Source organism: Schistocerca gregaria, chromosome 2 (assembly GCF_023897955.1).
Source record: "Schistocerca gregaria isolate iqSchGreg1 chromosome 2, iqSchGreg1.2, whole genome shotgun sequence".
In the NCBI taxonomy this organism is placed as follows: Eukaryota; Metazoa; Arthropoda; class Insecta; order Orthoptera; family Acrididae; genus Schistocerca; species Schistocerca gregaria.
This window is the reverse complement of record NC_064921.1, coordinates 265,604,731-265,738,684: the sequence shown is the minus strand read 5'-3', so window position 1 is coordinate 265,738,684 and position 133,954 is coordinate 265,604,731. Positions and strand designations below refer to the sequence as shown.

The 133,954-nt window shown below is 40.5% G+C and overlaps 1 protein-coding gene across 1 annotated transcript; it reads right to left on the bottom strand.

Annotated features, from left to right (window-relative positions):
• Nucleotides 1-13,198: 13,198 nt before the first annotated feature.
• LOC126336844 (methylcrotonoyl-CoA carboxylase subunit alpha, mitochondrial) lies at nt 13,199-122,951 on the bottom strand. Its single transcript, XM_050000927.1, has 14 exons — nt 122,708-122,951; nt 105,215-105,401; nt 94,268-94,485; nt 94,041-94,188; nt 93,682-93,915; nt 89,474-89,686; nt 88,188-88,359; nt 70,589-70,710; nt 61,463-61,618; nt 31,852-31,996; nt 30,572-30,765; nt 30,275-30,466; nt 17,966-18,077; nt 13,199-14,511 (listed from the first exon to the last, which is right to left on the bottom strand). Exons 1-14 carry the CDS (start codon nt 122,764-122,766, stop codon nt 14,507-14,509), a joined length of 2,157 nt encoding a protein of 718 aa, XP_049856884.1. The 5' UTR covers nt 122,767-122,951; the 3' UTR covers nt 13,199-14,506.
• Between the last annotated feature and the right edge of the window lie 11,003 nt (nt 122,952-133,954).

Below are 133,954 nucleotides of genomic sequence, written 5' to 3'. Positions count from 1 at the left end.
TCTTTAGGTACTGCCCAGAACATCTTCCCTGAGTTTCTCTCTCTCTCTCTCTCTCTCTCTCTCTCTCTCTCTCTCTCTCTCCCTCATCCCTACCACTCCCCACACTCCTATCCTATCTTCTACATGCTTCCTAAGTCCATAAACCCAACCACCTCAGATGCCCCATTGTAGCTGGTTACTGTGCCCCCACTGAGAGAATCTTGTAGACCAACACCTTCAGCCTGTTATCCCCAACCTACCCTAATATACAAATGACACCAACTATTTCCTTCATCAGCTCTCTGCAGCTCCTGTTCCTCTACCACATGGTACCCTGCTTGTCACTATTAATGCCACCTCTGTTTGCACTAACATCCCTAATGCCCATGGCCTTGCTGCCACTGGACACCACCTACTCAATGTCGGATGGCTTCAAAACCTACAGTCCCCTTCCTGGTCACCATGACCAACTATAGCCTCAGTCACAATTGCTTCGCTTTTGATGGCATTACCTCAGTATGGCAATGGGGGCCTGCATGATGCCACACTATGCCAACCTATTAATGGGCCATCTAGGAGAATCCTTCCTAACAACCCAGAATCCCAAACCCCTCACCTGGTTCAAATTCACTGATGACATATTTGTGATGCAGATCAAAGGTGAGGACACCCCATCAACATTCCTCCAGAAGTTCGACACCTTCTCTTCCATGTTTCACCTGTTCCTACTCAACCCAACAAGCCACCTCAAAGATGGCTACATCAGTACCTCTGTCCATATCAAACCCTACAATCACCAGCAATATCTCCACTTTGGCCATCACATCTGTAGTGATGAGCATTCCCTCTCAAAATATACTGAGGGTCTCAATGAGGCCTTCACAAACCATAATTACCCTCCTAACCTTGTACAAAAACAGATCTCCTGTACCTTATCTTTCCAGTCACCCAAACGCTTCCAAAGTCCCACTGTCTGGTCATAGAGGAGCATTTCCCTTGTGTCTCAGTGCCACCTAGGATTGGAGCAACTGAATTACATTCTCCACACAGTTTCAACTACCTCTCGTCATGCCCTAAAATGAGAAATTTCCTATGCATTATATCTTCTATCCCTCCCACTGTGGTATTCTGCTGCCCATTAAACCTATACAATATCCTTGTCCATTCCTACACAATCCTTGCTCCCAACCCTTTGCCTCACGGCTCATATCCGTGTAATAGATCTAGATGCAACACCTGTCCCCAAAGGCTGTGAAAGCAGTCATGTTATCTACAAACTAAGATGCATCAATCTGTTGCACTCTGTGTGAGCATGACAACCAACAAACTGTCTGTCCGCATGAATGGCCACTGACAAACTGTGGGCAAGAAACAGACGGGCCACTCAGTTGCTGAGCAAGCTGCCCATCACAACATTCTTTACTTCACTGACTGATTCACAGCCTATGCCATCTGGATCCTTCCTTGCAACACCAGCTTTTCTGAATTGTGCAGGTGGGATCTCTCCCTGCACACACCCTACATCTGCAACTACACCTACACAGATACTTCTCAAGTCACCGTATGGTGCCCAGGGAAGGGTATCCTGTACCACTACTCGTCATTCCTGTCTATATGTCTCCATATGAGCCCTAATTTCTCATATTTTATCTTCGTGGTCCTTAAGTGTATTATATATTGGTAGCAGTAGAATCATTCAGCAGTCAGCTTCAAATGCGAGTTTCTAAATTTTCGCAATAGTGTTTCTCGAAAAGAACATCGCCTTCCCTCCAGAGATTCCCGTTTGAGTTCACGAAGCATCTGTGTAACACTTACATGTTGTTAGAACCTACCAGTAACAAATCTAGCAGCCCACCACTGAACTGCTTTGATAACCTCCTTCAATCCGGCCTGGTACAGATCCCAAACACTCGAGCAGTACTCAAGAATAGGTCGCACCAGTATCCTACATGCGGTCTCCTTTACAGCTGAACTACTCCTTCCTAAAATTATCCCAGTAAACCAAAGTCAACCATTCCCCTTCCCTGCTACAGTTCTCACATGCTTGATTGTTTCAAGCTTGCCACTGGTAATACTGCAACAGAACATTACAGGTTTGTTCTTCCAATCCATCCGTGTTAACTTACACTTTTCCACATATAGGGCTAGCTGACATTCATCACACCAACTGGAAATTTTATCTAAGTTGTCTTGTATCTTCCTTCAGTCACTCAGCTTCGACACTTTACCATACACCATGGCAGCATCAGTAAACAACCACAAATTGCTGCCCACCCTGTTCGCTAAGTCATTTATGTATATAGAAACAACAGCACTTCCCTGGGACACTCCTGACGATAGCCTTGTCTCTGATGAACACTCACTGTCGAGGACAACATACTAGCTTCTATTATTTAACAGGTCTTGAAGCCACTCACATATCTTTGAGCTTATTCCATATGATCATACCTTTGTTAACAGCCTGCAATGGGGCACTGTGCCTAATGCTTTCTGGAAATACAGAAATATGGAATCAGCCTGTTGTCCTTCATCCATAGTTCTCAGTATATCATGTGCGAAGAGGGCAAGCTGAGTTTCACACGAGAAATGCTTTCTAAAATTTGTGCACATAAGCTTCTCAGTCTCATAAGAGTTTCTTTCATGCAAACTGAGAATATGTTCAAAGAGTCTGCTGCAAACAGAATTTAAGGATATTGGTCTGTAATTTTGTGCATTCACTCTTTTCCCTTTCTTATATAGTGGAGTCACCTGCAATTTTTTCCAATCACTTGGGGCTTTGCGTTTGGCAGAAGATAAATGCAAGTTAGGTAATGGGCAGTGCCATAGACTACTCTTTGTAAAATCGAACTAGGATTCTATCTGGGAACGATGATTTATTTGCTTTTAAATCTATCAGTTGTTTCTCTAAACCAGGTGTGCTTATTACTATGTTGTCCATATGGAAGTCTGCCCAATTGTCAAATGACAGAACACATGTTTGTACGATTCTCCTGTGTGAATGATTTCTTGAACATGAAATTTAAAACTTCAGCTTTCGTTTTGATATCTTCAAATGTCACACCGGATAGGTCTACAAGGGACTGAATGGAAGCATTAAACCTGCTTTGCGATTTTACATGTGACCGGAATTTTCTTAGGTTCTCTGCCATATTTTTTGCTAAGGTGTAATGGTGGTAGTTGTTATATGCTTTGCATATAGATCTTTTCACAGATGCATGAACCTCTGCTAATCTTCACTTGCCATCATTTATGCATTCTCCTTTGAACCGAGAGTGTAACGGCCTCTGCTTCTTCAGAATCTGCCGAATTTCATTACTAAACCATGGTGGGTCTTTTCCATCCTTTATCCCCCCCATGAACCATGGACCTTACCGTTGGTGGGGAGGCTTGCGTGCCTCAGCGATACAGATGGCCGTACCGTAGGTGCAACCACAACGGAGGAGTATCTGTTGATAGGCCAGACAAACGTGTGGTTCCTCAAGAGGTGCAGCAGCCTTTTCAGTAGTTGCAAGGGCAACAGTCTGGATGATTGACTGATCTGGCCTTGTAACACAAACCAAAACGGCCTTGCTGTGCTGGTACTGTGAATGGCTGAAAGCAAGGGGAAACTACGGCCGTAATTTTTTCCAAGGGCATGCAGCTTAACTGAATGGTTAAATGATGACGACATCCTCTTGGGTAAAATATTCCGGAGGTAAAATAGTCCCCCATTCGGATCTCCAGGCGGGGACTACTCAAGAGGATGTCGTTATCAGGAGAAAGAAAACTGGCGTTCTACGGATCGGAGTGTGGAATGTCAGATCCTTTGATCAGGCAGGTAGGTTAGAAAATTTAAAAAGGGAAATGGAAAGGTTGAGGTTATATATAGTGGGAATTAGTGAAGTTCGATGGAAGGAGGAACAAGACTACTGGTCAGGTGACTACAGGGTTATAAACACAAAATCAAATAGGGGTAATGCAGGAGTAGGTTTAATAATGAATAGGAAAACAGGAATGTGGGTAAGCTGCTACAAACAGCATAGTGAATGCATTATTGTGTCCAAGATAGATATGAAGCCCACGTCTACTACAGTAGTACAAGTTTATATGCCAACTAGCTCCGCAAATGACGAAGAAATTGAAGAAATGTATGATGAAATAAAAGAAATTATTCAGATAGTGAAGGGAGACAAAAATTTAATAGTCTTGGGTGACTGGAATTCGAGTGTAGGAAAAGGGAGAGAAGGAAACGTAGTAGGTGAATATGGATTGGGGCTAAGAAATGAAAGAGGAAACCGCCTGGTAGAATTTTGCACAGAGCACAACTTAATCACAGCTAACACTTGGTTCAAGAATCATGAAAGAAGGTTGAATACATGGAAGAACCATGGACATACTAAAAGGTATCAGATAGATTATATAATGGTAAGACAGAGATTTAGGAACCAGGTTTTAAATTGTAAGACATTTCCAGGGGCAGATGTGGACTCTGACCACAATCTATTGGTTATGACCTGTAGATTAAAACTGAAGAAACTGCAAAAAGGTGGGAATTTAAGGAGATGGAACCTGGATAAATTGACTAAACCAGAGGTTGTAGAGTTTCAGGGAGACCATAAGGGAACAATTGACAGGAATGGGGGAAAGAAATACAGTAGAAGAAGAATGGGTAGCTTTGAGGAATGAAGTAGTGAAGGCAGCAGAGGATCAAATACGTAAAAAGACGAAGGCTAGAAGAAATCTTTGGGTGACAGAAGAAATACTGAATTTAATTGATGAAAGGAGAAAATATAAAAATGCAGTAAATGAAGCAGGCAAAAAGGAATACAAATGCCTCAAAAATGAGATTGACAGGAAGTGCAAAATGGCTAAGCAGGCATGGATAGAGGACAAATGTAAGGATGTAGAGGCTTATCTCACTAGGGGTAAGCCTACAGGAAAATTAAAAGAGATCTTCAGAGAAAAGAGAACCACTTGTATGAATACCAAAAGCTCACACGGAAACCAAGTTCTAAGCAAAGAAGGGAAAGCAGAAAGGTGGAAGGAGTATATAGAGAGTCTATACAAGGGCGATGTACTTGAGGACAATATTATGGAAATGGAAGAGGATGCTGTTGAAGATGAAATGGGAGATATAATACTGCGTGAAGAGTTTGACAGAGCACTGAAAGACCTGAGCCGAAACAAGGTCCCAGGGGTAGACAACATTCCATTAGAACTACTGACACCCTTGGGAGAGCCAGTCCTGACGAATCTCTACCATCTGGTGAGCAAGATGTATGAAACAGACAAAATACCCTCAGACTTCAAGAAGAATATAATAATTCCAATCCCAAAGAAAGCAGGTGTTGACAATTGTGAAAATTACCGAACTATCAGTTTAATAAGTCACGGCTGCAAAATACTAACGCGGATTCTTTACAGACAAATTGAAGGACTGGTAGAGGCCAGCCTCGGGGAGGATCAGTTTGGATTCCGTAGAAGTGTTGGAACGCTTGAGGCAGTACTGAACCTGCGACTTATCTTAGAAGCTAGATTAAGGAATGGCAAACCTACATTTCTAGCATTTGTAGACTTAGAGAAAGCTTTTGACAATGTTGACTGGAATACGCTCTTTCAAATTCTGAAGGTGGCAGGGGTAAAGTACAGGGAGCAAAAGGCTATTTACAATTTGTTCAGAAACCAGATGGCAGTTATAAGAGTCGAGGGACACGAAAGGGAAGCAGTGGTTGGGAAGGGAGTGAGACAGGGTTGTAGTCTCTCCCCGACGTTATTCAATCTGTATATTGAGCAAGCAGTGAAGGAAACAAAAGAAAAATTCGGAGTAGGTATTAAAATCCATGGAGAAAAAATAAAAACTTTGATGTTTACCAATGAAATTGTAATTCTGTCAGAGACAGCAAAGGACTTGGAAGAGCAGTTGAATGGAATGGATAGTGTCTTGAAATGAGGGTATAAGATGAACATCAACAAAAGCAAAACGAGGATAATGGAATGTAGACAAATTAAGTCAGGTGATGCTGAGGGAATTAGATTAGGAAATGAGACACTTATAGTAGAAAAGGATTTTGCTATTTGGGGAGCAAAATAACTGATGAAAGTCGAAGTAGAGAGGATATAAAATATAGACTGGCGATGGCGAGGAAAACGTTTCTGAAGAAGAGAAATTTGTTGACATTGAGTACAGATTTAAGTGTCAGGAAGTCATTTATGAAAGTATTTGTATGGAGTGTAGCCATGTATGGAAGTGAAACATGGACGATAAATAGTTTGGACAAGAAGGGAATAGAAGTTTTGGAAATGTGGTGCTACAGAAGAATGCTGAAGATTAGATGGATAGATCACATAACTAATGAGGAGGTATTGAATAGTATTGGGGAGAAGATAAGTTTGTGGCACAACTTGACTAGAAGAAGGAATCGGTTGGTAAGACGTGTGTTGAGGCATCAAGGGATCACCAATTTAGTATTGGAGGGCAGCGTGGAGGGTAAAAATTGTAGAGGGAGACCAAGAGATGAACACACTAAGCAGATTCAGAAGGATGTGAAGTTGCAGTAGGTACTGGGAGATGAGGAAGCTTGCACAGGATAGAGTAGCATGGAGAGCTGCATCAAACCAGTCTAAGGACTGAAGACCACAACAACAACAAGCACACAACTCTCCAGACCACAATTTAAAATCTGCTTCAACTTTGCCCATAATTCCCCTACATCCATCTTACTGGGACTAAGTGATGCCAATTCACTGTCTAAGTGAGATGTTAATAACTGCTTATCTGCTCTGTCTAGAAGAAACACTCTCTTAGGCTTCTTGACTGGTTTATGAACTTTCATAACCATAGTTGCTACTATGACATCATGATTGCTAATCTGCATTTCGATACTCGCACTGTCAATAAGGTCCAGCCTATTAGTAGCTACGACGTCTAAGGTATTTCCATTGTGTGTGGCCTGCCAAGCTAGTTGCTAAAACAATTTTTAGAACATGTGTTTAAAAGTATTTCACATGACTGCTTGTCTGTCTCCCACACAATGACTCCATAGACATCCCAGTCTATACTCTGCAGGTGAAAGTTGTCTCCAACCAGTATTGCATGATCTGGGTATTTACGTGCTATTGACCATGGACTTTCTTTGAGTGACTCTAGAATTGTCTCAGCAGAATCATGTGGCCGGTGAAAACATCCAACAATTAACTTGGTTTTGCCTACACCTGTTACACAAGACCAGATGACTTCACTGTCACACTCTAAGTTCAACCTCAATAGAGACAATATTTTTGTCAACTGCAATTAACACTCCCACTCCTATGGTTTCTAATCTGTCTTTCTCTTATACGTTCTACGACTCACAAAATATCCCAGAGCTTTCCACTTCGCGTTTAAGCCAGCTCTTAGTCCCAAGAATAATTTGAGCACAAGAACTTTCCTGGAGGGCAGTAAATTCGGGAACGTTATTACGAGTACCTTGACACTTTACTGATAAAACTATGACAGTTGGTGTCTTTATTCTGAATGCCATTTGACTTCCCTTGCTGCATATTGACTGGCGAGTGTTCATCAGAGCACCTCAAACTACTGCCTAGTCTAAAAAACCCTTATGTGCAATCCACAAGTACTCTCCTACATGTGCAGCTGTGTACTTTGTGTAGTACATCCTTGATCTATAAAGGCCAATAATCTCACAATTACCTACACTATAATGCAGGCCTAGAAATCTGCAGCCAAAACTGTCACAGTCAACGAAGCCTTTGGTCGAGTGGCTTCAAAGGACCATGATCAACTCTGGGAATGATGCTGAAAATTGTCAACTCTGCTTGCACCCCGCATGCGAGGCCTGCAGTTTTCACCACAGCTACTTGCTGCCTGTACGAACTGAGAATCACCTTAGAACCCATGCAACCTGCTTTAATGGTGCTAATGTGAGTCACAACATGCACATGATTGCACCCTGCGTGCTCGACAGCCACAAAGCAAGGCTGCCTCCACATCTTGAATGAGGCCCTCCAGCAGACATACTGAGTGCACATTGGTTTCTTTCCAGCCCTGAATGCTATCTGCTCCATAACGTGCCTAGCATTGGAGCTCCCATGAACTAGTAAACTCCTCCCTACAAATGCTTGCTCGGACCCTGCTGAAGGAACAGCCACCTGTCCACTCACATAATGAACAGGCAAGGTCAGATGACCAGTCTTCATATTGGCCCTCCGCCTTGAGCAATGCAAACACATTACCACCTGCCACTCACCCTTCTGTGAGAGCTGATCCACCGCTTCGGGTGCACTAGGCAACACAAGTGACACCTGAGGTATCCTGTGCGATACACCAGATTCTCCGTCACTGCTACTCTCCAAAGCAGCAGCCTGAGGGTAACCGACAGAAGCAAAAAGCACATTCAGCTGTTTGTGAACTGCGGCCAGCTCCACCTGCATCTGCATACAACAGGCACACATCCTAGCCATCCCAACAAGGTTAACTGAAGAAGTGAACTATGAAAGCAGGCAATCTTAGATATGCAACTTCCTACCCTCCCAGTGTGTCGCCAATGGACGCTGATACGTTAATGAGCTATGTAGCTGGCTGTTCAGTGAGCAACTATTGCACTACAGACTGAATGAATTTACACTTACAAAAAAGCAAGATTAAATCTCTTAAACAGAAAAACATGTACAAAATTTAATAACTATACTATGTGGAAAACACAGAAAAAGATAAACACTTAACTTGCCACTCTGTAAACGTGTATCTGCTGAGAACAGGAGCCTTACTGTCTGGCTTAAACAGCAGTCACAGTGGCTCCAATATCGGTGGATTCTGCCGACGACTGACATCAGCCGGACATGGTCTATCTTTTCAAATCAGCATGTCACTACGTGCACGGCCACACTATAGCCCATGTTATCTCCACATAGACTTCAGACGACAATCGGTAAAATTCAGATCACTTTGTTTTCTTCGGTCAAATCAACCAACGTTCTTGCACATGAAATATGGTGCATGAGAAACAGGTTAGTTTATTCCAGGAAAGAATAAATTTGTGGCATCCTGAGGATGAAAGTATCATAATCGGACTATAGTTCGGAATATATGGACTGAAATTGCAGGTTTATCCAAAACCTCAAATTGGCAAAATCTTTATTGGAAATTTTAGGCATAGATTAAAACCTCAAAAATTAATTTGTTCAAGTGAAAAGGGTGGTGTATCTTATATGCTTATAGCTACATGTTCTGGATCCAGTGTGTGGCAGGTTGTCATTAACTCTCTACAAATTATTAATATTGCTTACTGGCATTGGGCTGTGATTCAGTTAATATGAAGTGGTTTGTAAATGTGGTGTACGATATACGTTTCCAGTATTTAAGTTTTCAGAATATCTTATGCTACACTTTATATTTGCCTTTCACTTGTGTGTTAAATGACAGTCACTGAAGGATAACTGATGTACACCTGCACAGTTTAAAATAAATTCGTTGAAACAGAGTGTCTATAACTTGCTTTTCAAGGACACTTTGAATTATGTCAAGTATGTAATAGAACATTTCTCCCATCATCTTATATATTCGTAAAACTTGTCTGGTTATCCGATAACTAAGGACAGAGTGTATAGTATTCTACATAGGCCACTGCTCTTAGTAATTGATAATCAGTAATCAGTCTTGGCACTACAGCATTCATGTGTATGTGTGTGTGTGTGTGTGTGTGTGTGTGTGTGTGTGTGTGTGTGTGTGTGTGTGTGAGTGTGTGCGCACGTGCGTGCGTGCACCTCGCGCTAATGTGTGCACATGTACTTCTACTAGAAAAAGTGCAAGATCTAGCAAATGCAAATACTGTTTTCTGTTATATGAATCTATGCACCACCCATCAGTACACTGTAGGTGAGTCATTGCCTTTCCCACATTTTGCATGTCATATTGAAATAACAATCAGCAGAGCAGTTCACAGTTTCCAAGGTATAAATAAATGTTGAATTATCCAAACCTTAGATCAAATGGTGTGCCTGTATTTGTTTATAGTATGAGAGATCTATTATGTATCATGTGTGTGCACACCACACACCGTCAGGTGGCTTGCGGAGTATGGATGTAGATGTAGATATAGTATCTAATAAATAACAATTTAAATTCTATTGATTCTAAGCAGCAGTTGAGAGGTTGTAGATTAGGATGGCTCCCCAAAACTTTCTCTCTGATGAAGCCCATGCCAGGATGAATCACTGCCATCAAGTGAACATGTGGTGCTACATAGGAGTCTAATTGCTTATGACCATATGCTTGTGGTTTTTTGATCACACCCAATCAAGTAATCACGCAGTGCCTTCATCTGCATCTATTTCACAGCTTCTGCTGACTGTTAAGATTCACTCATAGTGTTAGATAGGCACTACAATAGTTTCAAACCTCTGACAATATATGTTACACTTTTCTTTAAGTTATGCTCCAAAACTTTAATAAAAGAAATTTTTGACACATGCCATTGAAAGTTGCTTAGATAGAAAAATTAGTTTCATGATGTAAAATCTGCAAGCTGTTAGCAAAAATTGAGAAGTAGTTTCAGTAAAATAAACTTATTTCATAGCAGCTTTTGCTGGTAAATATTAAAAAAAGTTGTGTGTTCCTATGTTTCCACAATCCATGACTAAAACAGGCTGCCATCTGAACCTCTCTTCACAGGAGCTGCAAAGTCATTACCCCGAATCAGTTATTGAAATTTCCAATTTAAAATCCTAAATGAAGACACATTCACATGACTGACTGAATAAGGGTGTACTCAATAATGTGACATGCATTCAGTTATGATGTCAGCAGCTTTGTGTGCAACACAGATTAGTTTAACAAGTACTTCTCCCAAAGACTGTGGCACTCTTAAATATGGTTCACACACAAAACATTACAAAACTGAAATATCAACATTTGCGTTAAACATCAAGTTGTGAGCACATTCACTACCCATTCACCTTTAGGACATGAACTGTGTAACTATGAGGGTGGTTTGAAAAGTTCTCGGAACAGAATAGAAAAAAAGTACTTACATCACAGAAACTTTATTTTATTTTTCAATGTAGTCTCCTTGTAGATTAATGCACTTGGTCCAGTGATGTTCCAGTGCCTTGATCTTATCTCGAAAAAGAGTTTCCTCCAGGACTGCAAAATAGTTGTCAACTCTGCCTATTAATTCTTCATTTGAAGTGAATCTTTATCCACCAAGAAAAAATTTCAGTTTTGAGAAGAGATGGAAGTCTGATGAGCCATATCAGGTGAATAAGGCGGGTGTGGCAACAATTCATACCTTAGTTCCTGTAATTGTTCCATGACGACAGCAAATGTGCGGGTGAGTGTCAATAGTCACGGTACCCATCTTGCAGATAATTTTTTCATTTCTAATTCTTCAGTTGAAATGTGATATACCCTTTTAGATGACATCTGACAAGCATGAGCAATTTCATGAACTTTCAATAAGTGATCCTCCATGACCACTTTGTGCATTTTTGCAACAATTTCTGGAGCAGTGACACATCTTGACTGACCACTCCACAGCTCATCCTTTAAGCTCTCCTGAACAAATTTAAATTCATTTGTCCACTTCGCAACAGTTGAATATGAAGTAGCAGAGTCCCCCAGTGTATAGTGCAAATCAGCATGAATGTCCCTTGCTTTCATACCTTTCTTTATTAAGTACTTAATCACAGCTAGAATCTCAATTTTTTTCCATCTTTGCAAATCACTATGTGGGAACAACAACCGAGGCACGTCACCGCCACAGCTCTCTTCCAAGAGCTCTGGTGTGACACGAGTTTACAGGCAAGAGTCCAGTGAATATCACTTGAACAGCTCTTGCATTAGTGCTGACCTCTCTTGGTGATTCTGAGAACTTTTCTAACTACCCTTGTATATCATGATGCAGCAAGCAATGTGGTTACCCATATAGTTCTCCACAAGAGGGGGTGGGGTGGGGGAAGGAAGTGAGATGGAAGGAGACACTTGCCTTCACCTGCAATGTGAGGAAGCTATAAAAATTTATTACAAAATTCACGTGCACTTCTAGCAAAGATTCTACGAGAGCCTACTAAATCAGAGATGTAGCATGCCAAGGGCAGTGGATAATACTGTAGTTTTAAAAGTTTATTTCTGTTTCTCCAGCCCGAGGAGTATTAATTTGGTATTTCTCCTAATTATATCTGTCCCTTCATTCTAATCATCTTTAGGTTTGCAGCACAGCCAACAGATGGCACTGTTTTTTTCATGTGAGACTGTCATATTAGTTCATTTTGTGTTCCTGCAAAATAAACATGTCTGCACCACACACTACTTGCACCAATGATCAACACCCTTCCGTAACCCAGTTTGTGTAGTCTGAAGGAGAACCAGGAGACTTTCAGGCACATTAATCATGATTCTCCATATGGGATTATCCATGAAAAACTCAATTTGTGTATAGGTGGTGCACCACAGGTCTGAAAACAATTTAATGGGAAGCAGATACACAACTGTTATAGAATCTGTCAACAGCTGCTGGATCATCGTGCCAATGAAGGTGAAATGTTTTACAAACAAGTCATCACTGTAAATGAAACGTGGGTTTATCGTCTTGAACTAGAAAGCAGATGCCATAGCATGGAATGATTTCCAGCAAAAAGTAATTCAGAAGTCATCCTTCTTCAGGGAGAGACATGTTCAAAGTTTCTGGGATGCACAAGGGCCAGTTCTGGAACATTACATGGGAAAGCGGTCAAAAGTAAACAGTCAATGTTATAGTGATATGCTTTACTTTGAGTGGAAATTAGCAAGTTGCAACACCAGTCCACTGTAGTTGAGTTGCCTCTCAATTATTTTACATATTGTTCCCTCCAGGCATTGTTATGCCATTTTTTGTGGAATATATACACAGATATAGATATTTTGACAAGTTTTTCTACCTTTTACGCAGAATGTTACAAACAGGGTCAGTTAAATGTGTTGGAAGAATGTATCAGATAGTATTTGCTGCTAACTATTGATGAGGTCAGTGTTATGACAAATGAACAGAAAATTTGTGAGGTGATCAATAAAACACCCTCACTGAGAGAAAATGCTAAAAATAGCTTCTGAGTGTGATGATTCTGAGGAATGGTACAAGCTAAGCAATGTGCTGGTTGAGGAACTTCTGAACTGTTTGCATCTTCATGGTAATGTGTGATAAGATTATTATTTCATCTTTACCAGCTTTCAGTGGGTCGCTTGTAGAATATAAAATAAATGACGAAATCATACAAGATATCACTGTTTATTTGACCAGTTCACATTTTTAACAGTATAAAAAAAAATATGAAAATAGTTACAATTTCTACCAAAACATGTTAGCGAAATAGAACATCCCATCTCTTACTTGGTAGCCATCTATATGATTTAACATATGCAGCTGTGAAATATACATTTTCATTGTAACTGCTAAACAGTTTGGCATATGCTCTTTAGTCACAATATGGAAGACTGGCTAGCAACAAAGTTACCTTTTTATGTCACATTATTATCACACGAATTTTCAATTGATTATTTTTTCAGGTACCAACTATTTCAAATTTTAGCAAAACCAAACAAATATAGATGCTGCATCCTGGGTTTTACAATCAAGCACCCCTCTTCCAAAAGCTTTCAAAGAAGAAAAACAGAGACAGTCACAATGAATGTGAAACATAAAATAACTGGAAACTCTGAGTCAGAAAAAATTTCTTAGGAACTTATTTGGGCTGTTTGTTTCAACCATTATTTCTGTTTGAAGCATCTGACACTTTTTTTGTTTGTTACTATTAACTTTGAAACTTAATACTTTCTTAATCCTGTGTGTTATTTCTTCTGACACTGTTAAAAAATTTTCACTTTAACTGATAGCTCAAGACATTGAATAATTATTTTAATTTTTAACCTAACAACTACTCATCTACAGGAAAGCAAGATAATCTTTTCCTTTTTTTTTACATTTATACCATCTTTTTGTACTAAGAATTTTCAGTGAGAAGGAAAATAATTACAAAGAAAAACATGAATATATATATTTAACTGGAAAAAACGAACACCACCTACTGAACGTAGAGGCAGGAATGTGAGCTTACAGTTTAAATAAATGCATTGAACCTTACACAGATCATTTGATTGATTAACCTGAGATGATACTTGTCATGAATTTGTATTTGGCACATTAATCAGTATGCTCATTCACAGTGCCTAAATTATCTCTCTCTCTCTCTCTCTCTCTCTCTCTCTCTCTCTCTCTCTCTCTCTCTCTCTCTCAATCACTCACTCACTTGTATATACATAAAAGAATTATGTCCTAGGATAAAACTATATTTCTCATTTCCAGATGGCAAGGAGCACACATAACGTGTCACACCACAGCTGCATTAGTGTGATCCCAGTATGGGGGAGCAGTAGGGTGCTTCTTGATAACACAGTTTCAGACTGCTAGATGAAGCTTTCCAATGCAGCTGCTACAGTTTCAGATCACATCATCCACACAGCTTGTAAAGCACTGCTGTGGCAGGCACAGCACTTCGGAGATAATACGATGTACAGCAATCAAGCTGCAATGAAAAATGATACATTTATGAGACATAAAAACTGCTTCAAAAAATTCAAAAACTAGGCTGGTGACTGCAGTAAAGTAAGAGAAATATCTCTCCATATGTAATATGTTGCAATATAACAACATCCGCAAATGATGCATTGTTAGAATCACACCAAATTAAAAACCTTCAGACTACATATACAAAGAACATACATAAAATAATGAATGCTGTGTTTAACATTTTATTGCCAGGAACTGTGTCAAGAGTATATATTGTTATGCATACTGCAGTGTATTATTTTTAATTTACAGAACTGCAGCTGAAAGTATATTTTCACTGTGGGGAAAAAAAAGATGTTGGCTGTTCATTTAAAATAAAATGTGAAATTTATAAGTTTGTTATTTGTTATTAGATACACTGACCCACACTTGTCAGTAAGGCTAGTGTATGATATAATACATATCTTTGATATAAAGTAATGTTTCATACATATTACTGGAGACAAAACATTGACTCTTCCTTTTGAAATTCACAACTTTGCAATGACAGCAGTAAATGCATTTGCACATTTGATAAAACAGCAAATACCAAAGTAAAACATTACTAAAATGTATGGTCATTGTATAAAGCTGTCAGATTTTTAAAAATAATCATATTTAAAGTTATAATTGCAATTTTCTACAGAATTTAAGCAAAGAGTACACATGATAGTAAACATGTGTAATCACTGGACGACATGAAGTATCAGCAGGAGAACAGAAACCTTCAACCCCCACCTCTATCTCTTTCAAAACTTTGTGCTTCAGTCTGGTACTCATTTGAAAATTTATTGACACTGGATGTATCCAAATCTGGATAGCCCTTCCATAGTTCCCTGTTTAATGTCAGAGAGGAAGATAATAGTTCATTAACTACCATAACAATTTGCAGTTTGTCAACAAATTTCCTCAAAGTACAGCAAGTCTCGATTTAAGTGCAGCATACAGAAATATTAACACCCAGGTTTCATTTCAAATCAGAAATAATTGTATTGATGTAAAAATATAATTTTTATTGAGAAACATAATAAATGCAGGGAAGTTTCCTATTATTCATCATGGAATGCAAAATGAGATAAGAATTTTAAGAGTGCCTATCATTTGTTTTACAACATAATAGCAAAATTATAATACTTAGCATCTATCTCTGCTAATCACTGTGTGATTAATGGTTTCACTGCCAGCATCTACAAACACCCAATTAAATATGGTACCCAGTATAGTAAGCAAAGTTGAATAAACAGATAACAATGAACAATACAGGCTGTATGAACTGCTTATGGTGGTGTGTTAAGGGCTGTAGTGGATAGAGGAGGATGGAAGGGGGGGGGGGGGGGCAGGTGAGCACATTATAAAGTTTGCAAATTTCTCCAACATCCTATACTAAAGAGTTTATTATCCACCATATGATCTGATGACTGAAAGACCTAGGATGTGCATCGAGAAATACATCACTCAACAGATTATGCAAAATAAGTCCTGATTATATAGGTCATCAAAATATTACAGTTAATTGAGAATGATAAACTGTTACATAAACAAGGATGCCACTGTAGCATGGATAATAGCACAACTGTGTAGGAAGAGATGATTTTCTGCACAATCTGTAAGCTCAGGAAGGACATTTTGACTGGGAGAAAAATTATTTGAAGGACAGCATTAAAAATACAATAAAATGCAGTAAATAATAAAAGAGGAAACAAATAATCTAGGAATTAAATATTCTGAGTTTGCTAGATGGGACAAAATTTCAGACCCCGCTTGGAAAGAAAAAAGGGGGGGAGGGAGATAAGATATTGTTTAGCACTCCATGTTTAAACGAACTGATATTGTGCACCATGAAATGCAAGCAGAGGTGTTCAATTAATGAAATTCTATAATACTAAATGGTACATACTGCATCACAATGAGTGGATAAGGTGCAATACAAGCAAAAGAATTTATCTTACTTTGTAGGAAAAGGGCAGAGGTGAGTTCTATGAATTGGTCAACATTTTGTTAAAAATAACTTCTTTTTGGTTTTGACATCGAGTGAGCACCACACACACACCACACACACACACACACACACACACACACACACACACACACACAAATAAAATGGTGGTGGCTGGGCCTTTACGTATGTTTTACATGTTTGTAGTCTTGGCTTTGATCGAAATTTGTTTTGTTAAACACAGCCTGCTGAAATAGCAGTTGCTCAGAGGGAATAAAGGAAAGATTAGGGGTTAACATGCTGTTGACCAGGTCATTAGAGATGAAGACCAAGTTAAAAATAGAGAAGGAAATTGGCTCTGTCCTTTTCATCTTGGAATTTTTTGTTAGCAAGTCAGGGAAATCACAGAAAAACCAAATTCTGGATGGATGGACAAGTATTTGGACCACTTTGTACAAATATAAATTCTATATCTTCTCACTTCACCACCTCATTCTCTTACACTCATTCTGCAACTGATAACTGGTAGGTTTATATACACAGCTTGAGAGCTGGTGCATCGCAAGTATATGTCCGTTGATGCCCAATGAGTTCACTTACCAATGTGCACACAATCCCACTGGAATACCGCAACGTAGGAAGTACCCACATACAAGACCTTTAGCATGGTCAAATTTCATGTTTTCGTTTTATTATGATTCCAGTCTTGGATCACAAAGTTCATTTGTAAGTATGTAATTAATATGTAAGTCAGTAATGACCACTTTCAGATCTGAGAAGAAATGTGTTGCATTGTACATGTCATAGCATTACATATGATGGTGCTGTCAAAACCATTAGCCATTTCACATTCGTTAAACAAATAAAATTGTGGAATGTTGGTATCATGTAGCACATTCCTATTCAGGTCTGATGATAAGTCATTACCAACCAAAATTAATTACCTGATTACAAATAAATATTGTAATCCAAGACTGGAATTATAATAAAGAAAATATTTTCCTGGATTACTAAAAACTTTTGCATGACTATGTGAAAACTTGGGTCATGTTTTTATTTAGTCTTTCCTTACACTCTCTTTCTTATCGTGTTTTTCCTCTCAGTATTTATCAATGTCTTTCTTGTCTATTCTTTTAGCCCCATTATATCCCAAAAAAATATGCAAAGGTTTTACAAGTTAAAAAAGTTTGCTAAAGTTGCTGTTTATCATTCATGCTTTTGTATGTAAGACACATTATTTCTTTTCTTTTTTATCAGTCCAACTGCCATAAATGAGTTTTCCACTGTCAGCTGTCAATCATAAGGAGCACTGTAGCAAATTAAGAAAAAAATCATGTATCCAAGAATCCCATATTTAAGAGAAATATATGAATCTCATTTTATTTTATTATCACCTTCCAATTTGTGCTGCATACCAGAGTAACATACTCCCACTAAAACTGAGGAACATGTTTGGCAAAGTCAACTTCATAAGTTGCTGTTGAAAATATCTTACCATTAGAATCAGTTTCTTCAAATTTGACAAGTACTGCATTCTTAGAAACAGAATCTCCTTGCTTGAAGAGAACTTTTTCAATTTTTCCTGCTAGTGGTGCACGTACTGAATACTGTAAATTGCAAGATGATTCAATTATTTACAATCTGTTTATAAAAAAAATTAAATTCAAAGTTTATATTCTCCATTTTCAAGCATGTAAATAGTAAATATTTGGTTGGACTTCAAGTACATATTTCAAATGAAGCAAAACTCCCAAAAATGTCATTATTTAAGAAAAAGTAGTTGTGACTTTATTGTGTATTACAGAAGAGTTGACTACACAAAGGACAAAATAATTACACATCACTTCCTCAATACAGAAGTTTTCTGTCTAACCTAGTTTAACACTTGCCTACAAACATATTTTTGGTATAGTTGCATTTAGAAACCAATAACCAAAAACATACAATCTAGTATCATTCAAGCACAACATTTTCACAATATATTATTAATGTGAAATACATAAGTACATCCTAAAACATCATGAACTTTAGATATAGAACAAGAGAAATCAATAGTTAATATAAGAACAATGACTGGACCCCATCATCATTTATCATTTATGTTCTTACAATATGAAAACATGAACTCAATTTGGTACTAACATAGCAGCACTGATGTATAATAGGTAATGAAGCATAACATAACACTTTATGCAACAATTAAACAACCAATAGGGCTGTGAGTCAGTTTCAGATTCTTTATTTGCTATTGACCCCATACAGTAGAATAGGCTTTCTTAAAAGGGAAACTCCCCACCCTACCCCCTGAGATTTAGTGGTACGAGGGCTCAGTGAACAACTTGTTTAAAACTGAACACAGATTAAGAATGAAAATAGGACTGAACTCTGTGTGACTGTGTGTGTGTGTGTGTGTGTGTGTGTGTGTGTGTGTGTGTGTGTGTGTGTGTGTGTGTGTGCGTGTAAAAGTGAACAGTCCACAGACAAGAAGTATAATACAGAGCAGGCTGTAAGAGCAAAAAGCAACAACATCATGGTTAATTGGGCACAGTGTTGGACTGTCAAGCGGGCAAGCCGAGTTCAAACCTCCATTTTGCCTTACACCCCCCCCCCCCCTCCCTGCTGTATTCAAATTTGTCTCTGTGCCTTGATGTAACATCTGTTTGCAACAGCAAGGTGTAAGGTAGGGACCTATAAAGACATTGATTCAGCACAACTATTCTATTTGCAGCTGGAAGGAAGTGGCTTTCAAATGGGAACTGCAAATGTTTGATAAGAAGGTGACAAATCAACTGAATCCTCCACCAAAAAATCCATGTGGCATGCCACACATAGCATCAGAGAAAGAATATGAGCCATGTGAAAGGAACCTCCTATTGACGCACCTAATTTGTACGACTGATGAGTGAGTGAGATATGCCTCCTTGCCTGATTTTGGTGTTTCTACGAATGTGAATGTGATCACTCACAAGGAAATGATGAAAAAAATATTAGTTTGTCACATAAGCTACAAAAAATGAATGCAACAATTTCACAATCTCGCAGTTTCCTGTGCCCTGTCAAGACATATGTTTTTAACGTTTTTGAAGTTGTGTTCAGTTTTGGAAGTTCTAACTCTTGAATTCCGTTGTTGTAACATTCACACCTGTTAATTTTCTTGTTTTCATTTCTGTGAGAGATCTATGTGGTATCTTGCCTGCTCTCACTGTTCATCACTTTTACTTGTGACGGCAACGTATTCTTACCGCATGACTCATGTTCTATAACCATAGTTTAGTGTGACGACTGCCAACACTACAGAAAGAGAACAAACATTTCAATGACTGGATGGACAGTTCATAATGTTGTGAAAAATAAAATAAATAAAAATAAAAGGTACGAGGGAGTTTTGAACACGGCTTGCCGGCTTCGCAGTCCAACAGTGTGACCACTTAACCACCACTGTTCAGTTTATCTCGATATTGCACTTGTTAAGTTTGGACCATTCACTGTTTTAATTTTGCTTTTTTTTCACAATTCATTACACCTCCTTCCTGTTTTCATGCTTGATCTGCATTCAGTTTTGAATGGGCTATCCATTGGGCCATCTTACCATCTAAATCTCAGGGGAGGTGCAATGGGGAGTGATAGCAAGTTACAGCTGCAATCACATTAAAATTAATTTTCACATCACATATAGAAATTAAGTATCATATATAAGGTATAATCTCAAATATTAATATCAACATTGTCCATATCATAGAACTCTTTTATATTCTAACTCTGATTTTTTTGTTAGCTAGCCACATAATTTTAATTTTTTAAATGGCAAGGATTGAGTAGCAAGAGGAAACTTGTTAAAAATTTTTAGGGTGTTTGCTTTATGAGAATTTTTAGCCTGTACCTTGGATGTCACTGTTTGCCTTATTTTGTGAATTGTTTACTGAATAATACATCCTTTACTGTTGTTCTTTACAAAGAGTGCAGCGTCACAGATATACAGATTCACCACTGTAAGTTTCCTACACCTGGTGAAAGAGGTTAACAGTGCTCTGTAGTACTAGCCTTGCTTATTATATGGACAATTTTTTTAAATGTTACAGGTATGAGGAGACTGTCCCCATATGAGTAATCCATTTGATAAATGTGACTGATAAGAGTGTGAAATACATCATACACAGATAATTACTGCTGGCCATATCTCTCACTTTCCACATGAGGTAGGGCATTCTCAAGGCCTTTTTTAGACTTGGTTGATATACAGTTCCCAATTGAGTTTGGCATCAACATGTTTTCCTAAGAGTTTGACACAGCTTTATATGTACATTCTTAGATAGTCCTAGCATAAGTTTTCAAGTTTTGTCTGCATTGCAAACAAGTTTACCAGCTGCAAACCAGTTTAATACAGAGTCAAGAGCTCCTTATGTAATCTTATCAAGAGTTGTGATGTCATGATGTGAAGTAAATATAGTTTTTCCATCAGCAAAACAAGGAAACAAACTGTGATACACAAAGGAACAGGTCATTGACAGCCACAATGAACAAGAAGGGGCCAAGGATGGAGCCCTGAGGAACTCCTCTACCAATTTCTACTAACGGTGCCTGCTTCTAACTGCGACAAACTATTTTCTGTTGTTCGGGTAGGAAGAAATTACTGCTAATGTAGATTTTTGCACAACGTAATACCCCAATTTTGTTAGCAATATGTTAAAAGGAATGCAGTCTAATGCTTTACTTAGAATATATAATGAAAGTGACACTATCTCCTTGTTTCCAAAAGCTGTTAAACATGATCAACAATTTCCCGAATGGCTGCTTTGGGTTTTTTACCCGGCCAAAATCTGTGCTGATTGTTGCAAAGGAGGTCATACTTAGCAAAATAATTGCTTAACTGAATGTACAAGAGTGATTCAAATATTACTGAGAATATTGGCATAATAGAAACTGGTTGGAGGCTAACTTATCAAGTGAACAGTTCATTTAACAACAAAATTAAACATCCAGTAGCAGCCCACACTTTTGCAAACAGATATCTTGAAAACAGTTTTACTGACTTCATCAAGTGTGATTTTATCCCAGTGAAAGAAAGGCTCTTCAGACTTTTGGTGGACCAAGCAGAGGCCTTGCAGATGTGTCTGTGGCCCTAATTTGCCTCCAAGTTCTCTGACTGACATGATAAAGTAGTCGGATCAATCAGAGTTTGACATATTGGCTGGACGAATTATCTTGTCCAATAACTTCCCTGCTGTGTCTCTCAATACATTATGAGTAAAATATTTAATTAAAAAATAATTACACTTTGTATCAAGTCTGAACAATTTAAACTCTGAATACACTTCTTGCCATAAATAAACTACACTACTTATATATAGGGTTTCTCTTCTAATAGTCATCAGACAATTTTTCTCGGGTCTTAAAATGTAATTTCTCTTTTGCCGTGTGTAGTTGGAGATAGCCGAAACAAATACTGCTCACCACATGTTTCATGTGATCCACAGTGTGAATGGAAAGCGGCGTTTGCTTCCCCACTTCAAACAAAATTACTTTTAAAACAGAATCTTAGGTGCCCAATTGATAGAGTGGTGCCATATTAGTCTAGTGTGATATTGTTTTATCGATACATATCAACAGGGACAGTAAAACATGATGAATAACAAGTAATCAAGCAGTGACAGCACTTCTCAAGCCTGTGCTGACTGCTACGGTCAAGTTCAGTCACTGCTGGAGTGCTGATATTCTTCCTGTTTACTGCCGCTTCTGATTTGTATCGACAAAACAAATATCATACTAGACTAATTTGGGGTCACTCTATCAGATGGACATGTAAAATTACATTTTAAAAATAATTTTGTTCATAACAGGAAACAGATGCTTTCTGTTGACACTGGGCATCACATGGAAGACCAGCTAATCAGTGCAAAAAATAAACTACAAATATCTCCACCAGAGAACATACACCTGATGACTCTTGGGAAAGACACTGTGTGTACATTCAGTTTTTCAAAATAGCCCTGTTACAGAAGTATAAGTCCAGCTCAGCACATAAAATGTAATACATTTTGAATTGCTTTTTACCAGCTAAAAAGGTTTGCATGCGTGATCTGGAGGGGAGGAGCAGATAATTATTATGCAGGGCCTGTGAACGAGTATCTTGCAAACGGCGAAGCTAGTCAAATGTTTATACGCTACTGTCGTGAGCGTGTACGGAAAGAGGTAGGAGGACAGTGAAACTACCATCGGACATAAAGTAGTTGGACATCCACAACTTTTCATAGAACTTGGGATTTGGAGGCTTGTCTGCTCTGTAAAGTAGGATACATGGTGGTATGTGGCATGCACAAGTGTTTCAGAGCACGCTATTCATTGTACATTGTTGAACATGGAACTCCGCAGTAGACCACCCCGATATGTTCACATGCTGACCCAACAAAAACGTCAATTATGACTGCATTGGGCACAAGACCATCAGGATTCGACCATCGCACAATGGAAATGTGTTGGCTCTTCGGACACCATCATCAAGCAGACAGCAGCTCAAAACGTGCAGTGTGAACCAGACACAGGATGGTGGGAACAATATTACACTATGGGGGATGTTCTCCTGCACTTATGTGGGACCTGTGGTAGTAATCAAAAAAACACACAGAGCTGTGAACCACCTTCATCCCTTCATGTTTGATGTCTTATCTGGCAGTGATGGCATCTTTCAGCAGTATAATTGTCCAACTCTCAGAGCATGAACTATGCTACACAGACGTGAGGAGCATTATTGTGAAGCCAAGTTTATGTCTCTGCGACCAAATTCACCTCATGTAAATCTTATGGAACCTATCTAGGTTGCTACTGGGTGCCATCACTGCATACGCAAATCAGTGGCCCATTATTTATATGAATTACATGACCCATGCATATACAGCTAATGCCACATGCCTTCATAAATCTACCAACAAACTGTTGGATCCCTGATACACAAAATCAGGGATTTATTTTGTTCCAAGGATGGATAAACAGGCTATTAAACAGGTGGTCATGCTCATCAGTGTATCTTAGATACTAAGTGAGTATGAACTCAGCATTACTATGACACTTCTAGCTAAATGTAAAGACTAAGCATATTGTCGATTCTCATGATTTTCTTTTATGTCTTCATTAGCAAATGGAAGTGACTGAACTGGAATGTATAAACAAAAAGGAGGAATACAGACTCATATTTAGGCTAGACAATATTCTAATGCGGAACAAGGAAGTTAACTCTGTGTTGACAAAGCTAATAGACATGTAACTTTCTGACAGAACCACTTGTCTGAAGGATCAGATAAAAAGTCCTGTCACAGATTGAAAGTGAGTAGCCATCAGACATAACTTCAAGTTTTGACTTTGTTTTCTATCTGTAGCTTCCTATTGATCCCTTGTTCATTTATGTCAAAGTGGTGTCATTTTAAATGAATTTTGTACATTGCAAATCACCAATTCCCTTGCTACTGAAAATATTCAAGTAACCATCTCTACCTCACACTGCAAAAATTACACTGTAAAAACTAATTCATGCAGAGTACTGAGAATACATGTTTTATGATGTACATATAAGATCAATAATTTTTAGAACCAAATACCTCTTGAATATTTTCAATATTTTTGAATAATTACTAGATTTCTTCAAATCTTTTTAGTCTTTCCATTGTCTGGTTTGCCATGGCACTGATTTAACGAATTTTAAGTTTCTTTTATTCCTCTATTTTTAATTAATGTACATGTTGCAACAGGCAAAAGTGATGGCATTTCAGTAAAATTCTCATAATCTACATCGCATCTGCAGTTCATTTTAGGCTTTGATGAGTGAAACGGTATCCATAATAAGATATCCATTTAGGAATAAATTCGTCCACAGAAGTATCTAACACTACAACTGTCTCACTCACAATAATGTTACAAGAGATGGTGTGCTGTTGTGATTAGCTGCTGTCACAATAAAGAAATCATTCAAACATTTTCCCTGAGCCAATTTAAGAAAATGGCTTGACTGGATTTAAAGCTCATCCCTGAGCAATGTAGCAGACTCATCAGGAGACAAGATGTACATAGATGGATAAGTAATAATCAAACAAACAAACTGTGAATCAATGCCATCTAATTTCTCTGCCAATCAACTGAAGAGAGAGACTAAATTTGCTCAAACATGTCTGTATCTACTTTGTGACACACTAATGCATGTGACAAACAGAAATACGGCAATTATAATGTCATCCAACTCCTACAAAACTTAGTGTGCGCTGGTTATATAACATACATCAAGCTTTTTTTCAGTAATGATAGTTTCAAAAGAGAAGAGGGCACTTTTTTTACCATAAAGGGAGAGGCAGAGACAATAGATATTAGACTGACTGACAGAAAATACAAGCAATGCAAAACAAAACCTTCTGCCACAATATTTTCAAACTCTTTACAGACTGTGGAGAGTTCTGTATGCAAACCGCTTACACACATATAAAAATTTCAAAAATTAATTGTTGTGGTACTAAAATACTACAAACCACAGAACATGATTCACAATACATCTACCACTGCTACTGCTTTACCAGCTTAAAATTGATAATTATTAACAGCTGCACAAAATTAACATTTTTGTGGCAATCTAAATTGTGTCCTTATTGAGACTCAAATCATAACATACATTTTTAATTTGTAATCCCAGCATAGACCCCTTTGAGATAAAAAAAGTTACCTCAACCTGTAAAAAATATTTGTCATCTTTATTCTTCAACAGTTAATATTTTGTTTACTATCCCATTGTTAAATGAAATATGTTTTATTTTACACAAGTTTCATTTACTCAATCTGAATATGGTCTTCACTGCCCATTCAATGAATTTAATTTCAAGCCCTGCGCATACAGCAGTTTCATTCTATTAATGTGCTTGGATTTATTTCAAGACCAAGAATCCATAAAACAATGATCTATAGCAACCTCCTATGCCAACCTGTTTCTGGGTCATCAGAAGTAGACCTTCCTAGCCTCTGAAAATGTCCAACCCCTAGCCTTAATCAAGTTCACTGGCAATATCTTCATGATCTGGACTCATGGCACAGACACCCTATCTTTATTACTTCACAGCCTCAACACCTACTCTCTCCTCTGCTTCTTCTCAACCCAGTGTGTCACCTTCCTAGACATTGACCACCCCCTCTCTCATGGCTCCATCTGCACCTCTGCCCACATTAAACCCACCTGCATTTTGACAACTGTCATCCCTTTCTCTCTCTCTCTCTCTCTCCTCTCTCTCTCTCTCTCTCTCTCTCCCCCCCCCCCCCCCCCCCCCCACACACACACACACACACACAATCCCTCCCGTACAGCCTGACCTCCCAGGAACGGCATATCTGCAATGACAAGATCCCTTGAGTAGTATGCTGATGGTCTCACCAAGGCCTTCATAAACAGGCACTACCCCCAGACATAATCTATAAAGATCACCTATGCCATTTCCCCTCCCTCCACCAATCCTCCCACCAACCCCAAGAACCAGCCACAAAGGAGTGCCCCTTGGTCACCTAATACAACCACAGGCTGGAACAACTGAACCACATCCTTCACAAGGGCATTGATTATGTATCATCATACCCTGAAATGAGGGACATCCAACTTGAGATCCTTCCCACTCCTCCTGAAGTGGTGTTCCATTACCCACCCAACCTACAAAAGATCCTAGTCTATCCCTATGCCACTTCCAGCCCCAGCCTCTTACAATGAGGATCATATCCCTGTGGAACATCCAAGTGCAAGACCTATCCAATCCAACCACCTAACACTTTGTATTCCAGTCCTGTCACAGGTGTATTCTACCCCATCAGGGGCAGGACACCTGTGAAAGCAGCCATGTCATTTACAAGCTCTGTTGCAACCATTGTACAGCTTTTATATTAGTATGAGTAGCAACCAGCTGTCCACCAGGATGAACAGCCACTGCCAAACTGCGGCCAAGAAAAAACAGGCCTTCCTGTGCCACAACATGTAGCTGAACATGACATGCTTGATTTCAACAACTACTTGACTACCTGAGCCATATAGATCCTACCCTCCACCACCAGCTTTTCTGAAGTGCAAAGATGGAATTATCCTTGTGACACATTTCTCTACTCCCTTAATTATCCCGGTCTCAATCTACAGTAACATACAGTCCCGCACACCCCCCTCCCAACAGTTCCACCCCCTCCGTCCTATCACATTCTCTCCATTCCCATCTCCTAACTCTGTTTGCCAGCCTCTGCCAATGCACCTGTCCACCTTTCCCCTCTCCTCTCCTGTCTTGCTCTATTTTTCCCCACCTCCCTGCCCCAAAACCTCCCGACAATACACCTGTTGGCATTCTAGTCCCCACACACTCCACCAGACAATGGTCCCTTCTTCCCCCATAAGGTGATATCCCTTCCCATTTCCCTTCCCCTTCCCTTCCTTGCCCCCACCAGATTGCTACTTCCATCCCATATGATAGTTGCATTCTGGTCCACGCTGCCAGAGTTGGTGGCCATGTGCATGAGGTATGCTTGTTTGTGTGAATGAATGGTGTGTGTTTCTCTTTTTCCAAAAGAGGCTGTGACCATAAGCTAATGTGTAAGTGTCTTTTTAAATGTGCCTGTCTGCAACTTAGCATGTTGTCTTTGTGGTAAGAAGCAACCTATAGTTTCCTACATTGTTGATAAAGCTGGGCATTCTTGCGTCCCCAAAAAGTTTTTGGGCTAACGGGAAATTTTGGCAAAAAAATGGGACTGTCCTGGGAAAAACGGGACAAATGGACACCCTACAATGCATTTCCCAGTACTGTAAAGAATTCCTGTGACTAATTGTTCACATGATAGAGGGCACTGCTACAATAGTGTAGGTTAGTTCAAGAATTTTGTAATAAAACACTTTATCTCCAGGGGATTGGTCAAAAACACCTCAGAATCTTGATCTCTGTGCTTAGCTTCTGACATCTCCATACCTAACTTCTTGTGCTATCTTCCTGCGGGAAGGACCATGGCAATATTTTTTGATTCACCACTGCCCACAAACTAAATTAACTTAAAATATCAAATAACATCATAAATCAACTCATTTCAAAGAAGTCCTCAGATCACACCAATGTATGTCATGCTGCAGTTGGTGTTCAAGCTGAACACTTACATGACAGAAGTATACTTGTCTGTAGGACTTTATTGAAATTCTAAAATGTTCTTTCCCAATAAAATATAGCTTAACGAGATCAGTTTATTTGTTTTGAATAACACTGCATGAGCAAATATAATTTTTGACTTTCCTAATTACATTTTGTATTATCAAAATTAGCTGGGGGTAAGAAATAAAATGAAATAATGTCTAAGAGCTACTAAAATTACGAAATGAAAACACAAAAATGGCTGTGCAGATTCTGCAACAGATTAACACTAACTTGAAATTATCATTACACACAATATTAAGTTTCTGCTTTGATTTGTGAAACACAATGAACTGAAAATGTTTAACAACTACACTTATGTATAATTAGTAACAACTCTGCAAAGTAATAGCATATTTCCTTACGAGACAGTGTGTACCCACACACAGCCTAGTCACAACAGAAGCAGAAAATGCAGAATTTCTTGCTACTCCCTTCTCATTGATATATTTCTAGGATACATGAAATTTTTATTTGCAAACTTATTCTTTAAAACAGGGGCACTATATATCCAACAAATTTAATACCAATTAGTGTCCTGTAATTTATGTGTTATAAAACAACTACTATAAGTTCTCTCAAAGTAATTCATGACGAAACAGTTCATGTGTAACTGGCCAGATATCCATTTCCAATGGACACAATATTTCATCAAACGACCATGTTGCTGCCACCATCAAGTGCACTGACATACTGAATGGCTCAGAGCTGATGCAGGGATTATATCTGCACTCCCCCTCCCTCCTACCTGGTCTTCAGTCCCAGGTGTGGGCGTGCATCTGGCACTCCCCCTACCCCTTCCTGCCTCCAAGTCGTTCCATCCAAGCTCCACACACAGGGATAAGTGCTGTCAGTATTTCTGCTGTCGCTCTGCCTCCCTCCGAAGTCAGTTTATTGTGGGACGTCTCCTCCCTCTCTTAACCAGACTCAATGTGTGTTCCCAGGCCTTACTAAAGACACTGCCACTACCAGGATTTATCTGTGGCTCCCTTACTTGAATCTCAACATATAATTTTTGGGACTTTGTAATTAAAGTAAGATATCTGTGTCGGAATGCTAGCATGGTTGTAATGCATTGCATGCAATTCTGATAGACAATGTTCTAACAAATTCTGACTTGTTAGGCTGCTGCAGTCTGGTACGCCAGAGCTGTTCTCGGCAATAATCTTGAACAGTACACACAGTTTGGCCTATGCAGTCATGCTAAACTGGTAGGGGATCGCATAGCTCCTGGATTTCCGTAGTCCGAGGTCATTCTTGACACTGCCAAGCAGTGTATGTGTTTTACCCATTGGGCAGACGACAGTTTTCACTTGAAGTTTCCAAAGAATTCATCCAATATTCCCAGATAATTCACCACAAAATGGAATAAATACAATGGCCACATCCTTCTGAGTTCTTCTTCTGTTTTTGCCGCCAGTTGTACAGTTGGTATGGAATGTACAGCTGTCCTAATATGACGCTTTGTGTAGTCATTTTTCCAGAACACCATCCTCAGATGTTTATGTTCTTGGTTGATGTTCTCATTAGCAAAGAGGGTGTGAGCCTATGTACCAATGTTTCGAGCACACCATTCCCCTGCACCAAGTGGTGGCAGCTGTCCACATAAAGGTACAGGTCGGTGTACGTCTTCTTTGGTGCGTGTACATACTGTGGCCCACTGTGTCGTCTGCTCCTCTTTTTACCATGACATTCAGGAAGTGGAGCACTCCACCCACCTTGATTTCAATTGTAAAACTGATGTTCTAGTTTATGAAATTGAGATGTCTGAGGAAATCATTCGGCTTGACCCTTCCATGTAGCCCTAACGTGAATGTGTCATCGACATACTGGAAGAAGCATGTATGCTTCTACTGAGCTGTTTCCAGGGCTTCCTCCTTGAAATGTTCTATATACAAATTGGCAACAACTGGTGAAAATGGACTCCCAATGGCTACGCCTTCCATCTGCTCACAGTAACCATCAGCAATAAAGTATGTCAACATTGAGACATGACTAAAAAGGGTGGTCGTCTCTATGTCAAATTTCCAGCTAATAAGTTCGAAAGATTCTTCTACAGACCTCTGGTGAAAAGAGAGAATCTCTAAACTCACAAGGATGTCACAATCACTAATCCTAAAATTCTTAAGATGCCCAACAAAATCCATAAAGTTGTGAATATAATGTGGGCATTTTCCAACATAAAGAACACACATATCCTTCCAGTATTTAGCAAGTCAGCTTTGAATAAACAAACAGAAATATTTGGACAAAGAGCTAGGTAGTGAATCAATAATTATAGGTTTAGAAACTAAGCTGCCTCAGAAAGTTGGAGAATTGGGGCACCAATGTTGCTAACAATGGGGTATAAAGGTTCCCCGTAACTGTGAACTACTGACAGAAGGGTGGGAGAGGGGGACAGGGGGAGGGAAGAGATATAAGCCCCACATCAGCTCCAAGACATTCAGTTTGGCAGTGCACCTGATAATGGCAACGTGGCTGCTTGCTGAAATACTGTGTGTGTCGAACACTGACATCTGGCCGATCACCCAAGGACTATTTCGTCAAAACTCCTATTATTTTAACATCTGACTTTCCTACTGCAAAGCATAAAATTAGGATGCTGTGATACATATCTGACAACTAAGTTAACATACCTCCATCTTCATGGCAATTATAATCATTAAGGGCTGTCCTACTTCCACTGTCTGTCCTTCCGAGACCCACACTTTATCTATAACTCCAGGCATTGGAGCTGTTGCAGCATTGCTTCCACTCACTCCAGAACTCATTTCCTCTAATTCTTTCATGTATTTTGGCAATGGTATATTGAACTTCTGACTGCCATCCTGTGAAGTCATTGAAGTGGTGTAAGGTAAAATTTTCCAACTAACGTACAAAAACATAGTGTGTTCAAAATAATCACAAACTGAAAATGTAAACTTATATCTTACTTTTGTAAATATGTATATGTCACTCTCACAGAAGAAAATATGGGACTTTATAACATGCCCATCAATTGAGCAAGAAAGATCAAATGAATCTCCTGACTTTGTAAGTTCCCCATTTATTGTATATTCCTTTTCATTTCCCTTTATTTTAATCAAATATGATTTGTCTCTGTTATATGTAATATCTGCTGCTATACCTGGAATGAGATGTCAAAAGTTATGCATACATATAATATCATAAGATAGGCATCATGTTATTCCTCATAAATATTATGCCAGTAAATGGCCTGTAATATGTGTAAAACATACACGTAAATAAATAACATATTTCACACACACACACACACACACACACACACACACACACACACACAGAGAGAGAGAGAGAGAGAGAGAGAGAGAGAGAGAGAGAGAGAGAGAGAGAGAGAGAGTCATGGACAAACACCACATACAAACTAAGCTATAGATATATAAACATCACTAAGCATTATTGAAACATTTACCCGGCACAAAACAGTTAAAGTTGCCCAACAAATCTTTCACACACATGCACATCTACTCCAAAAATATTTTATACTTACTGTAAAATTTGTTATGTAACCTGATAGCCACAGTCAATTATTGATGGTTCAAAGCCCATCCAAATCTGCTTACAACAAAACTATTGTTTTTCAGGTGCATGCACTAAGAAGTGTTTGAAGTAGTATGTTTCCAGGGAAAAAAAAAGAAATTTAATATTCTCTCTCAAGATATTCTGCTTCAAAACTGATAATAAACTATTATTTATTAAAACCCACAACAAAGATTAGAAATAATTTACACAAAACTAAGCATGTTTGGTGACGTTTAGTCCCAAAGCAAATGCTGTCTTTTACTGGAGATCTGGAAAGACAATTAGGAGCCCTTTATATAGTTATTAAACTCTTAAACTCTTGTGTTAAATGCCACAGAAGGAAACAATTAAGTCCTTGCAGCAAATACTATACAGTTGCCAATTTCTTTTACAAAAACGCCACGAACAAAGAAATCTAACACTAAACAGCAGAAATGTGATCCCAGGTTCACAAATCAAAAAAGAAAATTTATACCAGATTAGTAAGGAAACATTACCAAACTCTAATGTGGTTGGGTTTCATAAGACAAGCAGTAATAAACTGATGCAAAAAGGGGCATTTCCAACCAACAACAACAACATAGACAATACTGTGAGTTACCTCATACGCACAAATATTGATACTATCCCCCACAAATATGTAATATGTTAGAGAGATGGTGTTTATTACTCTCAATGCCTGGACAACTGAGGATTTCAGTGCGCTTCAAAAGATGATTTAATCGAAAACCCACTTCAGTTGCAAATGGGTTGTTGCTATTGCGCACTGATTTAACTGCCAACTCCTTTTCCTTGAGTAACTGAGCCAGGAAAGCCTGCAACACAAGGAAAACTAACATGTGATATTGTATATATGCATAGAATATTTATCATGAGAAAATCATATTAATACCTAAAAGACAATTTGTTAGTGTTACAGAATTTTTTTTAAAAAAAGGAAATATTTATTTTGAGAATGAAAATATGTCACAGAAAGAAGAGGAAAGACAATGTGGGTCTGATTACCACTGGCAGAAATCCCTAACACATTTTCCTTTGTTTTCCGTTTCAGCTTCAGCAGGGACTCTATCCTGGTGACACATCTGCGGCTGACTTCCTGTCAGTACACGATGTCCTCCTATGAACTGTCAGGTGTATTTTATCTGGTGTTGTGGCAGATATTTGCAATGTGCAGCTGCAGTCACTCCAACAAATATTGCTCATCATGTCTTTCACATGATGCTGTGTACCAACAAAAAGCATCAGTTTCCTTTTATGTGCAAAATCTTTTTGTCAGGGGAATTTTACATGTCCATTTGATAGAGGAATCCAAAATTAATCTAGTGTGATATTCGTTTTATTGTTATGTACTACAGGAACAGTAGATCATCGGGAATAACAAGTACTCCAGCAGTCGCTCAGCAGCACACTGCACCACGCTGACAGCTACCACCATGCAGAAATGCTGCTCAGTCACTGCAAGCATCTGCTCAAAGACCAGAGAAAATGCACCCGACAACACTTGGGGGGGAGGGCTATATATTTTCCTAGCCCTTTCCTTGGGACTATAGATCAATACTGTCAAAATTCCTTAATATCAATAGTAGAAAAAACAATTTCTCAGGAATAGTTCCTTCAGAATTCTTCCTCCATGCTGATATGAAATGAATGCATATAATTAAACACTGACAGGAGGAATGCATCACTGATTGCACTTTTGTGGCTGCCAACCAATCACAATACTGTAATTTCTATATTGGATCACTGATAATGAGTGTCAACCTGTATCACATTTCTTCATGTTGCTGACATAATGGACTGTCTACATATGTTTAAAAGCTGACAGATAAATGTAATCATATTTGCTTATTTTCAGAAGGAAATCAGAAGTTATAAGTAAGTTAGGAAAGTGTGAATCTGCAGCAAAACTTTCTCAGGATTAGGGGACAGTATACAGACAGTAAGACATCTAAAGAAAAACAAAGAAAGCAGGGGAGTTGTATGAAACTGGAGTGTTTTTTTTTTTTTTTTTTTTTTTTTTTTTTTTTTTTTTTTTTTTTTTTTCATTCGACACTTCATCAGTATGGCTGACTAGATTTAAGCATTGCTATGGGATTTGAGAAATCGCTGTTCAGCACAAAACAGTTCACATTAAGAAAGACACAGCTGGCTTTTTTGTGATAAATTCTCTGATCAGTACAATTTTCCCTGGAACTGATTTACAACACCAACAGGAATAGACTGTACTGGAAGAGCACACCCATATGCACTTTAACCTCTTGGGTAACTTTCGTTTTCTGCAAAGATTCAATGGGCGAGAACAAAATGAAGCCACTTCGTCCTGGAAAACTGAAACAATTATCCTCATTCAAAGGAATAACAACCTTACCATCATAGTATATGCATTTGACAGGATCCCAGAAAGACAATACTATATAGAGACACTGACTCTGTTCCGTATTTGTTCCTATTGTGCGTACATGGAAAAGCGCGCCGAGTGGGGCGGGGGGAGCACATGCATGTGTGTGTGTGTGTGTGTGTGTGTGTGTGTGTGTGTGTGTGTGTGTGTGTGTGAGCGCACGCGCGTGCATTCACATGCGAGTGTACATGTGTGGGTGCATGTGGATGTGAGTTTGCGGTTTATTGTAGGCACTAAAGAGTGAAGCTATTAGTGCCATATGAAAAGTAGTAGGAACAAATGTGGTTAAAACAGTTAAAAAGGTCATAAAACCAGGAGGAGTAAGTCCCGCATAATTCCATTCACTCACTCCCAACCTCACTGGCACAATCACACTATCTCACATCTCTTAAGATAACATAAAATTGGTGAAATATATAGAAAACTGGTAATTAAAACACAAATAATACAAGGGAAAGTCCAGGATGGAATGTAACAATATTATGAAAAGGTTAGTTGCTACTTACCATACGGTGGAGACTCTGAGTCGCAGATAGGCACAACAAAAAGACTGTCATAACGTGTGTGTGTGTGTGTGTGTGTGTGTGTGTGTGTGTGTGTGTGTGTTGTCTATTTTTGACAAAGTCCTTGCTGGCCGAAAACTTATTTTGAGACAGTCTTTGGATTGTGCTTATCTCTGACTCCGCATCTCCACTATATGGTAGGTCACAACTATCCTTTTCATAATTCTGTTACCAATAATACAATAGAAGAGCTAAAGTAACTACACAGAGAAATATGATTACCTCACAACCCCCCCCCCCCCCCAAAAAAAAACCCACTGCAACAATGGAGGTGACACATAATCAAGAATATGCATCTTGGAAATTCTGTTTTTGTCTCAGCAAACTTCAGCTGGTGCCTATCAAATCTTACAGCAGGCCTATGGAGAGTCTGTTCTTCCCTACAGCACAGCTTGAAGATGGTTTAAATTGTTTAAAGAGGGGCACAATCAATTTCAAAGGAAGGCAGGGCCGATACTCCAATTACATCTACAACAACATGACTACTCTGAATTTCACAATTAAGTGCCTGCAGAGGGTTCATTGTAGCACATTTTACAGCAAAATTCATCAACGCTGTTATTTTCAGTGTGAGGGGAGGATCAATGAATAAACAAATGAGCCCCTTCAGAAGTACTGAAAATTTCATTGGGTGCCATAGACAAGTAGCTGACAGAAAATATATAAACGAGTCATTTCTGCGCACAGTGGGTTCCAAGACTGCTGATTCCTGAACAAGAGCACATTTGCATACAAGTTTGCATGTAGCTGAATTTGGTGTTACAGGAAGATCTAAAGTCTCTTTCAAAGGTAATCACTGCTAATGAAACTTCGCTACATCATTTTGATGCTGAGAGCAAACAGCAAAGCTCAGTATGGAAATCTCCACTGCCAACCTCCAAAAAAGCAGAAGTGTTTGCTTTTGCTGGGAAAGTTGTGATCATATAATTTTTTGGTATTCATGGACTGGTTTATCAGCATGTTGTTGCTGCACACATATCAACATCCGGACAACTTTGCAAGTCTATATCCAGGCACAAAAGACCAAAATATTCTTGAAACAGATTGGATGCTCTGCCACAATAATGTATGGCCTCGTATTGTGTCATTACTGAAAATCTGGCAAAAACCAATGTGAGATGCATCCCTCAGCTTCCAATAGTCCAGATTTAGCTCTGTGTGACTTTTTTCTATTCTCTAACACGAAGAAACACCTTCCTGAGAGGCATTTACCATCATCTGACGCAGTAGTGAAGGCTGTGGAAGCAATTCTTAAAGACCTTTCAAAAAAATTGTTTCCAGCATGTCTTTGCAGACTGGCAGAAATGCTGGGACAAGCAAATCACATCCAAAGAAGACTATTTTGAGAAGGACCACCAAAATTATGATGAGTAATGGTATACTGCCAAAAAATTATGATTATTCTTTATTGGACAGCCTCCTAACAGAGCAGCCAACGGAGACCCTTGCTTAGACCCATCTGTGAATACAGCTGTATAGTTGTGGTACTCATTTAAAATGTCACAAAATAACACATTAAAAACAGATGCAGGAGTGCAGCATCTCCTGGACTGCACCAAATCTAAGATTACTCTAAATCTCTGAAGTAACCACAAGGGTAGTCAGTTAAAATCCTGAGTCTGGTTTGTCCTTGCCCCACACCAATTGACTCCATCACATGCTTCACATGAATTTGTAGTTGGATGAGCAACAGTACGGCATGCTGGTGGACTGGATGCAGTGACGATCTTATATGTATGACCCATTACAAAATTGTCAAGGCTTTCGTGGCCACTTGTTGACAAACTGCCTATTGGCTTCTGTCTCGGGTTCTTCGGCCGATGTTCATCTGACGTTTCGACAGCCCGAGTGGATGGCATTGTCAAAGCTTCACCCTCCATTGCCAGTGGTGAACTGGAGCCGAGCTCGCGGGCGCAGACTATATGTACCTGGCGTGCCAACGTCCAGGGCTACTCCGCGGTCATTTCCGGTGCGGTTCTCCTCTTGCTACCTGCGACGGTCGTTCGCTGCAATACGGGAAGCCAGGATCGTTTACCTTAAGGCTTTCCTCTTTCTTGTTCAAACTGTTCGCGTGTTTTTGTGTTTCTACAGCTTCTCTGTACAAGCGCGTGTGATAGTGCTTCTCTACAGCCAGAACTTCCGTGTCGGCGAATTTTATTACGTGGTCGGTCTCATTCAGTGCATGCTCTGCCACGGCCGATTTCTCCACCTGCCCCAACCTGCAGTGTCGCTTATGCTCCTTGATCTTGGTGTTAATGGATCATCCAGTCATTCCGACATAAACTTTTCTGCATGTGCATGGTATACGGTATAATCCCGACATTGCAAGTGGGTCTCTGTCCTCCTTTGCCGATCTAAGACACTCTTTGATCTTCCTTGTCGGTTTGAAAATCGTCTTTACACCATGTTTGCGCAATATACGGCCGATTCTGTCAGTCACTCTGGCAATGTATGGCACAAAGGCCGTACCCGACATTTCTTTTTCTGGTTCCTTACTTCGCCGAATGTTTGGCTCTGTTACACTTCTAATATAATTTGTGGAGTACCCATTGCTCCTCAGAACAGTTCCCAGGTGTTGCATTTCTTGTTTGAGGTGTTGCGGTTCACATATTCGTCCTGCTCTCGTTACGAGCGTAGTAATCATGCCTCTTTTCTGGCTCAGGTGGTGGTTTGACAGTTTGTGCAGGTATCAGTCCGTGTGTGTCTGTTTTCGATACACGCTGTGTCCCAGGTTTTCGCCGTCCCTTGTGACCAGCACATCTAGAAATGCAGTTTCTTGTCCTTTTCTACTTCCATGGTAATGTTATGTTGGCATGGAGGCTGTTCAACTGTCTTGGAAAGTCACCGAGCTGTTCTTCACCATGGCTCCACACAACGAAAGTATCATCAACGTACCTGTACTACATGTTAGGTTTGCAAGTCGCCGAATCCAGTGCCTGTGCTTCGAATTGCTCCATGAAGAAGTTGGCCACCACTGGACTGAGAGGACTACCAATGGCGACGCCTTCCAGCTATTCGTAGAAATCGCCATTCCACGTGAAATAGCTCCTGGTGAAACATGCATGGAAGAACTTTGTGATATCTTGCAGGAAAATGGAACCGATGTGCTCCAGAGCGTCACTGAGTGGCACTCTTGTAAATAACGAAACAACATCAAAGCTGACCAGGATGTCGTTTGGTGCAAGTTTCAGTTTCTTCAGCTTCTCAATGAAATGTCCTGAGTCCTTAATGTATGTGTCGGTCCTCCCCCCGTGTGGCTGGAGCAGAGAGTGCAAGTGTTTTGCCAGTTTATATGTCAGTGATCCAGGAGCACTAACAATCGGTCTCAATGGAACGTTGTTCTTATGGATTTTGGGTAATCCATACAGTCGAGGTGGTAGGGCTTTTGTGTTGCGCAGGTTTATCTGTATGTCCACCAGCAGAGAAGACGCTTTGATTAATCGATTCGTATTCCGTGTGATACACTGCGTCGGATCTGCGCTTAGTTTTCGGTACGTCGTCGAATCTAATAGGTCTCGGATCTTTTGCTCATAACCTTCGGTCTTCATTACAATGGTCGCATTCCCCTTATCGGCAGGCAGTACCAGTATACTATTGTCAGCGTTGAGATTCTTAATGGCTTGTACCTCTTCTTTCTTCAGGTTCCAAGCTAGTGGTTTTGCTCGGCGCAGTATCCTGGCTGTTTCCGTGCGTATCTCCTCTGCCCTTTCACAAGGAAGGGTCCGAATGGCTGCTTCGGTGTTGGCAATGATTTCCTCCATAGGTATAGTTCTCGGGATGATAGCAAAATTCCCTCCTTTTTGAAGAACAGACACTTCCTCTTCGGTCAATTGTCACTCAGTGAGGTTGACCACTGTGTGTGACATGTCGGGAATCGCCTTGTCAGTCTGCTTCCGACATCTTTCAAACTTTTTCTTCTGTCGCTCGGTGCAGCGCTCGAGTTCGTTCTGCATGCTCCTGTGAGTGATGCTGTCAATCTTGTCCCAGTCGTCTCAATGCATTCTGCTACTTAGTTGATAGAAAATGTCCAGAAGTTCCTGATCCGTTCTTGCCAAGTCTCTCCGTGTTGTATGTAATCGCTCACAAAGAAAAGCTCGTTCCATTCTGTCGTAGATACGATGTGCTTGGGTGGTGGTGAATAGGCGCTTACATCTCAAGAACTTCGGTGTAGCACATTCATCTCGGCACCGTGACAGAAAGGCGAGAGAGGACATCAGTTGAGCTTTCTTCTTCCGTCGTTGGTCAAGGCATCAGTACAATCTGCAAATCTCCTCAATGTAGAGGCATAATACAAAATTGTTAAGGCTTTCGTGGCCACTTGTTGACAAACTGCCTATTGGCTTATGTCTCGGGTTCTTCGGCCGATGTTCATCTAATGATTTTTCTGACGTTTCGTCAGCACGAGTGGCTGGCATTGTCAAAGCTTCACCCTCCATTGCCGGTGGTGAACTGGAGCCGAGCTCAGGGCGCAGACTATAGGTACCTGGCACGCCAACGTCCGAAGGCTTCTCCGCAGTCATTTCTGGTGCGGTTCTCCTCTTGCTACCTGCAACGGTCGTTCGCTGCAGTACGGGAAACCAGGATCCGTTTACCTGCAGTGAACGACCATCGTAGGTAGCAACAGGAGAACCGCACCGGAAATGACCGTGGAGAAGCCTTCGGACATTGGCGTGCCAGGTACTTATAGTCTGCGCCCGCGAGCTCGGATCCAGTTCACCACCAGCAATGGAGGGTGAAGCTTTAACAATGCCAGCCACTCGTGCTAGCGAAACGTCAGAAAAATCATTAGATGAACGTTGGCCGAAGAACCCGAGACATAAGCCAATAGGCACTTTGTTCGACCCATTGTAAGGATCTGCTGCTGGATGGTGTGTGCCGGTTCCCCAGCCTCACCATACACACTGGGTACAGGGCTGGTCGTACAAGATCCCGTGACCAGCCTGATCTCCATATGGTGGATAGTGACAATGATCTTCAGCTACAAAGGTATCATCAATTTGTATACCGTGCATCTATAGTCGTCAAATTATGAAGGCCCTACAACCTAGCAGACATGCCCTACCATTCACCAAGACCTGTGGCTAAGACACTTTATGATTTCAGTGCTTTCTGCATCCTTGCCTTTGGATCCTTTAGCTGTGGTAACGATGACAGTCTGGAACAAAAAATTAGATCCAGAATCCTCACCAAGTCTTTAAAATGCATAATGGTGTCCAAGTTGCAAATGATGAGTTGTAGTTGCGGCACTGGAGGACAAACAGAAACCTGCTAAATCGTACACAGCAATGAACCCTGGGCCAAGTAGAGTGGGAGCCCTATAATACATTAGGGCACTTAAGTCTCCCAGCACGAGAAATGATCAGGGGCGTTTCTCTACAAGATCTGCGAGTAAAGACAGAGTATATAGTGATCCTTTGATCCAAATGAACATCAATAGCAACTGCTTGGTGATCAGTAACCAAGGACAGAGCACAAGAGCAGTCTGTGTTGACGACAAACACGGCAACCCTTGTCTTGGCCCTTTCGCCTGCCAGGTCATACTTGAAGGCATTAGTAGATTTAAAATGGATCTCTTGTGAACAAACACACACAGAGGATGTTCCTCTGCTAAGTATTTCAGTTCCTTCTTATGCATCCTAAACCTGCTGATGTTTCGCTGCAGCGTGTGAGCCATTTTATCAGTAAGGTTTTCTTTTCATCCTGTCTCTTGACTGGAGCAGGGATATCTGCGTCAGTCGGAGGCTCAGACAAATGCTCTGCTCCAGGCAGGCGTCACAGTTTATGAAGCCAAATCCTTACAACCATCAGATAGAATGAGTTCTGTTTGAGCTGACCGTTTATGATCTGTCACCTTCTGCAAAAAAAACAATTCCTGTTTGGCTTGGTTGCCAGAGGAGGCTTCAGAGAGGCAACTGCAGTAGTGGTAGTGGCAGTGCTGGCTGTTTACCGAGTCTGCCATTTTCGATGCCGGAAGCTCTACAATACGGCCTATATTGCTCTTCCTTCAAGGTACACACTGTAGTTTCTACTGCAGATGGGTGAGCCCCACAGAAGTTAACACACTTTGGAGGAGATGAAAAACAAATCCTTGATGGATGGTCTTATCACATTTGCTACAAGTGGCACCCCCTTAAATCACAGAGTGGTGTGGCCAAGGTGCTGACATATAAACTAGCATACTGGGTTGGGTATATAAGGCCTCACAGTTATGTGAATGAAACCAGCCTCGACACGGTCTGGAAATGTTGTACCATGGAACATAAAACTAAAAGAATCAGATTTCACCACCTCGCCCTCTACCTCTTCATGATGTTTTGCACATCAATCACACCATCTTAAATACACACACCATTCAAAATTCTTCTTTAGGGGTATCAGTAACATTTCTGCATAGTTCAGGGTGTTGTGTGGCTCCACTTCAGTAGCATATTACCAGAGGCATTTAGCTGTCTGGAGGTTTGTTCCCCTTGTTAGGAACTAGACATTTCAACCAATAGTGTTCCATTCCTGAATCACTTAATAGATTTTAAGGTTCCAGCAATGCCTCCTAAACCCTTTTGAATATACAAAGGTGAAACTTTCTCATTGTTTACATCTTTGCTTTTAATTATTAAAAATAATTCTGCCTAACAGCATGTGTTCTGTTACTATAAACTGAAATATTGGAAAGAATTCCTGAAACAGGAGAACTGGTAATATGAGCCCCCTTGTTAGGACGGGTGTTGATACCCACCAGCCATACACCATTCCAGTGCCAAGTTATATGGAAAAGTTCAAGAGTTCCATCTCAGTCCCACAAGCAGCTAAGGAAATAAGGGTCAACCCAAACAGAGCCCCCCTGCCTGGGTCAGCCTTAATACAACTGATTTCAGATGGTTGCTCAGAGCTTGCCTGCTAAAAGCCAAGCATCTCATGAGCATGCAGCACGCCATGAGATTTATAATAATAATAATAATAATAATAATTATTATTATTATTATTATTATTATTATTATTATTATTGTAGGGGTATTTACCATCTTCACGATGTGGGTGGTTACGCCAATATTCCTGATATCCCAATACGAGAGAAGAAAAGTTGCTGCTCGCCATACATTGAAGATGCTGAGTCGCAATAGGCACAATAAAAAGATTCACACAATCATAGGTTTCGGCCATTAAGGCCTTTGTCAGCTGTAGACACACACACACACACACACACACACACACACACACACACACACGTGCAACTTGCACACACGTCTGGAATCTCAGAGAGCTGAAACTACACTGCGAGCAGCAGCACCAGTGCACGATGGGAGTGGTGACTGGGTGAGTGTGAGGAGGAGGCTAGGGTGGGAAGGGGGAGGGGGAGGGATAGTATAGTGGGAGTGTCAGACAATGAAGTGCTGCAGTTTGGATGGAGGGTAGGAGAGAAGGTGCGGAGAAGGGGATAGGTAAGTAGCGAAAAATAGAAATAAAAATAAAAGAAATTAAAAGACTGGGTGTGGCGGAGAAATGATGGCTGTGTAGCGTTGGAATGGGAACAGTGAGGGGGCTGGATGGAGGACAGTGACTAACGGAGGTTAAGGCCAGGAGTGTTACGGGAACGTAGGATGTATTGCAGGAAAAGTTCCCACCTGCACAATTCAGAAAAGCTGGTGTTGGTAGGAAGGATCCATATGGCACAGGCTGTGAAGCAGTCATTTAGATGAGGGGTATCATGTTTGGCAGCATGTTCAGCTACAGTGTGATCCACTTGCTTTTTGGCCACAGTTTGCGAAGACCGTTCATGCGGACAGACAGGTTGTTGGTTGTCATGCCTACATAGAATGCAGCACAGTGGTTACAGCTTAACTTGTAGATCACATGACTGGTTTCACAGGTAGCCCTGCCTTTGATATGATAGGTAATGTTAGTGGCCGGACTGGAGAAGGTGGTGGTAGGAGGATGTATGGGGCAGATCTTGCATCTAGGTCTATTACAGGGGTATGAGCCCAAAAGGTAAGGGATCCGGAGCAGGAGTTGTGTAAGGATTGACGAGTATACCGTGTAAGTTCGGTGGACGGCGGAATACCACGGTAGGAGGGGTGGGAAGGATAGTGCGTAGGACATTTCTCATTTCAGGGCACGGCGAGAGGTAAACGAAACGCTGGTGGAGAATGTAATTCAGATGCTCCTGTCTGGGATAGTACTGAGTTACGAGGCGAATGCTCCTCTGAGGCCAGACAGTGGGACTTTGGGGGGTGGTGGGAGCCTGGAAAGATAAGGCACAGGAGACTTGTTTTTGTACAAGGATGGGAGGATAATTTCGGTCAGTGAAGGTTTCAGTGAGACCCTTGTGTATTTAGAGACTGACTGCTCGTCACTGCAGATGTGACAACCATGGGTGGCTAGGCTGTACAGAAGGGACTTCTTGGAATGAAACAGGTGGCAGCTGTTGAAGTGGAGGTATTGCTGGTGGTTAGTAGGTTTGATATATACAGAGGTACTGATGTAGCCATCTCTGAGATGGAGGTCAACATCTAGGAAGGTGGCTTATTGGTTTGAGTAGGACCAGGCGAAACAAATGGGGGAGAAGTTGTTGAGGTTCTGGAGGAATGTGAATAAGGTGTCCTCACCTTCAGTCCAGGTAGCAAAAATGTCATCAATGAATCTGAATGAGGTGAGGGGTTTAGGACTCTGGGTTTTTAGGAAGGATTCCTCTAGATGGCCCATGAATAGGTTAGCATAGGATGGTGCCATGCAAGTGCCCATAGCCGCACCGTGGATTTGTTTGTAGATAAGGAGAAGTAACTGTGGGTGAGGATATAGTTGGTCATGGAGACTAGAAAGGAGGTTGTTGGTTTGGAATCCATAGGGTGTCCGAAAAGAGAGTGTTCGATAGCAGTTAGGCCATGGGCATTAGGAATGTTAGTGTACAGGGAGGTGACATCAATAGTGATGAGCAGGGCACTGTGTGGTAAAGGGAAAGGAACTGTGGAGTCGGTTGAGGAAATGGTTGGTATCTTTTATATAGGAGGCTAGGTTCTGGGTAATAGGTTGAAGGTGTTCGTCTATGAGAGCAGAGATTCTCTCAGTGGGGGCACAGTAACTGGCCACAATGGGGTGTCCTGGGTGTATTTCTGCATAATTTTTGGGACGTAATTCTACTTTCTTACGTATTTTTTCGCATTTTTGCACCACCATGGATCCTTGCTCCTTCCATCTGTGTCAATACAGAGAAGTTTCCTTATCCCCAGCCAGATCACAGTCCCACATACTGTTCTTGTGTAGTTGCTTGGCTCATTATCTCCGCCCCCCCCTCCCCCCAATGACCTTACCATCAAATTACCCATCTCTGGTTGCCACCCCTCCTCCTACAATGACCTCCAGCTGTTCAGATTCCGCCAATCCTTAGCCCTCACCAACATAGTCCTGCAAAACCATATCAACCAAGCCCAATCCTCCTTGCAGTACCTTCTCATCTACTGCAAAATTCTCCTGCTATGTAATCCCAAATTCTTGGAACCCATAACACACATGGAAACTCTTGCCCTGCACGAACTTGAGCAACATGCGCAACACCACCTCAAAAAGATCTCCATCCTGCCCACTTCCTACTCCCGCCTCGGAGAACCACAGTCCACCAATTCTACAACAACCTCTAAACCTCCCCCACACCCCCTCATAGCTGACGAACCTTGTCTCGCAGACCTACTACACTTACCCCACCCTCCAAAACTCTCTCCCATGACCACACAGAACTCAAAACCTAAACAGACCCGCAACACAGTCATGAACCTATCCCCCAGAAGCCTTAGCCCCACAGAAATATCAGTCCATTCCAAAGGCCTCACCTTTTGCCCCACTCCCAAATTCAACCATGCAGGACTAGTTAAAGACCTTCTCTCCTTCTCCCAGTCCCTACAGTGGAAACACATTTTCGCCACCGACCCGACCAATCAGACTCAAGCAAAGACCAACATTGAACCTTGACTAACTCAGTTCACTCCTCCATCCAACCGTGATCCACCCCCACAGTCTCCAAAGAGCCCCGTTACCTTTCCAGAATTTCTTATCCTCGAACCTTGCCTCACCATCATTCCCCAAATCCCTCAACATGCATACTAATCTAACATCCACGGAAAGAACCACAGTCCACTATCTAAAAGCTGATCCCAATCTTATAATCCTACCTGCAGACAAAGGCTCCACTACCGTAGTTTTGAACCGCAAGGATTACGTGGCAGAAGGACTCCGTCAGCTGTCAGATAATTCCACCTACAAACCATGCCACATTAATCCCATTCCAGCAATCCAGCAGGATCTCCCATCACTACTCAAATCCTTAGGAGCAAACCAAAACCTCTAGCCAGTGTCCATCTCTCTACTTACCCCTACCACTCCCTGCACTCCCATCGTCTACATGCTTCTAAAGTCCATAAACTCAACCACCCAGGACACCCCATTGTGGCTAGTTACTGTGCCCCCACAGAGAGAATCTCTGCTCTCATAGACGAACACCTTCAACCTATTACCCAGAACCTAGCCTCCTATATAAAAGATACCAACCATTTCCTCAACCGACTCTCCACAGTTCCTTTCCCTTTACCACACAGTGCCCTGCTCATCACTATTGATGTCACCTCCCTGTACACTAACATTCCTAATGCCCATGGCCTAACTGCTATCGAACACTCTCTTTTCGGACACCCTATGGATTCCAAACCAACAACCTCCTTCCTAGTCTCCATGACCAACTATACCCTCACCCACAATTACTTCTCCTTATCTACAAACAAATCCACGGTGCGGCTATGGGCACTTGCATGGCACCATCCTATGCTAACCTATTCATGGGCCATCTAGAGGAATCCTTCCTAAAAACCCAGAGTCCTAAACCCCTCACCTCATTCAGATTCATTGATGACATTTTTGCTACCTGGACTGAAGGTGAGGACACCTTATTCACATTCCTCCAGAACCTCAACAACTTCTCCCCCATTTGTTTCGCCTGGTCCTACTCAAACCAATAAGCCACCTTCCTAGATGTTGACCTCCATCTCAGAGATGGCTACATCAGTACCTCTGTATATATCAATCCTACTAACCACCAGCAATACCTCCACTTCAACAGCTGCCACCTGTTTCATTCCAAGAAGTCCCTTCTGTACAGCCTAGCCACCCATGGTTGTCACATCTGCAGTGACGAGCAGTCAGTCTCTAAATACACAAGGGTCTCACTGAAACCTTCACTGACCGAAATTATCCTGGAGCAACTGAATTACATTCTCCACCAGCGTTTCGATTACCTCTCGCCGTGCCCTGAAATGAGAAATGTCCTACCCACTATCCTTCCCACCCCTCCTACCGTGGTATTCCGCCGTCCACCGAACTTACACAGTATACTCGTCCATCCTTACACAACTCCTGCTCCCGATCCCTTACCTTTTGGGCTCATACCCCTGTAATAGACCTAGATGCAAGATCTGCCCCATACATCCTCCTACCACCACCTTCTCCAGTCCGGCCACTAACATTACCTATCATATCAAAGGCAGGGCTACCTGTGAAACCAGTCATGTGGTCTACAAGTTAAGCTGTAACCACTGTGCTGCATTCTATGTAGGCATGACAACCAACAACTTGCCTGTCCGCATGAACGGTCATCGCAAACTGTGGCCAAAAAGCAAGTGGATCACACTGTAGCTGAATATGCTGCCAAACATGATACCCCTCATCTAAATGACTGCTCCACAGCCTGTGCCATATGGATCCTTACTACCAACACCAGCTTTTCTGAATTGTGCAGGCGGGAACTTTTCCTGCAATACATCCTACATTCCCGTAACACTCCTGGCCTCCTGTCCTCCATCCAGTCCCTCCCTGTTCCCATTCCAACACTACACAGCCATCATTTCACCGCCACACCCAGTCTTTTAATTTCTTTTATTTTTATTTCTGTTTCTCGCTACTTACCTATCCCCTTCTCCGCACCTTCTCTCCTACCCTCCGTCCAAACTGCAGCACTTCACTGTCCGCCACTCCCACCATACTATCCCTCCCCCTCCCCCCTAGCCTCCTCTTAACCCCCACCCAGTCACCACTCCCATCGTGTACTGGTGCTGCTGCTCGCAGTGTAGTTTCAGCTCTCTGAAACTCCAGACGTGTGTGCAAGTTGCACGTGTGTGTGTGTGTGTGTGTGTGTGTGTGTGTGTGTGTGTGTGTGTGTGTGTGTGTGCATGCGTGCACACACATGTGTGTGTATGTGTATCTACCACTGACAAAGGCCGTAATGGCCGAAAGCTATGATTGTGTGAATCTTTTTACTGTGCCAATCGTGACTCAGCATCTTCGCTATATGGTGAGTAGCAACTTTCCTTCTCTCGTATTGTTACATTCCATTCTGGTTTTTCCATTGTTTGATTCATGATATCCTGTCATAATGGGTGCTTACCACTCCCCAGCTCAGGAAACCCTGGTTTGCAAAGCCTGTACCAAGCACATGAATGATGAGTGCTCTGAGGTATGCCCTGGAAGACATGTGACTTATCACATGCCACGGACACGGTGGGCAAGAAAACAAAGGCAAAATGCATTCAGACACAATAAAAAATTAAAATACCCACTTAGAGTAATACAATGCACTTACAAATAGAACTGTATCATCAGGTTACCTTCCACTCAGAAGGCTGTTGCACACAGTGATTGTTTTATTGACTTGTAAATAATAGATTTCAGCTATCAGTCATCATTTTAAATTTTATAGGCAGATCTAGATTTCAGCTAGAAACTAGCCATTCTCAACGCACTATCATTTTTTATCAATGCATGTAATGCCTGTTCGTCGGGCTTCAACCACAGTTCATTGAATACTGAGTATCAATACAAGTCAATTTCTGATTTCTATCAATACAGCTGCTTCCATCAGCAGCCATGCCCAGAATCTTTCTAGAACCCATGAACACAGTTAATTTTTGCTCTACTTCTAATTTAAGCATTTTGTCAATTCTATTTGAACTGTTGTCAAATATGGTCACGTTGTTATGAATGCAAAATGGTAAATAGGGTTTATATTCTACAAATCTGAAATCAATGTTCTGCAGGTCTTGTGATAGTGGAAGAGTTGGAAAAGAAAGTTACTGCTGAGATATAATTTAAATCAGAGAAACACAGTTCACTGGCAACAAAATGCTGCTGCCTCTCAATGGAAACAATCATCACAAGTCAAAAGCTTAAACAGAACCGAAAGAAGGATACGAACAAAGACCATAGTGGAGTGTTTGAATGTTGGTAGTACACAGTGTTTGTTGTGTATTTTCAAGAAGATGATAAAATGCCGTGTTGTTTAATATGTCAAAGATGATGGTCAGTATAAAGCCAGGTGCTGATTAAGGAATCCGTGCAGGAAAGGACAAGCAGAAGATGTGCTGAAGAACTGTAAGAATACCTTTGAGAGGTTTGTGGTAGAAAAATTTCGATATTTACCACGGAACAGAGGATGGAATATTTCCACATGAAAAACAGAGTGCAAAGGAAGTACTGGAAAAATTCAATATGACTGACTGTAAGGCCATAAGGACTCCTTTAGTTCCAGAGGGGAAGCCTTATCTTGAAGCAATAAGAAGTCTTCTTTATTTGTCACGTAAAATCAGGCCAGATCTTAGATGCATAGTAAGATTCCACAAATAATGAGCTTTTCTGTAAGAAGACAGAAGATGACACAATTAATCTAAATAATTATTGTGATGCTAATTATGCACAACACTCAAGGAACAGGAAGAGTGCAAGTGCAAAAATATTTAAATACTGTATGATGATTTAGTTTTATTTACAACAAAATATCACATTATAAAGAGGGTGTTGGAATGGTAAAACACTATGTTTGCTGTATGTTTTCATGGGTTGGCAACTAGAGTAGAAGCAGAATGCAACTTGTCTGTGGTGAAATAAAACAGTTGTCTGTGATCTGTAAGTACAAAGAAGATAATAAGAAGTCATGTTATTTAATCAGTGTTTTTTATAATATTCAAATAAAGAGAACCAGGCAACTAAAAATGTTAAACGGAGAAAAAACTGTTGAAGTGTTTGCAAAAGCAAACATTCCAAATGCAAACCATTTATTCTTGGCCAGTGTTATTTTTACATCCTTTCTTACTGCTGACAATCAGTTTCAAAGCATGAAGCCTTCGTCTTTGGGTATATGGTTTGGTAATCAAAATCGTATACATCCCAAGGTACATGGGAAGTCATCATACAGCTACAATGTGACTATGAGCAATAACATGGCATCTTCTTTTAAATTGATATGTCTAAATTATTTAATTTTATTTAAATTTATATGTCTAATCATTTCCCAAAAAACTGATTCCAATGAGGCCAAAAACTGATGCTAATTTTCAGGTTGTTAGTGAACACAATCTGTCACAACATTGTTTACCTTCCATAAGCAGAGGCTTCCTTGTAGTTCACACATTCCCTGTGTTCTGATGACAATAGAAGTAGTTCCATGTTCCATACAAATATAATGAATAACGGAATTCCACACAACTACCTTTCATTTGAAGATTACGGTGACGGAGTAACTACTTGAACAGTCTTGGCACTCATAAGGTACTCTTCTATGTGAGATTATTTGTGATCCACCTTCCAGAACTCTTCCTATCAGCCCACAACCCTGAAATGTTCATTTGATTAATAGTTGTTGATGGCATTTTCATGATAGAAGTATATTCTATTTCTTCAGGATCTTAATGTCCTCTGCCAAAGCCACTTGTTGCTTCTGAGTTCAGTCAAGTTGACACAGAAATCTGTCCCTCTAACAGCTTCGTAAGAAGTGCTGGTTACAATAAGGCTTCATCACACAATAACCCCTCATCCGCCAATGTAGCTGCTGTTCATCAGTTACCACTTCTTCCACACCAAGATGTCTCTTCATTGACATACGAATACTAGGAGGTATCACACACGCAGTGTCAAGCAGTTCTTATCCAAATAAGCCTCTTGACTTGTATACAAACATATCTCATTTGCCTTTTTCTCGTATGCTTTTGAATCTCCATACCTCCACTAACAAAACACAAAAAATACCATTCTCCTGCAGTTTCTCACTTGGTTGAACACACTTTTTACATCTATTGTTACAAAAGAGCTTTCACAGATGTAGTTCCTCACATTCGCTACAAGGACCTTGACCACCTTTTCTTGTTCCATTAAACAAGCAATACCATATGGAGCACATTATGAGTAAGGCCTATCCTAACACCCCCATCCACAACCATCTACCTCAGTCCTGAAGTGAGCATCTTTCACCCAGAGTCACAGTAATCTCCGAGAACAGCTATATCACCCACTTTACAATCTGCCTTTTCCCACCCCACCACCCTCCCAACAGCATTCAATTCACTGTGTAAAACAAAATTGAAACAGATCCCATGGACAACCTTAAATGTCCAATTGTAGGGAACAATTTCACACCACAGGCAAACAGCTGCTTAATAATTCACATAAATAATTCATTTTCCAGCGTTAGCTCTTTGAACTGAAGGAACCATCTCTCTAATAATCAATCAGTTCTGCAGTCTCCCTTGCCAGACATCCACAAGCTATTACACACCTACAGCCCCTGGGTCAACAGTTATGACACATTATTCCTCCACATCAACACCTCCCATCCAGTTTCCCTTACTCTTTTCAACTTGTTGTTGTGGTTTTCAGTCCTGAGACTGGTTTTATGCAGCTCTCCATGCTACTCTAGCCTGTGCAAGCTTCTTCATCTCCCAGTACCTACTGCAACCTACATCCTTCTGAATCTGCTTACTGTATTCATCTCTTGGTCTCCCTCTACGATTTTTACCCTCTACGCTGCCCTTTAGTACTAAATTGGTGATCCCTTGATGCCTCAGAACATGTCCTACCAACCGATCCCTTCTTCTAGTCAAGTTGGGCCACAACCGCCTCTTCTCCCCAATCCTATTCAGTACCTCCTCATTAGTTATGTGATCTACCCATCTAATCTTCAGCATTCTTCTGTAGCACCACATTTCAAAAGCTTCTATTCTATTCTTGTCCAAACTATTTATCATCCATGTTTCACTTCCATACATGGCTACACTCCATACAAATACTTTCAGAAATGACTTCCTGACACTTAAACCTATACTCGATGTTAACAAATTTCTCTTCTTCAGAAACGCTTTCCTTGCCATTGCCAGTCTACATTTTATATCCTCTCTACTTCGACCATCATCTGTTTTCAGCCTAGTGAACAATATTCCTTGATACTGAATGCACCACTCTGATGATTTAATAAGAACATCTATCCTATTAGACCAACCCATCACAAATATACCTTCCATTTTGACAGCAGCGAACCCTCTTACAACATAACAATTTCACTTATACTCTTGCAGGAACACCAACATACTGCCCACCAAAATGAATTGATATTGCCAAACCATGTCCAAGGCTTAGTTTTAGTGATTTTTTCGAACACACTGCTTCACACAATGCCATGAACAAAAGTAGCTGCTTCCTCCTCATATCATCATCACCACCCATACTTCCCTGTTTCAATATCTCCATATTTCTCACTGCCCCTCATTTTACCTACAGTGATGAGCAAAACACCATGATTGAACACTGACCTCCATGAGACTGAATGCTGTCTGGTGAATAGTAGACACATATTGCAGTAAGGAAAGTATATAAGTGGAGCAGAGACAAATGGGAATCATTCTGACAAAGATGCAGGCTGCAAATGGGGAAATCCAAGGACATAATCGCCCCGGACCTTAGCCCACAAGTACGCTCTATCAGCCTTGGCACTCCATATCAGAGCTTGTTACGATGTGTAATTCAGCCAGCCAGCTGCTACTAAGTGCCAAGTTTATAGTGTTAAAACAAACAGCATCTTTCAATTCAGTAGTCTGGAGATGAAAAACTTCGGTTTTTCATAAGTTTCTATAGCAGAGAAAGCTATCTGCTTCAGCACAATTGGTAAGAAATATTTACACACAATCGCACTAAGAAGTATTGGGTGGTTTTCCCCACTGTTACAACAAAAACAGACTGCTTTTTCTAGTTCTCAGACTATATATATTTCCAACTGTTTTCTAATGCCATGGGTTTGCAAGTAAGGGAGAGCATGTGTCACAAAATCCAACACTGCATTTGCAACTTCACAACTGGCACAGATGGATAAAACATGCTGTTCCCTGTGATGACATGGCAATGTATCGAATCCATTGTATGGAGATTTAAGCGAAAAGGTTGAACTCAGATGTTTGTCTGTATAACAGGCTACTTCCTTTATTGCTTTCATTATGACATATCCACCAAAATAGCCCAATGATGAAAGTTTAACAGAATTAAGCTGTATAACTAAAAACTATAATGCAGGAGTAGCTTTAACAATGAATAGGAAAATAGGACTGTGGGTAAGCTACTACAAACAACAAAGTGAATGCATTATTGTGGCCAAGATAGACACGAAGCCCATGCCTACTACAGTAATACAAGTTTATATGCCAACTAGCTCCGCAGATGACGAAGGGATTGATGGAATGTATGATGAGATAAAAGAAATTATTCAGGTAGTGAAGGAAGATGAAAATTTAATAGTCATGGGTGACTGGAATTCGACAGTAGGAAAAGGAAGAGAACGAAACATAGTAGGTGAATATGGATTGGGGCTAAGAAATGAAAGAGGAAGCCCTCTGGTGAATTTTGCACAGAGCAAAATTTAATCACAGCTGAAAACTTGGTTCAAGTATCATGAAAGAAGGTTGTATACATGGAAGAACCCTGGAGATACTAGAAGGTTTCAGATAGATTATATAATGGTAAGACAGTGATTTAGGAACCAGGTTTTAAATTGTAAGACATTTCCAGGGGCAGATGTGGACTCTGACCACAATCTATTGGTTATGAACTGTAGATTAAAACTGAAGAAACTGCAAAAAGGTGGGAATGTAAAGAGATGGGACCTGGATAAACTGAAAGAACCAGAGGTTGTAGAGAGTTTCAGGGAGAGCGTAAGGGAACAATTGACAGGAATGGGTGAAAGAAATACAGTAGAAGAAGAATGGGTAGCTTTGAGGGATGAAATAGTGAAGGCAGCAGAGGATCAAGTAGGTAAAAAGACAAGGGCTAGTAGAAATCCATAGGTAACAGAAGAGATACTGAAATTAATTGATGAAAGGAGAAAATACAAAAATGCAGTAAATGAAGGAGGCAAAAAGGAATACAAACGTCTCAAAAATGAAATCAACAGGAAGTGCAAAATGGCTAAGCAGGGATGGCTAGAGGACAAATGTACGGATGTAGAGGCTTATCTCATGAGGGGTAAGATAGATACTGGCTAAAGGAAAATTAAAGAGACCTTTGGAGAAAAGAGAACCACTTGCATGAATATCAAGAGCTCAGATGGAAACCCAGTTCTAAGCAAAGAAGGGAAAGCAAAATGGTGGAAGGAGTATATAGAGGTTCTATACAGGAGCGATGTTCTTGAGGACAATATTATGGAAATGGAAGAGAATGTAGATGAAGATGAAATGGGAGATACGATACTGCGTGAAGAGTTTGTAGGGGGCACTGAAAGACCTGAGTTGAAACAAAGCTCCAGGAGTAGACAACATTCCATTAGAACTACTGATAGCCTTGGGAGAGCCAGTCCTTACAAAACTCTACCATCTGGTGAGCAAGATGTATGAGACAGGCAAAATACCCTCAGGCTTCAAAAAGAATATAATAATTCCAATCCCAAAGAAAGCAGGTGTTGACAGATGTGAAAATTACCGAACTATCAGTTTGATAAGTCACAGCTGCAAAATACTAAAGCGAATTCTTTAAAGATGAATGGAAAAACTGGTAGAAGCTGACCTCAGGGAAGATCAGTTTGGATTGTGTAGAAATGTTGGAACACGTGAGGCAATACTGACCCTACGACTTATCTTAGAAGCATTTGTAGACTTAGAGAAAGCTTTTGACAATGTTGACTGGAATACTCTCTTTCAAATTCTGAAGGTGGCAGGGGTAAAATACAGGGAGCAAAAGGCTATTTACAATTTGTACAGATAGCACATGGCAGTTATAAGAGTCGAGGGATATGAAAAGGAAGCAGTGGTTGGGAAGGGAGTGAGACAGGGTTGTAGCCTCTCCCCGATTTTATTCAATCTGTATATTGAGCAAGCAATAAAGGAAACAAAAGAAAAGTTCAGATTGGGTATTAAAATCCATGGAGAAAAAAAAAAACTTTTTGAGATTCGCCGATGACATCGTAATTCTGTCAGAGACAGCAAAGGATTTGGAAGAGCAGTTGAACAGAATGGACAGTGTCTTGAAAGGAGGATATAACAAACATCAACAAAAGCAAACTGAGTATACTGGAACATAGTTGAGTTAACTCGGGTGATACTGAGGGAATTAGATTAGGAAATGAGACACTTAAAGTAGTAAAGGAGTTTTGCTATTTGGGGAGCAAAATAACTGATGATGGTCGAAATAGAGAGGATATAAAATGTAGACTGGCTATGGCAAGGAAAGCGTTTCTGAAGAAGAGAAATTTGTTAACATCGAGTATAGATTTAAGTGTCAGGAATTCTTTTCTGAAAGCATTTGTATGGAATGTGGCTACGTATGGAAGTGAAACATGGACGATAAATAGTTTAGACAAGAAGAGAATAGAAGCTTTTGAAATGTGGTGCTACAGAAGAATGCTGAAGATTAGATGGGTAGATCACATAACTAATGAGGAGGTACTTAATAGGATTGGGGAGAAGAGGCGGTTGTGGCCCAACTTGACTAGAAGAAGGGATCGGTTGGTAGGACATGTTCTGAGGCATCAAGGGATCACCAATTTAGTACTAAAGGGCAGCGTAGAGGGTAAAAATCGTAGAGGAAGACCAAGAGATGAACACAGTAAGCAGATTCAGAAGGATGTAGGCTGCAGTAAGTACTGGGAGATGAAGAGGCTTGCACAGGATAGAGTAGCATGGAGAGCAGCATCAAACCAGTCTCAGGACTGAAGACCACAATAACAACAACAACAAGGAACCCATATTAGACTCAGCAGTTGTGCCACCACAAACTGTCAGCTTGAGGATGGTGCACTGGTAGGCCAGTCCCACTCTGCTCCTTGCTGCCTACTTACTCACGTGTGCAACAGTTTCTACATTTGATAAGCCCAAAAATAAATTGCATTAGGTCAATAGGGTTGTCTAAGACGTTTACAAACCAACTGTTGAATCTCTTCCTGACGACTGACTGGCATGTTTGCAATGTACCTTGGAATTGTTGCGTAATGCAGCTACTTTGGTTCTGCCAGTGATCATGGGCGCAAAAAATTTCGGCTAGATAAATAAATAGTCTACTTACTGAAAACAAAATAAAGCTCTTTATGAGCGTGCTTAGTTTAAAATTTTCAAACTTATACTACATTGGTTTTTAATTATTATTAAAAGGGGGTTAGGAAAAATTTAAATTTTACTTTTCTGAGAAGGTAATATCAGATTATTTTAACAGTGGTAGGTGCATAAGGCAACACTATTATACACACAAAGACAAACGTCGTATCACAAGAGTGCAAGCTAGTATGCTGACAATATCTGCAGGCAATTGTACTTTCCCATTGTTTTTACCTCACTACAAGGTGGTGATGGTTTCGTAAGTGAATTTTTCCACATTGAAACTGCATTTTGTCCATGTCTGTGTTGGTACATGAAGGTTCCGACAATAAACCAGTTTTCAAAATTCTATTCATGCTAAAGATCAATGTTATGCATGTCGTTATTGCCAGCTGTTAATTGCAATCTGCTAAAGAACATTTCTACACAGTCACTGTTAAAACTGAGACTGAGGACAAAGTGAAATCCACTATTTAGCAAATGTTTTATGCATTTAGCTTTCAAGATGGTTTAAGTTAAATGGCTTTTTAAGTTTGTTAACTGAAAGGTACTGCATTCTGTCATCATTGCGAGTACTTGTAAGATGTGATGTACTGCTGACATCATGAAGTGTGTACCATTTTAACACATGCTCCATGTATTTTACTGTAGCTCCTGAAGAAGTAAAATCCAAACCTTTCTTATGAATGTGATTACTGTCTTCAAGAAGTTTTAGTGTCACAATTACTTCTGGTGAAAATAACTGCTTCATACACTTAACATTCATTTTCTTGAAGTCTGTGGGGTCAAGCAGTTTCCTAGAAAGAAAACTGACAGGTTTTATAATTTCTGAACTTTGTAGTTTACAGCTTTTTTACATACTTCCCAGAAATCATTCCCTCACCATCAGACATACTTCTGTCTAGAATGAAAGACCTCAAATTCTTTAAAATGTGACATTGGTTGAAAGCTAGAAAGAGCAGCTGCTCACAGTTTTCTGGATGTGGTACTTTAGGAGACATTGATTTACACTGACACAACCTTTTCATCATTATGACGTTTATTGACAGTATAAGTTTATGCTGCTGTGCACCAGAGAGCTGCTTAGTAAAGAAATACACTTCTTACAACCTGAACTTGGCTGAAAGTCTGCTTATCATGAAGAATTGGTAATTTTCTCTGCACACATTGTTGTGGCTCGCTACCATTCTCAACTTGCTGCATCTGCAATGTATCTCATTCTACGAAAAATGCATCCAATTTTCTATTATACTGTAGTTGTTGCTTAACTGATAATTCATCTATTACTAAGCTACAGATCAACTCTGCATTTTTTAGACAGCTAGCTTCTGCTTCCAATCTTTACTTTACAAATGGCATAACTCCTGTTTCTTGCAAAATATCACCAACACAATGAGAAAGAGTACAGCTACAGGGCAATTTCAGCATAAAATTTCTAGCATATTTGTAACCTTTGGGATGCTGTATTGCCAGTATTTATTTATTATCTCATTAAATCAGAGTATCGATTTTTTACTAACTTTTTTTTTTATTTTCTCCAGTAAGAATTCTATTTTAGACATCTTACTTTCTTCTAATATTAATGATTCCAGGTTTTTGTGATAGGAGGTACTTTCATACTGAGCAAGTTGTTCTGACAGCACGTCAATATTACATTCCTCGATCTTCAGTTTTTTGTCTAGTCTCCATGTTTCAGTATTTTGTGATCTTAGTTCTTTTTCCAAGGCTTTTAGTTTTAAAAGTGTTTTGTCTTCTGTTTGAACTGTAGCTTATGTGAATGCATTTAATGAAACAATAGTGCTGGTTTCTTGTGCAGGACTTGCACTTCTTTCACGTTTACAACATACCTGATCATTTGGAGACTGATTTTCAATTTGTCGGCTAGATAATGCTGCTATTGGAATTTTAAGGAGAGGATAATTTGGAAATCTGCTGGAAATGCTACCTATTTTGAGAATCTGTCTCTTGTAACCAGATTTATAGTCTGCCTTTGTAAACTGTTGACTGCAAACTACTAATGAGCTTGACAACTTATTTGGCATGAAGTTATTTCAAGACACCAGACTTAACCACGCATTTCTTAGGTCATTATCAGTCAAAAATTCGTGGTAACTTATGCCACTACTTTTTCCTTTTTTGTTATTACAGAACAACACACATCAGTAAGATATCTGTACGGAATAATTAATGTATTTGAGACTATTATATATTGTATAATGTAGTATCAACATACTTCATCGTAAATTTTCAACACTATCAGCAACACGCACAACGGTATTACAAATGCAAATAATACAACAACATTTTCAGCATTATATGCTTTCTGTATTGCTTACCTTTGTTAAAAGCTGACTACAGTTAATCATCAAACACATTAAATCTACTAAATCATATATTACGCATTCACTCTTCATAGTCTACACAAGCTAACAATTCCACAGTCCAGGAGTGCCTGGGCATAGCCAAGCTAGCATATTAGCATGCAGGCTACGGGTTTCAGAATAGTCGGTTCATGGAACCATGGACAGGAGAGGTAGCAAACTCCGTGGACACTCTCAGCCCCATTTGACCTCAGAATGTGCCAAAGATGTTAGAGCATACTAGTGAGCTTTACTTTAACAATGGGCAGATTGTTATGGCCCACTGCCAAGGAATGACTATCTTGGAAATTCTCAAAACTCATTGGCTGTTTGTGTGCTACTGTCATATCTATGGAAAGCTTCTGAAAGGTTCTGGAGGTCTCAGTACATTCCACACTGTAAGGCAGAGCAGGCAACAATCTGCAGGAGATCTGATGACAGAATCCTACACAGGTACAGGAACAACACAAGTGCAGGAACAAGTGTTTTGGAAGACACCGTCCAGTGCACATTGGAGAGTATGGGGCTCCACACCAACATGTTTTCGTGCTGAGACAATGAAATCGCCTATTATGACTGAAGTGAGACGAGATCAAAAAAATTGGACTGTGGATCAATGAAAATATGTTGCCTGGTCAGCTGAAACATTTTTCTTGTTACACCAGGTCGATGGTTGTTTCCACATTGCTCTCCTAGCAAACAGCTGCTCAAAAACATGCTTGTGGCACGGACACAGGACGATGGGGGCAGTACTATTCTATGGGGACATCACTTCAGATTTCAAGACACCTTGACAGCTGCGGACAACATAAACAGCTACCAAATTTGCCTGATCTGAAAAGCTGTTTGGCAACAACTCCTTGCCTACAAACAACCACCGTGCCATTTGCTGTATTTACATGATCTATGCATAGACATCTAGCACCAAATACCTCCAGAAGCCTACAAATGATTTGTTAAATCAATGGCATGCACAACTGCTGTGATAATGTGTTCCAAAGGTGGACCAAAATGCTATTAAGTGGGTTTTCATACTGTTTTGGCTCATCAATGTGTCTCTAGAGGCCTTTACACACACCTCACTATTTTTCTCTAATGCCTTATCACTAATTATTAATTGTCTAGCTGCCATCCAATCATTAATTACTAGTCATCTATCCTCCCCCACGTATAAACTACCAATCAAAAATATCCAGACATCTATCAGCAGGCATTAATATAGAGTGTCTCCAACCTTCACCTTTATGAAAACTTGAACTCTATGGGAGATACTTTCAATGAGGTGTCTGAATGTCTGGGAGGAATGGCAGCCCATTCTTTCTCAAGACCTGAATCTGCTAACAGTGGTGATGCTGGACACAAAGGTCTGGAGCTAATCTGACATTCTAGCTCCTCCCAAAAAATGTTCCATTGGGTTAGGTCAGCACTCTAAGCAGCCAAGTCGATTTCAGAAATGTTATTGTCTACAACCTGTTGCCTCACAGTCACTGTTTTATGACAGGGTGCATTTTCATGTTAAGCCAAACAATCTTCATCTCCAAATTGCTTCCTACTGCATGCAGTACACAATGCTGTAAAATGTCTTTATATTCTTCTGTGTTTAGTCTTTATATTCTTCTGTGTTTAGCATTTTCTTAAGCACAAAAAGGGGACCACACCCTAACTATGAAAAACTATGAATACCACAACATCATCCATCTCCGCTATACATCACTGCTGGCTGATAACATTCTCTGGGCATTCACCATGCCCTAATCATTCCATCAGATTGCCACAAGTTATAGCATGAGTCATCACTCATTTCCAGTCATCCACTGACCAGAGGCATTGCTCGCATTTCAAGCGTCATTTAGGATTGATTACAGAGGAGTTGCTCGACTATTGTATCCCATTCTTTTTAACTCCCTATGCACAGTCATTGTGCTAGCTGGAGTGCTGGTGGTATTTAGAACTCAAGTGATTCCTTCCACTGACTGCATGCAGTTTTTTGCAACTAGCTTTCACAGTGCCCTACAGTCTCTGTCCGTCAGTGAGATCTTTCTGGTCGTGGTTTAGCTGTGAAATGTTCCTTACGTTTCACCTTCACAGTCACACCACCAACAGTCAACATCAGCAGCTTTTGAGAGGTTGAAATGTCCCCGATGGATTTGTAACTCTGTGACACCTAGTGACTAGTCCTTGTTCCAAGTCACTGAGCTCTCCTGACTGACCCACGCTGCTGTTACTGCTTCTTTAGTGACAACACAACACCCCCCCCCAGCTTGTTTTATACTAGTAGGTCCACCCCTCATGATGTCTAGTGGTCAATTCCACACATCACACAGGGGAATCCAGGTACTTCTGCTGAGATAGCATACATTGATCCCTCGTTCCCTTGCATCCAGTACCCATCCACCGAAGGAGATTGGTATGTTCTCCAAAATACTTTACAATGTGTTATAAGTGCAGCTCCACTGCTGAAATCTTTGCACAGAACTTAAGTGAAGCATTACCAGATGAGGGTTGTATTTACATTTTAATAAAGTAATATATTTCAGTCTGGATCAGTTTCTTCTCAAAATTTTGGAAGTTTTTTTAAACAATGATGCTACCACCAATGACACTGTTTATGAAATAAAGTATGTCTGTTAGAGAAATTAAATTACATTCTACTTACACATTAGCATGAACTGCATGAACACTTACTGCTGTTGAAAATTTGAGTGCCTTTCATGCTCCCCAAATATAATGCAAATGTGGTATCCCAATAATAAAATAATTGATCAATGCGTAACCACTCATTATGGCAAGCCTTCACTTTAATGGTGTAATCTTACAAGAGCACATCATGAAAACTGGTTGGTTATAAATAACCATCAATGGTTGTGTGTTTTGGCCAAAGGCCTTGCCATAGTGGTAATGCCAGTTCTCGTCAGATCACCGAAGTTAAGCACTGTTGGGCTTGGGTAGTACTTGCATGGGTGAACGTCCAATCTGCTGAGTGCTGTTGGCAAGTGGGGTACACTCAGTCCTTGTGAGGCAAACTGACGAGCTAACTGATTGAAAAACAGCAACTCTGGTCACAAAAACTGACAACAGCCATGAAAGCGGTGTGCTGACCTAACGCCCCTCCACATCCGCATCCAGTGACACCTACAGGCCAAGGATGACAGCAGTCATTCAGTACCATTGGGTTTTCTGCGACCTGTTCAGACAGAGCTTAGTTTAATTAGCTTGTGTGTTTTATATTTGCAGCATCTGTCTCTTTTAAGATATCAGCACTTCATACAGCCAGTTATGGGACTACCACACACTGTGTCCATTTTGTCGGCTTCTCAATATGCGCTCATCCCAGTACCTCAAATCAGTACTTATTATATCATTAAAAAGTCAACTCAAGGTCTCACTTATCTAGTATCTTTGCTGTACCCATCCATAAAACAAAAACATTCACTAACTGCTAATCTGTAGCCACTGTCCGCCTCTGGAACACGTAAGACTGCATCCTGCGCACAATTCAGAGCCCTGCTGCATTCGAAAAAAAAAGCTTCCTTTTGTCAACATTATACCTCTTCCCTATGAAATTAACATATGTAGCCAGTTCTGTTTGTCAATCAACAAAGCAAATGCTTCCATCTTCTCCTAATTATGCTTATTCCTCTCTTTGTTTCACAATCAGTCATATCAGTTTCAGTCTCCCTCTCTTCATTACTTGTGTTCTACCACAATAACTCCCCTCCTACCGGGCACTGTTTGTACCTACAGTTTAAAGCTACCTGCCTGAAACTTTTCTTTGCTTCTCTATTTTTCATGAAAGAATATAAACAGTTTTTTTCTTTCTTTTTTTACCTGGTGTAGCTACTGTTGTTTTCAGTATATATTCTACAGTTATTTATTAAATGTTGGATTCCATATGGCTGGTAAGATCCCTTATAACATGTGTCATAATGAACGCAACATAATATGTCAGGTTAGATGTAAGAAGACCTGATGGCCTTAAATTTGCCAACATAAATGATCAATGAATGGCACAATATGACAGAAAATAACACAAAAATTGTAGGAGTTAAGCAACAGCCAACTTGGAGTCTTGGGATATGTTAAGAAAGCATAATATCCTTGGAATCCTAGCAATATGGAGAATAAGGTCCAATGAGAATAAAATGGCAAATCAGTCAAAGTTAAGCAGACTGAGCCCAGATGCTTTCACACACCACATGTTTAACTTGCATAAAAGATAAAGTATCTTAATACTATGTATACAGCAAAGAAAATTCAGTTAGATGAGCAGTGATTTTCATCAGTTTCTTTAACATGCCAATCATATTAACAGTCACCTTTCAACACTCGTCCATGCTCCACTTGACAATCCCTATGAAATATAGAAATCCTCCTCCATTATACACTGCGTTCAAGCTATGAAAGTTGTGGTCCAAACAACAGCACACACAACACAATGCGACTATTAGGTGACTAATTTCTTGTGGGGGATCTTGGCACTTATTGTTATAAGCATCAGAAAGAAACTACACAAATGGTGGAGTGCAACGAACACAGTTATGTATAAACAATACAGCTCAGAAAACAAAAAATGAACCCAAACTTTCTCTGTTACCTGCAAAATTAGTTCATCGGAAGGCATTGTATTCTGATCAGTCAACAACTGGTTTCGATGTTCTTCTATGAAATTAGTATGCACTTGACCATCTATAAATGCTTCATGTTTTGAAAGATCCAAAAGAAAGTTCACATTCGTGTCAAGACCTGCGATCTGTTTAAAAAACAAAATTACCAAAATCTGTTACAAATTGCACTACACAGTTACACAAATAACTTAACCATAAAATTAAGTTCACAAAAGAATACTCACAGGGATAACTGTATCGAAAAATTACTGTTTTCCTGTTAATGCCTTTCAAGAAACAAGCAAGCGGTTGCAGTTGACATCGATATCTGCATATGGCACAACTACATAATCAGACTCAGACGATTTTTGGGGGAGGCCGAGGGGGAGGCGGGCGGAGGCGGGGGGAGGGGGGGGGGGGCAAGCTAATGGAAATCATCACTGTAGAGCAGACTTTTCAAGTGTTTGTATTGCAGTAAAACGTTTCAACTGATCCTACATTTAACGGGGTCTGTATGAATAACAAATATCGTCAACGAAAATGCCCCATCCTTAGCAGGCAGGGCTGTTTGTCCAGCAAACATTTTGTGCCAGCTCTCACTGTGTAGCACTGACACTGTATCACAGAGCCAAATTCCAATCTCTCTTAAGTCCTCCAAACATCGAAAGTGACCTACATAAATTTGCAGATGGATGCATTTATCTTGAAAGCTGTGGTGAAGAGAGATTTGAAATACACATTGTAACAATTTGTTCTGAACTGTCCTTCCCCTCGCTTAGGATTATATATCTCTCATAAAAACACAGTCCAACCATTTTCTGCTGCTATGTCAACATTCAGAAGCTACAAAAATTATATAATTTATAAAATTTTGGTCTTGTGCATGGGCTGAGAGGAGATTACAGGATCCATGATGGTTATTAATGCAACATTGGAATTTGAGCACATTTCCCATACACATGACTGATTGTCTTGCCAACCCCTGAGATGAATAGTATACTCAAAATCCTACTCTCATTCCCAAACAGATATTCAGTTGCCCCACTAACTTAAGCAACACCACAGCCTTTTCACATGCCACTCCAACTCTCAATCCTGCAGGCCAAGTGCTACTCTCCTGTCGACAATCCAAACGCAATGTAAGGTCTGCTCCATACACCCATCTGCTCCTTCCTATTGCAGCACAGTCATAGCTATTTCCCAAAGACAAAACAAAGGTTTTTATGTAAAAGAAGTGAAATCATATGTCAGCTGTGGCACATTCTGTGTGCTCATAATAAATTACTAGCTGTCTACCCACATCAGTAGGCACTACCAAAATGTGCCCAATAATAAATTTAATCACCTGGTTGCTAAGTAAACTGCACTCCACAGAAATACACTCCTGGAAATTGAAATAAGAACACAGTGAATTCATTGTCCCAGGAAGGGGAAACTTTACTGACACATTCCTGGGGTCAGATACATCACATGATCACACTGACAGAATCACAGGCACATAGACACAGGCAACAGAGCATGCACAATGTCGGCACTAATACAGTGTATATCCACCTTTCGCAGCAATGCAGGCTGCTATTCTCCCATGGAGACGATCGTAGAGATGCTGGATGTAGTCCTGTGGAACGGCTTGCCATGCCATTTCCACCTGGCGCCTCAGTTGGACCAGCGTTCGTGCTGGACGTGCAGACCGCGTGAGACGACGCTTCATCCAGTCCCAAACATGCTCAATGGGGGACAGATCCGGAGATCTTGCTGGCCAGGGTAGTTGACTTACACCTTCTAGAGCACGTTGGGTGGCACGGGATACATGCGGACGTGCATTGTCCTGTTGGAACAGCAAGTTCCCTTGCCGGTCTAGGAAGGGTAGAACGATGGGTTCGATGACGGTTTAGATGTACCGTGCACTATTCAGTGTCCCCTCGACGATCACCAGAGGTGTACGGCCAGTGTAGGAGATCGCTCCCCACACCACGATGCCGGGTATTGGCCCTGTGTGCCTCAGCCATATGCAGTCCTGATTGTAGCGCTCACCTGCACGGCGCCAAACACGCATACGACCATCATTGGCACCAAGGCAGAAGCGACTCTCATTGCTGAAGACGACATGTCTCCATTCGTCCCTCCATTCACGTCTGTCGCGACACCACTGGAGGCGGGCTGCACGATGTTGGGGCGTGAGCAGAAGACGGCCTAACGGTGTGGGGGACCGTAGCCCAGCTTCATGGAGACGGTTGCGAATGGTCCTCGCCGATACCCCAGGAGCAACAGTGTCCCTAATTTGCTGGAAAGTGGCGGTGCTGTCCCCTACGACACTGTGTAGGATCCTACGGTCTTAGCGTGCATCCGTGCGTCGCTGCGGTACGATCCCGGGTCGATGGGCACGTGCACCTTCCGCCGACCACTGGCGACAACATCGATGTACTGTGGAGACCTCACGCCCCACGTGTTGAGCAATTCGGCGGTACGTCCACCCGGCTTCCCGCATGCCCACTATACGCCCTCACTCAAAGTCCGTCAACTGCACATACGGTTCACGTCCACGCTGTCGCGGCATGCTACCAGTGTTAAAGACTGCGATGGAGCTCCGTATGCCACGTCAAAATGGCTGACACTGACGGCGGCGGTGCACAAATGCTGCGCAGCTAGCGCCATTTGACGGCCAACACCGCGGTTCCTGGTGTGTCCGCTGTGCCGTGCGTGTGATCATTGCTTGTACAGCCCTCTCGCAGTGTCCGGAGCAAGTGTGGTGGGTCTGACACACCGGTGTCAATGCGTTCTTTTTTCCATTTCCAGGAGAGTAGATGCTTCCATAAATATGCCATCAGGATTCTTCCATACAGTCTAGTTACACTCAATGTTCCAGATGCAATTTGTTCCTCCACTCTTGCTGTCTCCCAGCCATGAACAAGCACTCAGCTTCATCCTTGCCAATCTCTGGGCCTCATTGATTCCTCTTACGACAATTTCCTCCAACAACAACATTCCAAGTCATACAGAAATGAGTTTCAAGTAGTTTTGGGCCAACAAAATGACAACACTTTAGCATCTGTCTTGTTTGATTTTCCCCAACTCCTTACAATTTTTTTATTTTTTATTTGCCCATAGAATGAGGTACAAAAGGAAAGCACTTTCAAAACTCATAAGAGACAAAATAAAAATTCCTGAAGGCTCTACACAGCATGGCTTAAGATGAGTTTAAAAACTATTTACATCTACAAGTTAAACACTGAGACAAGTGCATTATGTACTATACATTCGATCTTGAAATGTTGTGTGAAATACAAAATGTGTAATTTAATAACTGAATTTACTATCGGATCTCTTTTGCATGTCTATTTAACTTTTATATGGTGTCACAGAAGTGTTTCAAAGTTAAAATAATTTCATACTGATTTGTGTGCAATTACTGATTTCCTTACTGAAATACTTATCACGGTGTAAGTCATTGGCACAGAGAATACTCCATAATTAGAAAAATGTACTAATAGTCCACATGAACTTTCCAGTGCACTATTGCCAAAGGTACTGGAAAGTTAAACAGAAGAGAGAAAAGAGAAAGACAGTACACATTTCACAGATGATTAATTTGCAAAAGATTAATTCTTATTCTCACTGGCTTTTCATTTGCTTTGTATTTATTCCCCGTTTTTCCCAAATCATCACTGAAAAACATGTTCATATTACGGTATGTATCTGTACTTAACCCTTTCCATTTAGTCCCATTCTATTTACTACCTTGCGCCTGATAGGAAAAACAATTGTTTCTCAGTCTAAGGTATCTCTTTTGCAAAATCCAATATTCACAACAATGTTATTTCTCTGGAAACAGAAGCTCACATCCATCTGCAAGCCACACTGACTGATCCTTACCAATCTTATTCATGGTACCATATCACACTGAGCAGCTCTCTAGTTTTTTTAAGTGAAACATTTACCCATTCCTTCATCAAAATGTAGGTGATAATTTTCCACATTTGTTACTGTTTGCAAAGTGCACTTGTTTTTTCATTGTAACAGAGTTTAAATAACAGCATAGTTTATTATATTATGCACATCTATTCATAGGTGCTCTTTATTTGTAACTTAACAGCCAAGCACAAGAATGCAAAAATTCAGCCATTTCAAAGCAACTGCCAAGCAGAGCACATTTCATAATGCATTACAGAAGTAATTTTCACTGACATTCAACTGTGGAAAGTTAATGATGGAATAACATGAATACAGAAACAATAGATTGCTACTCGTCACACAGAGGAAGTGCTAAGTCACAGACGGGCACAATGAAAATGGCTGCTAAAATATTTAAGTTTTCAGCTACACTCCTTATCCCAAAATAGAAAACACACACAATCACAAAACACACGTACACACAAAAATTCACACAGTGTTATGAGGTTGCGAAAAGTATAGGCAAGGAAAAGACTGAAAGTTGTGTTTGTGGGACAGAAGGCACATGTAATGCTTGGATGGGAGCACAGAAGATAAGATACACGGAGAACACAGACTAGCGAAGGTTAGGCCAGCGAGTTACGGGAAGAAAGGATATGCTGTAGAGTAAGTTCCCAACTGCGCAGTTCAGAAAATGTGGCATGGTAGGAAGAATCCAGATGGTGCAGTCATTAAAGTGAAGCACATAATGTTGGACAGACTGCTCAGCAGCTGAGTGATCCAGCTGTCTCTTGTTCACAGTTTGTCATTGGTCATTCATGCAGACACACAGCTTTTAGTCTGCAATGCCCACATAGAAAGCAGCACAGTGATTGCAGCTTAGTTCATAGATCACATGGCTACTTTCACAGATGCCTCTGACAGAACTGGAGTATGTGGCAGAGGAAGGACATATGGGATAGCTCTTGCATCTAGATGTAGAACAGAGATATGAGACATGAGGCATGCAGCTGGGAGTAAGGATGGACAAGCATATTATGCAGGTGCAGTGGGCGGCAGAATACCACAGTGGGGTGATTGGGGAGGATAGTGGAGAGGATATTCCTCATTTCAGGGTATGACGAGAGGTAGTCTAAACCCTGGCGGGGAATGTGATTCAGTTGCTCTAGTCCTGGTACATACAGAGTGCTATTTTGTGGCCAGACAGTGAATATGTGGGAGATGGTAGATGAATGGAAAGACTAGACACAGAAGGTCAGTTTTGAAGAAGGTTGGGAGGGTAATTTTGATCTGTGAATACCTCAGTGGCATCCTTGGTATACTTTTAGAGGGACTGCTCAACACTTGAGATGTGAAGACCACGGGTGGCTAGACTATATGGAAGGAACTTCTGGATATGGGAAAGGTGACCGTTGTCGAAATGGAGATATTGTTGGCAGCTGGTAGGTCAGATGTGAGAGGAGGTACTAATGGGTAGCCACCCTCGACTTGAGGTCAACATCGAGGAAGATGGCTCACTGGTTGGAGGAGGACCAGGTGAAGCGTATGGGAGAAAAGGTGTTGAGGTCCTGGAGGAATGTGGGTAAGGTGTCCTCACCCTTGGCCTAGATAGGATGTTGCCATGCAGACACTCATTGTTGTTCCACAGATTTGTCTGTAGGTGATGCTTCCAAAAGAGGAGTAATTGTTGTTGAGAATATAGTAAGTCATGGTGATCAGGAAGGAGCTTGTAGGTTTAGAGTCATTCTGGTGTTGGAAACACAGTGTTCAATAGCAGTGGGGCCATGGTGATTACCAATGCTAGTGTAGAGGGAGCTGGTTGATAAAGGACCAGGAACTGTGGAAAACTGGCAGATGACATGGTTTTTTAGACAGGAGGGTAGGTTACAGGTTATAGGCTGAAGCTGCTGGTCCACAAGAGCAGAAATGCCCTGTTTTGCAGCACAATAATCAGCCACAAGTGGATGCCCTGGATGGTTGTGTGGTTGGATTTGTATGTAGAAGCACGTAGAAGTTGGGAGGGAGAGAGAGAGAGAGAGAGAGAGAGAGAGGGAGGGAGGGAGGGAGAGGGAGAGAGAGGGGGAGAGGGAGAGAGAGAGGGGGAGGCAGAGAGAGAGATGGGGGGAGGGGCAGAGAGAGAGAGAGAGAGAGAGAGAGAGAGAGAGAGAGAGAGAGAGAGAGAGAGAGAAGGGGGGTAGGGGGGGGGGGGAGAGACTCAGGGAGGGAGGGGAAGTTCTGGGATTAATTGAAGGGTTTGAGGAAGGACTGCAGATACTTCTAGTTTTCTGGAATGGGGTCGCTGAGGCATGGTTTGCAGGTGGACATATCTAACAGCTGACAGAGTCCCTCTACCAGGTGATACCTGCGGTATATAACTAAAATGGTGCAACCTTTGTTGCAGATAGGATTATAAGGTTGGGTCGGTTTCTAGATGGTGGATTTCTGTTCTTTCTGCAGGTATATGGCTGGTTTCAGAGTTGAGAGATTTGGGAAAAGTTAACAGGAGGTGATTTGGAGGCAGTGGGGACGCAGATCACAGTTGGATGGAGAAGTGAAATGAGTCAGGCAAGGTTCAACATTAGTTTTCGATTGAGTCTGATTGATAGGGTTGGTGGAGGAAAAGTGTTTCAACTGCAGAGGCTGTGAGAAGGAGAGGGCTTTAACAAGTCCAGCATGATTTAATTTGAGAATGGGACACATGGCAAGGCCTTTGGAAAGGACTGGTACTTCGGTGGTACTGATGCTTTTGGAGGACTGGTTCATCATTGTGTTTCAGGTCTGTTTAGGTTCTGGATTCTGTGTGGTGGTGAGAGGACATTTCTGAGGGTGTGATTAATGTAGTAGGTCTGTGGGGCAGGGTTTGGTGGTTATGATGGGATGCAGGGGAGGTTGGATGTAGGCTCTTGTAGAGGTGGTGGAAAGTGGTATTCCAAGGAAGGAATACAATGTGAAAAGATTGGAGAGCTTTTTGAGGTGGTGTTGAGCATGGTGCTCTGATTCAAATGGTTCTGAGCACTATGGGACTTAACGTCTGAGGTCATCAGTCCCCTAGAACTTAGAACTACTTAAACCTAACTAACCTAAGGACATCACACACATCCATGCCTGAGGCACGATTCGAACGTGCGACCGTAGTTGTTGTGCGGTTCCAGAGTGAAGCGCCTAGAACCGCTTTGCCACACTGGCTGGCTGCTTTGGTACAAGAGTATCTGTCTGGGAGGTGGGATGCACGAATTTGTGATTGCAGAACAGGTGAAATTAACGAATGCATTGGAGTACTGTAAGGAGGTTTGGACCTGATTTATATGGTTTTGCTGGACTAGGTTGGTGAAGGCTATGGTCTGACAGAATTTGAGTAGACAGAGGTCATGAAGGAAGAAGCATTGTACCTTCCACATGTCTGGCCACAAAAGAGCACTCTTCTCATGCTATCCAAGACTGGAGCACCTGAATCACTTTTCCCGCCCGAGTTCTGACTACATCTCATCATGCCCTGAAATGACGAATATCCTCCCCACACAGTCTACAGTGGTATTTCACTGCCCGCCAAATCTATACAATATCCTTGTCCATCCCCACTCCAACACTGCTGCCAACCCCTTGTCTCATGGCTCATATCTCTGCAATAGACCTTGATGCAAGCCCTGGCCCATACATCATCCCACTACCACCTACTCCAGTTCTGTTACAGGCATCCCCCCACCACCAAATAATGCAGAGCAGCCTGTGAAAGCAACAATGTTACCTACAAACTAAGTTGCAATTACAGTGGCACAGTTCCTCTTTGCACATGGGCATGACAATTAATGAACTGTCTGTCCACATGAATGGCCACCACCAAACTGTGGCTAAGAGGGAACTGGACCACTTAGTTGCTCAACAACCAGCTCAACGCGATGTGCTTCACTTTAATCACTGTTTCACAGCATGTGCCATCTGGATTCCTCCTATTAACACCAGCTTTTCTTAACTGTGCATTTGGGAAGTCTGATCACAACATACCCTTCATACCCATAACACCCCTAGCCTTGACCTCCACTAGTTCCTGTCCTCCATCTAGCTATCCCCTTTACTGTTCCCACTCAAGCACTACACATGCCTTCCATACCACCAATGCACCTATTAGTCTTTTCCCTGTTTCTACTTCTAACCTTTCCCATCTCCCTCTCCCTCTTCCTCCCCTCTGCCACCTCCCACCCTCTCCCTCACCCATACCCTGTATACTGCCTCCTGAAAGTGCACCTAGCAGCCATATCTTGTCCCACCATATCTTCAAATGCTCCAACAGGCAGCACAGCCCACCTGTACCCTGCTATCCCCCCCCCCCACCCCCCCCCTCCCTGCACCATGCCTCCTCCGTAGCCCAACCACCCACCCTAGGAAATCACTGTTCACATCAGACACAGTCGCAGTTGGGCTCCAGCTCAATGAGACAGTGGCCATGTGTGTGTGTGTGTGTGTGTGTGTGTGTGTGTGTGTGTGTGTGTGTGTGTGTTGTGTTATTCTAGTTTGAATGAAGGTCTTTGTCTGAAAGCTTGAATATTTCAGCAGTCTTTTTCATTATGTCTGTCTACAACGCAAAACCTCCTAATGTGGAAGTAGAAATCCATCCTTTCCATACTGCTGTTACAACTATATTAACAGTTCCCATGGGGCAATTAAGTAACATCATTATAGACTAAAAACTAACATTCATAAGCTAATTATTTACAAGGGTCAGTCAAATGAGAAAGACAAATATTCTACAAGGTATTTTACTTTATGAAAAATGTACAGATCCACGACATTCTACAATTTTGAGTCACACCTGAAACAGTACACATTTTCTCAAACCAAAAAAGTTTGACTACTGTAATAAGGCTACCTTTTTTGTTGATATGAATGTGGTTATGGTCAGGATACAGTCAAGTTCACTTCTGTTGTCCATTCATGTACATACTCTTGTCCGCAAACAACTTTCACATATGAAGAATACTAACAGATAGTGAAATGTTTCATCAGAGAACTGTGAATTCTGTCCCCCTACAATGTGCTATTGCTGTGCATGAAGATTGATCAACTACAGCTCTCAGCTAGTAGTATCAGGTCCTAGGCTTTCTTCTAAGGTACCCTATTTCTCATTTTCATTTAACTGACCTTTGTAAAAGGAATCAACTTAATCAAATCGATACTTTGTATAAAGTTTCAGAAAAGAGAGACAGACAGACAGACAGAGAGAAACTTACATAGTATGATGATAGCTGAGAACGCAGCTTCATGAGCGCCTCTCGTCGATTTTTTCCCCAAACGACTAATTTTGCTATCATTGGATCATAGTGTACAGAAACTTCATCTCCTTGACGTACACCTTAAAATTTTCAATTTTTCAATAGAGGAATGTTTTCAAGTAGTAAAGATAATGATAGGTTTTTAATAATGTTACTACATTTTATAACATGTGGAGTCTAAATCATTAGGAAAATGAGTATTCACACGAATGAAGTAGTACACAGCTGTAACATACATTTTGAAGGAATGATTCGCATTCATATAGCAAGGAAAATTCTGGCATAAAATAAATAATTTAGGTGTGAAGGAGGCCACTCACCAAATAGCGGAAGTGTTTACTCATCAATGGGCACACATAAAAGAGAAAGAAAACTTGCTATTTATCATAGTGAATCCTTTTTTTTTAGCCCGTGTAAACACACACATTATTTATGCCTGTACACTGTATCAACACAACGTAGGGACATGAATGTGTGAATGTGTGAATGTGTGAATGTGTGTGTGTGTGTGTGTGTGTGTGTGTGTGTGTGTGTGTGTGTGTGTGTGTGTGTGTCCGCACTCGCATGCATTTGTACTCTAGGTCAACAAAGGATTTCTTCCAAAAGCTAGAAAGTTTTCTTTGTCTTTCGTTTGTGCCAGTCAATGACTCAATGCTTTTGCTATGTCGTAGTGTTCTCTTTACTCCCAAATTATAAGAATTCACATTCTAATTTGCAGATGCTCACAAAAGTTTTATATAGATTCAACAAAGGTCAAATTTTTACAGAACGTGCATGTTCAAATTCTCTGCAAGTTACTTCTTATTTAAACATATTGGTCTAAAATCAACAAAATTTTGCCAGGCTTAAAATTGTCTTCACCTCAACTATCACTATCGCTACTAACAAACCCAACTAATTTTTGCACTTACAACAGGCCAGCTGTGGAAAATGTATGAACCATTCTATATAATGGGAGGGATAGGAAGAGAGAGGTGAAGAAGGATATGGAGGGAGGTACGGAGGGAGGGATAAAGGGATGGAGGGAGGAATGGATAAAGATGGGGATGGACTGGTAGGGAGAGGCAAGGAGGAGTAGAGATGGTTAAGGAGAAATAGGGTTAAGATGGATAGGGAAGGTTAAGGATGGATAAGGAAGGGTAAGGAGGGATAGGGAGAGATCATGAAGGTTAGGGAGAATTAGAGAGAAATAGGGAGTGGTAGAGAAGAATGGGGAGGGAGTCCACTACAAATTTCACAAACATTTTCATTACAAGCAACATCTGCATTAGCTCGTACAGTGTAGTGTTGGCTGAAATGTCAAGCTTGAGGATAATGGGCAACTGATTACAGTAAAGAAGGAAAGAAGGAGAGACGAGGACAGAGGAAGAAGGTGGAATAAAAGCAAGAGAACTGAAAAAAAAGATATAGAAATTGTGTTCAATAACATTCTCCTGGGGAGTAGAAAGAAATGTCCAGTGTTGATTATATCTACCTTTAGAAAGTCCACTACAAATTTCACAAACATTTTCATTACAAGCAACATCTGCATTAGCTCGTACAGTGTAGTGTTGGCTGAAATGTCAAGCTTGAGGATAATGGGCAATTGATTACAGTAAATTTTGAAACCCAACTTAAACTTCATGGGTTAGATACATCTACCAAACAGTAACCCAAATAAAATGCTCATATGACATATGCCTACCAAGCATTTTATTGGGAATTTTGCTTGTTCTTATTAAAAGTCTTCATTTTGTTATAAAGTCACTGTTATACAGCAAAGGATGTACGTAACATGAAACATTTAACACTGGGCATAACCAAACAGCTTAGAAATTGATAAATGAAGAATCTTCTCTCACATTATATTAGAGCCAAACATTTTCTGTTATTATTTACAGACAGCTTGTACCTGTTCTAACTCCAGCAGTAATGAAGACAATTTTGCAAGCGCTGATCAATACATGAGAATGAAACAATGACACTTCAGTGAGGAAGGAAATAAAAGCTGAAAAATATCACAATTCAGAAATATCTATTCCAAACAGTTTTATTAAGAAGTATAAGACTGTTAAAGAATGTATTGGGGAGGGGAGGGGGGCAGAAAGTAGTGTCATATTTTTACATTAAATTCAAACAGATACATTGTTAACCATTTAACCAAAAGTGTAGTCACCATCTTTATCAACAACCTGACCCCATTTAGTGTGCAAATTCTCAATGCCAGATTGCTAAAAATCCATTGGTTTCTGAGTACAATATCTGGAGATGGAATTTGACACACATCTACATTTTCACATTTTTTGTCACTTCGAAAATGTTGTAGCTACTGGAATAAACAGAAATCCAATGGCACAATAGTGGGTGAGGCAATATGCCCCACACCACATTATTAATTTTTTCAGGGTTTGTCTTGCACCACACTGTCTTGCATTTTCACATCGCAATACAACGCCTCTTCTGTCGACAATCCCTGGGCACCTTTCAACTAAAGATTGATCACTTGATCCAATTGTTCATAGTAAATGTCTATATTCACAGTTTGTCCAGGTTTTAGCAATTAAAAATTAATGACAACCTGAGTACTCCACCAAGCCCATAAAAGCACCTTTCTGGGGTGTAAACCCGGCTTAGCTGCACTTCATGATGATTCATTCAGAGAGAGCCACTGCCTTCTGCAGGGTAAAAAAGCGCTTCTGCATTGTGATGCTGAAGCCATTATATGCATGTGCTGCTTCATTTAGCCTTTTTTGTCTTTACCAGACTGCTGTAAACATTCCTGGATGGTCAAGCAATGTTGGTTGAGAGTCTCTGACAGTTTCTCAACTGTCTAACATGTATTTGCTTCCACTTCTGTCCTTAAGATATCACTGACTAAAGTCATTGGTCTTCCTGATCCAAACAAGTCAAAAAGATTTGAATTACTAGATCTGAACTTAGAAAATCACCTTTGGCGTTTATGAACATCTAATGCACTTTGATAAAGATCACAAAAGTTTTTAGTAGCAACTGTTGTATAACTACACTAATGAAACTCAAAAAGCATATGATCCCAGGGATGTACCTCTTCTAGTATTTGGCTAGGCATTTTATCAAAAATTGAAAAAAAAGAAAGGAAAAAAAAAGAATAAAGAAAGAGAGAGAGAGAGAGGGGGGAGGGAGGGGGGAGAGGGAGAGAGAGAGAGAGAGGGGGGGGGGGAGGGAGGGGGGGAGAGGGAGAGAGAGAGAGAGAGAGAGAGAGAGAGAGAGAGAGAGAGAGAGAGGGAGAGGGAGAGGGAGAGAGAGAGAGAGAGAGAGAGAGAGAGAGAGAGAGAGAGAGAGAGAGAGAGAGAGATTTAATGATTTATGAGTAAACAAGTCACTCTAACCTTGAAATATAAATAAAATAGAAAGAAACTTCCACATGGGAAAAATATATTAAAAACAAAGATTCCAAGACTTACCAAGCGGGAAAGTGCCGGCAGACAGGCACAATGAACAAAACACACAAACACACACACAGAATTACTAGCTTTCGCAACCGATGGTTGCTTCTTCAGGAAGGAGAGGGAAAGACGAAAGGATGTGGGTTTTAAGGGAGAGGGTAAGGAGTCATTCCAATCCCGGGAGCGGAAAGACTTCCCTTAGGGGGAAAAAAAGGACAGGTGTAACTCGCGCACACACACACACACACACACACACACACACGCACACATATCCATCCGCACATACACAGACACAAGCAGACATATTTAGGCAAAGAGTAAGGGCAGAGATGTCAGTCGAGGCGGAAGTACAGAGGCAAAGAAGTTGTTGAAAGACAGTTGAGGTATGAGCGGCGGCAACTTGAAATTAGCGGAGGTTGAGGCCTGGCGGATATCGAGAAGAGAGGATATACTGAAGGGCGAGTTCCCATCTCCGGAGTTCGGATAGGTTGGTGTTGGTGGGAAGTATCCAGATAACTCGGACGGTATAACACTGTGCCAAGATGTGCTGGCCGTGCACCAAGGCATGTTTAGCCACAGGGTGATCCTCATTACCAACAAACACTGTCTGCCTGTGTCCATTCATGCAAATGGACAGTTTGTTGCTGGTCATTCCCACACAGAAAGCATCACAGTGCAGGCAGGTCAGTTGGTAAATCACGTGGGTGCTTTCACACGTGGCTCTCCCTTTGATCATGTACACCTTCCGGGTTACAGGACTGGAGTAGGTGGTGGTGGGAGGGTGCATAGGACAGGTTTTACACCGGAGGCAGTTGCAAGGGCAGGAGCCAGAGGGTAGGGAAGGTGGTTTGGGGATTTCATAGGGATGAACCAAGAGGTTACGAAGGTTAGGTGGACGGCGGAAAGACACTCTTGGTGGAGTGGGGAGGATTTCATGAAGGATGGATCTCATTTCGGGGCAGGATTTTAGGAAGTCGTATCCCTGCTGGAGAGCCACATTCAAGGTCTGATCCAGTCCCGGGAAGTATTCCGTCACAAGTGGGGCACTTTTGGGGTTATTCTGTGAGAGATTCTGGGTTTGAGGGGATGAGGAAGTGGCTTTGGTTATCTGCTTCTGTACCAGGTCGGGAGGGTAGTTGCGGGATGCGAAAGCTGTTTTCAGGTTGTTGGTGCAATGGTCGAGGGATTCAGGACTGGAGCAGATTCGTTTGCCACAAAGGCCTAGGCTGTAGGGAAGGGACTGTTTGATATGGAATGGGTGGCAGCTGTCATAATGGAGGTACTGTTGCTTGTTGGTGGGTTTGATGTGGACGGATGTGTGAAGCTGGCCATTGGACAGATGAAGGTCAACGTCTAGGAAAGTGGCCTGAAAACAGCTTTCGCATCCCGCAACTACCCTCCCGACCTGGTACAGAAGCAGATAACCAGAGCCACTTCCTCATCCCCTCAAACCCAGAACCTCTCACAGAAGAACCCCAAAAGTGCCCCACTTGTGACAGAATACTTCCCGGGACTGGATCAGACCTTGAATGTGGCTCTCCAGCAGGGATACGACTTCCTAAAATCCTGCCCCGAAATGAGATCCATCCTTCATGAAATCCTCCCCACTCCACCAAGAGTGTCTTTCCGCTGTCCACCTAACCTTCGTAACCTCTTGGTTCATCCCTATGAAATCCCCAAACCACTTTCCCTACCCTCTGGCTCCTACCCTTGCAACCGCCCCTGGTGTAAAACCTGTCCTATGCTCCCTCCCACCACCACCTACTCCAGTCCTGTAACCCGGAAGGTGTACACGATCAAAGGGAGAGCAACGTGTGAAAGCACCCACGTGATTTACCAACTGACCTGCCTGCACTGTGATGCTTTCTGTGTGGGAATGACCAGCAACAAACTGTCCATTTGCATGAATGGACACAGGCAGACAGTGTTTGTTGGTAATGAGGATCACCCTGTGGCTAAACATGCCTTGGTGCACGGCCAGCACATCTTGGCACAGTGTTACACCGTCCGAGTTATCTGGATACTTCCCACCAACACCAACCTATCCGAACTCCGGAGATGGGAACTCGCCCTTCAGTATATCCTCTCTTCTCGATATCCGCCAGGCCTCAACCTCCGCTAATTTCAAGTTGCCGCCGCTCATACCTCACCTGTCTTTCAACAACTTCTTTGCCTCTGTACTTCCGCCTCGACTGACATCTCTGCCCTTACTCTTTGCCTAAATATGTCTGCTTGTGTCTGTGTATGTGCGGATGGATATGTGTGTGTGTGTGTGTGTGTGTGTGTGTGTGTGTGCGTGCGCGAGTGTACACCTGTCCTTTTTTTCCCCCTAAGGGGGGTCTTTCCGCTCCCGGGATTGGAATGACCCCTTACCCTCTCCCTTAAAACCCACATCCTTTCGTCTTTCCCTCTCCTTCCTGAAGAAGCAACCATCGGTTGCGAAAGCTAGTAATTCTGTGTGTGTGTTTGTGTGTTTTGTTCATTGTGCCTGTCTGCCGGCACTTTCCCACTTGGTAAGTCTTGGAATCTTTGTTTTTAATATATAACCTTGAAATATCTATTGTATGACTTTGAATACACAATGAGCTGATAAGAGACAAATGAATTTCAACATGCTCAGAAACAACATTACTTTCCAGTTCCCCTAATACAAAAAGTATTGTTTTCAGTCAAAAATTATTTTCATTTTTTGGGCAGCATGTTGTTTCTGTTTTACATTTCCGACAGGTGAAGACAACATTCTTTCAACTGTTTACTTCTTTGAGTGGCCAGAACTTTCCAGACTTTTTCTCTCTCCAAGCTTCTATTTTGTATATTTTCAATTCTGGTTCTTATTGCACCTTGCTGTGCCCCAGGATTTTTTTTAATTTTATTTTTAGGTATGTTTCATGTTCTGCTGCTTTATTTAGAAAATTGAAACAACAATTATGTAAAGCCAATGGCACATGGGACAAGTCAGCTAACGTTGACACGAGGCTCTATGGGTTTTTTGAGGTCATGTACTGCTGTTTCTTGATGAGGAGTCATTTTGTCACATGAAATACACAATAAATTCTGCACTATTTCAGCAACATGCCACGTAAAGCAGAACCAATGGGAAGGAAGAATGCTTTCTACATCACAAGCACAAAGAAAGATATTGTATTTGTCACGTTCACCAGAAGCCCACATTCGATGGGTTTTATATTATACGTCACAGACTACAAATATATGCTATTTCTAAGCTATGACTCGAATCTTTATCAGTACAATCTGTCATAATAAAATGTTGAGAAACATTATATTGGTGACTACAGGATTCCCATATTTAGTTATTATTGTTATATAATTCGTTTGTTATGAGAGTAAGCCATTTTGAGACAAATACCCGGTGAAGATTCATGAAAACATGTCATTCTTGTTGAAATTTGTGTTAGATAAATGTCAATAAATTTCAGTGATTAAAGCCATTAGAAGACTATAATGTAACATATGCAGCCAACAGAAACTGGGGTTCAGCATAATATAGTTGGTTGAGAGACCAAGATAAAACCAAAGATGGATCAATTTTTTTCCCATCTTCACTCCACATTGTGTTTGTCATGTTCAGCAGAAGCCCATATTCAGTGGCTTTTATATTTTATGTTGTTGTTTTTGTTGTGGTCTTCAGTCCAGTCCAGAGGTTTTTATGCAGCCCTCCATGCTACTCAGTCCTGTGCAAGCTTCTTCATCTCCAAGTGATTACTGCAACTTACATCCTTCTGAATCTGCTTGGTGTATTCATCTCTTGATCTCCATCTATGATTTTTACCCTCCATGTTGCCCCCAATACTAAATTGGTAATCCCTTGATGCCTCAGAACATGTCCTACCAACGGATCCCTTCTTCAAGTCAAGTTGTACCACAAATTCCTCTTCTCCCCAATCCTATTCAGTACCTCCTCTTTAGGTACACGATCTAACCATCTAATCTTCAGCATTCTTCTGTAGCACCACATTTCAAAAGCTTCTATTCTCTTCTTGTCTAAATTGGTTATTGTCCATGTTTCACTTCCATATATGGCTATACTCCATACAAATATTTTCAGAAAAGACTTTCTGACACCTAAATCTATCCTCGATGTTAACAAATTTCTCTTCTTCAGAATTGCATTCCTTGCCATTCCCAGGCTACGTTTTATATCCTCTCTACTATCAGTTATTTTGCTCCCCAAATAGCAAAACTCCTTTATTACTTTAAGTGTCTCATTTCCTAATCTAATTCCCTCTACATAAACTGATTTAATTCGAGTACATTCCATTATCCTTATTTGATTTTGTTGATGTTCATCTCGTATCCTCCTTTCAAGACACTGTCCATTCCATTCAACTGCTTTCCAGGTCCTTTGCTGTCTCTGACAGAATTACAATGTCATCAGCAAACTTTAAAGTTCCATGGATTTTAATTCTTACTCTGAATTTTTCTCATTTCCTTTATTGCTTGCTCACTATACAGACTGAATAACATTGGGGATAGGCTGCAACCCTGTCTCACTCCCTTCCAAATCACTGCAACCTTTCCATGCCCCTCGACTCTTATAACTGCCATCTGGTTTCTGAACAAATTGTAAATAGCCTTTCACTCCTTGTATTTGACCCCTGCCACCTTCCGAATTTGAAAGAGAGTATTCCAGTCAATATTGTCAAAAGGTTTCTCTAAGTCTACAAATGCTAGAAACGTAGGTTTGCCTTCGTTAATCTATCTTCTAAGATAAGTCGAAGGGTCAGAATTGCCTCACGTGTTCCAACATTTCTATGGAATCCAAACTGATTCTCCTCAAGGTCGGCTTCTACCAGTTATTCCATTCATCTGTAAAGAATTCGTGTTAGTACTTTGCAGCCGTGACTTATTAAACTGATAGTTCGGTAATTTTCACACCTGTCAACACCTGCTTTCTTTGGGATTGGAACTATTACATTCTTCTTGAAGTCTGAGGGTGCTTCGCCTGTCTCATACATCTTGTTCATCAGATGGTAGAGTTTTGTCATGGCAGGCTACCCCAAGGCTATTAGTCTAGAGGAATGTTGTCTACTCCCGGAGCCTTATTTCAACTTAGGTCTTTCAGTGCACTGTCGAATTCTTCACGCAGAATCATATCTCTCATTTCATCTTCATCTATGTCCTCTTCCATTTCCATAATATCGCCCTCAAGTATGTCACCCTTGTATAGACCCTCTATATACTCCATCCACCTTTCTGCTTTCCCTTCTTTGCTTAGAACTAGTTTTCCATCTGAGCTCTTGATATTCATACAAGTGGTTCTCTTTTCTCCAAAGGTCTCTTTAATGTTTCTGTAGGCAATATGTATTTTACCCCTAGTGATATATGCCTCTACATCCTTAAATTTGTACTCTAGTACTCTAGCCATCCCTGCTTAGCCATTTTGCACTTGCGATCTCATTTTTGAGATGTTTGTATTCCTTTTTGCATACTTTCTTTACTGCATTTTTATATTTTCTCCTTTCATCAATGAAGTTCAGTATCTCCTCTCTTACCCAGAGATTTCTACTAGCCCTTGTATTTTTACCAACTTAATCCTCTGCTGCCTTTACTACTTCATCTCTCAAAGCTATAATATATAACATAATAAAATGTTGCAAATGTCATATTGGTGGCTAAAGAATTTTCATATTTAGTTATTATCACTATATAATTCACATGTTATGAGAGTAAGCCATTTTTAGGAAACGACCCACTGAAGATTTATAAAAACACGTCATTCTTGTAAGATTTTGTCATAATTAAATATCAATAATATTTAACCCTTTGAAGACATTAGAAGACTATAACATAAAATATGCAGCCAACAGAAACTGAGTTTCAGCATAGCATAGTCGGTTGAGGCACCAAGGTAAAACCAAAGATAAATCAGGAGAGCATTCGCATCCCACTGTTCCAATTTTCTTTTTCCTTCATTTTTTTCTAAAAGTTTGTGGGAGTTTCCCATAAAATTAACAGAAATAATTTCTGTGATATTTGATGTTATGCAAATACAAGAGTGCTACTTGTCAGGAGTTACGTTTGCGAACATTTATAAGCTGATGTCTGAGAGCTGGGTTCTCAGGATGCGGCAGGATAAGGTTACGATTGTGGATGGGACTCTCGGTTTTACAACAAATATGTAAACTTTATTTAAAGAAATTAAAATTTTAAAACAATCTCTTAAAAAACAATTGACTGTATGATGGCTGAAGGTCTTATCACAAAAAAATTCCACAATTTTGGGGCCAAAGAACACCAACAATAACCTCATACAACAAACGTCTGAAGCCCTGAATTAGAGGTCAGAAGAACAACTCCAAATAGCACTTATTAAGATAAATACTTTGTTTTAAAACAAACTTATTGTAACATGGCATAAGGCCTTATTAAGGAATCTAAGGAATCAGGACAAGTGGTTCTCAGCAATTGTTCCAGGGTCGGCATGGGGAGGTAACTCAAACATAAGGTAAGGTGAGACAGGCAGCCAAGAGTCATACTCACATAACAGGATGGCAAATCAAACTAGGGGTAGCTTAAGCGCCGACTGACCAACTAACCAATTCGCCTAACATCCAATCACCAGTACAACGATGGAATACTTTTAGGCAAGGGCGAAGAGACAGACAGCACTACATCTTCAGAAAACACCTAAGGCCAAAGGAAACACTAGAACCAAGATAGACCTCACAAAAATATGCATAGTACAATACAATAGGCTGTCGAACTACACACCGTGTCAGATAGCATAAACACAACGAGGAAATGTACACTGCCGGAAAAATATGCTAACCTCCACGGCAAATAACTGGGGTGTTAGAGGCCACAAGGCAGAAAATACCGCTGGTTGCACTTCACTAACAAGAATAATACTAAATTCAATGATGAATAACAAATAGAGAAAGATAGCTGCAATATTTCACCACCTTGAAACACTTCACTCGTTGCTGTCAGGCTCAGCGGCCCTTGGAGCAACAACCCGCCAACCAAAGGCGAGGTTGCATTAGCAGTTAAATCTTCGCTCAACTTAAATGTCCAGGGTATGGTGTGCAACGAAGTCATCGCTCTCGCAGCTACCCCTCCTCAATCCGGCAGTGGTAGCACACCGCCACCGACTGCTGCTTGCCCTCGCACTGCTCCACCCCAACTGAACTGATATCAGTTCCCAACTCCTCACCAAATTCAGTTCGCATGCAGCATTAAAATAACTGCTCATTCAAAACCACAAGCTACACATGGATCTGGGAAAACAATTCCACCAACAACTCACAATATTAAAACCAGTCACTGTGAAAAAACACGGGTGAATTGTTAGTTGGCATGAACACAGAGAAGCCAGAAGTGGTCGGAAGACCAAATGCACATCGTCTGCTGCAATAACCGACCGATCGAGCAACCAAAATCGTCCCCACTCAAGTCAGGCATGGGAAAGATCCCAGTATAAATCATCAACTCACAACTTATTGCCATGAGGTCACTTCGACAGGCGGACACACACACACACACACACACACACACACACACACACACACACACACACACACACATGACCTGAGTCTGGCCTCAGCAACCAGAAAAAGTGAAAGTTGAACTACTCGAATATCATGGTCCATTCAACTAAAACTTGAAGTGGTTGTGCACTCTCAAGACCACATCCTTCCATCTGACAGTGCATGTGTGTTGACAGTGGCGGGCGAATACTAGCTGTCCGGACCTCACTGCTGCTCCATCCCAACTCAACTCGCTCGACACATGGTGGCCTGGAAATACTAGAGACCACTGCAAAGATGGTACCACAGTATGTGCTATCGATAAACGCTGCTGTTGCCACTCATGGACAGACAAGGAGAGCAAACGTAGTGGCACCGATGAACACACTAAGGAAATGAGACGCTGCTATCCCTATTACAAGGTGCCAAGCAACGAACAGCATCAACGCGAGTCGCACATGGCTCAATGTACTTCCTGAATGAAAATGTACTTTCATTTTTGTCTTATTACTCATTCACTGATACTGACATTTTTATTTATGTATACCACACCCAGAACAACATGACTAGCATACAATATAGAAAGAAAATGTGCATTTTAATAGGGCTAATGAAAGAATTCTGTGTGTGTCAATTTTTGTGAACAAATTGTATTCTTACGTTAGCTCTATTAAAATGTACATTTTCTTTCTTGACCTTACACTAGTCATGTTGTTCTGTATGTGAGATATGTTGATAAAAATTTCATCATTGTGAAAGATTATTTTCAGTACTTTCAATACAGAAAAAATCCATTCCCATAACTGAAGAATGATGTGAGTACATGATGGTTACTGTGTGGGGCTAATGTCACTGGATCTCTGCAGGTGGCAACTAAAATACGACATGCCCAGACAATCTCCACCTGCAGCTTGTCACAATTTCTTGCAGTACAGTGACAGCAAGAATGAGTGGTGATGAGATGGACTTAGGACAACAGTGGGGCAATAAGAACACGCTTGGCTTCTTCCAGAAGGACTCCATCTTGAGAAGATCGCAGTATTGATTGACTGGCACTGACGAATAGAAGGATGACAACAGCTGAAACCCAGGCAGTGTGTCACCAATAACCACCTAGAACAGAATACTGGAAGCTGGGTTTAGATCTAGGGTTGTCATGCGCTGTTTTCCACTGACATCATACCACAGACAACAGAGACTTTCATAATGTAGACCCAGAGTCACCTGGGACAATGAATAATGTGTGGTGTTCGGCAATTAGTCTCACTTCTGTTTTCTGTGGTCAGACTGATGTTAACATTTCCATAGACAATCCGGTGAAGCATCACAGGAAAATCACTGTGTGGAGTGCTATTTGAAGCGACTGTAATTGTTGATGGAAAGTTAAATGCTCAGCAGTGTCCGGCAAGAATGATAATCCCTATTGTCACACACTTCTTGAGAGAACCAAATGGAGTATTCAAGATTCCACATCGCAGTTCACACCACAAATGTCTCGAGGACTATATGGATCCTTGATGGGCCACTCTAGTTCATCCATAGAAAAAGACTGAGATGCAACGGGAAGACATGTATTTCTGTATTAGTCTCTAGTTATCAGTTTTCATGAACTAACACAGCATGTGTTTCAGGCATGGCAAGAAATTCCTGTACGCTGTTTGCTTCCAGGACACAATGACCACAAGAATGTATTTGTGCTCATGAAGCTCACACCTCTTACTGACGTTGACGATGGACATTAGTTTTGAACGGAATGAAGGTTTAATAATTTAATGCCTGTTCTGTGATGGCTTTTAAATATCAGACCAGTTCTCAATGGCATAACACTCTTCATTTCCATTAGTGTATTTGCATCAAATGTGTGTTGTTGTTGTTGTCTTCAGTCCTGAGACTGGTTTGATGCAGCTCTCCATGCTACTCTATCCTGTGCAAGCTGCTTCATCTCCCAGTACCTACTGCAACCTACATCCTTCTGAATCTGCTTAGTGTACTCATCTCTCGGTCTCCCTCTACAATTTTTACCCTCCACACTGCCCTCCAATGCTAAATTTGTGATCCCTTGATGCCTCAAAACATGTCCTACCAACCGATCCCTTCTTCTAGTCAAGTTGTGCCACAAACTTCTCTTCTCCCCAATCCTATTCAATACCTCCTCATTAGTTACGTGCTCTATCCACCTTATCTTCAGTATTCTTCTGTAGCACCACATTTCGAAAGCTTCTATTCTCTTCTTGTCCAAACTAGTTATCGTCCATGTTTCACTTCCATACATGGCTACACTCCAAACAAATACTTTCAGAAACGACTTCCTGATACATAAATCGATATTCGATGTTAACAAATTTCTCTTCTTCAGAAACGCTTTCCTTGCCATTGCCAGTCTACATTTTATATCCTCTCTACTTCGACCATCATCAGTTATTTTACTTCCTAAATAGCAAAACTCCTTTACTACTTTAAGTGTCTCATTTCCTAATCTAATTCCCTCAGCATCACCCGATTTAATTTGACTACATTCCATTATTCTCGTTTTGCTTTTGTTAATGTTCATCTTATATCCTCCTTTCAAGACACTGTCCATTCCATTCAACTGCTCTTCCAAGTCCTTTGCCGTCTCTGACAGAATTACAATGTCATCGGCGAACCTCAAAGTTTTTACTTCGTCTCCATGAATTTTAATACCTACTCCAAATTTTTCTTTCGTTTCCTTTACTGCTTGCTCAATATACAGATTGAATAACATCGGGGAGAGGCTACAACCCTGTCTCACTCCTTTCCCAACCACTGCTTCCCTTTCATGCCCCTCGACTCTTATGACTGCCATCTGGTTTCTGTACAAATTATAAATAGCCTTTCGCTCCCTGTATTTTACCCCTGCCACCTTTAGAATTTGAAAAAGAGTATTCCAGTCAACATTGTCAAAAGCTTTCTCTAAGTCTACAAATGCTAGAAACGTAGGTTTGCCTTTTCTTAATCTTTCTTCTAAGATAAGTCGTAAGGTCAGTATTGCCTCGCGTGTTCCAACATTTCGACGGAATCCAAACTGATCCTCCCCGAGGTCTGCATCTACCAGTTTTTCCATTCGTCTGTAAAGAATTCGCGTTAGTATTTTGCAGCCGTGGCTTATTAAACTGATAGTTCGGTAATTTTCACATCTGTCAGCACCTGCTTTCTTTGGGATTGGAATTATTATATTCTTCTTGAAGTCTGAGGGTATTTCGCTTGTCTCATACATCTTGCTCACCAGCTGATAGAGTTTTGTCAGGACTGGTTGTCCCAAGGCCGTCAGTAGTTCTAATGGAATGTTGTCTACTCCGGGGGCCTTGTTTCGACTCAGGTCTTTCAGTGCTCTGTCAAACTCTTCACGCAGTATCGTATCTCCCATTTCGTCTTCATCTACATCCTCTTCCATTTCCATTATACTGTCCTCAAGTACATCGCCCTTGTATAAACCTTCTATATACTCCTTCCACCTTTCTGCCTTCCCTTCTTTGTTTAGAACTAGGCTGCCATCTGAGCTCTTGATATTCATACACGTGGTTCTCTTCTCTCCAAAGGTCTCTTTAATTTTCCTGTAGGCAGTATCTATCTTACCCCTAGTGAGATAAGCTTCTACATCCTTACATTTGTCCTCTAGCCATCCCTGTTTAGCCAATTTGCACTTCCTGTCGATCTCATTTTTGAGACGTTTGTATTCCTTTTTGCCTGCTTCATTTACTGCATTTTTATATTTTCTCCTTTCATCAATTAAATTCAATATTTCTTCTGTTACCCAAGGATTTCTAGCAGCCCTCGTCTTTGTACCTACTTTATCCTCTGCTGCCTTCACTACTACATCCCTCAGAGCTACCCGTTCTTCTTCTACTGTATTTTTTTCCCCTGTTCCTGTCAATTGTTCCCTTATGCTCTCCCTGAAACTCTGTACAACCTCTGGTTATTTCAGTTTATCCAGGTCCCATCTCCTTAATTTCCCACATTTTTGCAGTTTTTTCAGTTTTAATCTACAGGTCATAACCAATAGATTGTGGTCGGAGTCCACATCTGCCCCTGGAAATGTCTTACAACTTAAAACCTGGTTCCTAAATCTCTGTCTTACCATTATATAATCTATCTGATACCTTTTAGTATCAAATGTGTATGATGTATAAAAATTCACAGTCGTGGAATCAATAATAAAACTGTCCTTTCTCCCTTACATCCACCTATACTTAATAGATGTACTGTGAAGCTGTTAGTCTAGGTCTGCTGGCAATGACATGTGCATTCCGACTTATTTTTGGATTTGGAAAAATCTGGTTGATATATTCTAATTTACCCCTATTTGCAATGTTTTTCATACAACTATAACTTTCTTCATATTTTGTTTCCACATACATCTGTAATTTTTATCAAATACATTTTTTAATCAATTATTAGCAGACAGCTGTTACAACAGAAGTTGTGTTTCTGTCCATACAAAGTGTGGAATGACTCCTCCTTCCACCTGACACCTCTCCTTTCATTGGTTTCAAAAACAACATACTGAATTGAGTCTTTCTCATTTTTGTCTTTTAACATGCCAGATTCACCTGTTTTTGTTCCAGCAGCTTGTAAGTTTGTGTTTGTCACTAAGAACACAAACACTCAAGGTGCCATACAACATTTAGCTGAAAAGATTTATGGAAATATTTCTGTTATTTTACATACAAATTATTTACATTTCATTTCATGCAGTCCAAAGAACTGAGAATAATAACTACTGCTTCTCAACACATGCATTCTTTATGCATTCTTGAATGAAATTTGTAGAAACAATATTTTTCGCTTTCCAACCAAGAGCTCAGTGCACAGAATGAGCGCTGAGAATGAGAGCACTTTGCTCCAGAATTTATTCACCGATTAGGAACACACATTTTTAATGACATGCTAGCAACCACAAACATTTTAGCTGCTAACTAAGTACAAGTTAAGATGGGTCTAAATGATTTATTAATGGCTAACTTCTTCCACTCCACAGACAAATTTCTGAACAGAACCAATTAATGTATATATTGTTAACTACTTCACAAACATGAAGGATATGAAATATCGGACTACTGCACATTTTCAGCATAGTAATGTGATCTCTGTAAGTAAACTGCTTCTTTATGACAGACAGCTATGACAGCTTAGGAGTTATTTAGTAAACACCAGTATGAATACATTTAAATGTTTATCACATTTTTCATCGTAACTTTTAGTGTTTAAAATGTTTGACTTATCCACCATCCTTGTGGATCATTTCATTTAACCCTTTCGCGCACCATGAGGGACATACTTAACTGTCAGAGCAGTTATAGCAATAACTGTCCGAACCACTTAGGCATGTGTTCAGGTAAATCAGTCATGATAGCAAATGACTTATTGATACTCGTGTAACTCTTAACAACAAGCATTTACTAACTGATACATGTTAATGATAAGACTCACAAAATGCAATAAATTTTTACTCCAGGCACAATGTTTCCCTATTTGCAAAGGATTGTTGACAGACAAAACAAACTAACTGCCAATTCAAAGATAAGAGTGCCCACTGTGGCTGGCAAATGAACTCATGACAGCTAAAAAACACGGTAGGTGTCTTATTTGCTGCATACTAGTAACTGTATTTCTTTTCTGCATTTATGAGAATATATCACACAGCTTCTGTATGTTCCTGGCATCTAATGGCAGTCCACTGTACCAAGTGTAATTTCTGTTTGTTGTGAAATGCCGCTTCAAAGGCCATGAAAAGTATACATCACACCAAATAACTTTTTTTTTTAAGTTCTTGGGGAGTACACTTATCACCAAACTGTTCTCTCAAAGAGGCTTGGGAAAAATATGTACCACAAAATTATTATGTCTTTTGAGAACCTCAATATAAATACTTACCACCAAATATCTCATGGCAGTAAATTGTATCGTATGTATAGAAAGTGTTACGAATCAGTTCCTGTTGTCACTAGTGAAGTCAGAAAAAGTTGCTTCATTCCTGTAGGAAACACATTTACCATCAAAATAACAGCTCACTAAAGAACCATGGGAGGTGAGCTGCTAAAATAATAATAATAATAATAATAATAATAACAATAACAATAACAATAACAACATCTGAGAAAGGAAAGAAATAATAATAATAATAATAATAATAATAATAATAATTACACCTACAAAAGGGAAAAAGGGTTAAGATCAACAGAAGGAACATAAGCTTATCAATTCTGTAGTTACGCAGCATGTATTTTTGACTTTCTGACTTATTCCATACCCTTGAGCAATTCCTCACTGTGGAAAGAAGCACTGTGTCCAGTATAATGCAGCATCCCTTCTCTGTAAAACACATCAATGAAGTTCCAAGGATATTTGAAATTTCCTTCAAACCAGTGCCACAAGAAATTCAAGTATGAAAGGAGGCATTCAGTGGTTTCTAATGTTGACAATGGTAGAGGTCAGCATAGTTCAATTATTTCTTTCATTTAAAGTAACAAGAATACTGAGTATTTTTCGTATGAAGAGAAACAATTATGTGAAACACTTATGTGTGTCCAACCTTTCCATTTGCCAAATGTAGTGTATGAACATAACACTAAAAATCTTGAGTGCCAAGGAATATATTTTTCAACTCGTACGCTTCCATAGGCTGATAAAATTTCATTCTGTACTCACCTGTTTCAACACGTACATCTGTTTCTGGTACAGGAGTTGATAAATAACGCAATGGACCTGCCCCCGGTAAAAAGTTATTGTTGGGATTTTCAGCATAAATTCGAGCTTCAAAAGCGTGACCATTTAATTTAATTTCATCCTGTTTAAGAGGTAATTCTTCTCCCCCAGCAACCTGTTATGCGAATTTGACTGTATTATACATATAGAAGAATATGTACAAACGACATATGATACAGACACACAAACAAGAGATAATTCACATATAAAATAGGAGATCTCCAACACTAAATTAAAATGAACCATTGTGCATTAAAATGAAGACATATTATAAAATAAAACTGCAATAAAATATGTGTTCTTTGACAGGTTCACATACTTAAGTTAAGGGATCTTAAAGATCCACGAAAAAAACTTATCATGGTGACACTGCACATACCAGCTGTAGCAGGTCAACACTGAAACATGGGACATACATGGCACACTATTACAGAACTCCTTAGTGTCACTTCAACAGTCATTGTGAGCAAAAGTCTAGGATACAGTGGTACCGAGTGTGTGCTGTTTGTGTTTGGCACATGGTATTCAAAGCACAGGAAAGCAGGATGGCACAGTGATGACATCTGGATTAGCTATACATAACCATATCACTGGCAGAACAGAGGGAATCTTATATTAGTGCATCATGTCATTAAAAACAGAAAGGGCAAGGATGGGGAAGGAAACTGGTTGTGTTCTCTTAGAGATCTTAATCCCAGCAGTTGTCGTAACTGATTTATTTAAATAATGGGAAACCAAAACCTGGATTGTTGGACAGGAGTCTGAGTCCATTCCACACAAATGTGAGTCCACTGTTACAAGCACAATGCAATCTCACTCAGTGATGACCTTCAGGAGATCCTTGCCAGGCGATGAGTGGTGTCACTACAAGCCATACCGACATGCCGATTGATAGTGTAGGGACTGATCGTGCACTCAGTATTGTCAAGAGAGGGTTCACATGAAGTATTGACATTCTATGTCACCAATAAAGGGACACAATGCAGGGTGCCATCCACAGCTGATGACCAAAGGCCAAATTTTCTAGTGTACTCCATATCCGTAACATTGTACCATGTGTTATAATATTGCAAAGGCATCTTTTAGTGTACACTTTATTGTTGTGCCTCGTGTTTTAAGGATCTTGAAAACCCCTTGACATGTCGGGTAATGTGTAGTTTAGGCCTATGAATATATTACAACAGGGGAAGCAACTTAGGAAGATAACCATGATATTTCATACACATTACCTTGATCTGCCATTCAACAAGATCGGTGTCAGTTATCATTTCAGTTATAGGATGCTCCACTTGCAGTCGAGTATTCATTTCCATGAAATGAAAGGAATGGTTGTGCCTGTCAAGAATGAATTCTACAGTTCCAGCACCAACATAACCCACGGCCTGTGCTGCTCGAACAGCTGCTGCACCCAGTTCCATACGAAGCATATCTGAGATTCCAGGCTGTTCCAGTAGCAGAAATATTAGAAGAAACATTTATAAATGAGCCTGGCTTATGAATAATATAACAAAGTGACTCTTTAATAAGCAGACAATATTATGTGTTTGATATTTTTCAATTTTAATTTATGAAAAGGAAAAGTGCCACTCATCATATAGATGCTGAGTCACGGGTAGGCACAACAAAAACAGTAACATATAAAATTTTCAGCCTATAAGACCTTCGTCAAAAGTATAACACACACACACACACACACACACACACACACACACACACACACACACACACGACTACAATGTGTGTGTGTGTGTGTGTGTGTGTGTGTGTGTGTGTGTGTGTGTGTGTGTGTGTGTGTGTGTGCGACTCAGCATCTCTGCTATAGGATGTGTGGCAACTTTCCTTTTCATCATATTGTTACATCTCTTCCTGGATTTTCCATTGTTACATATTAATTTTTTATATATTTGTTTAAGTCATGTTTCAGCTAAACGTAACAAAAGAAAAATGAGAATGAACGTTTGGTGGATGCCAAACAGTCAAAGTAGAATTAGAAGTTACTTGATTTACTAAACTGTCTTTAAAGGAATCCTCTAAGAATAACGGAATAATAATTGTGATTAAGTGACTATTATTCACTCAAACTTTGTTTACTTCTTAGAAGCTTTTCTTTTCCTCAGCAATTATCTGACTTGATACTACATTCGTCAAGATTAAATCTTGATAGTTACGGTACAGTCCACAGTTATTTACAGCTCCTGAGTTTAGCTGAATGACATTTACTTAGCACTTCTACCACTCCCACATCTGTACAAATACTGAGCTATGCACACCATAACGAAAGCATGTGCAACAGTAACTAATCATAATACGTCAGTGGAGACTTTACTATTAAGTTATGATCACTCATGCGATTAGCGACATTGAAAAGGCATAGCCACTGATGGATTGCCAACACAAACGATTTCAAAATGGAATAAAATTTGCTAAAGCCACTGTATCAAGTTACTTTTATTCTTAACAGTTCAACACTCTACACATCAACTGCTGCAGCTACCATTCTTAGCAGGTGCCTGCAATTGCCCCCACCCCTCCGTTCCTCCCCACCATCCACCCCCCCCCCCCCCCACCCCCTTCCAGTCCCAACACAAATCCATTTTATGTTGGAACACTTAATTCTCATTGGTTCATCGGAGTAATCATAACGATATCTGACACACACACACACACACACACACACACACACACACACACACACACACACACACACTTTACTTTACTTTCATCTTTATATATGACACTGATGTCTTTCTGACTTTACCCCATGTTTTGCACCAGTTCTGCTTGTTCTTTGCTGTCAATAATTTACTTCCACCACCATATTCACAATCCATTTCAGAGTGTCTTCTTCATTTCCGTGCTCTTTCATATTTCATTTACCATTTTCTTGCCTCTTCACAGTTTTCAAAGGCTTTGAACTGTTCTCATTAAAGTAACACAATCAAGCATAACAAACACATTTTGAAACTGAAGGCTCATTGAACGGAAACTGGGATGCTTTAAAGAGAACTGAATAACTAACTGCAAAAATTAGATAGGAAAAGAGAATTAATGGCATCTTTATACAGAAAGATTATGACAAAATTCAACTCTTTCTAAATTTAAAAATGTTCCCCAGAAAATGGACAACTGCCACAAAGATTACCGAATGACACGCATATGGAAAGTAAGGCAAGTAAGTGCAAACAGGAATAATGATGGAACACAACAGTTAATCAAAATGAAACATCACTTGGGAATGATTGTGTAAGACTGGTGAGCCGAGCTGCAGCTCGCGTTGGTGCTGTTCGTAGGTTTCCGTCCTCTGTTCGAGGCCAGACAGTTTCAATTAGGTGGCATGGTTGCGGTTGTCTTCTTCTCGTGTTGACTGGCACCACTCATTTCGCAAGGGTTGCCTGTCTGCTAGTGGCAGCAGTGGCAGTTATTGATATGTAGTTGTTGTTTGTCCATGTCGTATGAGTGTGGCAGTTCGTTTGGGGACTCAGGAGGAGCCAGGTCTGTGCAGTGTGAGAACTCGCTGGGACCGCTGGCAGTGCGCATGGTCTGCAGCATAGAAGGGTTGTGGTCACGAGGGTGCATGACTTCATGGTAAACCAAATCCAGCAAGCTTTAAGATGAGTGTGTTTCAATCTAAATACAGAAATCTCCACTATTGTGATATCTCGCGATTCTCCATTGACTTGGGTTCATGTTGCTGCTCGTAGTATCGCGGAGGCGAAGAGCAGTGAGTGGAGTGCTTTTGGTGCTTTGTTCCATCATTGTATTTGGTTTATCGGACATCAGGTAGCCTCAGTAAGATTACCATTAGTCTTTCATAGACTGCCACTAGTCTGAGTTTCCACCTTGTGAAGTGAATGCAACTCTTGGCTGCCTATCCCATCGCTCGTGAAAAAGTTTGTTGCCGGGTCCTCTCAGAGGTCGATACCTGGAGCACCGCCTGTGGCCCCTTGGTTCTCGTGTTTTATTATCTTATTCCCCCCCCCTGCAGTGATCGGTTGCTTGTTTTTTTTTCTTTTTTTTTTTTAATTAACCTCTGCTGTTGTATTTCCTGCTTTACAGCAGATTTCTATATTATTGCCATTCCTGGTGTGTGGTGATCAGTTGCTTGTTTTTTTTTTTTTTTTTAATTAACCTTCGCTATTTTACTGTCTGTTTGACAGCAGTTTTTTTATTTTTAATAAAACTGACACTTCTAGTGTGTAGGGCCTTCAGTCATGATTGTGGTCAATTGCTTTACAAAAAATTAAAAAAAATAACAAACACCCTTATTTACAGCCATTCCTGGCCTCTGATACCTTCTGCTGTGTTTGTGGCCACTTTACCTTTTAATATTTCAATACCTGTAAGTTGTAAATTGCAGCAAGTTCTTAAACATTCTTAATTTATTGCCATTCTTGGCGTGTAAGGCCTTCAGCCGTGATCACAGTGGCTTTTTTTTTTTTTTTTTTAAATATAAAACACTATTTATATCTGTATTTTATGGTGATTCACCAAATCGTAACACAGTGGAAACACTATTATTTACACAGTTGTTTTAATAATGTGTGATATTTTTTAAATTTATTGTTGAGTCTGGACTTGATGTTTTAAAAATAAATGTGTGTAAGTGTAAAAGGTAACCAACAGAAGCTGATTACGGCCCTGTACACAATCATAACCAAATCCTGCCTTCCTTAACTACCTGGTTTTTGAGAGAACTAAATAAAACAATCATCAGATTGTGATTCACTGGAAGAACTGTGAGAGGATGAAATTCATCTACAAGGTCATCACTTATATAATTCTGGTTACATCTGTTAGTGAGTACAGTCCATTAGTATCAGATGTTTATCTAATGTAACTGAGCAGAAGAGACAGGAAACTTCAAGGACTGCAAAATCCGATTTAAGATTCATTGGCAACAGACGACCCAAAACACAGACCTATTCTCAGTGTACTTACCACACAAAGAATATTCTTGGACAATTAGAGAAATTTTGGGCCACAGCTCTGTTACACTACATAATGTACGTAATACAACACACAGCAGCTCACTGAATACGGAATTAGATGAACATTAGAATTGCAATCATAGGATCTCTGAATTTGTTGAGTTACTATGCAGATAATAAAGCCAACAGTTTTGTTTTCAAGACTAATCTCCTTTTTATGTAGTATGGAAACAAAAATTCTCTCTCTCTCTCTCTCTCTCTCTCTCTCTCTCTCTCTCTCTCTCTCTCTCTCTCTAGTACTACTACAGGCCTCCTTTTCCACCACTTAAAAGGCACATGACAAAAATAAAACTAAGGCAATAAATGGTCTGTTAATTCAAATGCAGAAATCAACAATAGGGAACAAACAGAGTATTTACTTTAAAAAGGGACAGAAAGGCAATTATCTCGCTTCCAGGAAGGAAGGAATGGAAAAATGACATGGTTAATAGTAACTTTATACTGCTTACAGCGGGAGCTTCTTCAATTATCTTCTGATGTCTTCTTTGAACACTACAATCCCTCTCAAAAAGATGAACATAATTCCCATGTTTATCTCCAAAAATTTGTACTTCAACATGCCTTGGTTCTTGGATGAATTTTTCCAAAAGCATTGCCTCATCACCAAATGATTTCATTGCTTCTCTTTTAGCAGATTCAAGCTCTGACTCAAATTCATTAGGTGAAAAGGCAATTCTCATACCCTGGAGAGAGGAAAATATTGTTTATGAGAAAAACTAACTGAAGCAAACCATATGAATTTAAAATATTTTTTAACAATTTTCAGCTCACATGATGGATAAATTTACCTCTATCCACAATATCATACCTTGCCTCCACCACCACGAACTGCTTTAATCATCACTGGAAAACCAATACGTTCAGCTTCTTTTTGCAGCTTGTCAAGTGACTGGTCATTCCCATGGTAGCCTTCAACAACTGGCACTCCAGCAGCAGACATGATAGATTTTGAAGTGCTATTTAAAAAGATCACATATTATCAAAGTGTTAAACTACTTTGAATTACTTGCAAAATAAACATAAATAAATGCTAACCTTTTAATTCCCATGTCACGAATAGCTGTTGCTGGTGGACCTATGAATGTGATATCTGATTTTTGGCAGAGATTTGCAAATTCTGTGTTCTCAGAAAGAAAACCATAACCAGGATGTATTGCCTGACAGCCAGTAGACTTTGCAATCTGTATAATTTTGTCCTGTCGAAGATAGCTTTCTTGTGATGGTGCTGGTCCTATATTATAAGCATCATCAGCCTGTAGCCAAACAACAACAATTATAAATAAGTAGTGCCAAATTTAACATCTATGTTGCTAACAAAGCAGGTGGATTCTTTCCAGCAGTTACGTTTTCCTTCCCTCAAAAATTAATATTAATTTTCTCCAAATTCTGTGATATCTTTCATTTGCTCAACTATATGGCATAAGCACTGTACACACAAATCCTGAATATTGACTCAAGGCTTATCTGACATAAATCTGGTATTAATTACATTCATTTGGCTATTAGTTGTTAGTGAGCCAGCATGTTTACCGAAAAACTATGCTAGTTACAAAATACCGATAATCCAAAACTTTGTTATCATTGTTCGTATGCAAAAACATACCCAATTAATAATGTCTGAAAAAAGTAGATGAAAAGGATAGGCAAATAACTACGGCACATATGCAGCTAATGACAAAAAAATTAGCAACTTTTGTACTCATTTAGTAACAGAATAATTAGCTTCTTTAGTAAAAACATTGTTACTGAAATATAATCCCTTATTTAGGCACACTAGCCAGCATAATTCAATAGAAATGATTATTGCATCTAAAATTCACATTCAAACAATTCTTTCATGAATCAGTTACTCGTAAATCTTTAGCTGTAATTCACGGAAAGCTAGTTTACTACAATGGCTAAACTTAGGTATAATTATTGTAATCTATGTAACAAAAATTTTGGAAGCCATTTTAGACCAGTGGGCAATTAATTTGATCAGAGCGACATCTGTGTCTGAAAATACAGGATAACATACTGCGGACGATTTAGTATAGTTAACAAGACGGAAAATGTACTGCATTTTATCTAGATTTCACATCAGGGATTATATTCAATTATGCACTGACTGTTTTAAATGATTAACTGTACAATGTATAAATAGTATCATGGGCTGTGCCAAATTTCAATAATGCTTACTGTGACAACAGGGTGTTTCTGTGAACTGTTATATCTCCAATACACAACAGTCAGCCACAGAATTATTGCACCTGTTAGTGAGGGCCCTTCAGCTGGCTTATCATGAATTTTTATCACGATATTTCACAAGGACACATTGTACAACTTGACAATATGCCACACAGCTGTCTTGAAATCATTCATAGTGTGATGCGTTTTGCTTGGAAACCATTGTATTTGTTTACCATAACATCACCAAATTCAAATAACAGCCACAGGAAGCCATGTGCAATAATATCGTGGTCGGGTAAAACTCACTGTGCACATCATTTTCATACTGATACAACTGTTAAATTTCAAGGACAATGATTTGAGAAATTTGATAAATGGCTGTCTTAACTACCTGTTTGCCACAAGTGTACTTTTGTATCACTTCAGTGTTAGGTTACTGCACTCGAACTATCACATTACAGGAAATCAACCAAGAATAGTATGTGGCTAGCAGTTTATCTGTGCTTAATTTAAGTAAATGAGACTCGATATGGCCATACACTGTGGTTTACTGAGCAATCAAAGCAACTGAACTGTAACTTTGGTGTGGACCATACCATTTAAAATAGCCTACTTTTGACAACCACTTTTCAGCCAGATTTGACAGAGGCACAGTTACAGAAGGCTTTTGGCACAGCTAAAATTGTCACACTGTATATTGCAGGCACTTTTTTAAATCACATGATATTATGTACTTTTGTGTATCTACTTTCTTTGAACTTCTATCAATGTCAAAGGACAGGAGTTTCATGAATGCTGTTGCTGCAGCAACAATGAGTAAAGAGGAAGAATATAAAACGACAAGCATTCACTCACTCCCACCTCACTCGCATTCAATAACACAATCACTCATCTCACCTGCCTTTAGATGACAGACAAAGTGTGATAGGTGCCATACGTGGTATCAAAACAGAAGTATAACCACAGAAGATCTAAAAGAAAGGCACAAGGAAATGTGACTAGTTTATCATTTATATATAAAAAAAAAAAGGTGGGTGAGCCAGTCACCCTGTTAACACATGAAGACCATCCCCCTAAAACTTGCAGAAATAAGTTGGGCAGATCACAAAACCATAAAACTCTAGCCACATTTGTTTCAATATCACTTAAAATACAGGGCAGGTCTGCCGGCAAATCTGTCGCTTCCCCCTGGTCCAATAATAAAACACAGTCTAGTAAAATGTGAGCCATGTGTGACAGGTCTGTGGCCTATGAGGAAGACAAGTAAGGAGGACCTCATCCTGTAGATGTGGCTGGGAGGAGGTACACCACAGCCATTTTGTAGACTTTAAGAAACGGAGCTTACTGTATATCACTTCCAGCCACTCATTTTCCCACCAATGCATGACTCTGTGCCTCAACATCAAGGCAATAGCATGGAGGGGGATGGCTCACTGGACTAGCTTAGGATCGCTACAAGCCTCTGTGACTGCTACATCCGCCCTTTCGTTCCTCGCAATATCCATGTGCCCGAGCACCCAGTAAAAGGACGCCTCCTTCCCCAGCAGGAAGAGGACAGCCTGGCTATCCTGAACTACTTTATCAACTGGATTCAAGCGTTGCAGAGACTGAGGGGTACTCCGAATATCAGAAAAGACTAGAAATTTAGCAGGCATGACACATCTCATCTGCTCTAGTGCCCTCAAGATTACAGATAATTTAACATCAAATGGATCACAGATAACTTGACATCAAATACAGTGAACTCTGGAGGCAACTGAATCTTGAAGACAGAGTCTGGGAAAACAACAGAGCGCAACAGAATACCCCTGATAAGACCCGCCTGTAAAGACAGCTACATAGTAGTTGTGCTCATTTAAAATTCCGAAAAATATCAAATTAAAAACAGAAACAGGAGTGTAATCTTTCCAGTATTGCACTAAATCTAAAATTACTCTGAGCCTCTGCAGTAACCAGGGGGGCAGTCAGTCGAAATAACAAATTAGAAGCTGTACATGCCACACACCAAGGGACTCCAGCACACATTTTGCACAGATCCCAAACTGTCTCGCTGCCTATGGATGATTCGAAAAACAGTATTCCACAAATGGATGAGCCACTGGAAGATATGCTGGGGAAGTGAGAATGGCAAAAAGAGTTGATACACCTTAGGCACCATGGAATCTGCCACCATCTGTTAAGTAGTGGTTCACCTGCCTCAGAAAACACGCTGGGTATGGGGCTGGTCTTGTAAGCACCCGGGGACAGCCTGACGCCCTCATGGTGCATCAATGATTTTCAGGTACACAGGCCTTGCTGGCTCCTGCACTTTGCACCCATAGTCCAACCACAATGAGACAAAAGCCCTATAAAACTGGAGCAAACACGCCCTGTCCATTCCCCAAGACCTGTAGCTAAGACACCTCAAAATGTTCAGTGCCTTTTGGGCCTGTGCCTTCAGGTCCTTCATATGTGGTAACCATAACAACAGCTTAGTGTAAATTAAAAATATGATGAGAATAATTAAAATGAACATACACACGATTTTCTGCAGAAAACATAAGACCAGCCTTTGCAGCCCACTCCTCTTGTCTCTTCAACGCAAGTTGCAACTGACTAGTTGCTTTGCACTACTGGGGGAAGAACAGGGAACTGCATAATCATCCACAAATAAGGAGCACTGTACAGGGCTCCTTACCATGGATGTGGTACTGTTTATGGTTACTGCAAACAGGGTAACACTTAAAACTTAGCCATGAGAAACACCATTTTCCTGCTGAAACTAATTGACAGCATGTCACCAACTCACTACTGAAGAAAGCACTTTGATAAAAAGATCCAAATAAAGATGGGGAGATGGCTATGGAAGCCCACTGGTGGAGCTGCCTCAGAACGAGGTGTCTCCAAGTAGTATCGTACACATTACTGATATCAAAAAATATACCTACACAATGCTGTTTATGTAGGAAAGCCTGGTGAATAGCTGCCTCTGGTATGGTCAAGTTATCACCAGTGGATCGAAATCTGCTGAATCCACACTGAGACAATGGCTAACCATTCACTCCAAGGCCTTTCCTACACAGCTCACCATGGCGACACTTCGATAACTACTGGGACACATTCGGTCCTTGCCCAGTTTCCGAAGAGGGATCAAAACTGCCTACCTCCACAAGTTGAGAAAGTTGCCTGTCTGCCACATTGAATGAAAACATTGTTAAGAGGATTTCCTTGGACACTAGTTTCAAGTCCTGCAGCATGCTGTTTCGGACTTGATCATGACTGGGCACAGTATTATGAGCCACACAGAGTGCCGAATCAAGCTCCCACATGGAGAATGGACAGTTACAAGACTCTGAATTTTTTGACCTGAAGTTCAACTCACACCTTCCCACAGTGTCACAGCAATGGTGGAACACTGGATCTTGGCTGGCAGTGGCACTAGTCAGCACAAAATGCTCTACCATTGTCTGTACCATGTCTCCAGGTGTTGTTCGGAGACACCCTAAGCCAATAACACAGCTATAGGTAACAGATTGCCTTTATAGGAAATCCTACAGAATGGGGGGATGGGGTCCTAGGATGATGAATGAGATGACTCTGGAATGGAGGGGTTGTATGATGTGGTCTGTGCACTCAAACACACTCAGATGGTTGAACGTCATCCTGTCACCTCTGCTTATCATCCATAGTGCCTGCACCCTTTCAGGGAGAGCTCCATCCAAAAGGTTAATAAGCGTTAATATGGGGTGGGAAGACATCACTGGAATTAAGGTCATCACTGACCTCTCACTGAACCGAGCCCACAAGGACTGGAAGCATAAAGAGAGGTCGATGGCTGAGAACGATCCAGTAGCAACACAGAAATGAATAGGAGTGCCTGTGTTGAGGATGCACAGTTCCTGAGATATCGTGAGGCTCTCCAGTACCAGATGCAGAGCTTGAGCCCCACATATATGGTGGGCACTGAAATCTCCCAGTAGGAAAAATGGTGGGGGGAGTTGTTTTATAAGATCTATTATAGCCTCACAGTCAATCACATCACATGCAGCTAGCTATATGTAGTGAGTGAACAGTGATCCTCTGACATACTTGGAACCTCAGCTGAACCGCTTACAGGTCAGTAGCTAGGGGGAGAGCAGAGGATATGATGCAGAATAGCAGAGAACACTGCTTTCTTTCTGCAATTTTATTTTGTAGTATCAATGGTAATCTTCATGGAAACAAGGTGATGAGTCACCATCAGAAGAACCAAGCACCATGTCTTTCCTACAACACACAGGTGCTGAAAGTCATGGGATACTTTCTAACATTGCCAAACTTCCTTTGCCCAGCATAGTGCAGCAAGTCGAAGTCGCATGGACTAAAAAAGTTGTTGGAAGTCCCCTACAGAATTACTGAGCCATGCTGCCTCTATAGCTGTCCACAACTGCAAAAGTGTTGCAAGTGCAGAATTATGTGCACAAACTAACCTCTTGATTATGTCCCACGGGTGTTCGATGGGACTCGTATTGGGCAATCTGGGTGACCAAATCATTCGCTTGAACTGTATAAAAGTTCTTCAAATAAGTCGAAAACAATTGTGACCCAGTGACATGGCACATTGTCATCCATACAAATTCCATCATTATCTCAGAATGTGAAATCCATGAGGGGCTGCATATCATCTCCAAGTAGCCAAACATAACCATTTCCAGTCAATGATTGGTTTGGTTGGACCAGAGGACCCAGTCCACTTCACGTAAAAACAGCCCACAACATTATGTAGCCACCACCAGCTTGCAAAGCACCTTGTTGACAACCTGGGTCCACGGCTTCATGGGATCTGTGCCACAACTCAAAACCTACTATCAGCTCTAACCAACTGAAATTGCAACTCATCTGACCAGGCTACAGTTTTTCAGTCACCTAAGGTCCAACCGACCTGGTCATGAGCCTAGAGGAGGTACTGCAGGCAACGTCATGATGTTAGCAAAGGCACTCGCATTGGTTGTCTGCTGCCACAGCACATTAAGGCCAAATTTTGCATTCATGATGTGTTCATCATACATCCCAGATTGATTTCTTCAGTTATTTCATGCAGTGTTGGTTGTCTGTTATCACTGACAGCTCTTCGCAAATATCATCCCACTGCTCTCAGTCATTAACTGAAGGCTGATGTCCACTGTATTGTCTGTGGTAAGAGGTAATGCCTGAAATTTGGCATTCAAAGCACACTTCTGACACTGTGCATCTCAGAATACTGAATTTTATAATTATTTCTGAAATGGAATGTCCCTCATGTCTAGCTCCAATTACCATTCCACGTCTGTTAATTCCCACCACGTGGCCATAATCACACCGGAAACCTTTTCACATGAGTAACCCTAATACGAATAACAGTTCTGTCAATGCACTCTTTTATACCTGATGTATGTAATACTGTTGTTGTCTGAATATGTGCATATCGCTATCACATGACTTTTCGTCACCTCAGTGTACAATGGCCCTACATCAGAAGAATCAACTGCATTTTAATTAAGAACAGCACCTCTTTTGTCTCAAGTGCACCTCACCATTGTCGATTATGATAGCAGAGAGTACCATGCGGCTGAGGCAAGAAATTCATTGGTCTCACAGTAAGAACTATGTAAGAGAGACTGAGTGATCGTATGTGCCTCACCAGCCTTCTCCAGTTCAACAAATACTCCCCCATGAAACAAAGATTGTAGTACAAGCTTTAGCAACCCCAATGACATGCAAATGATAGATAAGGATGTATCTACATGTGTAACATAAACCACATTTTGCAAGGGTGCCTTGTAGAGGCAAACTGAAGACTGCCTGGCAGTGGACATCCTCTCCACTGCTATTATACAACTTTGTCTCTGCCAGTGAACAACAACTACCACTGCTGTTTACATGGATTGGTTTAGTGCTTCAACTGATGGGAGTGTAGTTTCCCCGTTGCTAGCTTCAATTGATTTTATATATATATATATATATATATATATATATAGATTTCCAACAAGCTAGATTAATTGCAGGACAACTTTGATTAATATTGTGGTTACAATATGTATGCCTAGCGAAATAGTTGTGTTCAGATTTCATCAATTTCAGTCACGAACTATCATATCTTATTTTTTATCTTATGCTGGTTTGTATCAAGAACTATTTTTGTTTTGTTTGTGGGATAAAAGAAAATTTCAATTTGTTGCTATATAAAGTTTATTTTTGTGCAATAAATGTTAACGGCTCTAAAGCGAGGATTACAAAACAGGCCTGTCTCTATTCAAATAGGATCATCAAGGAGGTTAATCTGTCTCGCATAGAACCTCATGGTTCCCAACTGCCAGTCCTGGAGTCCTGATGAGGCATCTGCAAACACATGCCACTGGTGGAGTCATGGCCCACAATGGAGTGTGGGAAAATAGTACATGGAGGAGGTCGCCTTCAAACTGCCCACCCAAATCCCAAGCACTTCTTCCTCTACGCTGACGATACATTTGCAGCTTGGGAACATGGCAGTCTGATCTAAGTGAATTTCTGGACCACCTCAACAGCATCCATTGAAACATTGCATTCACTACTGATGTGGATGAGAATTGCTCTTTCCCTTTCTTGGATATACTGATAAGGAAAGGCATATTGTACACAAGACCATTCAGTGCACATGAAAAAGACCTACACAGACCTGTATCTACAAGGAAAAGGCTGCCATCATCCAGAGCAGAGGTAGACAGTGTTGACCATCCTGGTATTTAGGTAATATGTTATCTGTGGTGGAAGAAAGCCTCTCAGTCAAGCTACAGATCTTTAAGGAAATCAGGAAGAGGAGACAGGAGGCAAGGGTTCTGCTTTTCCTCCTTACCTTGGGCCACTCTCGGCCGAAACTGTGAGATTGGTTGGAAAACTAAACATCAAAATTGTCTTCCCACCACAGCCTAAAATGAAAATATTCTTTGGCTCTGCAAAAGACTGCCCCCTTCCCCATCCCAAAATTTAACATATCAATGACATACAGCATCCCTTGTGAAACTGCTCACCAATACATCAGGCAAACTCAGCACTGTATCTTGCAATGCTCCAAGGAACACATCTGGTGTGTACAAATGGGATGCACACAAGTATCAGGAATGATATAGCACAGCTTAAACAAAGATCACACTTTTGACTTTGAGAACACCGAGGCGTTATGACTAGCAACCAGCCACTGGACGTCAGCATTATATAAAAATACACAGAAATACAGATCCACAAGGATATTGTCAATAGGATGAAGGTTAACAAATTTAATTTGGCAAGGAATCCTGGATTAGCGTCAATACAATGAGTGCACCCAGCACATTCCAGTATGCAAGACAAATATGGAATGTTACTGCAGAGATACGAGTGTCGCCTCCAGCCCACCTACAACCCCCCACTTCTATATCCCCACCTCCATCCCCTTATCCGCTGGCTGCACAGGACCCAGCTGCCGGCAACTAGGTGGAGGTGTTGCACCACCAATACAAACATTCGGACATACACAATATCTCAGTACTTTGTCAGAAGATCATGAGTATGATGTTCATTCAAATGTCACAATGCCTCAATGGTGCCACCTGGCGTGAAACACAGGAGCTGTTCATCATGGGCACACACAGAGTGCACAGCACAACAGAGCCTCATACACTGAGGATGACATTTCAGTTTGATACAAAAAAATTTGTCCAGTTTGACATTGCATTTGGCGTAAAACTTGAGATTTTTTATTACAAGACATGCATTGGGAATCACTGCAGTTTTACACCATCACTATTACTATCACTACTACTTGTACAACAACACCAACAAGCCTGCTTGACAGAAATTCTGCACCCTGTTTACTGGTCAGTTCACATACAGTTACGGGATCAAGACATGTTTATGCTTATCCTATTGTCATGAAAATAGGTATTAAGGTGGGTGTTCAACTGCTCACAACGACATCAAATTTGACCAGCATATTACTAGCACACGGGGAAACATTATGGGAAAAAAATTAACAAAAATTTTACCAATAGAAGGTGCTGTAAACACCAGAATATGCACACCAACAGGCAAACAATACATGGCTGTTCCTCAGTTTGCATCTGAGATGCCTAACATGACTGTCTCCACGAAGGATCACAAGCTGCTGGTAAACCTCTTTTTACAAGAATCATGATGACATGCCAGTAGCCCTGCAGAAGTTCTGGACACCGAAGGGTATGAAAAAAGGCATTGGTCCAAATCTGCCAAGGGTCTGGAGAAAATTATCACAAAATTCAAAAGACGGGTTCTCTTGAATTGCAATGCAGCAGAGGGAGTAAAGCAGTTGATTTGATGACTGCCAAATGTGTGGTCACAGTAGTGCAGAAGCAGTCGAGCGGTGGTGTGCAAACATGCAGTGCAAGGGGAATTGCCTGAACATTGGACATGCCTGTGAGCTTGGTGCATAAAATCCTATGAAACATCCTGCAATACTATCCATACAAAATCATCCATTTTCAGGAGTTGCTTCCTGCTGACTTGCTAGCAAGACCAGTGTTTGTTCTGGAATTGCTTTCTCACATGGAAGTGGACGATGAAATATACAGAAGTGCAAAATGTGGGCAATGGAAAAACCGCACACGCATCAATCAGTACCATTTCATTCTGCACAGGTGACTGTGTGGTGAAGATTGACAGCATCATTTATCATAGGGTTGCATTTTTTGAGGCTATGAGTATGAGTCCTGCGGGTTCTGTTACCTGTACTGACAATCATTCCAACACTTCAACAGTATGGATGTGTGGGTAGGGCCATTTTTATGTAAAATGGCACTCCCACCACACATTGTACAGCCAGTGACATGACTACTGCACAAGCATTTCGGAAATGCTATGATTATCAGCTGTCATTTCCCTACAGCCTGGTCATCCAGTTCATCTGATCTTAATATGTCTGATTTCTAGCTATGAGGTTACCTGAAATATGTTGCATTCAGTGCTCCAATTATAAATGTAGCTGAATTGAAGACCTGCATTGCGCAACATATTCTGAACATGACCCCCCCCCCCCCCTCGAGTCACTCTGAACTGTTGTGGAATATGCTGTTTCTCAATTTCAGCTTGTGGTAGAAAACGGTGGGCAGCATATTGAACACATCTTGCACCAGTCTCACAACAATTAGAAACTGGCCTCATTTTGCTTCTTATGCAGTTTTTGTTATCAGGACAATCGAAAATCAATTTTTACCACCCAATATGGTGCAACTTTGCCATGGGCTTACCTAACTAACAATGACAAAAATGTTGACTGCTGAGCTTGTACAATCACACACATTGAATGGTACATATGGTGTAATGTGCAACTCAAACCACAGCCATCGTATTGCAATTCATCTATCATCTGCTGACTCTGTTTAAATTTTTACATTAAGTGCCACCTATTGCTAACACTTTTTCCCATGACATTTCCTCCAGCATCAATAACATAATTTTCAAATTTGACATCATTCAGAGCAGTGGTTCCATTTCTATATAATTTTGAATCTGGAGCTTTAATTATGGACAGCCCGAGTAGCAGTGTAATCATATGCTGGGCACATGGGGTGAAAAAAACTTGACATACAAAAAACTTATTTTACTCAAAAAGTAGGATTCTTCATTCCCTTAAAGTATGCAACTTGTTAGTAAACAAGAACACACAGACACTTTAAACATTTTTTTCCCTATTAATACGCAAATACATATCTAATGTAGATATGATGTTGCACTGAGCTATACACTCTTCTAAATATATACGGTTATACAAGTATATATTACTCAATAAGACAGTACTGTCATTTTAAGAAACATAAAGACAATTACCATTGAGACATGTAGAGCAGCAGCATCTGCGTCACTATATACTGCAACAGTTTTAATACCAAGCTTCTTTGCTGTTCTCATTACACGACAAGCTATTTCTCCACGATTTGCAATGAGGATTTTTTCTATGTGCTTGTTGAGCCCAGAGGAGTAGTGGCAACATTTCTGCCGATGGTGGATAAGACCTCTGAAACGAAAGGTTTTAATTATAAGGCTGTCACTTGACTGTATGAATTTTTTAAAGGGTATATTTTTTCTTTTTCGGAAGAAAAAATCTTTTGACTACAAGTTCCAGTGTAAACCAGGACCATGTCTCACATTTCAGATGTTTTTAAGGCTTGAATATACATTGGCACTCGAATGTAACAACTGTGATGTACACTTACAGTCAGGTCTCTACCTATTCTCCTAATCCTTCATTCCATAAACTTACCTAATGACTATGGCACTATATATTAAACGGCACACCCTACACCCTTCCAATGACCTGCAAAAATTATACCCAGTCAGTTTAAGCAGATGGGGTGCAACATTTTGCAAGGAATCTTCTTCTTCTCTCTCTCTCTCTCTCTCTCTCTCTCTCCCCACTCTCTCCATCTCTCTCTCTCTCTCTCTCTCTCTTTTTTTGGGGGGGGGGGGGGGGGGGGGGGGGGGGGGGGGGGGGGGGGCGGGGGGGGGGGGGTGCACGGCTAGCAGGGTGCAGGGTGGGGGGGTACACAAGGGAGATGGTTGATAGGGGAGGTGGTACACAGGGGAGGGGGAGATGGGAGGGGGGCAGGGCATTTGCTTATTACATATACAAAGGGGACCCAAAAAGTTCACATCCAAGTTTTCTCAAGATCTAAACCTCGAACTACATGACTACTCTGCAATTCACATTTAAGTGCTTGGCAGAGGGTTCATCGAACCACAATCATACTATCTCTCTACTATTCCACTCCCGAACAGCGAGCGGGAAAAACGAACACCTAAACCTTTCTGTTCGAGCTCTGATTTCTCGTATTTTATTTTGATGGTCATTCTACCTATGTAGGTTGGGCCCAACAAAATATTTTCGCATTCGGAAGAGAAAGTTGGTGACTGAAATTTCGTAAAAAGGTCTCGCCGCGACGAAAAACGTCTATGCTGTAATGACTTCCATCCCAACTCGTGTATCATATCTGCCACACTCTCTCCCCTATAACGTGATAATACAAAACGAGCTGCCCTTTTTTGCACCCTTTCGATGTCCTCCGTCAATCCCACCTGGTAAGGATCCCACACTGCGCAGCAATATTCTAACAGAGGACGAACGAGTGTAGTGTAAGCTGTCTCTTTAGTGGACTTGTTGCAACTTCTAAGTGTCCTGCCAATGAAACGCAACCTTTGACTCGCCTTCCCCACAATATTATCTATGTGGTCCTTCCAACTGAAGTTGTTCGTAATTTTAACACCCAGGTACTTAGTTGAAATGACAGCCTTGAGAATTGTTACTATTTATCGAGTAATCAAATTCCAACGGATTTCTTTTGGAACTCATGTGGATCATCTCACACTTTTCGTTATTTAGCGTCAACTGCCACCTGACACACCATACAGCAATCTTTTCTAATCGCTTTGCAACTGATACTGGTCTTCGGATGACCTTACTAGACGTTAAATTACAGCATCATCTGCGAACAATCTAAGAGAACTCCTCAGATTGTCACCCAGGTCATTTATATAGATCAGGAACAGCAGAGGTCCAGGACGCTTCCCTGGGGAACACCTGATATCACTTCAGTTTTACTCGATGATTTGCCGTCTATTACTACGAACTGCGACCTTCCTGACAGGAAATCACGAATCCAGTCGCACAACTGAGACGATACCCCATAGCTCCGCAGCTTGATTAGAAGTCGCTTGTGAGGAACGGTGTCAAAAGCTTTCCGGAAATCTAGAATACGGAATCAAACTTGAGATCCCTTGTCGATAGCGGCCATTACTTCGTGCAAATAAAGAGCTAGCTGCGTTGCACAAGAGCGATGTTTTCTGAAGCCATGCTGATTACGTGTCAATAGATCGTTCCCTTCGAGGTGATTCATAATGTTTGAATACAGTATATGCTCCAAAACCCTACTGCAAACCGACGTCAATGATATAGGTCTGTAGTTAAATGGATTACTCCTACTACCCTTCTTGAACACTGGTGCGACCTGCGCAATTTTCCAATCTGTAGGTACAGATCTATCGGTGAGCGAGCGGTTGTATATGAGTGCTAAGTAGGGAGCTATAGTATCAGCGTAATCTGAAAGGAAACTAATTTGTATACAATCTGGACCTGAAGACTTGCCGTGTCAAGCAATTTGAGTTGCTTCGCAACCCCTAAGGTATCTACTTCTAAGAAACTCATGCTAGCAGATGTTCGTGTTTCAAATTCTGGAATATTCCATTCGTCTTCCCTGGTGAAGGAATTTCGGAAAACTGCGTTCAATAACTCCGCTTTAGCGGCACAGTCGTCGATAACAGTACCATCGGCACTGCGCAGCGAAGGTATTGACTGCGTCTTGCCGCTTGTGTACTTTACATACGACCAGAATTTCTTCAGATATTCTACCAAATTTCGAGACAATGTTTCGTTGTGGAACCTATTAAGGCATCTCGCATCGAAGTACGTGCCAAATTTCGCGCGTCTGTAAATTTTAGCCCATCTTCGGGATTTCGCGTTCTTCTGAACTTCGCATGCTTTTTCCGTTGCCTCTGCAACAGCGTTCGGACCTTTTTTGTGTACCACGGGGGATCCGTTCCATCTCTTACCAATTTATGAGGTTTGAATATCTCAATTGCTGTTGCTACTATATCTTTGAATTTGAGCCACATTTTTAGCTATTCTGTGCAGTACTTCTATTGCTTATAAATTAAAGTGTCTCATTACGTACATTAAAGTAATCAGTTTCCAAACACACTTCTGCGGTTGTAGTAAAAGAAAGAGCTAAATAAATTTTTTGGTACCAAGTTAATCTAATTTTCATGCTAATATTAACTTTGACTTCAGGACCAATGACAAACTTGTCACTCTCTCATAACTTGTACATCCCCCCCCATGCTTGCAAAACCATAAGGTGTAAATGTAAATAATGTTAGAACAAAGTTCAAAACAAGGTGTTATTTTTCTGAAGATATTACGTGATACATAAACACATCGAAACTGGATAAGAAAAAAATTGAAGTGTGTGAGATCTGATGTTACAGGAGGACACTGCAAATTAAGTGGGCTGATAAGATGATAAATGAGGAGATTCTCTGCAGATTTGGCAAGAAAAGGAATATATGGACACTGACCAGAAGGAGCCAGATGATAAGACCTGTGTTAAGACAGAAAATAACTTCCACAGTACCAGGGGCAACTCTACAGAGCACCAACATGTAGTGCGTATTTGTTTTATTTTTATTTATTAATTTACATAAATAAGTCATGTGGGGGCCACATCACACTAGTCAGAAGATGGGGGGAGTGAGAAAGAGTACACACACACACACCACACACACACACACACACACACACACACACACAGTGGTAAGAATCGGTCACACCACATCATTAGAAATTTGTGTTGTTTTGTACATTTTAACTTTCTACTTTGAACAAGAATAATTTGGAAGTCTAAGGCAGACAACTCTACATTTTACATGCCTCCTTACCGCTAGCATTTGTGGCAGTTCCTTCAGCCAATTTTTATACTTAAACGTAAATTTTTCATTGTCTTACTGACTGCATTAAATAAGATACATTTCCCAGTTACTCCAAAAGTATTACTGTCTTGAAAAAAGTAATAGATTATCAGAATGGAAACACAGGTGTTACACAATATTAACAGATGAACACAAACATTAAAATAGTCACAATTATGACATTCTAAGCAAATAAGTCTTCCACATTTTGAGCAAACACAGTTTACAGCACTGACAAACTATGTTCTTTCTCTAATCAACAACAATTGCGCTCAGATCACCAGACTTTAAACAATTATGTTGTTTATCAGCTTGCTTTACCTGAGAACAATTTATCACCCCCCTCAATTTAACTCCAAAGAACTTCTTACATAGGTCGGAATGAAATTTTGACTCTGCAGGAGAGAGAAAACTGTTACAAAACTTACTAGCAGATTAAAATTGTGTATTGAAGTGGAACTCAAACTCAGAACCTTACCTTCCGCATGCAAGTGCTCTACCAAATGAGCAATCACGACATGACTCATGACCTACTATAATAGTTTCACTTCTAGCAGTGCCTCTCTCCAACTTTCCAAACTTTACAGAAGTTCCCCTGCATACTTTGCAGGACTAGCATGCCTGTCAGAAAGTGTCAAGGTGCAGAGGAATATAGGGACACAGTGATCCACTTAGTATCCTGAAGGCATGTGGCTGACAACACAACCAACCTGCAAACCTCCTCCAGCATTATACCAACACTTAGCAAGACTTCAGTACAGATGCACTGACACAGCAGTGCACCAATCAGACATGCATGTCATCACTATCAGTCATAAATACAATTCGGAGCAAGGATATACAAGCAGGATCAATGGCCTACAGGCTGCAAAGAGTTTAGTGAGAGTTCAGCTAAACTGTATGTCGAGCGGACGGCCTCCTCTGGTGCACCACCAGTCATGCTCCTCGCAGTCTGACGTTTGACACCACATGGGGCTGCCCATGAAATCCAGTGAGCCCTTTACCTAGCTATTACATGTGCTAACTACAGTCCCTCCAGCCAGCGAAAATGCTGCACTGGCACCAGTTAACCACCGATACCATCTCATTGCTGTGAGAAGCACTGCCTTTCAGCAGCACACAAGGCCTTCAGGCATGACCATATCCACTGCACAGGTATGAAGACACTACAGTCCAATGGCAGGCTGTGTCCATCGGACAATTGTGCACATTTCTGTTGCTCCAGTTTGATGTAACAATAATGAGTTTTCCCTAAGTCCAATTACCTTTTTGCGCCTGCCCTCACCTCCGACAGACTCATTTCATCCCTGCCATTCAATCAAACCCACAACATGTGGGCCGTAGAGCAACTCTGCCATCCTGACAACTGGAACGCCTCCCTATCCTCCACAGTGGTTATACTATAACATAACCCCCTACATTTGGTATTAGAAGTGGGTAGGTGGAGGTACTACCAATGTTATCAACAATACTTAAGTAGCAGCCTGTAAGAATCTTAGATGTTCATGGGTGCCATACATCCTATGAGCCTGGTTATGTATCCTTCCCTGTTTTGCTTTTGTGTAAAAATACATCATAGTTAATATGTCAGGAAACACTGCAGGTGTATGTTGGGGAAGTAAAGCCGAATGAAGTCCATAGAGTGCTTGAATCAGGTAAAGAGCTTTTCTCTTCCTGTCTATTTCTCCACCACACTACTTCCACTTCTATTTGTGACTCTTTTGTCTACTTATGTAGGCAAAAGTCAAAATATAGAGCTGACAGTATAAAAAATAGAGCAGTGTTTCAACAAGTATTACAAGGTTGGAATGGTGTCTTATGGTACAATTTTCTGTCTGTTCATCAGGCAACATCTGAGTCAAAACAGCACATTATGGCGCTGAGATAGCACACTGATGCAAGAAGGATCAATGGCTATGGCATCCTCACTATAACACTCCCAGTCCCTCAAAGTTCAACAGGCACGATAGCAAAGAATCTACCAGGGATAAGTGCCAGAACCATGGTAGGGAATTGTGGGCGAAAGATCATGGTGTCATTAGGGGAGAACTTGGCAAGATCCAGGAAAAATGTAATGAGATGGAAGTGTTAGGTGCATAATACGAGTTACAATAATGTGACACAGGTTGGAGCTGAAAGAGCACCTATAGCTAGTTGTGAAATAGAAGTCTAAACGATGGAGCACAGGTTGAAGCTGGTTGTGCATCTGTGACTGATTAACTACATCAGTGATATCACAAGAGCTTATGGAGCATGATATCCTGAACAGTTCTCTCTGTGAAGCTGTATGATTTGGGCAACAGTTCTCCTGGTGTAATGTGATTGTTGTGACTATCATGGATTCTTTTTGAAAATATTTTATGTTTTAGTTCTCCTAGCCAAGTTGTAGCCCTTGCACATTAAGTAGCAGATTTTTAAGATGTGGTGATAAGATACAATCACTAAATCCAATGATGAATAATGAAGGGAATAAGTTCATTATGTTGATAAAGATTGGTACAGATTTAAAGTGATTGTGCTCAAATTCTCTAATATTAGATAGGTCAAACGGGTATGGTTTAGCGATTATGTAATCATACAAAAATTCCTGGAATCCCAAAACCCTATGCCTATGAGTTAACACTGCTGCAGATTGGATGAGTGAATTTCATGGACTGTCAGTGCTTTATAGACTAGCTTCGCCTACAGACTCTGTGGGGTAGCTCAGAAAGTGTTGCATGAAGCAGTGAGTTGTCTATGTAAACAACAGACCTGAGCAAGAACACTGCAGACAAAAGTAACCACTGAAGTAAAAATATACATGTGCACCAGCTATTCTAGGGTTTGTACACAGCAAGTGTACATAGTTTTAGAACCAGAAAGTGACTAGAGCTATGCAAACCATAGAGAGATTTCTTGTTCCTAAATATATGTCAGTTCTAACTAGCCTTCACCAGAGGAGCACCACACTACATTCAGGGACCGAATTTCCCCAAAGGGGCAACAATGCAGTGGTGCTGTCAAAATACCGTTTCGGACTGTGGTGATCCACATCAGTTTCAAAGGTGTAAGGCTCATAACACAGTCAACTTGAAACCCCCACCCCGGCAACATTGTGATGTATGTCAAGACTCTGGTAGCAATGAGTTGACATATCAGGGTCAATCAGCCATGCACGCAACCACCACTAGACTACAAAGCAACTCACTGTGAGGATGCTATAAATACGCATGCTCTATGGCCGATCAGCAGCAAAGTGTTCAATGATGGAGTTCAGCAGACCTGCACGCCGAGTCAGGCAGTCTCCACTGTACTTATAAGAAGACGCCATGGATCAATGGCATGTTGCACCCACTGGATGAGGGTTCAAACTTATATCAGTACCCCCTGATGTAACAGTAAAGAATTTTCTTGAAATCCATTTATCTCAATGTGGCCACCCTCACTTCTAACAGACTCTTATTTACCTCATCATCTGTCAATCCACAACACCCTGTGCTGGAGGCTGGCTATGCCATCATGACAACCTGAAGAACTATTGCCCCACCTATTCATAGCAGTTGTAAGACGATGTAATCATTGCAAAAGGATACAGTGGAGAAATGACATAGCCACAGCCTAGGGCAATGTTTTCAGAATGAATATTTCACTCTGCAGATCTGGCAAAGAATAAGCATATTTCAGTGCTGTTTTACATATCTTATGGCATTTTTTTTTCATTCTTATTGTTAATATTTGCAACTATTTTTTCTGAATAGCTACTTCAACAATGTTTTATCGCATGGATGATATGAAATGCCATCTTATGCAACCAAACATTTTATTGTCTCTACATGTTTTGTATATTCACACTAGGAATCATCAGTTGAATTAATTTTTCTGCCCTTTTCATGTATCCATGTCTCATTAGGTGCATATTTAAATGTGGCCAACCTTTGTCTATATGAAATCTTTTATTTTTGTTTACACAATGGTCACTTCATTCCCCTATGGCAGTATACCTGGTCTGTGAGAGACCATGGAATTTATTCACATATGAAGTTGTGAGGGTTTCTGTGTATGTGTGTGTGGGGGGGGGGGGGGGGGGAGGGGGGGGTGTAGGAATGGACGTGTGCTTTGTCGGTCTCTAGTTCTTGTTCATATATTTGATGGAAGTGGGTATAATTAGTTTTGGAGTCTTTGAAGATCTGCTTGTCTGAACCACAGTACACTCTGAGGATTCTGTGGGAAGCCATGCTCCATGCACTTGATGTGGCCACACTACCGAATGTCGTAGGTTCCTTTCCAATCCTAGTTGTTGCTGAATTTCTCTTTGAGACTGCAACGGAAAAACTTAGTTTCTGCTGCCTAATAAAAATTGTTAGCTGATCCAGTATTTGTTATTGTCTTCAATCCATTTCTCAATATACGTACACAATTTGTTTTACTACTCACCATATAGCGGAGATGTTGAGTTGCAGACAGACACAACAAAAAGACTACTAAACATGAAAGGTTTCGACTGGAAGGCATTTTTCTGAAATAAATAAAGGCAGCTTGATTGGAGGGAGTAAGGCGGAGACTGGGGTGGGAAAGGGGAAGGATAGGAGAGTGTGGGTGGGGGACAGTAAAGTGCTATTTGTGGGAGCTTACAAGGGCGAAATGGAAACAGGATAGGCCAGCTAGGTGCAGTCTGGAGGTAAGACGGGGTGGAAGGAGTGGAGGGGGGAGTGGAAAAGGAGAGAAGTAAAATGACTGTGTCTGCGCTTCTGAAATAGGAGGGTATGAAGTGGGGACAGGGAAGTGGATAGGTGAATGAAGGACAATGACTAAAGAAGGTTGATGCTAGGAGGGTTACAGGAATGGAGAATGTACTGCAGGGAGAGTTCCCACCTGCACAATTCATAAAAGCTGGTGTTGGTACAATGTATCAAGCACAAACTGTGAATCCATCATTAAAATGAAGAATGCTGTGTTCTCAAACTATGTGGTCCATGTATTTCTTGGCCATAATATTTCGGTGGCCATTCATGCGGACAGACAGTTTGTTGGTTGACCTGCACTGTGGTTACAGCTTAGCATGTAAATTGCATGACTGGTTTCACAAGTAGCCCTGCCTCTGGTGGGATAGGTAATGCCAGTGACCTGACTGGAGGATGTGGTGGTAGGAGGATGTATGGGACAGATGTTTCGTATAAGTCTATTGCAGGGATATATATGAGCCATGTGGTACGGGGTTCAGAGCACAGGTTATATAGGGATAGACAAGGATATTGTGGAGGTTCAGTGGGAGAGTGGGAGGCAGAATACCACTGTGGTAGGCGTGGAGAGGATAGTGGTTAGGACATTCCTAATTTCAGCGCAAAAACTGAGGTAGCCAAAACCCTGGCAGAGAGTGTGATTCTGTTGCTCCAGTCCTGGGTGGTACTAAGAATGCTCCTCTGCGACTGGACGGTAGGACTTTTGGATGTGGTGAGTGACTGGAAAGATAATGCATGGGAGATCTGTTTCTGTTCAAACCACCTACAAACCCTGCCACAGTGACCCCATTCCAGAAATCCAGGAGATCTCCAGGCCCCCCTCAAATCTATAGGCCCATCCCAAAACCTCTCCTCAGAGTCAGTCTCTCACCTCATTTCTACCACCAGCTGCACTCTTACCTTCTACATGCTTTCTAAAGTACATAAACCCAACAACCTAGGGTGGCTCATTGTGGCCGATTACTGTACCCCCACTGAAAGAATCTCTGGTCTCATAGACCAAACCCTTCAGCCTATTACCTGCAGCCTATCCTCCTATATAAAAATTACCAACTATTTCCTCCACCGACCCTCCATAGTTCCTGTTCCTTTACTATATGGTGCCCTGCTCATCACTATTAACACCATCTCTCTTTACACTAACATCCCTAATGCCCATAGCCAAACTGCTATTGAACACTACCTTTCACAACACTCAACAGATTCCAAACATACAACCTCCTTCCTGGACACCATGACCAACTACATCCTCATCCACAATTACTACTTCTTTGAAGACATAACCTACAATATAATTCGAGTTATGGCAATGGGCACCCATATGGCACCATTTTGTGCTCACGGGCCATCTGGAGAAATCCTTTCTACATCCCAGAACCCCAAACCCCTCATCTGGTTCAGATTCACTGATGACATCTTTGTGATCTGGATCAATGGTGTGGACACCCTATCCACATTCCTCCAGAACCTCAGCACCTTTTCTCCCATTCACTTCATCTGGTCCTCCTCAACTCAACAAGGGACCTTCCTCTATGTTGACCTTCACCTCAAAGATGGCTACATCAGTACCTCTATCCATATCAAATCTCCCAACCACCAGCTGCCACCCATTCCATACCAAGAAATCCCATCCACACAGCCTAGCTGTCCATTGTCATCACATCTGCAGTGATGAGAAGTCTCTCTTGAAATATACCAAGGATCTCACTGAAGCCTTCAAAGATCATGATTAGCCTCCCAGTGTTGTACAGAAACAGATCTATCATGTCTTATCTCTCCTAGCACTTCCAGAAGTCCTGCCGTCCAGCCACAGAGGAGCATTCCCCTCATGACTCACACTCACACAGGACTGGAGCAACTGAATCACATTCTCTTCCAGGGTTCGGACTATCTCTCGTTGTGCCCTGAAATGAGAATGCCCTAGCCACTATCCTCCTCCCTCCTCCCACAGAGGTCTTCTGCCACCCACTGAATCTACATAAGATCTTCATCCCCACACAACCCCTGCTAAGCCCCTTGCCTCAAGGCTTATAGCTTTGTAATAGACCCAGGTGCAAGACCTGTTCCCTACATCCTCCTATCACTAAATACTCCACCCTGGTCGCAGGCATTACCTATCCTATCAAAGACCTACGAAACCAGTCACGTAATCTGCAAGCTAAGCTGCAACCACTGTGCTTTATGTAGTTATGACAACCAATAAACTGACTGTCCACATAAATGGTCACCAACAAACTATGGCCAAGAAACAGCTGGACCACCCAGTTGCTGAGCATGCTGCCCAACTTAATGTTCTTCAGTTTAATAACTGCTTCCATCCTACCAACATCAGTTTTTTCTCAGCTATGCAGCTAGAAGCTCTACCTGCAATATATCCTATGTTCTCGTGACCTTCCTGACCTCAGCCTTTGTTAGTCATTGTCCTTCACCCACCTATCCCCTTCCCTGTCCCCACTCCATTTCCCCTCCCCTCCAGACTGCGCCTAGCTGCCTTTCCTCTCTCCATCTCATCCCTGTATGCTCCCAAAAACAACACTTTACTGACCCCCCCCCCTCCCCCCCCCCCCCCCCGCAACCCGTACCCTTCTCTTCCCCTTCCCAGTCTCCTCCTTACTCCCTCCAACCAGGTTGCTTCTCCAGTTGCTTGCAGCCTGGCCTCAATAGTCAGACACAGTGGTTACGAGTGTGTACGCTGTGTGTGTGTGTGTGTGTGTGTGTTTCCAGAAAAATGCCTTCCAAGCAAAAGCTTACATGTTTAGTAGTCTTTTTGTTGTGCCTGCCTGCGACTCAGCATCTCCACTATAAGGTGAGTGGCAATTTTTCCTTTTCATTATATTATCATTACTGAAAGCAATGGAAGCATTTCATTTCAAAGTACCTACTGTACTACATGGTAGACTTTAGACTTTTTATATTCTTTTGCTGATCTCTTGGTGTATAACACTACCTGAAGAGGCAATGTCATCAAAGTACAGGAAGTTGCCCACAGTCTCAATCTCTCTCTCACTCGCTCCAATTCCAATAATTAGATAAAGAGTTGAAGAACTTCAATTAGAAGCATACTGTCAATCCCTGTTTAGAAATTCTTCTATGGAAAAGGAGTAATTGACAAATATGTATCGTTTCAGTTTGTTAAGTTAATTTTGGTATCTATCATATTCCTGTACCACACTAAGGCTCTGAGACTGATAGCCTAAATCATTTTTTCTTTGGTATTATAGTTAGGAATGTTGCTATTTATTTCGAATTGCGAATGAGTGTGGGCTCCTATTTTCATAATGAAGTAAATGTAGTATGAAGCTGTTCTCAGTACGATTAACTCACATAATATCCTATTACAGGATTATGCATATCAAACACTTTCTTCCAAAATGAAGACTTACATTAGAATATGATGCCATATTAGATTAGCGGGTGAAAATAATAAAAGTCAAGTTTTTGATATTTTGCATCTCTTAATCTATTATTACCTGTAGTCTTCCAGTTATTGTTCTTGTCAATATAAACATCTACGAATTTAGAATATTCTGCTTCATTTACTAATTTTCCTTTACGCATTAATTCGAATGGTGTTGCCAGGACTTGAGCAGAACAAAATTGTGTGTCCTGTGTTTTAAATAAGTACAGCCAGGATTAGTTTGCAGCCAACCAGTTAATAATTTTCTAGAAACCTTTATTTGTATTTTCCAGTGTTACAATTTTGTCATTATAAAATCATTATTGGCAAAGAGAATTACTTTAGCTGCTTGGCTATACAATGACAGATCTTCCACATATAACAAGAATAAGAGACTAAGTATCTTATTTTCAGATAAGTGTGAAACACAATAAAAACAGTCAACTTTGACCAGTGGTGCTATCAAGCAGTGTGGCAACAATGATGTGTCACACATTCATGCGAATTTTAGCTATCCAAGTACCAGGGACCTCAAAGAAATATGGTGGTTTTGTATACAGGTGTTCCCATTATTTACACCCACAAATCTATTTTGAACTCCACCATACTGGATTATGGTGGTAGTTTTCACAGAGGACGCTAACGTAATTAATGTGCTACATATACAAGATTGATGAGTCACATTTGTTTAAAACACGCCAAACTGTCGCCTTAAAAAAAAAGCATAGCTTAATCCCAATTATTAAAAGATGAACTGGAAAATCAGTTAATGAATTGGTGACAATAATCCGCCTAGCAATTATAGGCCAGTTTCTCTTTTACCACTTTTATCCAAGGTCATTGAGAGACTAATGAGTATTCAAATAATCAATTTTCTAGATTCTCATCAATTACTTTCAAATAGCCAATTTGGGTTTAGGAAAAATTTATCAACATGTCATGCTGTTATGAGCTATATATGTAACTGTCTTGAAGCAAAAGAAGAAAAATTTATTGTAAGTACAAAGTTTTTTGATTCATCAAAAGCGTTTGACACTGTGTGCCACAAAACTCTGCTGATGAAATAAAAAACTGTAGGTTTCTCAGTCTCTGCTGTTAAAATTATTCAGTCATACTTATCTAATAGATCTCAAACTGTTTACTTCAATAACCAATATTCTAGTTTCTTACCCGTTAACCATGGTATTCCTCAAGGGTCAATCTTGGGCCCTCTCTTGTTCGTATTATATATGAATGGCCTACCTAGAATGTAATAGATGATACTGCAAAATGTTACTTGTATGCAGATGATATCAGTTTAAGTGTTACAGTGCCTAAGAACAATAACATAAGTAACTCTAGCTCTCATTTGACGTATGCGACAATCTTGTGGGGAAATAATTGCTACTCAAAATGCTTATTTACAGCCCAGAAAAAAGCTGTCAGACTGATATGTAAAGTACCATCTAGAACTCACTGAAGCGAATTATTTTTTAAACTTAGTATAATGACCTTGCCATGTATATACATATTTCAATGTCTCTTATAAATTAAAAAGAACTTGTCTAGTTTTGATCTGAACTCTGATGTACATAGTTATAACACACAACACTGTAATGATGTAAGAAAAGACTACTGCTCACATACCAAAACTCTAAACAGCTTCAAACACACATCTGTAAAGCTATTTAATAAACTACCAGAGTCAGTTAAGAGTCTGGAGCTGAAAAAATTTAAGATATTTGTAAGAACTTTATTTATTCAAAATTGTTTTTATACATTGGAAGATTTCTGTGAGCATAATTACTAACATAGATTAATTATTTGTGTATTTATTGTCATTGTTGTTTGTACATTTATTGACGTTGCTTATACAGGCTTCACATCGTTGTAAATGTCTCGTTTTTGGGCAGTAAAAATCAATCAATCAATCAATTTGAGTATTCAGTCACTGTGGTACACCCGAGGTAATTATTTGTTATCTAGACTCCTTGGTTCAAGTCTAAATAGTCCCATACTCGGTGAATGAGCTTCAGGAAGCAGACGCAGGAATCCTGCATTGCTGTTAATAGTAATGTCCTAGTGAAGTTGGTTTACCATTGCCTTCTTCTTCTCTGTTATGAATTGTCAAGTGTGTATCTGTGTCACGTGGATGATTGTGATGTATGGGTTTATGTTGGAAGGAAGGAAGGTAGAGGGTGAAACTTGGTGCTGGCACAAATCTACTCCTCTAAAATAACACCAAAAGAACTACAAAGCTTAATTTACCCATCCACTGGCCTCATTACAAACAAAAATGTCACACACCCTCACTTCACAATACAATGTGGAGAAATTTGGAATTTAATCCAGGGCATTGGCACAAAGACTGGAGATCAGGAACTTTCCGTCATCATCTCTTCTTCCCCAACCAGCCAAATACTGGTAGTGAAAATTTTTATAGCTGAGTCGTGCATCACTGCACAAGAGTGCATCAGCGACCTCCACTAAGGAGGTGAGTCAAACGTATTTGTTACCTGATTTGTTAGAAGTAATGAATGATATGTGTGGAACAGTCACAATGCACCCATATGTAGTGTCAGAGAGAACGTGGGAATAAAATTGTGCAGTGTCTTCCTTAAGTGTGCTAGAAGTTACAAGACTTCATTTGGAAAGGAACATAAATAGTCCTTGTGATGCTCTGACAATACAATAATGTACAGTTTCTTTGTTGGTGTTGATGTGGCAGTCGTTAGTTGGCCGTGTTGCAACAAAATGTTTTGTTAATAAATCAGGAGTAAAAGAGACCCCACACTGAATAGTAGAAGCATTGAGTCATTGACAGACATATAAAAAAAACGAGCGGAAACTTACTTGCTTTCAGACAAAACCTTTAACGAGCTAGGGTTATAACATAAATGGCTAACATATTTTGTTAACAAATAAAAGTTCTGAAACTGAATATTACTATTAACTGGGATGGCATAAGTCAACATCCAATTTCCTAAAAAAATGTGGAACCTTGTGACTAATTACAGGGGAAACCTCATTTCTGCATGAGTGACAAAGGGCAGTGATAATTTCAAAAGCTACAACAATCTTAATGGTAGCCGATGACATCATCAGAGGATTAGTAATGTAAATCAGCTTCATCTTCAGATGTCGTGGTTGATGAATTTACAAACAGTGAGTGGCAATACAGTGCTTACAACATATTGTGCCCACAATTATTCATCACTGTTAGTGTGGTGTTTTTTAGCCAGAAGATTTGTGTAGGTAAGTAATGAGTGCAGATTAAACAGCAGAAAATGTTGTGGTTGAGGTGATGGAAAAGTAGTAGTTAACACAAGCTCCATAAAAAGGAAATAAATGCTGTTAAAGTTGCCTTGAACTCTGAAGTGTGTGAACCTGTCCAAGACACCATGGAAATGATGTACAAGGTCCTGTCAGATTTACTAATGGAACATATTTCCAAAGTAAGAGGAATGGTAGAGCTATACCCACAAAATTCACTATTACAACTGCAATATGTGTGCAAAGACCTACTAAATGAAATGTGGCCGTGTTCAACAGAACAAGGAACTCACTATGTTGACAACAAAAAGTCCACCTACAAGTTACATCAGTGCACAACACTTTCAGCAACTGAACCCATTAAGTAACACTCAGTCTGCAGCATTCATGGAGTTTTTTGTAGTGCCTTCCAGAGTTCATAGAGTGAAAGAAATGAGAATTGACTTCTTTGAAGAATATCAACAGGAATGAGTGAACAAATGAAGTATGAGATCTGCACAACAGTTACTAACGATTTAATGTGGCTTTCTTGCAGCAGAATTTGCCAGAAACAAACCAATGGGCAGTGAAGTCAATGTTACAGCATCCAGCACTGTACTCACATTAATTTGCATTTTAATGCAAATTCAGTAAAATAAACCTACTGGTACATATGCAAAAATCATTTCAACAGCATCTGGACTATGAGGTCACAGCAATTTATATGATAAGCACTATAGTAATCACATGAAGTTAACCAAAGATTGTACTCGAACAATAAAAAATGACAGCCACCGCCAACAAAGTGTTTCCTTTGAAAAACCTCACAAGCTACAAGGCTTCATTGAAAAATGAATGTAAACTCTTAAGTTAATAAATTGACAGCAGAAGTAGAGATAGGTATGGTACACTACATCCACACATAGTTGTAACATCACTAATTCGGTCATTGAAGAGATGGCTTGAGAATTTTTGATGAGACTGTAACAAGAGAACCTGCCTAACACCTGGATGGAAGAAGAAGTGAGTGTTTCTCAATGTGGCAATCTTGAGTTTTTGCTTGCTGAGCAGAGTTGCCACTACACTTTTCACATGAAATGCCAGAATCTTGATCTAATTTCCAACCATCAACTAATGTGAAGTTTTCCAATCACCATAGGGACCTCACAATTTTTTTACATACCTAACCTTCTCAGTTAACTTTTTCAACCTGATGGTCACACATTAAGCAACAACTTTTTGTGATGAGTTTCTTCTGATCTTTTAAGTGTTCCACTCATCATTCAACTTCAACTAACTGGCTGCCTGTCAATTTTTGTTCATTATTTCCATACTAGAACTTCTATCATTGTATAGAAGATGAGTGTTGATAAACTGTTGGAACATTGATACACTGTGTTACTCTTTTGGGGTGTTTTAGGAAAATATGGGTTACTATTATGATTACAACACTAACCTAGATTCTCTTGACCACAAAACCATCACTTAGTTTAGTGTATAACCCAATCACAATTACAGTGAGAATTATGAAGCATTGCTGTATATAATTCAAAATGCATCAATACCAAAACTTTGGTCTGTGACTATAAAATTTAAAACTTCTTACTGAAGACAAGTTAGGTTCACTGAGGTGTGGCTTTTCAATGCAATATTTATGAATGACTCTCTCAACTCCTACTCTGTCTTGTTTATTCAAGCATCAATCAGAAACTCATCTCTCTATTTAGGGATTGTTTTTCACCATTTTCACCACTTATGATTGTATCGTTGTCTGCATGGATATCTACTATAGTTAACCTGCATCCTTGATATATAACCACTGAGAGAGGCAAAAGTTGAATACTTCAGTACACCCATTAACAATACTGATATGAGCACATTAGAAAATAATCTTTGCTTTCAATAGCTGGATAGAAATGTGTTCAATATTTAAATTTGAAAGCTGTAATAGCCTGGTTCGGGAGAAGGTTTCTGATGCGACGAATATAGAATAGCATTTTTTTTTTTTTTTTTTTGTTAAGTTCTATGGGTCCAAACTGCTAAGGTCATCGGTCTCTAAATAGCAATAATTGATTTCAAAATTTTTACAGTTAGTAAGATGCAACTACTTTCCTCGTGTTCACTGCCTACAAAGACACACTGTAAATACTGCATAAAGTATTTTTTGTAGCAGTAATCACTCTCTCTCTCTCTGTTCCAGCAGGCTATGTTTGTAATTTACAAGCAACAACAACAACAAGTATAACTGCTTCGTACAGGAGACGCCATAGGAGCAACTGTTGTATTAAACACATACGTATACCGGTCTACTTTTTTTATGTGAAATCTATAGTTAGAGTTTTTATTCCAGCAAAAAAAACAATACCAGGGGAGCCTGTCGGGATCAAATCATAAAAACTGATCTTTCCATATATGAACGATTGCATTTTAACAAACAATCCGGCTGTCAAAACTTACTTTTTGATATGAGCTTTTCCGAATAATAAGCACGCTAACGAAACGTTAATTTTATACATTTTGAAGTTCTTGATTAAGATCTCACTGGCAAATCACTACTCCACATCACGCACAATCATTCAAGGTCACTCACACAGAAGTCAACATTCCACCAACTTGTAAACATCACCACGTGTTACAGTCGTAATGCAAAAATGTAATGTGCAAAGATTGTATCGACGGCGCAATGCCGCATCTCCGCTGAAGGAACGGGGCAAAGTTCCAGGACTGACAGAAATAGAAATCAGTAAGAGTCTGGTTTCTTACATTCGCACGCACACACACCGAGCGAGGTTGCACAGGACTCGCATTCGGTTCAAACCCGCATCCGGCCATCCAGATTTAGGTTTTCCGTGAATACCCTAAATCACTCTAGGCAAATGCCGGATGGTAACTTTGAAAGGACACGGGATATACTCCCCTCTCCCTGATACAATCTGCGCTTGTGTTCCGTCGCTAATGACCTCGATGCCGACGGGACTTTAAATCCAATCTTCCTTTCTGAATATACACAACTACAAATTGTATGTACGTTGTGCAACCATTCTTGTAACATTACCACACCTATTTGAATACTAAATTATGGTACCCCCCCCCCCCCCCCGCCCCCTATTACACAATGTCACTATTAACAACAGAGCAAACGTATAATAAGATATACCAGTAAGTGAACATCTGTTTTCGTTGTTATGAAATTACAAATGCAAAATGTCGCGTCTCCTTGCCATTGAGGAGTTCAGGTCTCCACTTGCTATTTCTTTAGTACTCTTTTAGCAGGTAGCTCTCTTTAGTCATTTCTTGTATTGTTCGTGAGCCGATTTATTTCTTCATGTGCTGTTGTAAAGTCTGTAGCAGATCTGACATTTCGTGCTGCCTTGACCAATCTGTCAGAATTGCCCCCTTGGCATTGTAACGTTCAACACGACGCGTAGTTCATGTTTAGGAAGCTATAAAGCACATGGACTGTTAGCAGCTTCCAACTTTGTTTAGATTACGTTGATCCACATCGCAGAGGTCAACTCCAACAAGAGTCATTGTCAGTTTTACCATGACTTTGAAGGATAGTGGATGTGCAGTCTGGGTTGGCTACTGAATAAAATCTGGGAAGCGATATCCGTTTTTTTTTTTTTTTTGTTTTTTTTTCTCTTGATACTTTGAAGGAAGATTGAGTTTTAAAGTGCAGTCAGTGACATGCTCATTGGAGGCAGCTGATGTCTGACAAAGCGTCAAATATAGTCGGAAGTTTATGTGACACCAAAGTAATTCACTATGAATATCCATTGGATAGGCTGCCTAGGATGCAGATTGCCCAATTGATGATTTCTGTCTACTCTTGCTTCAGTTAAAGAAAAAGTCTTGTATGCTGCACTCGAGTGTCTGTCTGCTCATAATGGTAATGGAAGCAAGACAGATTAGATTTTAAATCTCATCATTGATACTTCACACAGAGGGGGGGGGGGGGGGGGGTGTATGACATCATCTGCATTACAGAGCCGTCTGTTCTCTGGCGTTTTCATTGGACAGTCGAATGTGGAATAAGAATTCTGTAGAAGGTCATGAACCGAGCATGTAATGTACAAGCTACAATGCAGCATTTGTTTACACGTTGCACTGTGCAAGTGTACGCTGTCACTTCATGCATGATGAAAGTGTGGTAGGTATGCTTGGATGAGGCATATGTGTGGCACAGATATACCACACACTGTTGTTTGTTGTTGTCTTCAGTCCTGAGACTGGTTTGATGCAGCTCTCCATGCTACTCTATCCTGTGCAAGCTGCTTCATCTCCCAGTACCTACTGCAACCTACATCCTTCTGAATCTGCTTGGTGTACTCATCTCTCGGTCTCCCTCTACGATTTTTACCCTCCACACTGCCCTCCAATGCTAAATTTGTGATCCCTTGATGCCTCAAAACATGTCCTACCAACCGATCCCTTCTTCTAGTCAAGTTGTGCCACAAACTTCTCTTCTCCCCAATCCTATTCAATACCTCCTCATTAGTTACGTGATCTATCCACCTTATCTTCAGTATTCTTCTGTAGCACCACATTTCGAAAGCTTCTATTCTCTTCCTGTCCAAACTAGTTATCGTCCATGTTTCACTTCCATACATGGCTACACTCCAAACAAATATTTTCAAAAACGACTTCCTGATACATAAATCTATATTCGATGTTAACAAATTTCTCTTCTTCAGAAACGCTTTCCTTGCCATTGCCAGTCTACATTTTATATCCTCTCTACTTCGACCATCATCAGTTATTTTACTTCCTAAATAGTAAAACTCCTTTACTACTTTAAGTGTCCCATTTCCTAATCTAATTCCCTCAGCATCACCCGATTTAATTTGACTGCATTCCATTATCCTCGTTTTGCTTTTGTTGATGTTCATCTTATATCCTCCTTTCAAGACACTGTCCATTCCGTTCAACTGCTCTTCCAAGTCCTTTGCCGTGTCTGACAGAATTACAATGTCATCGGCGAACCGCAAAGTTTTTACTTCGTCTCCATGAATTTTAATACCTACTCCAAATTTTTCTTTTGTTTCCTTTACTGCTTGCTCAATATACAGATTGAATAACATCGGAGAGAGGCTACAACCCTGTCTCACTCCTTTCCCAACCACTGCTTCCCTTTCATGCCCCTCGACTCTTATGACTGCCATCTGGTTTCTGTACAAATTGTAAATAGCCTTTCGCTCTCTGTATTTTACCCCTGCCACCTTTAGAATTTGAAAAAGAGTATTCCAGTCGACATTGTCAAAAGCTTTCTCTAAGTCTACAAATGCTAGAAACGTAGGTTTGCCTTTTCTTAATCTTTCTTCTAAGATAAGTCGTAAGGTCAGTATTGCCTCACGTGTTCCAACATTTCGACGGAATCCAAACTGATCCTCCCCGAGGTCCGCATCTACCAGTTTTTCCATTCGTCTGTAAAGAATTCGCGTTAGTATTTTGCAGCTGTGACTTATTAAACTGATAGTTCGGTAATTTTCACATCTGTCAGCACCTGCTATCTTTGGGATTGGAATTATTATATTCTTCTTGAAGTCTGAGGGTATTTCGCCTGTCTCATACATCTTGCTCACCAGCTGGTAGAGTTTTGTCATGACTGGCTCTCCCAAGGCCGTCAGTAGTTCTAATGGAATGTTGTCTACTCCGGGGGCCTTGTTTCGACTCAGGTCTTTCAGTGCTCTGTCAAACTCTTCACGCAGTATCGTATCTCCCATTTCGTCTTCATCTACATCCTCTTCCATTTCCATAATATTATCCTCAAGTACATCGCCCTTGTATAAACCTTCTATATACTCCTTCCACCTTTCTGCCTTCCCTTCTTTGCTTAGAACTGGGTTGCCATCTGAGCTCTTGATATTCATACACGTGGTTCTCTTCTCTCCAAAGGTCTCTTTAATTTTCCTGTAGGCAGTATCTATCTTACCCCTAGTGAGATAAGATTCTACATCCTTACATTTGTCCTCTAGCCATCCCTGCTTAGCCATTTTGCACTTCCTGTCGATCTCATTTTTGAGACGTTTGTATTCCTTTTTGCCTGCTTCATTTACTGCATTTTTATATTTTCTCCTTTCATCAATTAAATTCAATATTTCTTCTGTTACCCAAGGATTTCTAGCAGCCCTCGTCTTTGTACCTACTTTATCCTCTGCTGCCTTCACTACTTCATCCCTCAGAGCTACCCATTCTTCTTCTACTGTATTTCTTTCCCCTATTCCTGTCAATTGTTCCCTTATGCTCTCCCTGAAACTCTGTACAACCTCTGGTTCTTTCAGTTTATCCAGGTCCCATCTCCTTAATTTCCCACATTTTTGCAGTTTCTTCAGTTTTAATCTACAGGTCATAACCAATAGATTGTGGTCAGAGTCCACATCTGCCCCTGGAAATGCCTTACAACTTAAAACCTGGTTCCTAAATCTCTGTCTTACCATTATATAATCTATCTGATACCTTTTAGTATCTCCAGGGTTCTTCCACGTATACAACCTTCTTTCATGATTCTTAAACCAAGTGTTACCTATGATTAAGTTGTGCTCTGTGCAAAATTCTACTAGGCGGCTACCTCTTTCATTTCTTAGCCCCAATCCATATTCACCTACTATGTTTCCTTCTCTCCCTTTTCCTACACTCGAATTCCAGTCACCCATTACTATTAAATTTTCGTCTCCCTTCACTATCTGAATAATTTCTTTTATTTCATCGTACATTTCTTCAATTTCTTCGTCATCTGCAGAGCTAGTTGGCATATAAACTTGTACTACTGTAGTAGGTGTGGGCTTCGTATCTATCTTGGCCACAATAATGCGTTCACTATGCTGTTTGTAGTAGCTTACCCGCATTCCTATTTTCCTATTCATTATTAAACCTACTCCTGCACTACCCCTATTTGATTTTGTGTTTATAAACCTGTAGTCACCTGACCAGAAGTCTTGTTCCTCCTGCCACCGAACTTCACTAATTCCCACTATATCTAACTTTAACCTATCCATTTCCCTTTTTAAATTTTCTATCCTACCTGCCCGATTAAGGGATCTGACATTCCACGCTCCGATCCGTAGAACGCCAGTTTTCTTTCTCCTGATAACGACATCCTCCTGAGTAGTCCCCGCCCGGAGATCCGAATGGGGGACTATTTTACCTCCGGAATATTTTACCCAAGAGGACGCCATCATCATTTAATCATACAGTAAAGCTGCATGTCCTCGGGAAAAATTACGGCTGTAGTTTCCCCTTGCTTTCAGCCGTTCGCAGTACCAGCACAGCAAGGCCGTTTTGGTTAATGTTGCAAGGCCAGATCAGTCAATCATCCAGACTGTTGCCCCTGCAACTACTGAAAAGGCTGCTGCCCCTCATCAGGAACCACACACTAGCAGCTATTAATTTCTAGGTACTTTATCACAGCCTGAGTACAAGCTGTTATGACCCCAAAGTATATTAAACGTTCCAAGACACACGTATCTCTTCCGCTACAGGTACAGTAACTGTGAAAGCTAGTACTTAATGGCGTAAACTCATCAGAATGCTGCCAACCACGTGGGATAGTTCAGTACTTAAGACTCATGATTGCCAGCCTTAGTGGCCGAGCGGTTCTAGGCGCTACAGTCTCGAACCGCGAGACCCCTGCGATCGCAGGTTGGAATCCTGCCTCGAGCATGGATGTGTGTGTTGTCCCTAGGTTAGTTAGGTTTAAGTAGTTCTAAGTTCTGGGGGACTGATGACCTCAGAAGTTGAGTCCCATAGTGCTCAGAGCCATTTGAACCATTTTTGACTCATGGTTACTAGGAGCAGGTTTTAAATTCCAATGAAGTTATATATAATTAGGTATGTTGTGGTTTCCCTAAAGTATTCCAGGTATTTACTGGAATGATTTCATCAATACGGTGAAGGACCTTTACCTCCCCCATTCTTGACTATCAAAGCAAATGTTTTATTTATTAACCTGATGCTGACAAGACTCTAAATTCCAACCTTCTTTTCTGAATTGGAATCTAAAATATTTGTTGTGGATTACATCATCTAAGATGTCCTTCTACACTGGTGAATGGCACATATACTCTTCAATAGCTTTCTAAACCTTGAGAATAGTCTTGATGGTGTTATTTTAATGGAATATGATTCACTACCGTCGGTGTCTGCAGAAATTTACCTGGAGGAGGGGAGCAAGACTCTTACATAGTCTTTTTTTTATATAAAAATAAGTTCATCACTTTCGAGATGCGTCATGGAATGAGAACTAAATTATATACCTCATAAAAAAACTTACTACATCCTAGAGAATTGACGATGATCCAGTTCAATATCGGCAAATTTTTATAAAAGCTCAATATTTAGGGTGGACTTCAGTATGAAATACTTTTCATAGTTTCCACAATGAAACTCAGTCCCGAAATTTGGCAGAAAATCCGAAGAGATTCTCGTTGTATGTATAGTACATCGTCAGCAAGACACTGTCATTGCAGTCACTGCACTATAGTGATGGTAATGTTCCTGATGACAGTGCCACAAATGCGATTTTCTGAAATTCCTTCACCAAAGAAGATAAAGTAAATATTCCAGAATTCGAGTCAAGAACAGCTGACAAAATGAATAACTTCGAAGGAGATATCCTCAAACAAGCGAAGTAACTCAGTCACTTAATAAAGGCAAGTTTTCCGGTCCAAACTGTATATATGTTTGTTTCCTTTTCGAGAGTGCTGATATAACAGTTCCATATTTAGCAATAATATATACCCACTCGCTCAATGAAAGATCCGTACCTAAAGACTGGAAACTTGTACTGATCACACCAATACACAAGATTAGAAATTATAGACCCATATCACTGACGTCGATTTACAATAGGATTTTGAAACATATAATCTGTTTAGTCGCTATGAATTACCTGGAAGAAAGTGATCTGTTGATATACAAACAGCATGGGTCCGAAAATATCGATCATTTGCAATACAATTAGAGCGCTATTTTCATGAAGTAATGAGTGCTGTTGGTAGAGGATGTCCAATTGATTCCATATATTTAGATTTCCAGAAGGTTTTTCGTGCTGTTCCTCAAAAGTCACTTCTAATCAAATTGCATGCCTGTGGTGTATCATCTCAGTTGTGCAACTGGATACGTGATTTTCTGTTAGAAAGATTATAGTTCATAGTAACTAATCGAAAGTCATCAAGTAAAATAAAAGTGATATATGGGAGTCTTGAAGAGTCTGTTATAGATACTCTGCTCTTTCTGTTCGACAAAGATGGCCAAGAATTTGGCTCGCCGTCAGGGCTCTACCTTGCATGTCATAGCTCTGGCTAGATACACACTTCCCCTACCATCACGCCATGGTATCAGAACATGAGGAGGGGGAAGCTGCAAAAGCACTACATTTAAATGGCAATACAGTCGCGCTGCATACGACTTGATTTCACATTTCTCAACAACACAGATCAGAAACTTAACTAATACAGTACTATTCAATTGTTTTTGTCGCACTTAAGACATGTAATTTTTAATTAGTACAATTATTGGCATACAAACAGACACAGACATTTTCACAGATTTTAGCAGTGAGATTCGCATGTAATTTTTACTTATTTAGTTTCATAAATGGAAAAAGTCTTTCACACACATATGTTGAACAAAGTATTTTATCGGTTTGCAACATCATTACAGAAAAATAGAAACTCTTTGGTAGGAAACCAATGTAGACATCTTGGACAGTTTTAATGTAAAATAATTTGCCTTTTAAATGGGAATTACGTTGCAGATCAATCAGTTCCTTCTGCACATGCACAGGGAAGCTTTCAACTGAAAGCGTAAACGGTCTCGAAAACAGATATAAGATTGGCAGTGTCCTCAAAACGTTTAGAAAACTATCCTTGAGATTCTTTCAAGCCCACAAAGAATTCTCCAAATTTCATCTTTTCTTTAACTCTGTGAACCTAGGGGACTGGACTGTTTTTGTCAGAATTTGTCCTTTCCACAATGCGTTTTTCTTTATAAAAGCATCTTCGTCACAGCAGGGATAAGTTCTCAGCTTGCAATGGCTTGCTGTGTGTTGTGTGCAGTCAAGTCCACTTAAAACGTAAGGTCTGCAATCCATTTCGTATGTTCTAATTTATGTTCCCGCTCTCCTTTTCCCTTCAAGTGGAATAAAAGTAAATCTAATCTAATCTTCATAAGCTCAACAAACACGGGTTTTAAATCGAAAAATCGTTCAATGTATGTCCCTTGACTTCACCAACGTACTTCGAAAAAATATATAAGGTCTTCACACTTTTCGTTCAATATCATCGATAAGTGTTGCAACTGACAGTGGAATACTGCTTGCTACTTTAGAGAATGTACTGTTCCTAACACCAGGTGCTTCAAACCTGCAAATTTAGCACAAAGTGCTTTTTGATATTCAGAACGGTTATTCCTATCTGTCTATCGTTGTACTTTTTCATCGTCGGTTAAATCTTTAAATTCTTTCTGCATCGTGTTGTAACGTCGTCCCATTTGAAATCTGCTATACCCATAGATTATGCAGTTGCATATTGCATTACAGATGCCGAAAATTCTTATCGTTCTCTTATGTCATTCCCTTTCATTTTAAAGGCTTGTCATGATAGATCGGTAGACTGCTTCTTTTCTGTGCTAAGAGCCACTGGACCTGTGAACTTCTTTTAAACCATGAATAAATACTGAAGAGTAAATGACGCTGATACTGTGATTCTACTGAACTGAAGAAAGTCGTGCTGACCGAAAAGTGCCGCTCCAAAATATAAAATGAAATGTCTCTTGTACCGAGTAGTTCCAAGAAGTACTTAGCAAAACCGAGTAATCTCGAGCCTCATCCAGCACATGGCCCCACACATCGTGGTAGTGCCCAGTTTTCCATGCCTTGAATAGCCCTGAGTTAGGAGAATATCTGAACAGCACACTTAGATTGTTTGCAGGTGACACTGTCATTTACCGTCTAGTAAAGTCATCAGAAGATCAAAGCCATTTGCAAAATGATTTAGTGAAGATATCTGTATGATGCAAAAGTAGTAATTGATTCTAAATAAAGAAAAGTTTGAGCACATCCACATGTGTACTAGAAGGAGTTCATTAAATTTTGTTACATGATAAATCGCGCGGATCTAAAAGCTATCTTTTCAGCTAAATATATTGGGACTAGATTACAAACAACTTAAACTGGAACTACCACACAGATATTGTAGTGGGTAATACAAACCAACACTTAGAAGGTGCAACAAATCCTCTGAAGAGACTGCCTGCACTATGCTTGTCCATCTACTACGCTTGTACTGTGTAATATAGGATTCTTTACACGTGGGATTGACAGAGGACATCGCAGAATTTCAGAGAGGGGCAGTTCGTTTTGTACTTTCGTCAGACAGGTGAGCAGGTTTTATGGAAATGATACACAAGATGGAGTGTTATTCATTCAAATGAAGAGCATTTCGTTGTGGCGAAATCTGTTTAGAAAATCTCCAACTTCTATGTGGAAAATTTGTACTCTCTCCAACCTACGCAGGGAGAAATTCTCATCGTAATAAAATAATAGAAATAAAAACTCTCACAGAAAGCTTTAAGTGTTCGTTTGTACCTTGTGCTGTTCAAGAACAGGAAAGAAACAGTGGGAAAATGGTTTGATGAAACCTCTGCCAGTCAGGTACATGTGAATTGCCGAGTAGTCGTATGGATATAGATTTAGGTGGTGTATGAGAATTCTGCAGTGAATGAAAACACTGTAATCCAGATTCGAGAAAGGGGGGAGGGAAAGGTCGCCGCCTTCCCCATCGCCCTACCTCCCTTGCAGACACCTATTTTCATTGCTTCTATTAGGTTAGCCAACACTTCTGTGTGTTTCAATGCTTTTACGTGGTGCACTATCGACATGAAAGTATTGAAAAAAATCACAAAGACTGGCATGTGACCGGCTCTTGGTGCAGGGACTATCTAGTTGATCCTCACATAAACATTTTTATATGTTGCTCATTAATTGGTGGGAGGACCCTTTATTTTCAGGTACTTGCTTAACGATCACCAGAACTTTTTTATGGTGGTACGCAATGCTACCACAGTCTGACACAAATAGCTGCTCATTTGTGTCATACGTTACGACACCAGCGCTCTAGGCGGACAGAAAGCTACATTTCCGAATGTAGTATAGAATGAGTGGGAATAATACAGTTGATTTTTAACACATTTTTTACACAAAAGTGCGTCTGTAGTGCAATAAAAATAGACAAGAACTAAAAAATTACATGATTTTTCACTTTCTTTAGTTCCCTAAAGGCCCTGGGAGGCATGGAGCTACACATTATGGGATAGTTTATTTACGATTACTTTCTTACATACAGATATTTAATGAAGAATGTCATTTTCTTTTAAGAACAAAAAAATGGCAAAAAACAGCAGAAACCCGACTTTTTGTAGAACGACATCGTATATCTACTCAACAATGTGAACTTTTCTTCAGTACACTTCCTGTCAAATCAGTGAAGTGGAACTTAGGAAACGTATATAGAATGTAATACCTACATTATTTAATGTATCGAATAACCCATCACAGTTGTAACTGAAGGGAAAACCACACAGACATCACAATAATATACCAAAGCAATGAAACTGTTTCCATACATAGAAGAAACCATTTCCACAATTGTTGCTACATCTGAGCTACAAATGGCAAGAATATTCAACACACTCGCTTTTCAAGCAAACATGATTATATTTCGAAAATATTCATGTGTTAGAAAGTCGAGTGATGTGTAAGAACATGTGAGTCATTACATGACATACACTGTTGTACTACTCAAGAAAACTGGGTATGATAATAAGTACTACAACAGAAGTATACATTAGAAATTGTCGAATCTGTACATGGTCAAGACAAGGAAATTTCTGATTAAGACTGGACCAAATTTTGTACACTGTTGCACAAACATGACTTCTGCAAGAGAAACGAGTGACTGTATCCCAAAAATAAAATGACGAGGAATAAATTGTATTGTGATGGTGGAAGCCTAACCGTCGATAAATAGGTGGGAATGAAAATTTCAGTGGAGTGAGAAAATGGTAAAATCAGTCATTTTGGAGAATCCCAGAAACAACTTAACGTCACTGAGAAAAGAATACATTATCACAAACAGAGTGTGGGGAACAAAGAATGCCAAAAAATAAGATCTGAAGAAAAAATAAAACATTGGAGTAAGTTTTCTTAAATACTTTGTCTCATAATAAAGAAGCACTCGAAAACGTTTCAGAATTGCTTAAAAATTCGCTAAAAAAATCAGTCATTTAACTACTTTGAAGATGAAATAAATTTAAAACCAATCGTTTAACAACCCTGAAGGGAACTTAGTGGCATAGACGTGGGATATAATCTTCATTCTAGAAACAAATCCATTAACACCTTGAGCCACATAGCAAATGAAATGAGAAATATGTTAAAACGCAATAAAGTGTAGTCCAAGAACAGTGCCATTTCTTTGACTATGAGCAACAGATCGGCACTCGCTGTTCTTTTTCGTGTAGATCTTCCTGAACATTCAGCTCCAGTGTGTTTTTTTCTAAACTGAATAGAATCAATAGATGTAGCTCCCAATGGCATTCTAAATTCTTTAATTAGTCATCATGAGAATTTAGGACTCTCTGAGAATTACAAATAAGAGCATTTATTATCTGTAACTTATGATGGTATGGTTGAAGGTTGTGCTATTT

Coding starts and splice junctions, on each gene's coding strand:
- LOC126336844 (XM_050000927.1), bottom strand. CDS start 122,766: ATGTATAAAATTAACGTTTCGTTAGCGTGCTTATTATTCGGAAAAGCT. Junction 94,486..105,214: donor CTGCTCTACATGTCTCAATG/GTAATTGTCTTT, acceptor GTTTGGCTACAG/GCTGATGATGCTTATAATAT. Junction 93,916..94,040: donor TTCGTGGTGGTGGAGGCAAG/GTATGATATTGT, acceptor TCCTCTCTCCAG/GGTATGAGAATTGCCTTTTC.